The sequence below is a fragment of the Lynx canadensis genome, chromosome B1, assembly GCF_007474595.2.
Source record: "Lynx canadensis isolate LIC74 chromosome B1, mLynCan4.pri.v2, whole genome shotgun sequence".
NCBI classification, from domain to species: Eukaryota; Metazoa; Chordata; class Mammalia; order Carnivora; family Felidae; genus Lynx; species Lynx canadensis.
The window spans coordinates 20938906-21083084 of record NC_044306.2 but is presented as its reverse complement, the minus strand read 5'-3'; the positions used below and the strand labels follow the sequence as shown (position 1 = coordinate 21083084).

The following is a 144179-nucleotide window of genomic DNA, read 5'->3' as shown; positions in this document are numbered from 1 at the left end:
ACCAAAGTATCACATACATTGTGGAATTAAAATATAATTAGTTACAATTGTGCATTGAAGTTAAATTCGTAATTGATAATTGCCTTGGTGAAGCTAAGGGTCGCTGCTATTGAAATCTCTGAAAAATTCCGAGCCGCACGGCTTGGTGTGCGCCTGCCATCTAGTGGTGAGACAGGTGAATACCACCTTGGTGTGCGCCTGCCATCTAGTGGTGAGACAGGTGAATACCACCATAGAGATCCTAGAGCGCTTGAAAGGCCAAGTTTGCCAGTTTTTCCCGCTTCACAGTTTCCCCAATGTGTTGACGCAATCAACCACCTATTTCTTAAGCCTTTGCAGTTATCTTTCATCATATTCCATTCCATTTCGTGCTAACTGCAAACTGTCGATCTCTGGGAGCCAAAGTGTCTCTTGGCACTACTTTGTAACCGCATTCCCTGAGCCAGGTTCCCTTTCTAAAATGGCTTTTATTTTACCTGTGTCCGGAAACAACACGTGGTTTGGGCAGGCTACCATTCTCCCACAGGGAGTATCTTGGCCACTCTATTATAAAAGTGCTAATGAACACTAGCGTCACTGATGTCACGGACTGATAACTTACAAAAGGATTTAAGTTTAGTTTAAGAAAGTAATGAAAGAGGATCATCAATATTTTTGCTGACCGCTCTAAGAAGGATGGGAGAATCCTAAGTAAAGGAATGCATCCAGATCTCAACTTCATTCCTTTCTGTCCTTGTAAATGTCGGAGGCAGTATTTATCACGTACCATATCCTAATAGCAATATCAATCCAATCCATTTCTCACATACCTGAGAGTAATCAAATCGACTTGACACTTCAAAGATGCAATGTTTCCCTCCGAGAACACTTCTGGAAGCAAAGAGAAACTATCAAGCCAGTGACCTAATAACGTTGCTGGTGCGTGGTTTTGCTCAAAAGATGACCTAAGGTAGGTCATACCTAAGGTAGAGGATAGACAGCATGAATGGTGGTCCAAGACTCAGGATGGGTCCATGGCTCCCCAGGCTCGGTTGCCATGGTATTCTTGATTCACACTCTGAGAGGAAGTAAGTGAACATTTTAATCTGGCTCTGGAAGAAGGAGGAAGATTTTAGTCTTAACAATGATAGTAAAATAGATTTGAGACTGGGGACTACAGAATCGGGGGGGAGTGGTTCAAAGTACTTGACTGGAGACAGAAGAGAAAAATCAAGTTTCCTTTGTGGGAACAGGGTCTGATAATAGAGATTTTGAAATTTTGGAGGTGAATGACTTTGATAAACGACTGAGTGGGTGGAGCATCTAGGCAGAGGCCTGGTAAGGATGGAATTATCATTCTTAGGGTCTGGCTGGGCCTGGTAAGGAAGCCTTTCTCCTCTTCTTGTAGGCCCCCTTTGGCTTCCTGCTTGCCTGGCCATTCCCTTTCCATTAGTGTTGCCCTCTCCTTCTTTAGCTGTAGCTGACTCTCTTTTTCATACATGGCCATAGCAGTTTTATCAAAATTATCACATGAAATTCACAATTTGATGTAATGATTGAATATCTAAAATTTGTGAGTTGAACCTTCTGTACTTCTAGTGAAAGAGTCTCTAGTGAAGTTTCTTAATTGTCTATGACCTTCAAATTGTCTTCCTGTTGATGCACAGCCTTAAATAAGGCAAAAAAAAAAAAATCAAAGCCTCTCTATTCTGAAATTAAAGCTTTACCTCCACTCTTACTAGATCCTAACATCTAGAGATTGGGTACTCAACCCAAAGCTTACGTTTGTGAATGCATGCTTATGCCGGCCTAATTAGAGCCTAGGCAGAGATAAGTCTTGTCATCGTGTGACTTTGGAGATGATTATTCCTGGGCTACATTCTTTTTTTTTTTTTTTTTTTTTTTTTTTAAGATAAGAGTGATATCCTTGAAGAGCCCAGTAATAGTAGTATTCTTAAAATGGCTAAAAGTAGGTTGGGATTATTCCTCAAATATTTATTACAAATGAGAACACTTAACATTTTAGATACGTAATAACAATGTAGACTCCTTCAAAGATGTTACACCTACACATTCCTCCAAAGGGATAAAAGATACGTCAACTGTGTGATCCTATTGCATTTTGGACCTCCAGACCCTGGTAAAACGATTAGGAGAGGAACAGCATCTGCTAGCTAATCAGGTTCAATTTGTACTTTATTCTACTGCTCCCATATGGGAAGTGTGACTTTGCATTTCATTCCGTAGGATCATAGGTGACCTTCTTCCATCACAGATTTGCTAGTCTTGGTGGGGTGGAGTCCACGAAGGAGTCTTTGACATTAATAATGAGGCAAAGGGCATTAAAATTGGCCCTCAGCACGCCGCTGCTAATGCCACACACGCAGGCAATCAGGGAGGACGGCAGGCGGGGGCGGCGGCTGTTGAGTCCGTTTTTACCGTCTTGCTGCCCAAATGCGGCTACTCACTTCACTAGTAGGGACTTTTATTTTTTGTCTTTAGATTCTTCTGGTGGGAGCATAGGGTTGCTATTCATGGGAAAAGTTAAAGATTCCATGGAAGTTATGTTTTCATACTAATCTACCCTACAGGATACCGAATAAAGGGCATTAGGTGCTGCACCAAAATAAAATGATTCACTGGGACAGAAATGTTCTCATTTCAATTATTTAAAATCCCACAGAAACTTGACTGGCGTTTTCTCTGCATTTTTGAATAGAAGTGTGAAGATGTGTGTGTGTGTGTGTGTGTGTGTGTGTGTGTGTGTGTGTGAGATATAGTAGCTATTTCAGGAGAGAGTAGCTTGCTTTTTTAATCAACAGAAAAATAATCGCAAAGGCAGAACTGCTGAAATTTCTTTGACGGAATTTATGCCATTCAGAACCCTTTTTTTTTTCATTCCATATGGTTGCTGTGTGGCCTAAATACATACATTCTTTAATGTTAAGTAAAATTGTGCACACTAGACATGGTCATTATGTATATAATTCAGATACAGTACATTTATTGAGGTGTCTCCCTTTGGAATCGGTGCGTTCAGAATCAGAGGAAGGCTAAAAAGCAAACAATCTCAAAAGCATTCGTGTTTTAGGGCTTCGGTCTCACTGCCTTTAGAATTCCCTCCACGATTTTCAGCAACCACTCCAGACCCAGCTGCATGCTAAATTTAGAGTTGCCGCCACAAAAGAAGGCATGGTAGTGAAGAATGGGCTGGGGGCGAAAAGAGTCCACGGAAGAACCCCGGGACTCCGGTGTCAGGCGGCGGCGGGCGTGGTGATGCATAATCACTAAGTAACGTGACAAAAGAGTTCAGATTCCCAGCGCAAGTCATCTGTGATTCTAACTCCGGTCATCTCTGGATGCACAACCACAGGGCTTCTTCCTCATTCCACGGTCCCCTTGCACGCCAGCAGACAGCCCCGCAACCCTTCCGAGGGGTGCACCGCGGCCCCCCTTCGTCCCCCCGAAACCATGTGGCAAAGTACGCTTCGTCGCCCCCCAAAACGACAATTCAGCAGGTCTGGACAATCGGCCCCGCCCTTGCTGCCCTCTGCCTGTTTACCTGGACCCACAAGTTGAAGCGAGAATTTTCCACGCCCGGGAGGGACCCTTGCCTCAGCGCCTGAAGGCGTTCTAGTGGCGCGTCTATCCGGGTGGGCCACCGGCTCCCTACCTGCCTCGGCAGGTGAGGGGTCCCGTGCGCCCAAGGCCAGCTTCCCGGGTCGGTTCTGTCACCCTCCCCTCCCCCGCGCGCGTGTCTGCGCGAAGTGTGGCCGCTGCAGCTCCCGGACGGGGCCCCGAGTTGCGGGCGCCAGCGGGGGCTGGGGGGGCTCCCTCGCCCCTCGCCCGACGCCCGCAGCCAGTGCCGCCGACCCGAGCCGTGGCGCCCGCCTCCTCCTCTCTACCCCGAAGCCAGGCTCCAAGGGGGAGGCGGGAGGGCCGAGATGGGCTCCTTCACTCCCACCGCGGGCGCCCCTGGTTGGGGGGGGGGGCAGCGGCGAGGGGGCGCGGGGCCGCGAGGGGCCCCGGGGCGCAGGGGTGGCCGCCCGAGGGCGCAGCGGGCCCGGCGGGAGGAGGCAGCCGGGGGACGGAGGGGCGGGGACGGGCGGGGGCGGGGCGGAGACTCCCGTCTCCTCCTTCCGATCCTCCCCCTCCTCGCCCTCCCCCTGCCCCTCCTCCTCCTCCTCCACCTCCTCCTCCTCCTCCTCCTCCTCCTCCTCCTCGCCCTCCTCTCGCTGCCTCCGCCTCCACCCGGGCTGAGGAGCCGGGAGTCCGCGGCGCTGGCTCGGGGCTGCGGGATGGGGACTTAGCGCCACGGCGGCGGCAGTGGCCGCAGCGCAACCGGCCGCCGCCCCCGGGCCCGTCCCGCCGGGAGCGCGGGGCGCGGCCAGCCCGCCCCGGAGCCAGGCCCGCGGGCGGCGGCGGCGGCGGAGCTGGGCAGGTGGATGCGGCTGGAAGATGGCGCCCTCGGGCCCGGGCAGCGTCAGGCGGCGGTGCCGGCGGGTGCTCTACTGGATCCCGGTGGTGTTCATCAGCCTGCTGCTCGGCTGGTCCTACTACGCCTACGCCATCCAGCTGTGCATAGGTGAGTGCGCGCCGCGCCCGCACGGACCCCCGGCGCCCCCGGCCCACCCCGCGCGTCCCCGGAGGGAGGGCGCCGACCTGTGGGCGGCCTCCCCGCGCGCCCTCCGCCCGCAACGCGGCCGCCTCGACCGTCCCGGGACGCCGGGACCCCGACGCACCCAGCGGCGCTGACACTCTCCGCACCCCGAGACCCCCGTGCGCCCCCGCGGCCCCCACCCCGGCGCTGCCACGGCGGCCGAAGCCAGCCTCCGGGCAGCCTCGCTCCGCTCCCGCTCCCCTCGCCTCCCCCTTACAACTCCGGTTACGGTGTCACCTCTACTCCGCAGCCGAGCCGCCCCTCCGCCTTCCGCTAGCCGCGGCCACCCCAGCCACACCCCCCTACCTCGGCGGGACCGCACCGGGGAGAATCGCGGTGCCCGCTGCCAGCAGCCTCCGCCGAGAGGTGAGGCCCGCGGAGGCTGCGCTGGAGGCTGGAGGGCTCCCGGCTGGGCCCAGGATTCGGGCTGCGCCAGACCCGCGCGGGGGATGGTGGCCTCGGCCTCGGGTGTCAGAGCTGCCCTTTCCTGGTTGTCCTTAATCCACTTTAAAAAAAAAAAAAAAATTGTGACAGCTCTCAGGGGCTTTTGGGTGTTTGTTTTTGTCGTTTGTTTTTGCTTTTATGATTTGGGGATTGCCAGTTGTACACTTTCTAGTCCTCAGGAGGCTGAAGGCGGGCGAGCCATCAGAAAGTATCCTCCAAGACGTGTGCAATACGCAAGACCGTAGTTTAGACGTTACAGTCGTAGCCGTGAGCGGGCTTCTGCCTTCAGAGGTTTGTGAAAGCTGGTCTGTGCTATCAGAAAAGGTATTAAAAGAGGATGACCTTTCTGCCGGGGACTTGTGAATGCTTTTTTGTGTTTGTCGTTTCACCAGAGAAAGTGCCTACGTTTTTGTCATACAGAGCTCTAGCTTCTGGTGGGACAAGGAGAAAGGTTAAATAGTGGCCTGTTTAATTCGACCTTATCAACTTAAAGCATTTCAGAACTTTCAAGAGTCACAGAATCTTGTCTGAAGCCATCTTACCTCAAAATGTTGCTCCTTGTAAGAAATAGGTGTCACGATAGTATACCAAAATAATGACTGACACAACTTTTAAGAGAATTGAGACTAACTGCCCGTTTCGTATAGTTTTTAAATGTGATACTATTATGTATTGAGTGTGAAAACGATTTCAGTACAAAAGCAGTGAATCTTTTTTTTAAAAGGGTTGAGTAGTAAAAAAAAGTTGTTTTTTTTGTTTGTTTGTTTTAAAGGAGGGTCCCGGGTGGCTCAGTTGGTTTAGCGTCTAACTTTGACTCAGATCATGATCTCCCAGTTTGTGGGTTGGAGCCCCGCGTCGGGCTCCGTGCCGACAGCTCAGAGCCTGGAGCCTGCTTCGAATTCCCCGTCTCCCTCTCTCTCTGCCCCTCCCCTGCTCATGCTCTGTCTCCCTCTCCTTCAAAAATAAATAAACATGTAAGAAACAACAGCAACAAAAAACAGGCGCATATTTCCCTCCATCATCACATTAAGCTAAGAAGCTTAGCCTGATGCACTGTGTCCTGTCCATCAGCAGGAAGCCTATGAAGGCAGGCAGAGCTTTTCTCTCCTTGCAGCTCCTTCCGTCCTGCCTCAAGTGCTACGTGGGAAGTCCTACCGTATTGGATAGATAGGTAATAGGGGAAGAATAGATGAAAAAAATCATAGTTACATTGGGATCAGACTTTTATATATACTTTCTGATAGTTTAAGATAAATCTAAAATGTCCATGAAATCTATATCACCATGGTAGTAAGTGAAAATTTGACGAAGAGAGAGAATCCCTCTTTTTAAACTGCCTACATGACATGGCCTGTGATTATTTCCCAGGTGATCCAAGTGAAGTTTCCTATCATCGCTTGTCACTGCCTGTCTGCCCGAGTACGATGCCTGTCATGTTGAAAGCAATCAATAAATGGTCTTGAATAAACAAAGAAATGATGCCGAGGCCATATCTCTGAGGTTGTCAGAAAGTAGTTTTTATATTTTTGTTACTATAGAAACAAAAATAGTAATCATAGGAAAGTCTACATTGTGGAGTCTAGAAGACAGAACAAATTGAAGGTGAATTTCCTTCTAGAAACTATGGCAGCTTAGGAGTGGTAAGCTCTAATAGCTTGGATAGACAGCCTTGGTTGAGTGGGAAGTTGAAATTAACTGTACAGTTCCTTTAGAGGCACTGGGAGGGGTGGCAACTGGTGAGACAGACACACAAAACCAGCCTCCTCTCCTTTCCATAAACAAAGCAAGTGGGAATTCCAGCCTTCCTTCCCCCCCCCCCCCCCAGGCATTAATCACATCTCAGACTGCCCTGCCCTTTGTGGGTTCTTCTCCTGTGGGAAGTTGATATTTACAATCAGATTTTCCAAATTTCACCCAGAAAACATCGGCCAGGGTTGGGACCAGAGGGTGGTGGTAACTGGAAACCAGAGTAGGCAACAGAATAGAATAATATAAACCGGGTGATTTACCCTAGTCCCCCTTTTACATCTGCTGTCAGCTGAGGATGACCCTGAATATAAATTACTCTGTGCCCTTTGCTGAATGAACTGCAATTTAGGAGTAGTGCTTATCTTGGTATCCTTGGAAACCGGAGATAATGATTCTCATTGCAGTTAGTTTCTATATTTAACAATGTGAATGTGTGTGGCTCTCTAGGCACTTGTTCAGTTAGCGTGATGTTTGTATTTTATAAAATTAAAGTCCTATCTCTTCTTGGAATATGCACATATAAAGTACATAGGATGTATTTATATTGTATGAGTCAAGGGTTCTCAGTAAGTTTCCTTCCTATTCTGCCAAAGAAAACATCAAAGAGGTCTGCTAATACTTGTGAACAGTCGGAACGTGTTGATATAGTTTGTTGATTAACTAGGATCTTTTATTCACAGTATTGCTTCCTCTTTCCTTCGCTCTCTTTCCTACTGTTCTCTCCACCTCGGCTTCTTTTGTGTCTATTCTGTATTTTGATCCCTTTGGTGTTAGTTAGCTCATCTTCCATAAAGTAAGACAGGTACCAAGGGTAAAATGTAGGATGCAGAATTGGAATAAGGGTGGTCCGCAGCCTCAGCCCTGCGTGGTTCCACATACGTACCGGACATGCTTTGTATGTTTTACAAAACCATTTTGGCAGTTATTGTGTTAACTTCGCTTGTTGAGGAGGGTAACAGAAATTTTCCCTTTTAATTGCAAACATGCAAAAGTGGTTTTAACTATCTTTCTACCTTTTTGTTACAATTGCAAACTTACAGAAAAGCTTCAGGAAGAGTACGAGAAACTTCCACATACCCTCTTTTAGCCATCCTGGTTTCCATTTTTCTAAAATGTATTACTTCCCTGCTGTCACTTCAGGCAGGTGCCATGAAACATTTATTATTCAGTTGTGTACTCATGGTTCTGAGTTTGCTTATGGCTTTACTGAAGTCATTTGAAGCAATCATGAAGCTTGAATAGCTTAGAGATTATCTAGGCCAACCCCCTCCCTCCGGCATCTGTAGGTGAAGGTAAATGTTTGAGCTCTGTGTCCTTTCTCCAAATTAACCAATGAAGGTGTCAGCTGTGACTTCAGCCGCCCTGGTACGAATGTTAAAATGTCTCGCTTTCCCTTCAAACCCCCCACCAGATCTCTCTAGAGTTATTTAGCAACTCTGTTAAACTTTGTTGTCGTTTAATAAGAGTTAACACAGCTGAAAGTGAGCCAACAGCCTTTACAAAATGGTTTCAGATTTTTAGAATGATGTATAGTTTGGGCCAGATAGTTACAACCGCTCAACTCTGCTGTTGCAGCAAAAAGGCAGCCTCAGACAATACCTTCACAAGTGGGTATGACTGTTCCAATGAAAGTTTGTTTACAAAAATAGTTGGCTGGCTAGACTTGGCCCTTAGGCAGGAGATTGCTTAGTCTGGAGTTTGTTAAGAAGTGAGCCCATTAGAATATTGGGGGCTTACTCACTGTTTTGCAAGTCTTGATTAATAAGCAATCCTCAGAAATGATTGCATTCTCTTATATTCCACAGTGATTATTGAAGATGTACAAGAATCAGATGAATTAGTCTGCATACTTAGAGATCAGTGTGAGAGATACACAATCATGTTTTCCTTCTTTTAAACAAGCATCCTTAAGGAGAGAATATATAAAATCTAATACTTGGGTACTCTTAAGCTATGGTCGACCATTAATTCAAGGTCATTGCAAGCTCAAGGATGGAGACTGAACGGGGCTCTAAATTACCTTCCATCATGAGTTGAATTTGAGCCACACAGAGATAGAAGTGTGGTCTTGTTTTTGGTAAACTATCATTTGAAAAAAATTACAGGACACTAAAGCTTTTTTTTGAAAAAACTACAGGTAGATGATCTTGTGAATACAAGTGTTACCATCTATAATTACTAAAATAGCTTTAAAGGACACAGAGGGTACATCTGTAGAAAACTGATGTAAATATTTAATGCATAAATCACTCAGAAACTATTTCTCTGACAATAATGATGCAGTAATATCAGGTGTGTGACTTCTTGGGCGTCTCAAATCATTTGAAGATTTTAAATTATAGGAAAGAGGGATTAAAAACTCAACATTTCTTCAAATCTAAAATCAAATATGTATGTTCCAAATTCTTGATCGGTGCTACCATTTGACTTTCATATAAATGGTCCCTGGGAAGGTAGGAGAAAAGAAGACTCTGCTTAATGCCTTCTTGGTTCCATTTGGTGTGTCAGAAAATTCTTTTTCTTTTGATGTATTCAGTGACGCAGCATTACTGCTTGCTATTAAATCTTGTTAGAGAGAACATGTTTTGTATGATAGAGACAACAGTCATCGCAGTGATTAGCATGTAGAGGTGCTCCATAATTGTTGGATGAATTGATCTCTTTGTGATTTTTAATAAGCCTTATTCTATCCATTTTTAATGTGTAAACACACAATTGCATAATGTAAATGAGTCAAAGAATAGGATTCAGCAGTAAAAAGTCAATTTAAACTAAGGCTTGTTGTAGAAAGTTTACTGTTGAGTACTTACTGAGAATGTCACCCATGCCGTTAAATTAAATACGTGCTCCAGTGTTTCCAGTAATTAAACAAAAGCTAAAGGGATGCTTTCTTAAATCACGGCAATTAATCGTCTCTAGAGATGGAACATTTCCGCAACATTAGAAAGAAGTCAGCGTCAGAGGGGTTTGAGTAGGGTTCATGCAAAAGCATTATTGAATCGTGTTATGTGCCAGGCCCTTTCCCCTACGGAGGTGATTTAGAGGAAAACTTAATGGAGATCTTTTCCTAATAGCTAGGAAAAAAAGTACCTCGGGGCAGGGGTGGGGAACCCTGAACCCTTCTGTCTGGCTTGGGCAGAAGGAGAGGGGTTATTCCCTTTCAGAATGCCACCCCCCTAGCCAAGAGGTAGGAAAGCAGAAATGGAAAACAAAATTCCCTGCTCCTATGAGCCTACGAATTGGTTGCTGGGCCAGCATGAACGAATAATCAATAAAGTAGGTAAAAAAAAGAGCTGATGGAGAGCATTCGGTAGTAATGAATTTCTAATTATATTATGAATCTGACCACATGTAAATATCTCAGAGTAGAATTACGACCTGCAGTTCCTGCTCCTGCTATGAACTATGTGGCTCTTTCAGCTCCGTCCTTTCCTACCTGATGCCTGGGCAGCTTTTACTGTGCTCCCAGCTCAGGGCATGTGACGTGGTGGATGAACCTGAGGAAGCAGAGAACTTCCTGAAAACAACTCCTTTCCATTGATGGAAAGACTGTAGAAACTAGCTTAGAAAATAGGCAAAACCCAAGAACAGGTGGGTGAAGCGAAGCTGAAGCTGACATCGTACCAGAGGAATGGCCTTTTGTGGGAGCCGCCGTCCTGGTGGCCTGCCCTCAAGGAGTGCAGGAACTACCACCACCGCTCCCTAGGACTCTGTAAAGATGATTCCAGGAGCATCGGCTGGCCGAGCTGAGATTGTTGTGCCCGTGTCCCAGGCAGCAGGGTTCAGCAAGAGCAGGTGTTTGATCTTTCTGGCTTCCATGGTAGGAAGAAGTGCCAGGAAGACCAAAAAAAAAAAAAAAAAAAAGTCACATATCCCAGAAATGAACGTGGATGAGCTCTCAGTGAGAAAATTCTCATGAATGTTTTTTTTGCTTTTACTTTTTTGTCTTGATGGGAAATTTGTGCTTTTTCGTGATGGAAGCAGGACTTACATTTTATAATTTATAGTGCTGCTTTCATGTATTTTGATGGCTGTATCACATCCCTCAGCCTCCTTTTCTCTAGGAAGTGGTGAGTTCATGAGTCCCCTGAGACCCCAGCACTGTTTGTCATGACTGTAGAAATACTAACTTGCAGAATGATATATTAGAACACGGCAGAGATCCTTAATGTTCTCTGTTGGGAAAACAGTTTTCCAAAGAAAGATCGTTTGGAAAGACAGTCTCAATATGATGTGGAACCCGATGACTTTATATTACCACTTAGAGGTACCACAGAGAACTAATAATAAAAGTAGGACATAATTGAATTAATTTCTTTCATAGTTCGTTAGAAAACCGTTGAAATATCTTTCAATTCCCTTAAGGGTAATTTATCGTAAGATCTTAATTTTTATCTCAGTCAAAGCTGAGAGTGCAAAAAGGTGGAATTTGCAGGGCAGGGGGTGGGGCGAGGGCAGCAGGGAGGAGGTAGGTGACCTGATTTCTTAAGAAGCATATGGTAGCAGTAAAGTAACAAACCACGATTGCTTGAAATTGTTCCTTTCAGAATTATGTCACATTGTGAAACGTTTGGTAGCATTTTCCCTCACTTGACTTTTCATCTGGCTGCGACTTTTAAATTCAATTATCAATATTAGTGCCAGAAATGTTACAAAATCCATTTTTTATTTGGAGGCACTCTTCAGCGAAAACTACATGCCGCATTTATCATTTAGCGCTTCTCTGCACTCTGAAATGCGTACTTGATGGCAGTTCATTTTAGACATGTTGGTGATTACATTTTAAAAATGCAAATGACAGAGAAGGGCTTTTATAGATGATTGAGTTTTATTTCTTTGTCAGTATTTCTCCGCGGCATCCCGAAATTTCCCCTCCTGTGAAGTGTAAATTAAGCATTCCTGTTATACTTAATTTGACCTCTCTGGATTTATCCACGAGCATTGCCACCCTACAGGAGCAGAGGAGTGCTCCAGAGGAGTGCATCAGCAAAATAAACACCAGTAAACAAAAAAAAACTTGTTCTTTAAATGTCCTTTAAAACCAATATCCAAAGAATGCAGCAGTTTTAAGGCACTTTGTCTTCATGATCATCTTATGATAGATATAATCCTTGTAAAAAGCAGTTCATGTATTTCCAAGAACTTTATAGGCTTATTGGATTATAATTCAGTGAAATTTGGAAAACTGAAATGCTTTGTCATGGTTATGTATTTTCTTATAGAGAGAAAAAAATCAAGTTTCTGCCTCTGTGTTAGTTGCATTATGTAAACATTGGATTTTCACCGTATTTGAAGGGTGTGTTTCAAATGAGGTGTCTTAAAATTCAGACAGGAGTCTGTCCCTGATCCTTTTGGGGGCCCAAGAGTCATCTCAAAGTTGTAGGTAGATGAATCTGAAGTGTGGCTTCTCACCAAATTTGTAGGGATATGAAAGATGGTGTGCCTTAAAATATAGTCTCTCTACTGCACATGTTATTCGCTTTGGGGGTACAAATGGGAAAAGCAGGCTGCCGCAAAACAGCTGATGTCAAGGTGTCATGAGAGACACCTGATACCACTTACAGACAAGGTAAGAGATTTCTATTATGAGCTGCAAACTGGAAGTCATAAGCCTGCTCCAAACTTCAGGGGCTAATCTGTGATCGAATTTATTTCTAAGTAGGCAAGTCCATATGACATGTTTTAGGAAGAAAGACAGTAAGAGATTTATGTACTTAGCTACGACCAATGATTATCCAGGGCATCTCTAGGGAGGTCAGTGAATGTGCAGGGGTGAAGGAGAGAGACAGGTTTGCCTTAATCAGGCTTGGATCATAGCGTATTTTTAATGAAATGTCGCCTATTCCAGGACTAGGACATACTAAGAGCTAAGAACTGAGAGCAGGATGTCAGTCGGAAGGGGGTAGGGAGTAGGGATTCATTATAGGCCCCCCCCAAATGTGCATTTAACAAATAATTACCAAATCCAAGAATTGAGTACGTTTCAACCATCCATGATTTAAAGAACGCCCTTTTAATTTATTCATTCATTCAAAAATATTTGCTGCTCTAAAAGTTAACATTCTAGTTGCAGGGGTAGGGAGAACAAATAAGAAACCTAAGTAAGTAGCTTCTATGACCTAAGTGTCACAACAAAAAGCAAGGCAAAGAGGATTGGGAATGCCAGTGGAAGATTCACGTTTTAAATATGGTAGCAGTGGGGGGAAGGGCGCTCATGAAATTTGAGCCATAACCTAGAGATGCTGAGGGATTGAACCATGCTGGTGTGAGGAAGAAATGCATCTCAGGGAAATGGAACAGTCCAGCTGAAAGCCCTAAGACAGGAGTCTGCAAGCAGTTAGAGGAGGAATAAGGAGATCATTTTGGCTGGAGTGGAGGGAACAGGGCAAGGGACGTAGGTGACAAGGTCAAAGGCGTGTGGAAAAGGCAGAGATTATATAGGGCCCCGTAGACCACTGGGAAGATTTTGGGGTGAGAGAAGTGATCCATTGCAGGATGTTGAGTACTCCAGTGACGTACTCTGACTTATGTTTAAAGATCGTTCCTACTGCTGTGTAACAAGTAGACTACTTCATCAGTCCAGGTGAGAAAAAATAGTATATCGACCATGATGGGGGTAGTGGATGTATTTTCAAAGTAGTAACCACAGAATTTCCAGACCTATTTACCTTAGTTGTGGAAAAAAAAAAAGAGTAAATAGGATTCCAGTGTTTTGGGGCTAAACACCCTCAAGGATGGCAGTCAGCTGAGATGGAAAAGTTGCAGGTAGAAGGAGGTGATCTTAGACCAGTGGTGGGTATGTTGACATTGAAATAGAGATGTGGTGTGAGCATTTGGATTTGTGACTTGGGCATTTAGGAGAAAGTCTGGACTGGAGGAATATATTTGGGAATCTTCAGCATATAAATGGATTTGAAGAGTTAACACTGGATACATTTGTCCCACCCGGGGTAATAAATGGAAAGTGAGTAGAGACAAAACATTGAGAGTTCAGGAGATGAGTAGGACCCAGCAAAGAAGACTGACTGAGAAGGAGAAGCTTGGGGGAGGGGGGAAGGGAGGAGAGGGAGGGGGAAAGGGGTCTTAGAGAGGAGGTAGGAATCAACAAATACATGTCACATAAAATAAGAACTGAGAATTTAATAATGTGGATATTGAATTTTTATTTTGAATGTATTACTGACTCTACTCTGAAGACCCCAAATTTTAAAAGTGTATCAAAAAGAAACCTATATACCAGGGTGTGGATTGCTGGGAAATCTGAAATTATTCAATCCAAATTTTAAGAAGGCTTTACTCTATTAGGCAAGCTTAACTTTCTTATTATATGTAGATAATCCACAGAAAATTTAATGAGCGCCCTAACAATATCTCCCTGACACAGAGGATTGTAGACAGTAGTAGTCGACACTTACTTTTGCTCAAATGAAAGGAGACAAATTACACGTGTTCATTTGAGCCTTTTGTGAGCCCGGTAGACATTTTAGGCATCAAAGAACGTGAATCCTTTATGAGAGTATTATCTCTTTTACCTTTTTATTATTTGATCACTCAGATGTTCATAAACAGCTTTGTAATATTTTTATGGTTTCAAGTTATGGGCTGAATTCCCTCCCTCACTCCCCCCAAATTCATGTTGAAACCCTAACCCTCTGTAACTCAGAATCTGACTTTGTTTGGAGAGAGAGCCTTTAAAGACGTAGTTAAGTTAAAATTAGGTCATTAGGATGAGTTCTAATACTCCTGGACACAGGTACACAGGAAAGACCATGTGAAGATGCAGGGGGAAGATGGCTGTCTACAAGCCAAGGAGCCAGGCCTCGGAGGAGACCCAGCCTGCTGACATCTTGATCTCAGATTTCTGGCTTCCAGCACTGTGAGAAAATAAATGTTTTATTGTTTAAGCCACCCAGTCAGCAGCACTTTGCTACGGCATCCCTAGCAAACTAAGACACAAATTCAACAATCAAACACCTTTTTTTCCCCCCTTTCTGGATATTGAAGTGTAATCATCTGTAATAAGGATTTTGATAAAACTAATTGTAGAATCCATTTGAAAATTTAAAAGAGCAATTAGAAATAATTTAGAACATATAAAATATTAGCACTAGTTAAAATAATCACTGAAAAGTGAAATGCATTTTGCTTGAAGCACTCAGACTCAGTTTTAATAGTTTTCAGATGACTGAAATCTCCCCGTGATGTGCTGACATTTTTTTATCCCTTTTAGATTAAAAAAAGGAAGATCTTCTAAATGTTTGAACTCCCCTTTCCCTGCGCCCCTCCCTTGTTGAACAGAGTATGCTGCACGTAATTTAACTTTGAGTTAAGGCTAACAGTCCAAGACCGATATGTGTATGAAGTGGATGTCCAAGACCCTTGAGGTCCTTGGATTTTCATTCACAGTTTCATCCACTTCCTATTGACTGAGAAGGTCAAGAAGGAGTGGAATTTGTAATTTTGTCCAGACATTCTTTTGAATCCCAAGCACTGAGAATCTGGGAAGGCTCATGAATGAAGCATTTCACTGGAAATGCCTAGCCAGACATCTACGTCTCAGCAGAGTTTGTTCTCTATTTACCACTTCTGAGGTTCCTTTTTCTGAAAAGATTAAAGAACAAAAACCCTTAATTGTGGAAACAGCCAGATGTGAGAAAGAAAACTTTAGCTCGAGTTGGATATTACCTTAATTTCTCAGTTTGAGTATAGGCTCTAGAGCAAGTGATTTTTTAAAACTTTTTATTGTGGTAAAATATATATAACTCAGGAGCTCCTGGGTGGCTAGTAGGTTGAGTCCAATTAGATCTTGGCTCAGGTCATGATCTCACAGTTTGTGAGATTGAACCCCTCGTCTGCTTGGGATTCTCTCTCTCTCTCTCTCTCTCTCTCTCTCTCTCTCTCTCCTGTTCTTATAAATAAATAAGCTTAAAAATTTTTTTTAAATATATATATGTTAAACAAATATTTATAACATAATAAATGCACTATTGTAGCCATCTGCCCTTTTATTTTGTTTTTTAAATTTTTTTTTAAATGTTTGTTTATTTTTGAGAGAGAGAGAGCATGAGCAGGAGAGGGGCAGAGAGAGAAGGAGACACAGAATCCGAAGCAGGTTCCAGGCTCTGAGCTGTCAGCACAGAGCCCGACGTGGGGCTCGAACTCACGAGCCGTGAGATCATGACCTGAGACGAAGTCGGCCACTTAACTGACTGAGCCACCCAGGTGCCCCGCCATCTGCCATTTTAACAGTTTTAAGTGTGCTGTTCAGTGGCATTAAGTGCATGCACATGGCTGGGCCGCCATCACCATGCATCTCCAGCGTTTTTTTCATCTTCTCCAACTGAAACTCTGTCTCCATGAAGCAATAAGTCCCCATTCTCCCCTTGGCTCCTGGCAACCATCATTCTACTTTTTGTCTCTATGAATTTGACTCTTCTAGGTAACTTACATAAGTGGGATCATGTATTTGTTCTTTCGTGTCTGTTTATTTCACTTAAGCATAATGTCTTCAAGGTTCATCCGTGTCACAGCGTGTGTCAGGATTTCATTCCTCTTTAAGGATCAGTAATATTGCATTGTATGTATAGACCACGTTTTATTTATCATTCATTGGTTGATGAATATTTAGGTTGTTTCCACCTTGCGGCTATTCTGAACAATGCTGCTTTGAACATGGGTGTGCAAGTAAATACCTGTTCAAGTCCCTGAGATCAGTTCTTCTGGGTATACACCGAGAAACATAATGTTGGATTATATGGTAGTTTAATTTTTGTTTGTTTGTTTGTTTTTTGAGACTCAGCATACAGTTTTCCTAGCAGGTGATTTTTTATGAAAGTGTGATTCCAGAGAAGCCTGTATATGTATGCCCTTGTAAACATCCAGATTTGAAAGTCTCCAGAGGTATCTGTGAGGTCCATACCAATGTCACTGTAACAGTTTTTAACTGCCTTGTCCTTTTATGGCCCAGCAGGAAAGTTGGTGGTCTGGGAATTGTGAATAATCCCGTTTTGCCCATGAGGCAGCCTTCATTCCTGGAGAGTGTGTCCCTCATGAAATGCTGGTGATCAGGTCCGCCCAACGCAGAGATGTTGAGAGCTGCTGGCCCACTGTACATAGTCTAAAATTCGCCAACAGTTTTTGAGTAGCCAGAGCATTAATGCTAACCGGTAGAAATTTTATCTTTTTAAAAAGCAACACGTTCACAAGTGTAAATGGTATATACACTTGGTAACATGAGTTGGCGGGGAGAAGTGGGGGAAACATACCTGTTTCTATGGATGCTTCAGTAACCTACAGTATTAATCATGAACTAGATCCTTACCCACCATACAGGGACTACACAATTCACAAATCTGTATTGCCTGCAGGTCGAGGGTAAGTGCAAATGGTTTACAAACAGAAGCAAAAATCGGTACGTACAACTGGGGAGAGATCCAGGCAGGAAACAGGATGCAGCTCACACCATGAGCAGGGAAGAGACTCAGTCCAAATATTGATGACTGTCTTACTCAATTCCGTACACAAATTTTAGAACTTCCTACGTACATGAATGAATGAATATGTCTGCCATATGATTGGCGGTATTTGTATACCATTGCACTATTGTAATATAATGGATCATACAGCAGAGGCAGTGAAGATTTTTCATCTGCGGACTGCCAGTTTATGATTATGTCAAATTGTATCAAGGTTGCTGCAACTGAATATACATTGCTGCAGTTACTGTCAGGTGTAGACTGCTGGTGCCGTGTGAGTAATTGCAGTCTAGGGCAAGGGGATGGCTGCTTGCAAGTAAGAAGGGAAGTACTAATTCAAGCTGAGATCAAAGAAAGATTGTGTGTGTGGGTTTACTATGTGAATATGTGGCCGTGAAGTTACAAGAAAAAATAGTGCTTCCCAGTGACTCAGTACTGAAGGATGAGTCCCCCTTTGATACCCTTGCGTGTGCGAATAGACATTGTGACCCAGTGCAATACTGCAGGAATTATTGCTGGTGCTGATGTTGTTTTAAATCTTTTGATTTCTCCCTTCAGGGGTGCTGCTGTGAATTCTATTCTGATGAGCCTCGTAGACACAAAGGTTGGAATCACAGCTTTCTACAGTTCCTTCCTCTGGAGTACTGCATAAATGCCAAAGAATTTACACAAGCGTAGAAATAGTTGTTTAATTTTTAAACGTATTAATGCACTGTGTAATAGTTACCCTGGTCATTTAGTACTCGACATGTAGTTGCTAACTGTAGGAGGATTTAGAAGGTTGCCCGTTTCCTTGTAGAAGCAAATAAGGATTAATTTTTCTACTTAATCAAGACAGCTAATGTTTGGTAGTGAAGACAAAACACTCTCAGTATTGTCCTCTGTGATGACTCTACCAGATCATGAGATTGATCTAATGACATTAAAGATATACTACAAAAATTATTTCTGTATTATCATACACATTTTTAAGTGCTGAAATAACCACACCGCAAGTGGCATTTTTGCTTGCTACCCATAAATAAATATTTATATAAACGTGTAGGAAAGCTGATAGTTTACGTTGGACAGTGTAATCATGAACGCCCCTCCAACTTGACAACCTTGTTTCTGACCAGTGTAGGAAACGTTTTCAGGATCTGAAATCCCTATTTGACTGTCTTCCTCATAGTGGACAACCATTACGCGGGAACCAGGTGGGACTTTGCAGGGGGTGTGGTGTCTCCTAGAGCCTTGCATGGTTCACAGGAATCAGCCATGCCTGCCAGGCCCAACCCAAACAAGGGCATCTGGAATTGGAAAGAGAGGAAGTTGGTCTTGAAAAGACCCAGGCACTGTAGGTATTTGAGGTGATTATGGCCATGTGTGGAAGAGGGAGGGCCCATACGATTCTCTCTAACAGGATGAGTAACTCTGTGTGCACTGAGATCTGCACAACTTGCTGGCACGGGGAATCTCTTCTATTTTAATTTGAGACTGGGGATTATAGGATTCCATTGAGTAAGCCTTGAAAGGAGGACACAAAGATCAAGGGACCAACCCTGAGATCAGATTTCCTTATTTAACTGCACTGCTTAGTACAGTCCGTGATTTAGGAGTTGCCCTCCTCTTCGCCAAGGGGAAAGTGGCAGTAAGTTTTTCAGGGCCATAATCATGGGACAAAGTTAAAATCATGGGACTTCCCTTTAAAAATTGATGTACTGAAAGACCTACACATTCTTAATGATTCAAGTGCGTGTTCCCAGCTTTCAGTTGGGTAAGTTGCATTTTATACTGTTTCTGTAGATTTAGAGCTTCTTAGCTATCTGGAGCAGTGATATGGTCAAGTTGCTAAGATAGATTCTTGAGAGAGAGAAAAATACTTCTAACTGGGAGGATTTTGATGTGTAAGAAATACAAATTACCATTTCAGAGAGATGAGAGTTGTGTCTGTCTCCATGGCCAGTTTCCACAAGTGGGAGACGTACCATAGGGGTGTGTGCACTGGGGAATGCTGACCTCAAAAATGATCTTTCTTTCCCGCTACTGCTGACGAGGGATCAGCAAACCCCCGTCCCATCTCCTAATCTTTCCTGCATCGCTGTCTCACTCCTGTCCTAGGGGCCCGAAGTTCAGTGTCCTCCCCAGTTCCTGAATTGAGAACTCAGGAAAGCCAAGGTCCAACTACTACCCTGAAATATGACCAAATATTTAAGTTATTTGTGTCCAAAGTTTGTAAAACGATCTGGTTCTAGGTTGTGTTTAAGTTAGTTGCTGGAAGAAAGGTGACAAAGAGGACATTTTAAACCCTGCTCTCCAGTGCGTCCCGAATCAGAAGTGACAGGGAGCCACATGGTATTAAGCAGGCCAGTAGGATGTGAGGGCGACGAAGGAGGAACGGCTGTCCTGGACAGAGAAGCCCAGGGGGTGTGTAATCAGAGCCCAGGAGGCCACGTGGAATCCTTGAAAGAATTTTGGAGTCAGGCAGACTTATATTTAGATCCTAGCTCCATATGTTATGACGTGAATAACATTAGAAAAGTTATTTTACCTCTGTAAGACTATCTTCCTGACTTTTAAAATTATAATAATACCTCCCTGACAGATGCTATAAGGCTTAAATGAGAGAAACATTTAAAAAATATTAGTACAATCCCCAGCATATAGTAAGCATTCAGCATACTATCCCTTCCTTTAGTTTCTTCTCACCCCTTGACATTGGACTCCTGCCCCTCCCCAGCCCACCGATGCCCTCTCACTCTCACCAGACTTCACCCTGCTTGAACTTCAGTCTTATTTGGAGAGTGTTAGGGGCTGTATTGTGTCTCCCCACAACCCATAGCTTAAAATTCTAACCTGTAAGATTTCAGAATATGACAGTATTTGGAGATGGAGCCTTTAAAGAAATAATTAGGTTAAAATAATTAAGTTAACTGGGGTGGGTCCTAATCCGACTGGTGTCCTAGGAAGAGGAAATTTGGTTATAGAGATGTACAGAGGTAACATGATGTGAAATACAGAGAGAAGATGGTCATCTGCAAGCCAAGGAAAGAGGCCTATGGAGAAACCAGTCCTTCTAACACCTTGATCTTGGACTTTTAGTCTCCAGAACTGAGAAAACAGTTCTCTGGTGTTGAAGCCTCTCAGTGTGTGGTACTTTCCAAACCAGCTAATCCAGGACTCCTGGCTGTTGTCTATAGTTGTGGAAAGGAAGTGAGTGTGGTTGTTGCAGTTCAAAAGGCTTCTCTCCACAGAATTTCTAATTTTTTGTAACATTGTTCATTTATAATTTTACAATATAGTTGCAGGTGGGTTATGCGTTAGAAAAGCTTTTGATGGCTAATATGGAAACCTCACCACCCAGATGACAAATGCCTTGCATAACCTTTTGGACTGTATCCTATTTTTAAGGTAGAGACTTCCTGTCTCGTGGTTTATATTGTCTGGCTGACTCTGGTTCATCTTTTGTCTTTGAGGTTGCATTGTGCCATCTTCTGGGAAAGGTTTTCCAGTCTTGCGTGGTTGTTTTGGTAATTTCTAGCACATGGTTTAGCTCAGTATAGTTTGTTAGAAATAAATTCTGGGTGAGAGGCAGGAGGAATGCATTAAACCACCTGGGAAGGCTGACTTTCCCCACAGTGATGCAGCTCCAGTCCTGATACAGAGATTCTGATGTGTGTCAGGCTCTCTCAGAACCTGGACAGGGCATGGTGGGCGTGGGGGCGGGGTGCAGGTGGGGAAAAATTGGCAAGAAAGGAGCTCTGGAAGGGGCAGGAAAAGAAAATATAGTTTAAAGAATCACTTGTTTAGGGGCCACTGGGTGGCTCAGTCGGTTGAGCGTCTGACTTCTGCTCAGGTCATGATCTCATGGTTCTTGGGTTCAGGCCCCTTGTCGGGCTCTGTGCTGACAGCTCAGAGCCTGGAGCCTGCTTCAGATCCCGTGTCTCCCTCTCTCTCTCCGCCCCTTCCCCCACCCCCCACTTGCACTCTTTCTCTCTCACACACAAAAATTAACAAACAGTCGATTTAGTTTTTCTCATATTAATTTGCCCCCACTGTAATTCACCTGCATTCTTCTGCTTATTCGCACTGAAAAACTCTTCCAGCAACTTCTTTCCCTCAACTTCTTGTTGCATCCTCCAGAAATCTGTGGCATTCTTGCAAGCTAAAAATGCAGTGTATACTTGTTACTCCAGGTTGTTTATAAGGCAGTTAACACCAAACTTTGGGGAACGCATACTCCTGACACTTCCCTCTTTTGTGATACTTATGTTCCATATTCAGCTAACATTTATCGAGCCCTGCTATTTAACGCCAGGTTCTATTCTGGGTGCTTTTATGTACCTCATGTAGTTTAATTCATAAAACAGCCCAGTGGGATAAATATTGAGATAAAGCTCAGAGTGGCTAAGTAACTTGGCCAAGATAAAACCTCAAACAGGGGGCAGAGCCAGGACTCAAACCTCAGTGAGAGACATGGGAAAGAAACCTCTAGCAGATTGCACTAAGTGCTAAGGAAGAAACAGTATATTGTGATGATCGCAGGGGTGAACTGGACAGGAGGGCCTCTGTGAGAAACTGACATGGAAATCGTAATTTGAAGGATGATAAAGAGCTAGCCAACAATGGAGCTGGGGAAGAGCTTTGCAGACAGGGTAAAGACACTAAGGTTTAGTATGTTCTAGGAAGAGAAGGCCAGCCTGTTTGCAGCTTAGTGCGCAGCAGGATGAGTGATGAGAAGTGGTCTTGGGGACGTAAGTAGGAGCCAGATAGATCGTGGTCGACCATGGAGGCCTATGTAAAGGAGATTGGACTTTATTGTAAATTCAATGCAAAGCCATGGGAGAGTTTTTAGTGAGATGACGTTATCAGTTTCCATTTTAAAAGAGATGATGGCTTTCCTATTATAAAATGAGTTTTTAAGGAATTGTGTGGGGATCCAGGGAGGACTGTAGACTGCCTGGCATGATGTTTGTGGTTACGGCTGTTAGGATGTTAGTCTGGAGCCCAGTTGGAAGCCATGTGTTGGGAAGTTCTGCCTTATGAGGCCTTATCCTTTCTCTTCGTTTCTGTTCTGAAGCTACCACTCTGTCCTTGACAAAACAGTTCCTATAAACCCACTGATAAATTTATTTGAAGAGTGACTTTTCTCCTTGTCTTTTAAAAGTCAGAATACATCAGACAGTGTAGGACTGAGGATAATTTTAGAGCCAGAGGAACTGTCCAGGTAAAGTACAAGTTTTTGTTTAAACAATAAAATCAAAGCACAGATCAGCTGAATATCGTGATCAAAGTCACACATATTAGGAAGATTGGACCAGAGTCCGGGTCACCTACCAACCAGTTAAATGCAAGTGCAGAGGATCTAGAGAGGGGACGATGTTAGCACTTTCAAGAAGCAAGACAGCCTGGAGTGGCTGAAGCCTTCTGCCCAAGAAGGGGAGGGGGCATGAGATGAGGTCAGCGAGGAAGGCATGGACTGCGGTTGTCAATAAAATCACAGTGACATCTGAGGATAACAAAGGAAAGACACAGTTTAATAAAGACGTAAAATGTAAGTAGATCTGGTATAAAGAAATTAATTAGAACACATTTGTTAGGAAGAAAGGAATGCGGTTGGAATTCAGCTGGAAGTATTGATCGGAATACTGTATTTTCTTAGGTCTGTCATTAAGCTGGTCTGGTAGCAGTGTCGCTAGTATTCACAGGAATGATCTGTCATGTACCACCCACATTCTGATCTGTAATAACCTGAACAATGAGCTAGATCTTCTTGGGAAGTAGCTGAAGGAACAAAGGATCCCACGTCAAGGGGTTCCCACCGGCCAGTTTAGTCGGAGAATTCACTGTCAATTTGGCAAACAAAAAGAGCATAATTAGTTCTGTTAGAGTAACTTGAGTATTGAGAATTAGCAGCAAGGGAGGGCTATGGTGACCTGAACAGGAGTGATAGCAGTAGAATAGGGGCTGAAAAGCCAGCTGGAGTTGGTTCAGGAACTAACAGGAAGTTAGAGGGGGTAGAGACAGTGCATTGGGATGATCGCTGACATAAGTTTTCTTGTGGGGCACCTGGGTGGCTCAGTCAGTTAAGCGTCCGACTTTAGCTCAGGTTCTGATCTTGTGGTCTGTGAGTTCGAGCCCCACGTCGATCTCTCTGCTGTCAGTGCAAAGCCTGGGCCTGCTTCTGATTGTGTGTCCGTCTCTCTCTGCCCCTCTCCCATTCTCTCTCTCTCTCTCAAAAATAAATAACATTAAAAAAAATTTTTTAAATAAGTTTTCTTGTGAAAAGTCCAGAAAAATGGGATAGCAGCCCGAGATATGAGGTCAAAGGAGAGACTTGGTTCAGACAGGAGATAGTAAAGCATATTTGTATTGCTACTACTATTTTTGATTTCAACTGCTTCGATGACTTAATTCACAATGCCTTAAAAACTTTCCTTGTTTTTTCAGTTAGTTTTAACTTTCAATTAAAATGATCTCATAAACTTTAAGTTCTTTGAGCACAGGGATGGAATCACATTTTCTATTTTATCCCCAATAGTATAAGCATAGAGTAGTTAGTGGATGTTTTTCAATAAATGAGTTAAAGATAAGCTCCCTCCGCCCCTGCCCCCTGCCAAAAAAAAAAAAAAAAAAAAAAAAAAAAAAAGATCTTGGCTATAAAGTTGTTCTTACACTTCATTCATTAGAACCAAATTTTTAGTTTTGGTTGGCATCCTTCATTATTAGACTGCATATATGGGTCTGAGATGTATCTGTGTCGAACCGAATTTGGAAATAGTGCTGTGGATTTATATAGAAAAGTTACTGTGTATATGCAGTGTAGGTAAGTTATTCCTCCATAAAAGAGAGTTTGAATTTGAAGGCAAGACAAATAAACTTCAGACTAAGAAATAGATCACAGCAGCATACATCTGCAGTGAAAGTACCTAAAAACCAAACTGTTCTAGCAACAATTACATAACTGTTCTTTGCTAATTTAAGGGGGAAAGTACTTTTTTTTTCCTACTATGAAGGCGTATTTTAGTATCTGAAGTTTTGGATTTTGGAGGTACTTATGACTGAAAGTCGAACTAGATTTAAGTTGACAGCAACTTACTGGGCTGCTTCTTATCAATAGATATACTTCTTGATAACCAACTCTTAATGTATAATCACCAAAGCCAATTTAAAAAAAAATTACTTGGTGACAATATAGGACTAGAATGATCTTTGACATGATTCCCTGCTTTAAATCAAGATTGAATTTAAATCAATTGAGACTAAATCTGCTCTAATATTTTTAGAGCTGTTTAGAGAATAGGATTTGATAGCATCCTAAACAATCATAAGGATGTATAAGTAAATTTAATTTGGATGAGATTATTTGTAGTTGGGTTTTTAGAGTATGAAAAGGGATTTTATTTTTTTATTTTTTTTTTTTTAAATTTGTTTTTTTCAACGTTTATTTATTTTCGGGACAGAGAGAGACAGAGCATGAACGGGGGAGGGGCAGAGAGAGAGGGAGACACAGAATCAGAAACAGGCTCCAGGCTCTGAGCCATCAGCCCAGAGCCCGACGCAGGGCTCGAACTCACGGACCGCGAGATCGTGACCTGGCTGAAGTCGGACGCTCAACCGACTGTGCCACCCAGGCGCCCCTGAAAAGGGATTTTATTATTAGTTTCTCTCTAGGAGGTACATAGTTATGTTGCTATATGTAGTTCTGACTTATTGCTTTATAATAAATAATAATCATATAATAAATAGTAACCACCTGAGAAATGATATAAAAGATCAACACATATATTCTTAGTAGATTTCTGGAATAAGACTCAATTATAACATCAGGGTGTGATGATGAATTTTGTGTCAACCTGGGTAGGCTATGATGGCCAGTTGTTTAGTTCAACAGCAGTCTAGATGTTTCTATGAAGGTATTTTTTAGATGTGATTAGCATTTAAATCAATAGACTTTAAGTAAAGCACATTACCTTCCATAATGTGGGTGGACTTTATCTAATCAGTTGAAGACCTTAAAAGAAAAGATTGAGGTTCCCCGAAGAAAGATTCTGCCTTGAGGTTGCCTTGGACCCAAGACTGCAGCATTAACTTTTTCCTGGGTTTTCTGCTTTGCCGGCCTGCTCTTCAGATTTCAGACTTGTCAGTACCTATAATCATGTGAGCCAGTTCCTTAAATTCAGTCAGTCCCTTTTCTTCCTCTCACTGTGTGTGTGTGTGTGTGTGGGGGGGGGTGTTGGTTCTGTTTCTCTGAAGAATTCTAATATACAGAGGTTGAAAACTTTTTCTATAGAGGATTGGACAGTAAATATTTTAGGAAATACGGCCATACTGTCCCTGTCACACCTACCCAACTCTGCCATTATAACACAAAAATAGCCACGTAAGCAAATGGGTATGTCTGTGTTCCAGTAAAAACTCGTCTGCAGAAATAGGGGGCTGGCTGTATTTGGAACAGGACTGTAGTTTACTGACCCCTGTATTAAATGATTGCTTGATAATGCATGCAAAAGAGGTAAGGGAGGGTATGCATTTTTTTTTTTTTTTAGCATACATTTTTAAGAATGTTTAGTCAAGCCAGGTTTGAATCAAGAAGCAGTTTGTTGGGGCGCCTGGGTGGCGCAGTCGGTTAAGCGTCCGACTTCAGCCAGGTCACGATCTCGCGGTGCGTGAGTTCGAGCCCCGCGTCAGGCTCTGGGCTGATGGCTCAGAGCCTGGAGCCTGTTTCCGATTCTGTGTCTCCCTCTCTCTCTGCCCCTCCCCCATTCATGCTCTGTCTCTCTCTGTCCCAAAAATAAATAAACGTTGAAAAAAAATTAAAAAAAAAAAAAAAAGAAGCAGTTTGTTACCCTTTTGTGTATTAGGGGTTATTGCTTTGGCCCATAGTCTCAATCTTCAACCTGGATTTTACATTTTATTTTTACCAAAGAGTTGTTTTTTTTTTTTTTATTTTTTTTTAACGTTTATTTATTTTTGAGACAGAGAGAGAGAGAGCATGAACAGAGGAGGGGCAGAGAGAGAGGGAGACACAGAATCTGAAACAGGCTCCAGGCTCTGAGCTGTGAGCACAGAGCCCGACGCAGGGCTCGAACTCACGGACCGTGAGATCATGACCTGAGCCAAAGTTGGACGCTTAACCGACCAAGCCACCCAGGCGCCCCTACCCAAGAGTTTTTTTAAAGATAATACTGCAACGGAAAGTCTCACTCTTAGTAATTCTGAACTGATAACTGACCACTCAGCCTTTTCTCGGACGCCTCATTCCATTTCTTAGAGGAATGAGTAATGAGGGAGGGGAGCGCTAGGACAGGGCATCTGGAAACCAGAACTGGTGACCCAGTCCGCCAGCCTTGCGGTGTCTAGGCTGGTTCCAGACTCCAAGATGGAATCCTTGAAGGCCATCATTGGGCTCGCGGCAAACAGGAACATCTTTGATAACTCGGATGATGATTTACCATCCTCACTTGCCCTCTTCCTGTACACCATCAGTGCCAAGAAAGTGTGGGGATTCCTTAGGCTTTTTCAACAAGTCAGAGTCCTTGTTGCCTAGTTGTACCGCAGTTAGTTGGCGAAGAGGTTTAAATTCCCAGGGATATTGGAAAGTTAGAAATCTCTAAAGCAAAATATTACCACTGTAGGGTACAGACCAGAAAGTAATTAGGCTAATGCAAGATGAAATTAGGCAAATAAACTTTTGAAGTGAAAATTAAAATTGTGACCCATAGTGATAATATTGAAGGTGTTCGCATGGTCACCATCTTGTCTGCCTGTCCCATTCTGGGCATTAGAAATGTTAAAGCAGGGGCACCTCAGTGGCTCAGGTGGTTAAGCATCTGACTCTTGATTTCGGCCCAAGTCATGCTCTCACACTTGGTGAGATCAAGCCTTGCATTGGCTCTGTGCTGTCACCACAGATCCTGCTTAGGATTCTCTCTCTCCCTGTCTCTCTGCCCCTCCCCTGCTCACATGCGTGTGTTCTCTCTCTGTGTCTCTCAAAATAAATTTAAAAAAACATTAAAAAAATGTTAAAGGAAATTGAGAATCAAAGAAGTACTGTATTTAAAGCAGCCACCTCAAGGTTGGCGAGAGATCTGGAAGTCATGTAATATTTGGACTAAAAGAGAAAATTTCATGGAGACTCAATAACTTTAAATATGTGAAGGTCTGTCATTTAGATTTTCTGTTTAATGCTACATGTTAGAAGCCTGGATACCACAGGAAGAAGCCACAAAGAGACTAATTTCAGCACACTATAATGCTGTAATCATTCTTTAGAGCAGTCCAATAATGGAATGGACTTACTCCAAAACCATGGGCTCCTGCTGCCTCTAGAAACCCTAAACTAACATTCAGTAGCTCTCTTGGGAAGGACGTTTGTTGGATCAGATGATCTTAAAAATCTTTCACAACATTACACTCTGGTTCCAGTGCTTCTTAAGGCAATGAAATTAAATTCCAGGAAATATCAAATCTTTGCTGGCTACAACTTCCAACTTTGAGATAGGCCAAAACCTCCAAAATGGACTTTAGTACAAATGGAGGAAGACCAAATGGGAAACAAAACAAGCACACAATATAGGAGGTAGGACAAGTGCCGGGTTATTTCTAGATACTGTTTCTTGTCCCAGCTCATTTCAGCTGAACGGTCCCTAATCTAGCGACCTCATCTACCTTGGGGTATTTATAAGCCCCTCAAAAATGACAGTCTCTCAGGCACATTACCTGCATCTCTCATTGTACACTAGGGAGCCATTAGCCATTGGGCATAACAATTTGCACTTCTAGAAATTTGACCAGAGCGTGTGCCATGGATCCAACATTTTAGTCTTCCTGGAGAGTTATCTGAAGGCAGTTGCCAACTTGTAAAGAACAATACATGCCTCTGAAAATGTCCTCACATGGAGAACACTGCTTTTATCTGAACCCTGATTCCGGAGGAAGGCTAAGAAAGTAATTGATATAGGAATAAGACCCACAAGGAGATGCCTGATGGGTTGTTTTCTGTGTGGCGTCAGGGCTGAAATACCAACAATACCAGCCTTCCTTCTCCACCCTGTCCCCCAGCAGTAGTCACCTCTCCTCTAAGTAAAATTGAACAAATATTTAACGATGTTGGTTTGAAGGGGAGCCAAATTATTAACCTATTCAAGTGACCTATGTCTCCGTCAGGCTCTGTTGTTTGCCATAAATGTCGTAATCTACTACTAATCTTTGTTTTCTGCTTATTTCTATAGTGTCCATGGAAAACGTTGGAGAACAAGGTAAGATATGTTTTGTTATTGTTTTAGATGTGAAATTGTAAAAGTAGTTTTTTAAAAATAGTATTCCTGTAGAGTTGGTTGGAATTAATAAATTATACTTTGAGAATGTGGAGTCATGGTGGGGTTAAAGACTTCTCTCAGTCCCAGACTGAACTCTGTTAGACATTTGACAAAGACCTCTCCCTTGAAATGGTAGCTATTGTGCCAAAGATTCTTGGTGGCTTCAAAATACAGGAATATCAACAATCTCCTGTTTCAACTCAGAGTATTACCCCATTCCTGAGTCATCCATATAGTTCATGGAAAATATCATTAGCTGCAGCCATTTCACACTGTTTTAAGTGCCTCATTGGATTACTGAATTTTTAAATGATTCTATGCATATCATCATGCTTTAAGAAATTGTCATACAGTTTAAAATATCAAGCATGCTGTATTTTAAACTAACATTTTATTCAACTGTATCTTATAGAATTTATTTATATATTAGTGTATTTTCCAGAATTGTTCATTATCACCACATACAGAATATTTTGTGCTTGCCTAATACAGTATTTCACAACTAAAACACCATACAAAGTGTGTTTATGTACATTGCTTGAACAAAGTATACTTTTCTTAAAAGTTGTCCCATGTGGTAAACAAGACACTTGAACTCCTGTTGGAGGAAATCTCTCTTTGTCCAGATGGTCTCTGTTTAAATATATAGTTATTAGAACAATCAGTGCCAACAGATTTGACTACACCTGAGCCAAATTAGCAAATACCTCCTCAAATAGGAACTGGTTTTGCTATTGTTCGTCAGTGAAGTTCTTTAAGCCTGAAGTTTTAACATTTTTTTAATGCTGTGTTTATTATTTAAAGTTGAAGGCACAGCTGCCTGACTTTTATAATATAGGAAAGGTCTCTCTAACCATTTGGCTAATAGATTGGGGGTGTCTACAGATGAGAGCTTTCTAATCATGGGATATGAAATAATTAAGTTATTGAAGAATTTGGTTCATTTAGAACAAGCAGATCTTTTGTGAATACTATGATTTTAATGTGTATTTGCATATTTTAATGATAATTATGTTTTTCTCATTTTAGTTGTGTGCCTGATTGCTTATCATCTACTTTTTGCAATGTTCGTTTGGTCATATTGGAAAACTATCTTTACATTACCAATGAATCCTTCAAAAGAAGTAAGTTAAAATATTAGTAAAGTTATCTTGAAGTTGGAAATCAATAATACTGATGTCTGAAGAATGAACTTTACGTCTTTTTGTTAATGTTGCACTTAGTGAGCGTATTGCTTTGTTTACATTAATGTGTCTGTTGGTAAATACTTGAATTTTCACTTTGTAAATGTTATTTTTGCACTGGGTTAGTATTATATTTCTGATCCTAATTCTGTGGTGTGTTCCATTTCTACTTAAGAGTCAGACAGCAGGGTGGATGAATGGATGGATAGAACTGAAGGTGGACATAGCTATATTATAATTATCACACTAACAGTATATTAATTGGCTGTTCGCCGCCAGAAACAATAATAACAAAATAACAATGTAACTAATCCTCTCTATATTCAAAGTCTGTAGCCAGTCCACAGCTTATTGTGTATCCTCCGTTTCCAACATCACCTCTTGGCCTAAGATGGGTGCTCCAGTTCCAGCCATCATGTCTACCTTCCAGACAGCAGGTCAAAGAAAGTAGGATAGAGGAGTAGAAGTAAGTGTCCTTCCCTTTAAGGATGTTTTCTGGAAGTTGCAATGCCATTTCCACTTAGTTTAGAACTTAGTTATATGGCCACATTTACTTGCACAGAAGGTTAGGAATCTAGTCTTTATTCTCAGTGGCCTTGTTAACCATATTAACCATGTCAGAAGAAGGAAATTGTGGACATTGGGGGAAAAATAGCAGTCTCAGCTACAGAAGATTTTAAGTAGAGTGATAGGGTCAAATTTATATTGTGAAAAGATCATTCTGACTAAGTATTTGTTTCTAAGTCTTTCACCCTGGTTAAAAGTTGGGCGCAGAGGACTATGCCTTACTTATTTCTATACTGTTGGCACTTAGTCAGTACATGTTTGTTGAACTGAAATAAACTTTGTTCCGGCAATAATGTTGTGGTTTTAGTTGGCCAGGTTTAAAAAAAAAAAAAAAAAAAAGATAGGTCTAGGCATTGTTGCAAATTGTTCCCGGAAGTAATCTGTTTGAAATGCAACTGTGGTCAGAAGGCTGGTAAAAATGCTGTATGACCTGGGAAAGGATATTAAAAATAAAACCACAGGTATTTGCACAGAATTAATGGTATGGTTGGCCTAAAATGCTGTACATACGGCCTTTTTTTCTTCTACTCTCTACCTATTTTTGTTTCCTACCCCTTTTTCCTTCCCCCTGCCATGTTTGCTTCTTTTCTATTATCTCTCTTACTGCCATCCTGGCCTTAGTTGTAGGTTTGAAGGAGAATGCTGACTCCTGTCCTGGATGATCTTATCCTTTCTGGTTCTTTATCTATAACCTCTGTATTGACAATTCCCAAATCTCTTTCCGGCTCTGACCTCTCCTGTTGCAAACTTACATATCTCCCTGCCAAACATGGCTCCTTAATCCACTGACACTTCAAATGCAGCACATCAAAAGCTGAAGTCACCCCCTTTCTCCCTTCCCAGACCATGACTCATCTGTTTCTTTTACTGGTTAATGCCACTGCCATCCAGCTCAGCCTTCCAACTCTCCACCTTTCTGGAAGCTTGGCAGCCTTGCCAGAGTTCTCTGGCTTCCTTGGCCCTCCCTCAATATCTAAATCCTGCTGATGTTTTTACTTCCTAATTTTTCTTTTTTGGTTCCAACCCCTTTTTCTTTTCTTTGTTTCTCTTATTTCCTTTCCTCTCCTCTCCTCTCCTCTCCTCTCCTCTCCTCTCCTCTCCTCTCCTCTCCTCTCCTTTCCTCTCCTTTCCTTTCCTTTCCTTCTTTCTTTCATCATTACCCTAATTCAGGATCTCAATCATCTCTTTTGTTTGAGACATTGCAGTCTCCTATAGGGTTTCACTGTTTACATTCTTGCCTACACTCCCTTCCCAGAGCGCTGTAAAAATCCATCCTTCACCCTGAAGCTGGAGGTCTAAAATCAACTTTAACTCTTCGATTCTATGTCTTCTATGTATTCAGTTATTCTACGTGTCCCACAGGCCAGAGGCCAGTCTCCCTCGTTTGGCAACACATGAGTCTTGTCTAAATTTCTGGCTTCCCACTTTATATTCTAGTGGTTTTTAATTACATGTATTTTCCTGTATATACCATGCCATTATTTTCTTTCCAAAATATTTTTACTTACTTTCTCATCCAAATAATTCCATTTTTATTCATGGTGGCATTTCCATCTTGGTCTCCATTGCTGATTTCTCATTATCTCCTGAACTTTAAAGCATTGGATTGTTCCCGAGATCAATCCCTGGACTTCTCTTATTTATCTACATTATGACTTTATGTATCATCTCATTGCAACAGCTTTCAAATTAATATTTTCTGTCTCTCCCTCTCTCTCTCAAGAATAAATAAATACTTAAAAACAAAACAAAACAATATCCTTAGCCTGGTCCTTTCTTCTGGATTCCAGACTCATTTCCAGCTATGTATTTGGCATCTAATAGAAATTTTAAATTCAAAGTAACTGGAATCAAACTTCTGATTTCCCACCCACTCTCTGAATCTTCCTGTTCTTAAAGTTTTCCCAGCTCAGTAATGGCAATTCCATTTAAACCCCTGGGAGGCATCCGCGGCAACTCCTCTGCTCTCAGACCCCACGTCCGGTCCCGTTGAGCAGAGTCTGTAAGCGTACCCTCAAAGCACGCACGCACCGCGGGAGCTCATTCCCCCCCCCCCCCCCCCCCCGCGCAACTGCTACTTTCATCCCTGGTCCCCGCCACCAACATCCCATGCCTGTATGTTGCAGTAACCCTTCAACCAATTTCCTTTTTCTGTATATTTTCATCAAGTTTCCACAGTGATCCTTTCAAAATAGAAAGCAGATCATATCATTCTTCTGCTTAACATATCCCTTTGATACCCGAGCTCACTCACAGTAAAAACATAATTCTCTACTGTAGTTTAAAAGGCTGCGCAAGGTCTGGCCCCACACCACCTCTCTCACCTTCTTCAGTGCTGCCTTAGTCACATTAGTTTCCTTGCATATTGTTCCATCAATATGCTAAGCATGTTTTTTCCCTCAGGGGTCTCAAAACCTGATTATTTTCTCTTGACCTGGAACATTCTTCCCACAGATAACTGTGTGACCAAGTCCCTTACTTACTTCGTCTCTGCTCCAGTGATACCTTATCTTTAAGGCTTTCCATGATCACTCTGTATAAAATGGGTAAACTATTCCTGGAATGCCCTATAACCCTTAACCTTGCTATATTTTTCTCCGTAGCATATCATTCTGTAACTCGTTCCATATTCATTTTATATCATTCCTAGAACATAAGCTCTGCAACGGCATGAACTTTATCTGTTTTGTTCACTGACCCATCACCAATACCTAGAGCAGTGTCTGACCCATTAAAGGTATTCAATAAATATTTGCTAAATGATTTGATATAGACAAGTAGTTATGTGTAGAGATGCAGGTTGTGTTTATAGCCTTGGTGGAAGCTGAAGTACCTTCTAATTTCTCCCTAAAATTATATGTGAGATTGGGGCACCTGGGTGGCTTAGTCAGTTAAGCATCCGACTTCAGCTCAGGTCATGATCTCACAGTTCGTGGGTTCGAGCTCCATGTCGGGCTCTCTGCTGACAGCTCAGAGCCTGGAGCCTGTTTCAGATTCTGTGTCTCCCTCTCTCTCTGCCCCTCCCCTGCTCATGCTCTGTCTGTCTCAAAAAGGAATAAACATTAAAAAAAATTGTATGCGAGATCATCAGCTAAGAATGAGAGGGAGGTAGGTTAATTGAGGTGTGGGAAAGCAGAGGTTTGAAATAGTGGTTGGAGAGAGTGAGGAAAATAAAATGATGAAACACGGAAGAAATGTCACAGTATTAAAAAAATAAATAAAATAAAATAAAATAAAATAAAATAAATAAGGGGTGGCTGAGTGGCTCAGTCAGTTAAGCATCTGACTTCAGCTCAGGTCATGATCTCACGGTTTGTGAGTTCGAGCCCCACGTCGGGCTCTGAGCTGACAGCTCAGAGCCTGGAGCCTGCTTCGGATTCTGTCTCTCTCTCTCTCTCTATCCCTCCCTGACTAGTGCTCTGTCTTTCTCTGTCTATCAAAAATAAATAAAGGTAAAAAAATTTATAAAAAAAAGAAAAGAAATGTCACAGTATTGAAGGAGCAGTCGAGATTGAGGACAGTGAATTTACAGCTGTCCCACGATTTGTTGGATGATTTTTCCACAAAAAAAACATACACTTTATTCGAGTCCTACAACTGTGTGACATAGATACTATTTATTACCATTTTACAAATGGAGCAGTAGGTTCTGAACATTAGCTAATTACTCCAGGGCATCAAGAACTAGCATGTGACAGAGCTAACATTCAAAGCAAAGTTCCCCTTTTTCTTTCTTTCTTTTTTTTTTTTAATATTTTTAACATCTGTTTATTTTTGAGAGTGACAGAGACAGAGTGTGAGCAGGGGAGGGACAGAGAGAGAGGGAGACCCAGAATCCGAAGCAGGCTCCGGGCTCTGAGCTGCCATCAGAGAGCCTGACGCAGGGCGGGGCTTGAACTCAGGAACCGTGAGATCAGGACCTGAGCTGAAGTCGGAGGCTCAACTGCTCAATCCACTGAGCCACCCAGGCGCCCCTAAAGCCAAGTTCTTCTGACCATCAAGCCCACACTCTTGGCAGTATACCACGCTCTAGCATGGAGAGGGGACACCACAGTGGGTGGGTGTAGCCAGGATATCGCTTGGCACATGGAGAAAAAATAGCAGCACTTCCATTTACATATTATTCTTTTAATGTTTCCTTTTTTTTAAAGTTACAATAGAAGGCATAGAAATATATATAAAGTATAAAATATATATAAATGCGTATAAAGTTTCACATATAAGGTTTAATATATAATATATTTTTTAGCTAATACAAATAAAAATGCATGTCAGTCTCAAATGATTGTTTTACTGATGGGTCCATGATCAGAAGAGTTTGGAGACCACTGTTTTATGAAAGAAAGAGCCCTCGCTTGCTGGCGAAGAATCTTGAGTTATTCCATTAATAAAGTGGAAGATCTCGCCCTAATCTTTTAATTGATCAGCAGCCAGAGACCCTCCCACTTGTGAAATTCGGGGTCCTCGGCTTAAATTGACAATAGAGAGCTCTCAGCTGCTAAAAATCTTTGAAAAAATGGGACTAAAATAGCAGGGGAAGAGGTAGTAAAATCATGTTAATATTTTCTTGTTACTTTTGAGAGAATCAGGAGAAATCTGGCACTAAAATTTACCTTTTTATATAACAGGATTGTTAAATTGCTAATCATTTTTCAATTTATAAGATTTTCTCCCATAAAAGTAAGAAAACCATACATTGTGAAAATGGAGACTGGACAAAAAGAGAAGGGAAAAAAATCATGCTAATCTACCCAATTTACAGGCTGAATTTCCTTCAAGTTATTTTTCCTACTTGTATTCAGCGTGCACAGATTCCAGTTTTTCCCCCCCGCATAATTGTCCATCATTGGTTTATTGTGATTTTTAATCATGGCATAATATTCTCACTGAAATGTGTAAAAGTTTACTCTGTCACATCCCAGCTTGGAATTTTAGGCTGATCCCAACTTTTCATATTATAAATAATTTTGTTAACATGGTTACCCATATTGTGTATACACGTTTTACCTATATTTTGGATTATTTCCTTAATATAAATTCTCAGAAGTCACATGCCTAGACCAAGGGAATTTAAGTTACTTGCCACATTGTTTGAAAAAAGAATGGTAGCAACGTAAAGTGCCACCAGTTCAATCAGACCTTTGGCATTGCCTGTTGTCATTGAGAAAGCTATTGGTCGTCATTTAAATTCTATGTTTCAATTTGTACATTTTAGATACTGGTGAGATTACATGTTCATTTTTGTCCTAAGTGAAAAATAGCTAGCAAGAAAGGAAATGCATTCCATGAGTTTTCTATTGGTTATTAGATTTCACGTTTTTTCTTAATTTGTATATCCTTTAAAAATCATACTCTTCTTTAACCTGGACTGTGGTATTCTGGATGAGATCCTGAAACAGAAAAAGATATTCAGTAAAACCTAAGGAAATCTGAATCAACTATAGGCTTAAGTTAATAATGTATCAGTATCGATTCATTGATGTACTAATATATGATGTTAATGACGTGGACAATTGGGTGAGAAGCTATATGGGAACTGTATCATAGTTTTTCAAACTTTCTATAAATCTAAAATGTTTTAAAATGGATAAAACTATTTAAACCAAACAAAACAGCGTGCATTAACTGATCAGAGGACCGCCATACCCTTCAGGCTGGTGGCAGGTCAGCGATGTTATCTGTTCCACCCTGGGAGATCTTCATTCCATCAGCTGTCAACAAACGTCATCTTTCTTCAAATCTGCGACATACCTGTGCACGTACAAGTGTTCTGGGGGAGGGGCACCTGGCTGGCTCAGTGGGAACAGCATGTGACTCTTGATCTCTGGGTTGTGAGTTTGAGCCCCACGTTGGGTATAGAGATTACTTAAAAATAAAATCTAAAAAATAAAAAGTGTTCTAGGGGAAAGGACTGTGTATTTGGTGCATTCCAAAGTAGAATTAGATATTTGGAATCCATATGACACGAGTAAGAATTCTGCCAACCTGCATTTGGTTTTCTGGACCTGATGCAATGTGTTGTTTACTTATTAATAAAAGCATTAAACATACTAAAGAGTCTTTCAGTTCTGTCACTGACTGGAATTTTCCTCTAAGGTAAAAAGGATCAAGAACTCCATAAGAAAATGTGGTAAAATGTTGATGGGTTAATCCTTTTGACTATTATTAAGTCTTTACTAAACTGATTTTCAGTGCTAGGTTTTAAATTAATTTTAGAAACACAGAGGAGAGATATATCTGCCTAAATGGTGGGATTCTGAGAATGGAATGTTGGGGACTGAGATATAAAATAAGTTTTTCCTGGAGCGCCTGGGTGGCTCAGTCAGTTAAGCATCCGACTTCAGCTCAGGTCATGATCTCGCCATTCCCGAGTTCAAGCCCCGTGTTGGGCTCTGTGCTGACAGCTCAGAACCTGGAGCCTGTTTCGGATTCGGTGTCTCCCTCTCTCTCCCTGCCCCTACCCCACTCACGCTCTGTCCCTTTCTCTCTCACAAATAAATAAAAACAATTTTTAAAAATTAAAAAAAAACAAAACAAGTTTTTCCTTGATAGTCAGTGATCTGACCCAGGCCTACTGATACGTGTTCCTTTGTCGATTTCACAATCCTAAGAGAATGCTGAATCTGTGCTAGGACTTGATCCCTGCCCGTGTGGGATTACATGTTTGTGGGAGAGTTAGACAAAGGACCAATGAACAAACAAAATAATTTTAAATTGTGGTGCATAATACAAAGAAGGACTGTATGGACCTAGAGAAGAGTATGACAGGGGGAAGGGACAGAATTTTCAGGGTACCTACCCTAGTAAAGGAATCTTGGAAGTTCTTTGAGAAGATGGCATTTAAGCTAAAATCTGCAAAGTGAGAAGGAGCCATCTATACAGTGCGAGGATTAGCATTCTAGAGAGAGGAATCTGCGTGTGCAAAGTTAGTAGACACTTTTACAATGACCCTTTCTTTTTCTTGACTGTTACAGCATTATGACATCATTGGATGTTATACCCTTTATACCAATTAAATGTTTCCAAACAAGATGCGTAGTTCTATTGAGACCATTTTTCTTTTCTTTCAAAACAATGAACAGAACATTTTAAATGTTAAGATAATATCAACGGGTGCATGATGCACACTGTTGAACCATTAAATAAAAATATTGGAATTATTAAATAAGTCAGAAAATCTGGCAAATCCCCTGATAAACCAATACAACCGCATATGATGGATCAGTAAACAATTTGAATTTTTCTTTGTCAGCTCTTGGATTTAAATACGACCTGAAGAGTTACAATATTCTCATTGTATCAGCCTTCTATCAAAGTTCTTTTTTAGAGTAACTTTGAAACAATGGAATGAATTCCAGGAATCTATTATCCAATTGGGAGATAGTCGTCTACCTCCTGGAAATGTGGTTCCCAAACTTTTTTTGATTCCAAGATATTTAATCTGCTCTTTCTCCTGCCCCAGCCTCTGGGATCAGTCTGCAGCATCCTTCTTTGCCAGGCTGGAAATGACACTGCTCACGGCCACTCACCACCCTCATTTATATATTCAACCAATCAGAATACCTGTGTGAATATGTTTCAGGTTTTTAAACTAAGATTTAAGGTAGCAAGCAAGTGGAGAGCAACTGATAGAAAGAACACACTATGCCTTCACAAATGTGACCTTCATTTATTTGTTATTTGTATTCATTTGAGAAAGGACTGGTTGAAGTGTAATTTGAAAAACTATGAAATGAATTGAGAGGTAAGTAAATGCTGTGAATTTATAACAGGAGGAATATTTAACGTAGAGAATACTTTTTTAAATTACCTTAGAAACTCTTAAAGACGTAACTATAACCTATCTACTAATTTAATGCCAGTAAATTTAATATGCTAATTTAGAATAATTTGTATTATGTACATTTCTACTTACGGAAAACTTCTGTTTAGTTTCTTTACCTTAATGGGGCTGAAATTTTACAGTTATATTTAACTATGTGTCATGCATATGGGAATCTTATGGTACCTTAAAACTTATTTACATTTTTTCTTTTAATGTGTATTCATTTTTTGAGAGAGAGGAAGACAGAGAACGAGCAGGAGAGGGGCAGAGAATCTAAAGCAGGCTCCAGGCTCTGAGCCATCAGCACAGAGCCTGATGCGGGGCTCAAACTCACAAACCATGAGATCATGACCTGAGCTGAAGTCTGGCACTGAACCGAATGAGCCATCCGGGTGCCCCAAAATTTATTTACATTTGGAAGCTGGAGATTTATTTATTTATTTATTTATTTTAAACATTTATTTATTTTTGAGACAGAGACAGAGCATGAACGGGGGAGGGTCAGAGAGAGAGGGAGACACAGAATCTGAAACAGGCTCCAGGCTCTGAGCGGTCAGCACAGAGCCCGACGCGGGGCTTGAACTCACGGACCACGAGATCATGACCTGAGCCGAAGTCGGATGCTTAACCGACTGAGCCACCCAGGCGCCCCTATTTTTCTTTTTAAAATAACCTCGTTAGAATTGTCAACCTCTAAACAAATACTTTTATTTCTCCAAAGACAAAGAATTAGGCTCAAATATCATCACCTCATTTTCAACAAATTGTTTTTCTTTCCTTCATTGACCTACTTAGACTACTTTTAAAACTTAGAAAGAAATTAAAAAACATGGCCTACATACAGAAGAAGCATTTGTAATGCATAGTTTAAAGAATAATAAGGGGCGCCTGGGTGGCTCATTTGGTTGATCATCTGACTCTTGATTTCAGCTCAGGTCATGATCCCAGGCTAATGGGACTGAACCCCACATCAGGTTGTGCACTGAGCGTGGAGCCTGCTGAAGATTCTCTCCCTCCCTCTTCCCCTTCCCTGCTCACACTTGCACATTCTCTCTAATAATAATAATAACGATAATAATAATAATAACAAAATAAAGAATAGAAAAATGAAAAGACCTAAACAGTCACCCAAGTATCAGAAAAAACATTTATATTTTCAGCATGTCTTGTGTACTCTTCCGCATTGTATTTCCCTGCATTCCTCAAGAAGTAGCTACTATCTTGAAGTTTTGTGTTAGTTATTCTCTTGTTTTTCTTTATAATTCATATATATGTGTATGTATATGTGGATAGTGTATAGCTTTCTGGTTTTAAAAACTTTGTATGAATGGAATCATACTACGTGCTATAAAATGATTTGTTGTCCAACAGTATGTTGAGATTCTTTGTTGAGCTGAACACAGAGAGCTGAACACAGCTCAAGTTCATTAATTATGCAGTGCATCATAGGATTCAGTTATGTGGATATATCATACTCCAACTTATTTATCCATTATCCTTTTGATGGACATTTGGGTTGGGTTTAATTTTTTACATTTCAAACCACGATGCTATGAATATCCTTGTACATGTCTCCTGGAACACATTTAAACCTTTATAGACTTATACAACTGGTTTTGTGTGTGTGTGTGTGTGTGTGTGTGTGTGTGTGTGTGTGAGAGAGAGATTGGGGTTTTCTTTGTGTGTGTATAGCCCAAACAAATTTGATTTTTCTCAAATAAGGATTTTTTTAATTGGGTGGGCCAAATTGGCAGTGTAAGAAGTAAAATTAATGATTAGTTCTTTTGAGTGCTAGGAAATTCATGTCATGATTATCCTCAAGTTAAAATTCACTTAGATAAGAAAAAATGCTTGATAGTTTTGTTTCTATTTTTATTCCTAATAATATCTGCTTGAAAAACTTACCCAATGAGCCAAATTTGTTTATTTTGTCACTTCATTTATTAGTATAACTAATGGTGGAGTGGAACTCTATAAGACAATTTTACATACTTTATTCCTCTTGAGTTTCGTGAACATCTGAGGATGTAGGTATTATTATTCCCTTTTTCTAGATGCATCAACTAATGATCCACTAGATTAACAGACATGCCCAGATTCAAACTCTGTTATCACTCTCAGTATATATAATAGATCTGATTAATATCTTATAAATAACTTTTCGGACCAATATGGAATTTCTTGAGAACATTGACTGAAATGTAAATTGTTTCCACAGTTCCATCTCTCTTATGCGGAGAAAGAATTGTTGGAGAGAGAGCCAAGAGGAGAAGCCCATCAGGAAGTTCTTCGGCGAGCTGCCAAAGATCTCCCAATCTATACCAGGACCATGTCTGGAGGTACATGATAATGAGTGCTTTGGCACGATTCTTGTGGTGACCCTCAGCGTATTTATATACTTGAAATTGTCGAACACTCATTGAAATAGATTGTGTTATGTCTTGGGTGGTTATTCAGTCTTTCCTATACGATTCTATAAAACAGACACGTGAGTAACGGTGTGTGGCACAAAGATCTCAAACACATCAGCACGGACCTCACTTCCCTCGTGACTTCTCTAGTCACTTAGTTGGGACTCAGTGGAGATGTTAGAACTGCTGAAGTACTAATTTTGTAGTTGGATTTATTTTTTAAATTAAAAAAAAAAATTTTAATGCTTATTTTTGAGAGAGAGAAAGAGAGAGGGTGAGTGGGAGGGGGGCAGAGAGAGAGGGAGACACAGAATCTGAAGCAGGCTCCAGGCTCCGAGCTGTCAGCACAGAGCCCAAGGTCATGACCTGAGCTGAAGTTGGACGCTTAATGGACTAAAGATTTTTTTTTAATGTTTTTTTATTTTGATGCACATGAGCAGGAAAGGTGCAGAGAGAGAGGGAGAGAGAGAATCCCAAGCAGGCTCTGTGTTGTCAGCTCAGAGCCTGACCCAGAGCTTGAACTCACAAACCACGAGATCATGACCTGAGCCGCTGTAAAGTGTCAGATACTTAACTGACTGAGCCACCCAGGCACCCCTAATTTTTTTAAAGTTTTAATTATAGACTTTTCCTATTATTTAATTTAAGGGAGCAATATCTATAATGAACATAACATTGACAATTTTACATAAATGTAAAGAAGTAATTGTATAAAGTAAATAAAACTTAAGGGATTGATACAATTTCTTTATATTTAAAATATATGGTAATTTTCTTTTCTTTTTTTAAATTTTCTTTTTTATTTTTTTAAATGTACATCCAAATTAGTTAGCATATAGTGCAACAATGATTTCAGGAGTAGATTCCTTGGTGCCCCTTACCCATTTAGTCCATCCCCCCTCCCACAACCCCTCTAGTAACCCTGTTTGTTTTCCATACTTAGGAGTCTCTTCTGTTTTGTCCCCCTCCCTGTTTTTATATTATTTTTGTTTCCCTTCCCTTGTATTCATCTGTTTTTTCTCTTAAAGTCCTCATATGAGTGAAGTCATATGATTTTTGTCTTTCTCTAATTTCACTTAGCATAATACCCTCCAGTTCCATCCACGTAGTTGCAAATTTCATTCGTAGTTGCAAGATTTCATTCTTTTTGATTGCCGAGTAATAACTCCATTTATATATACCACATCTTCTTTATCCATTCATCCATCGATGGACATTTGGGCTCTTTCCATACTTTGGCGATTGTTGATAGTGCTGCTATAACAAATGCATTTCAGTTAATAAATCTCATTTACCTGGGTCAGATCTTTTAGGTAGTTTAGTAGTGATCTGATTAAAGAATTGTCTTAAAAATGGACATACATGACTATTGATACTTGCCCACCAAGACTCACCTAGAAATTTTGTGACTTTAGGCCTGTGCCACCCACTTTGGTAGCCACTAGCCCCATATGGCTGTCGAGCACTTAAAATGTGGCAACTCCTGGGGCATCTGGGTGGCTCAATCGGTTAAGCTTCTGACTCTTAATTTCAGGTCAGGTCATGATCTCAGGGTCATGAGATGGAGCCCCGAGTCAGGCTCTGCACTGAGAGCATGGAGCAGCTTGGGATTCTCTCTCTCCCTCTCTCTCTCTGTTCCTCCCCCACTTATGCTCTGTCTCTTTCTCAAAATAAATAAATAAACTTTACAAAAAATGTGACCCCTCCAAATTGAGTTGTGATTTAGGCATAAAATACACAACTGGTTTCAGAGGCTTAGTATGAAAACGAGAATGAAAACCATCTCATCAATATTTTTATATTATTTATGTTTGTTTCTAACTCACCTGAGAATCATAACTAAGTCTAAGTCAAAGTCTTGCAATTTTTTTCTGTTTGTTTTCCCTGGGCAAGTGGTAATTCTTTGGTTTAATATTAATGCCACTGGTTCTGTTCCACTGAGATGTGCTTATGTATGTTTATGTATATTGACATGACATAAGCCTAAGCAAATACTCAATTTAAGCCCTCTAAAAATAGATTACTGCACCAGTTTCCAAAACTGGTTAATGACAGTGACAGTTTAGGGTGCAAAAATCTGGTCTCCACATTCCTAGGTCAGTGCTTTCTACGGTACCCCTTGAAACACTGGGTCAAGAGAAAGGGAGGAAGCGTAGGTCCTACTTTAACAAAGTATTAATTTCCATTAGTAATAACTAAACTTTGGATTTATAAGTCATCTCCTTGTGTTGTTTATATAATGTTAAGGCTCTTATCCCTCTGAAGTATTGGATACCTTTATCCTGAGATGAACTTACGGTTCTTAAATTTGTGACAGTGCAGAATACAATCTGGATCTCCTAATGTAATCTTTGTTTATATTTTCAGTGCAAAAATTTGGGATGCCTGCTAAAATCAATATTAACTGACTAGAGTCACTGACTAAGTTAAATTATGCTAAGTATAATAAATAGATTATGTCAGTGTGATTGATCCCCCTCTGGAATGTATAGAATGTAAAGGAAAACACAATGTGGAATGGATGTTCACAGGAGCCACCACACTACCACCAGGGCAGGATGTGAGGGGGGGGGGGGGGCGGTCCTTCCTTCCTCACCCCCAGCAAAGACCCTTGGGTTCTTTGGATAACTTCTGTCTTCCCCCTGAGAAATTGACTAAAGCACCTGAAAGATGCAGTGTTCATGCACTTTGTATTTCAGAGAGAATTGAAGAAAGTGATAGTAATATAATTAAGGAGTTTAGTATCCCTTCTAAATCCATAGTACTTCCTCCAAACCCCAGAGAGAAAAAGGCCAGCTGCCTAGATTAAGCTGCCCTGCACAGAGAAAAATTCACCTACATACAGACTGGAATGTGGGGCGTAGTAAAGCAGGGTATTAACAGGACTGTTCATGTCACCTGTTTGTTCTGTGCTTTCTTCTGATCCCACCATCTTCTGTTTTCTTACAGGGATCACCAAACTTTATTGTAGATATTTTTCTATGCTTATTAAGTGAGGACTCTTTGCTTTTTCAGCTCTCTCTTGCCCTTGATCTTTTCCTACAAAATTTTTTTTTTGTAGATTTTGACGTAAGAAGGTAACACCTAGAGGTGATGGAGCTTATCTTTTTGCACACAGATGTTGATAACATTGTTTTTCAACATTACCCAAAAAGGTTTTAAATTACATAAGTAAAGTAATATAAGAATAAACTGAAAAAATTCAAACAAGACAGTTAAAATTCTTCCTGACTGTTAACAGTTTTTAAATGATAATCAGATAGTTCATTTTAAATTATAGCAGGATAATTTCGGTTGAATGTAATGTAGCACATGGAATTTTTTTTTTAAGTTTTTATTTTAAGAATCACCTGGTGCTCATCATGGCAAGTGCCTTCCTTAATCCCCATTGCCGGTTAACACCCCCCCCCCCCCCCCCGCTCTGGTAAACATTAGTTTGTTCCCTAGAGTCTGTTTCTTGGTTTGTCTTTGTCTCTTTTTTCCCCTTTGCTCATTTGTTTTGTTTCTTGAATTCCGCATGTGAGTGAAATTGTATGGTATTTGTCTTTCTCTGACTGATTTATTTCACTTAGCATTATACTCTCTAGCTCCATCCATGTCATTGCAAAGGGCAATATTTCATTCTTTTTTATGGCTGAATAATATCCCATTGCATATATGTACCACATCTTCTTTATCCATTCATCAGTGACGGACACTTGGGCTGCTTGCAGATCTTGGCTATTGTAAATAACGCTGCTGTAAACATAGGGGTGCATGTATCCCTTTGAATTAGTGTTTTTGTATTCTTTGGGTAAATAGTAGTGAGATTGCTGGATGGTAGGGGTAGTTCTATTTTTGACTTTTTGAGGAACCTCCATACTGTTTTCCACAGTAGCTGCACCAGTTTGCATTCCCACCAACAGTGCAAGAGGGTTCCTTTTTCTCCACATCCTCACCAACTCCTGTTGTTTCTTGTGTTGCTGATTTTAGTCATTCTGACAGGTGTGAGGTGATATCTCATTGTAATTTGATTTGCATTTCCCTGATGGTAAGTGATGATGAGCATCTTTTTATGTGTCTGTTGACCGTCAGGATGTCTTCTTTGGAAACATGTCTTTTGCCCATTTTTAATTTGGATTATTTGTTTTTTGGGTGTTGATTTGTATAATTTGAATACTAACCCTTTACCGGATATGCCATTTGCAAATATCTTCTCCCATTCCATAGATTGCTTCTTAGTTTTGCTGATTGTTTCCTTTGCTATGCAGAAACTTTTTATTTTGATGTCATCCCAATAGTTTATTTTTGCCTTTCATTCTCTTGCCTCAGAGGACCTATCTAGAAAAAAAAATGCTATGGCTGATGTCAGAGAAATCACTGCCTATGCTCTCTTCTAGGATTTTTATGGTTTCAGTTCTCACATTTAGATCTTTGATACATTTTGAATTTATTTTTGTGTATGGTATAAGAAAGTGGTCCATTTGCACTCTTTTGCACGTAGCTGTCCACTTTTCCCAACACCATTTGTTAAAGAGACTGTCTTTTTCCCCTTGCATATTTTTTGCATCCTTTGTCATAAATTAATTGATCAAATAATTGTGGGTTTTCCATTCTATTCTATTGATCTGTGTGTGTATTTTTGTGCTGATACCATACTGTTTTGATCACCACATCTTTGTAATGTAAATGTGAAGTCCGAAATTGTGGTGCCTCCAGCTTTGTTTTGGCTATTTGGTGTCTTTTGTGGTTCCATACACATTTTAGGATTGTGTGTTCTAGTTCTGTGAAAAATGCTCTTGGTATTTTGATAGGGATTGCATTGGGTGTGTAGATTGCATGGGGTAGCATAGGTATTTTAATAGTATTTGTTCTAATCCATGAGCCTGGAATGTCTTTCCATTTCTTTGTGTCATCATCAGTTTCTTTAATCAGTGTTTCGTAGTTTTCAGAATATGGGTCTTTCACCTCTCTGGTTAGGTTTGTTCCTAGGTATCTTATTATTTTTGGTGCAATTTTAAATGGGATTGTGGGTTTTTTTTTTAATTTAAAGACTAAATTTATGTTTATGAAAGACTATAAACAAAAATCTTATTTCTACATTGTTTTGATTTCCTATGAATTATTTACCCACTTTGATTTGAGAGTTTTGTCTCCCCCCCCCCCCAGCATACTTTAAAATAGAGATAATCACCACCTGGAGAGAACCTAGCATTGTCCCCCAAACTTACCACTTAAAATTCACTTATAAGTGTAACAAATATAAACTTGGCATTAAAAAATGTAAAATATGTGATTAAATTTGTGTATTAATTATATGTTGAAATAATATTTTTGATATGTTAGGTAAAATAATATATTTTATTAGAATTAATTTCCCTGTTTCTTTTTATGTCTTTGTAAAATTTTAGAGAGATTAGAGAGATAGTGAGAGCCAGGCAGAGGCGCATAGGGAGAGAAAGAGAGAATCTCAAGCAGGCTCCATACTCAGCATGGAGCCCGATGCGGGGCTTGATCCCACGACACTGGGATCATGACCTGAGCTGAAATCAAGAGTTGGACGCTCACCCAGCTGAGCCACCCAGGCGCCCCATATTTTTATGTCTTTTAACATAGCTCCCAGAGAATCTAAAAATATACATGTGGCTCACATTATATTTCTGCTGGATAATACTGCCTTCCACTGTAATGCTTTGCATGAGCCAATGATACTGTGTCGCTTTCCCTAGTATGTTGCTGTGAGACTTCTTCATTTAGGAGATGAGGCTGCCATGCCATTAATCTCTGTGGTGTCTGAAAAAAAGAGAGTTGTAAGGGGATGACTGAGAACTTATTTCAGTATTGAAAACAATTCCAAATAGGCCTTGTTGAAAAAACCTCATCTGGGGCGCCTGGGTGGCTTAGTCAGTTAAGCATTCAACTTCAGCTCAGGTCATGATCTCACAGATCGTGGGTTCGAGCCCCGCATCGGGCTCTGTGCTGACAGCTCGGAGCCTGGAGCCTGCTTCAGATTCTGTGTCTCCCTCTCTCTCTTCCCCTCCCCGCTTGAGCTCTCTCTCTCTCTCTCTCTCTCTCTCTCTCTCAAAAAATAAATAAACATTGAAAAATAATAATAATAAAGAAGAAAAAAACCTCATCTTAATCTTAGTTTATAGCAACTGTTTCCTGTTTCAGAGATCACATTAACTAATATAACAGTGGTAATTATTTGTTGCAAGGACTTTTTCCAAATTTTAAATGCATTAATTTGGTTTTACTGATCCTGTGACCCACTTAATAACTGTCTTCCTGTAATTTTGGTAGACTGCTTGCATCTTGTAAGATGTCTGTGTACTGAAATAGCATATCCAGATCAGACGTCCATCATTGTCTTTGATATGTGTATATTAGAGAAGAAAGGATCAGGACTTCTATTACAAGAATTAAAATTCTGAATTGGAAGTACTTCTTCTAGTACTCACTTCTAATCTTATATCTCACAACAGTGAACAATTTGAACAATTAATAGAGTTTATTCACATATTTCTAAAATGTGTTTCTCATAAAACTAAAATGTGGTTGTATCCTCTCGTACTTATCCTGGTGGGGAACAGGAAATAAGTTGATTTACCTGTGGTATGCACTCTGTTTACTTTGATAGAAATGGACATATTTTTGCACCCTTTGTGAGCTTTCCTATCATTACTAGCAATTGTGAAAGTCTTAGAAAAATTCCCCCCAAAGATTCTGTATTCTTGAGAAATCTCTTTTGAAAACTGAGGCCGGGGGCAGCTGACTGGCTTAGTCGGTGGACAGTGCAATTCTTGATCTCGGGGTCGTGAGTTCATGCCCCACATTGGGTGCAGAAATTACTTTTAAAAGAAAGGTAGGAAGAGAGGGAGGAAGGGAGGGAGGGAGCAAGGAATAAGGAAAGAATAAAAGAAAGAAAGAAAACTGGGGCTATAAGCAACTCATCCTATTTTTGTATTTACACAAGAGAACATCTCATTTTTACCAAATTCAAATTCACTATGCTTTTTAGAAGTTAAATTTGGATAGATGATAAGAGCTGTTTAATTGTATATTCAATTCAGTGTTAAATCTAAGACTAAGTGGAATTTTTGTCCCTAGCAATCCGATATTGTGATAGATGCCAACTCATAAAACCAGACCGCTGCCATCACTGTTCTGTCTGTGACAAGTAAGAAAACCTTTTACTTCTGAAATGTCTACATGTGGTGTTCCTCTTAATTAATAATGTTTCTTTCCTCACTGTTTTCCAGATCATTTCTTTAATTGTGCTTCTGAAAGCTTTATTTAGGAAATAGAACCGGTATAATCACTTGCATTAATGTGAGTGTGGCTAGGGCCACACTCACTTAATTGTCCCTCCCCCCCACCCCCCGGATTCACATGGATGAGAGTCAAGTACACGAGTTTTGACAGCTCAGACTTGGCTAGTTCTGTTTAACAAATGCTTCTGTGACTCTTTTTCATCTTTATAGAGATAGCTCATTTGACTTCATGACAATTAGATATTGTCAGATTCTTACTACATCACAGGGACAGTGTTCCTTATCTTAAAGATTGATATTAAAGGAAAAGGTTCATCCAGACTTTCTGTAAACCTGTTGACATTTTGCACTTTCTTTAACCTAAGATACTTGTGTGTTAACATATTGCATTGTTTGCAAAAAATGAGGTATTTTATTTGTATTTTAAAGCATGTATATTTTTAAAGTTCTATAATTATATCATAATTAAAATTGGCTGTCATGTTTATTTGAGCTGAAGACTCTCTCTATTATTCAACTTTTAGATAAGTAAGCAATTTTGTGATATTTTACTTGCCACAACTCTTTTTTCTATGACTTTTATATTTGCTTTTTATACTTTAATGGGGCTAAAATTTTATGGTGTTAAGTTTTGTGTGTGTGTTTTTTTAGATGTATTTTGAAGATGGATCATCATTGCCCTTGGTGAGTATAGATCTGTATTCAAACAGGTTTCTGTCCCTTACAACTTAATAAATTGAATCATTTATCTGTTTAAATCTTCTTATAAATCTTGCCTTAGCTGACCCAGGAGGTACTTTCAGATTTAGTTTCTAGTATTTGTTAAATTAGCTCAAGGGAGCTTTTTTTATTCGGAAGAATTTCCATGAAATAACTTCAAAACTAGTAGGTAAACAGTATAAAAGTTAGTCATATTTGCTTAGAACAAATGGTTTTCTTTGTATGCACATGCCTAAATACAGAGATCCTGAAACACTTCCCAGAAATTACACCAAAATGTATTCATAAATTATACACAATACTTCACTGGAAGTTTTGAATAATGAATTAATTCATCTAAAACTTTAACAATTTATTTTAAATAGAACTTGACATTGAGGAATAGAATAGCAAATACACAAATATACACATATGGGTTTCCAGGGACACCTGTGTGGCTCAGTCGGTTAAATGTCTGACTTCGGCTCAGGTCTTGAGCCCACGGTCCATGCGTTTGAGCCCGACATCGGATTCTGCTGTCAGGGCACAGCCCACTTCAGATCCTGTGTCCCCCAGTTGCTTTCTCTCGTTCTCTCTCTCTCTCTCCCCCTCTCAAAAATAAACGTTAAAATTTTTTTTTTAAATAAACAAGTGTTTCTACTTAGAACGCATTAATATTTTAGAAAATAATTTTAGGTCAGGCAGCTGAACAAAGGGTTATTTGAAAGGTCTAATTAAGTAATGAGGGTTGATTTTTTTCTACCCCTCTCTGTAATTTTTCTTCTCAAGGTGCACATACCTGTGACAGCTACACTGAGGTTACCAGTGGCTTGGATTTGGACACGAGGCATGATTACTGTACAAGCCTTGTCTTCTTTCAGGGGTGACCCCCAGAGAAAGGTAGACATGCTCACCAATGTTTGTCAGGTGTTGGTAGAAACATACAAGGAATGATTCTCTCAGCTGCGGGAAATCACAGGGAAATGTCAGGTTCACGGTACTTTCTCTCTCTAGATACCTCTTCCTTTTCTCCACCTAGGGTTTCTTCTTTCAAATGTTAAGGCAAGTTAATGCCTGTGAGAATAATGTTCTTCTCAAGGAAAGATCTCAATAAATAGCCTCCCCTGATATTAATGTTCATTTGTAGCCATTCTTTTGCTTTCCTCATTCTTTTATTCATTGTATTCTCTTTCTCAGCAACCCCCCCGCCCCCCGCATATCCTCAATTGTAAGTTTCTTAATCTTCCTTACATTCCTCTGTTGATCCCTCTAGTAGCTCATGTCCTCAGTTCCTCACCACATCCCCACAACCTGTCTGTGGGTTCACTGCACCTGAATAGTTCCCCTGCCCGTGGCAGCTCCCTGCCTCAGGCACCACTATTTCTTTGCTTCTCCGCCTGAGGGCTCTTTTCCACCTGAGGGGGTTGATTCGGCTGCTAAGCTGGACAGTCCCCAAGCGCCAGGCCTTTCATGCACCCAGAGGCCACCCTCAACCAGCAAGGGCCTGGCCATCAACACATGCTGTCTTGGCTTTTCTCCCTTCCTTGTTTCAAATACACTGTATCCAGGTTCTTGTCCAGGGGCTGCTCTCAGGGGAGCCCGTACTGAGACACCCCTCTTTTCTGAATAGCTATGTATTCTAGGGAAAACTTAGCAGGGTGGGCAAGAATTCAGGGACCTAGAGTTGACTTTGATTTTTCTGACCTAAAGTAATAGGAGATCGTGATGATAAGGGATGGAAAGGTGGAAACAATCCGTATTAATCCCAAGCTTTGCACACCTATAAATCTTACCGCGCTCTTGCTATCCTCACTACAGCACAAAAATAGGACATAATAATTTGCAACGATAGCAACTTTTTCTAAACCTGCAATTAATTTGGCTTTGTAAGAGGCTTCTAGCACCATCTGACAATCTTCCACATTTTGACAGATCTTGTTAAATAAGTGAAGGGGAACAGATCTAAAGCTCTGGAGGTTTTAAACTATCTTTTTTTTTTTTTTTTTTTTAATTTTTTTTCCAACGTTTTATTTATTTTTGGGACAGAGAGAGACAGAGCATGAACGGGGGAGGGGCAGAGAGAGAGGGAGACACAGAATCGGAAACAGGCTCCAGGCTCTGAGCCATCCGCCCAGAGCCCGACGCGGGGCTCGAACTCACGGACCGCGAGATCGTGACCTGGCTGAAGTCGGACGCTTAACCGACTGCGCCACCCAGGCGCCCCATAAACTATCTTTTTTAAAATGTTTATTTATTTTGAGAGAGAGAGAGAGAGAGAGAAAACGAGCAGTGGAGGGGCAGAGAGAGAGAGAGAGAGAATCACAAGCAGGCTCTGAGCCGTCAGTGCAAAGGACTCTGGAGGGTTTAAAAGCGGGCTCGGATTGCGTAGCTGTACCTCCGCGTTATCATGCTCACTCTTCATGGCCACGTGGAAGCTGTTGAATGAACCGGCCGCAGTACCCGCCAACTTCTGTGTCGTTGCTTCTCTGGACTGTTGTGTCTCCTGTCATAGCCACCGTTGTCACAGCCACTGCCTCAGCTCTGGGCCCACCCTTGCAGCAAGCAGTAGCCAGGTCGGTTTGTGAGGGGATGAGTGCCAGCGGCCTAATATTTGTCTGGTGCCAGCTGCATGGAGCAGTCATTTCATTTACGTATTTTAAATTTCAAATTAAATTTTTAAATTAAAAAATTTAGGGGCGCCTGGGTGGCTCAGTCGGTTGAGCGTCCTACTTGGGCTCAGGTCAGGATCTCATGGTCTGTGAGTTTGAGCCCCGCGTCAGGCTCTGTGCTGGCAGCTCAGAGCCTGGAGCCTGCTTCCGAGTCTGTGTCTCCCTCTCTCTCTACCCCTCCCCTACTCATTCTCTCTCTCTCTCTCAAAAATAAATAAACATTAAAAAAAAAATACTCTCTGGACCTACTGATATATATGGAGCTGTCTGGTTCTTTTTTTACTGGTTGTATGATATTCCATTATGTAAGCTGTTTTTATTTAACCAAGCTTAAACAACCATTTGAGTTGAGATTTAGGCTTAGGTTATGATCCCAGGGTTGTGGGATTGAGCCCCATGTCAGGCTCCACATTGAGGAGGGACCCTGCAGCTGCTTAAGATTCCCTCGGGCGGTGGAGGGGGGTGGGGGGGGGTGGGCCTGGGTGGCTCAGTCGGTTGAGCGTCCTACTTGGGCTCAGATCATGATCTCATGGTCTGTGAGTTCGAGCCCCGTGTCAGGCTCTGTGCTGACAGCTCAGAGCCTGGAGCCTGCTTCCGAGTCTGTGTCTCCCTCTCTCTCTCTGCCTCTATCCTGCTCATGGTCTGTCTCTCTCTGTCTCAAAAATAAAGAAAAACGTTTAAAAAAAATTAAATTAAAAAATTTATAGGTGATACGTACATACTCACGGTACTCAATTTAAAAATTAGGGGCGCCTGGGTGGCACAGTCGGTTAGGCGTCCGACTTCAGCCAGGTCACGATCTCGCGGTCCGTGAGTTCGAGCCCCGTGTCAGGCTCTGGGCTGATGGCTCGGAGCCTGGAGCCTGTTTCCGATTCTGTGTCTCCCTCTCTCTCTGCCCCTCCCCCGTTCATGCTCTGTCTCTCTCTGTCCCCAAAATAAAATAAAAAAAATAAATAAATAAAAAATAAAAATTAAAAAAAAGTACAAGTGTTCTTCTCAGTGCCCTCTCCCCCTTTCTGCTCCTGCTTACAAGAACATGTTGCTAAACATCGCGTGCACATTTCTGACATAAATGTGGATTTGGGTGCGTTACGTGTTTTTGTACACACGCAAAAATATTTTACACATTGTTTTCACACAAGTGGTTCCATTAAGGACTGGGTTTGTGCCTTTTTTTTTCTCTCTCCACTTAATATATCCTGGAAAATTTTCCCTATCCGTATATAAATAACCTTTTTTTATAGTCATTTTGGGAATACAACAGTCATTCATTAAAAGATCTTCAGGATGTTCCAAACTCTTATTAGGCAGGTCTTGTATATAATTTTGAAGTGCAGGAACTGTCAACTTTGAGCATCTGAAAAATCAGAAAACTATGCTTGTTTGTCGTCAATGATTTCAGCTTCTCTGCTGTGGCCAGTTGAGATTACCCATAAGGGTGCTGGAGTTCAACATCACACTTGTGTTTTAACTAAAATGGTGATGGATCTTGTGGTCAGAAGTGTTTTTTCTTTTAAAAAAATTTTTTAATGTTTATTTATTTTTGAGAGAGAGAGAGACAGAGCATGAGTGTGGGAGGGGACAGAGAGAGAGGGAGACGCAGAATCAGAAGCAGGCTCCAGGCTCTGAGCTGTTAGCACAGAGCCTGACACGGGGCTCAAACCCACAAACTGTGAAATCATGACCTGGGCCAAAGCCGGATGCCCAACCGAATGAACCACCCAGGCACCCCAGAACTGTTTTTTTCTTTTAATATAAAATTTTCATTAATGTTAATTTTCTTTTTTTTTTTTTAATTTTTTAATGTTTATTTCTGAGACAGAGACAGAGCACGAGTGGGGGAGGGGCAGAGAGAGAGAGGGAGACACAGAATCGGAAGCAGGGTCCAGGCCCCGAGCTGTCAGCACAGAGCCCGATGCGGCGCTCGAACGCACAGACCGTGAGATCGTGACCTGAGCTGAAGTCGGTCACTCAACCGACTGAGCCACCCAGGTGCCCCAATGTTAATTTTCTTAATGATCTGTTTTGACATGCTTGCCAAAGATTAGGTAACGCTAATTAAATTCGATAATTTTAGCTTCATTTTGTTGAGCACCTATAATGTGCTAGAGACTATATACAGATGCACACACACACACACACACACACATATATATATATATATATAATCTGTAATTCTTGTAACAATGGCAGAAATTATAGAAATTATTTGTCCCTGGGCACCTGGGTGGCTTAGTTGGCTGAGTGTCCAACTCTTAATTTCAGTTCAGGTCTTAATCCCAGGGTGATGGGATCAAGCCCCATATCAGGCTTTGTGCTGAGTGTGGAGCCTGCTTAAGATTCTCCCTCCCACCCCGCCCCCCCGCTGCCACTCGTCTCCCCCAGTTGCATGCTCTCTCTCCTTCTTTAAAAATTTTTTTTTCGTTTTTTTTTTTTTTTATTTTATTTTTGGGACAGAGAGAGACAGAGCATGAACGGGCGAGGGGCAGAGAGAGAGGGGGACACAGAATCGGAAACAGGCTCCAGGCTCTGAGCCATCAGCCCAGAGCCCGACGCGGGGCTCGAACTCACGGACCGCGAGATCGTGACCTGGCTGAAGTCGGACGCTTAACCGACTGCGCCACCCAGGGGCCCCTTTAAAAAAATTTTTTGTAAGGAAATTATTTATCCCATTTTAAAGAGGAGGGGTAAGTGGGGCTCAGAAAAGTTAAAGAGTGGGCTTAAAGTCCCATGGCAAGATTGTTGGACTCCAAAGGCCACGTTCTTTCCTTTTTTTTTTCTATGTTATGTTCTTTCTCCAGTTTAGAACCAGAAAGCATTTTTTCTGAATCAGAGCCAACAGCTGTTTGCACTGAATTTTAAACAACACACAAGGGATATTTACCACAATCATGTTTTATTTCTCTATATAAAATCATTCAGACACAGAATACATTCTCTTCCTTTTAATTTTTTTTATTAAATATGATTTATTGTCAAATTGGCTTCCATACAACACCCAGTGCTCATCCCAACAGGTGCCCCCCTCAGTGCCCATCACCCACCCACCCCTCCCTCCCACCCCCCATCAACCCTCAGTTTGTTCTCAGTATCCAAGAGTCTCTTATGGTTTGGCTCTCTCCCTCTCTGTAACTTTTTTCCCCCTTCCCCTCCCCCATGGTCTTCCATTAAGTTTCTCAGGATCCACATGTGAGTGAAAACATATGGTATCTGTCTTTCTCTGCCTGACTTATTTCACTTAGCATAATACCCTCCATTTCCCTCCATGTTGCTATAAAAAGCCATATTTCATTCTTTCTCATTGCCAAGTGGTATTCCATTGTGTATATAAACTACAATTTCTCTATCCATTCATCAGTTGTTGGACACTTAGGCTCTTTCCATAATTTGGCTATTGTTGAAAGTGCTGCTATAAACATTGGGGTACAAGTACCCCTATGCATCAGCACTCCTGTATCCCTTGGGTAAATTCCTAGCAGTGCTACTGCTGGCTCATAGGGTAGATCTATGTTTAATTTTTTGAGGAACCTCCACACTGTTTTCCAGAGTGGCTGCACCAGTTTGCATTCCCACCAACAGTGCAAGAGGGTTCCCGTTTCTTCACATCCTCTCCAGCATTTATAGTCTGATTTGTTCATTTTGGCCACTCTGACTGGCGTGAGGTGGTATCTCAGTGTGGTTTTGATTTGTATTTCCCTGATGAGAAGTGATGTTGAGCATCTTTTCATGTGTCTGTTGGCCATCTGGATGTCTTCTTTAGGGAAGTGTCTATTCACGTCTTCTGCCCATTTCCTCACTGGATTATTTGTTTTTCGGGTGTAGAGTTTGGTGAGTTCTTTATAGATTTTGGATACTAGCCCTTTGTCCGATATGTCATTTGCAAATATCTTTTCCCATTCAGTCGGTTGCCTTTTAGTTTTGTTGATTGTTTCCTTTGCTGTGCAGAAGCTTTTTATCTTGATGAGGGCCCAATAGTTCATTTTTGCTTTTAATTCCCTTGCCTTTGGGGATGTGTCAAGTAAGAAATTGCTACAGCTGAGGTCAGAGAGGTTTTTGCCTGCTTTTTCCTCTAGGGTTTTGATAGTTTCCTTCTCACATTCAGGTCCTTCATCCATTTTGAGTTTATTTTTGTGTGTGGTGTAAGAAAGTGGTTTAGTTTCATTCTTCTGCATGTTGCTGTCCAGTTACATTCTCTTCCTTTTCAAATTGAGTCTACAAAGGAGTAGAGAGTTAAAACATTTCATCAAAGCTGTCTGTTATGAAGAGACATTTTATTACTATATTTCTTCAAGTGTAAAGTACATATCAAACTCTAAAATACTTGGTCTTTATTTACTGACTTTCTCTTCTGTTTCCTAAGTGACAGTTAAAGTTACATTACATCATGCTCCTAAGTAGAAGTCAAAGTAAGTTAAATTCAATGTTATAAAATCTTCTACTTTTCATAAAAATGCTATGTATCATTTAATACCAAACCTGCTTCTTACATTCCCATAGGAAGAGAAATAATCTTTCCTATCCCTTCTTATCTTCCCCTGGTCCACAAAAGAGTCATTGTCTTTGCCCCCATTGTCCAGAGTATTAAGGCACCCCAGCTTCCATATAACCATTCTCTCCTCTAGAAACCAACACAAGGAAGCTAAGGGATTATCCTGCATCCTTTGGAGACAGAATGCAATTACAGTAGGCTTGTTTGGAACTCTCTGCAATATTATTTCTTGCCATTGTTTCATTCAGATGTCACAAAAGGCAATCTCAGCAATTGGTTTACACTCACACTAGAATCATAACTGTTTTCATACAATGTGCACCCACAAGTTTTGCCTTCTTTATTACTTATTTGCAATATACAATACCTTTATGTTCCAGAATTATTAAATCTAATGCCGTTCCCTTTACCTTATGGTTTTTGAGGTAGACGATATAAACATTTTTCTCCCCCCCCCCAAATTTTCCATTTATTCATAAACCAGATAAAGGCTTACCTTTTTACTTTTTTTTAAAGTTTTTTTAATTGTAATAACACTTACACAACACTTACCCTTTTAACAAATTCTTTTTTTTTTATTTTTTTTTTAACGTTTATTTATTTTTGAGACAGAGAGAGACAGAGCATGAACAGGGGAGGGGCAGAGAGAGAGGGAGACACAGAATCTGAAACAGGCTCCAGGCTCTGAGCTGTCAACACAGAGCCCGACGCAGGGCTTGAACTCACGAACTGTGAGGTCATGACCTGAGCTGAAGTCGGACGCTTAACCAACCGAGCCACCCAGGCGCCCCCCTTTTAACAAATTCTTAAGTTCACACTACAGTGTTGTTAGCTACAGGTACAGTGTTCACCACAGACCTCTGGGGCTTATTTATCTTGTATAATTGGGTAAACATTTTTCATATGTACACTTCTACTTTAAAAATCTAAAAAGAAAAATGCCTTAGTTTGTTAGCAAAGTCAACAGAGAATGAGGTCACTTTGCTAACATTAGAGTAAGCAAAAGATATTTGAGGCCAGGAAACAATACGTGTATGTTCTTTGCACTGGGTTTATTGTAACAGTTAACAAAGTTAACTCACCCATTGAAGATGCCAGCCATTTCCACTTAGGTGTTGTGTCACATTTACAACAAGATCATCCTGTAGTTCCCTGTCTTTATCAAAAAGAAAATAAAACAAATTTTTTAAGTTTATTTATTTATTTTGAGAGAAACAGAGACAGCGCCAGTAGGGGAGGGGCAGAGAGAGAGGGAGGGAGAGAGAGAGCATCCTAAACTGGCCCTGCCCTATCAGCACAGAGCCTGACGCAGGGCTTCAAGTCAAGAAACTGTGAGATCACGGCCTGAGCCGAAACCAAGAATCAGACGCTTAACTGACTGAGCCACCCAGGCACCTGAAAATTAAAAAAATAATAATAAAAAAATAAGAAAAATTGATAGAAGAGTGTGGCTATGAAGTATGAGTTGTATTTGTATTTATGTTTATTGATATATAATAGTTTGAATTCTTACCCCTCCTCCTAAATATACTTTAGTGTGAGAACTGAGAATTTTCAATCTCCATGTTTGGAATCAAAGGCTATAAAGCCCACCTCCAGAATGTTTATCTTGCAGATAAGGAAAATGAAAGTCTCGCAGACTATTCCACTTGGTCAGGGCCACGTAATTGTCAAGTGGCGGTTTTACGTTATGATCCCCGCAGTTTGGTTCTCAATCCTATTTCTTTTCTTAAACCTCCCCTTGGTAATCTGTTTACTTCAGTGGTGTGCTGATGGCATGCAAGCAGTTTGTGAAGATATTTCATCTAATTCGGGAAAACCTGAAAGATTTGAAGTTACTTAATCATAGTTAGAAATTAAATCCAAAGGTAAGAAAGAAAAAGAACATAGCATGTTCCTCTTGTCTGCCTGACTTCATGCGGTTTCTCCCCAGCTCTGTGTTTTTAGGCATGTGCTTATTTGCATAAATGGACACGATACACAGCTATCGGTCCATGATTGATTAAAGCAAAAAATCTAAACAAATTCTTTTGGGAAATGGATTTTTTAATGGTCGTATGTGGAAAGAAATCTTACGAGTCATGCTTAAAGAAATGCCAATGAATTTTAAATGACAGGAAACCAAATACTGTGTTCAGGATGAGCATATCTATACCTAGGTTGAATGTGCACAACTGACTGAAACTGTTGTTTTTGTTTTCTTAACAGGGTGAACAATTGTGTTGGATTTTCAAATTATAAATTTTTCCTCCTTTTCTTGGCTTATTCTCTGCTGTACTGCCTTTTTATTGCTGCTACAGATTTACAGTATTTTATCAAATTTTGGACAGTAAGTCAATACCTTGGTGTCTTTTTGTGGTATATAAAAGTACATAATAGATTTTCAGTAATCAACTTATTTCAGACACAGATTTCATAAAACAGAGTTCATTTCTGTATAGTCAATCCTCATTGCTCACAGATTCTGTATTTGTGAATTCTCCTGCTTGCTAAAATTTATCTGTAATCCCAAAGTCAGTACTCGCAGAGCTTTTGTGGTCATTTGCAGACATGCTGAGAGTGGGAAAAATTTGACTCGTCCCGTGTGCACATTCCCAGTTGAGATCAAACAAGGCAACATGCTGCCTTCTTGTTTGGCCTTCTTGTTCCCCCTTACTGTAAACAAGTATGCTTTTCATTCTGATTAGTGTCACATTTTTTGCACTTTGTACTTTTTGTTGGTGATTTTGCTATTTCAAATGTAGTGCCGAAGTGCTTGCTGTCTGGTGTTTCTAAGCAAAAGAAGACTAGAATGTGCCTTATGGAGAAAATACATGTGTTAGAGAAGTTTCCTTCAGGCATGACTTACGCTGTTGTTGGCTATGAATCAACAATATGTACTAAATAAGATGTCAGCAAGGTGTCTTTAAGCAGAAACACACATCAAACGAGGTTATGTAGTGATCACTTGCTGAGAATATGGTGACCAGAGGCTCGCAGGAACCTAACCCTTTATTTTGCCTTTGGCATTGGATCCATAGCCACAAATTTAGTGTTCATGGCACCATTATAGAACATAACCACAGTGAATAATGAGAATTGACTCTGTTAGAAGATTTTTTTTTTTGGTATTTAAAAAAATTGAAATGTTTTCTTTACATATGTAAAGATTATTTTTTAAAAGTATTATGTCTAGAATATCCTGAAATTTTATTAGGTATTGCTTGATTAGGCTTTAAGTAGCTCATTTGTTTTTAAAGATTTATTGAATGCCTGTATGTGCCAGCTGCATCCCTAAGCACTCGGAATGCACAGGCATATATATGGACATGCTCCTAGCATGCAAGAATACTCCAATGTCCAGCTTGAAGAATAGCCTCGAATGAATGTCTGAGAGATAATACCTCACTGCTTCTCATTCCTATGGATGGTTTTAGTTGCAAACCGTATTCTATATATATATATATATATATATATACACACACACACACACACACACACACACATATACATACATACATATATACACATATATGTATATATACATATGTATACATATATATACACACATATATATATATATACATACATATATATATACATCCGTATACTGGTCATTCCATATATATATGTGTGTATGTGGATATATATATATATACGTGTATATATATATATATATATGTATACACACGTACATATATATATATATATGTATGTATACACACATACATATATATATATATGGAATGACCAGTTTTTACTCTGAGGACTCTGCTGTCAAAGGTGTCAGTGAGATCCGGTGACCTGTGCTAATATATAATATTGAGACAGTATGACCTTCCATCAGAAGGGGACATCTCCTAGCAGATCTGGTGTTTCACTCAGTTTCCATAGCCCAAGCCTGGCCTTCTAGAGTGGACGATACATATAATGAGATACAAACTGGTTTTGCTCTGAGATGGCCTGTTCAATCACATGCATATTGTAAGGCTTGTTTTAGGTCAGTGTTATGCACTGGTGTTGATCTTTTCTGTGATGCTGTTCCTCAAAATAGCTCGAAGCCTTACTGTGGACGTGTCAATGTATGTGTTCTTGTAGTGGATGCTGTTGTTTGTAGTAATGTAAAACATCGATAAGAATAGTAATTGTGCCAGTTAACCTTCATTTTCAGCCTTTATAATAAAACTATTTAAACATTTGTAAAGCTGTAGTATATTAACAAAACATTTTTGAGAAATAAATTAAAAACTATATCTTATAGTTCCTTTTATCGTGCTTCCTAGTGTTATAGTTTACACATATGGTATCACAACTTTTCTATGATTCAGTTATGAAAAACAAATATCCCAAGTTTAATATCTTTTAATATCTATATAAATTAATAGCAAACATTTTTTAATCTTATGACATATTTTTCCTCAACATTTAACAGAAAGCCATGTATCTTTCTCCATATCTAAATTTTAAAAAAACAGAGCAGAAAAAAAATCTTACTTACAAATGTAGGGGAATACATATCCCTTTGACAAAACATTTTATTTTCTTCCTTTCTTTATAGAATGGCCTACCCGATACTCAAGCCAAGTTCCATATTATGTTTTTATTCTTTGCCGCAGCTATGTTTTCTGTCAGCTTGTCTTCTCTGTTTGGCTATCATTGTTGGCTAGTCAGCAAAAATAAATCTACATTAGGTGAGTATTCAATTGTAGTTAACAGAACTTTAAACGCATCAAAAGTTGCCATATGATTAAATGCCAACCTGTCCTGACGTGGTAAAAATCATTTTTATTTCCTACCCTGTTGTATGAGAGGGTCACTTAGCCACCTACAAATGCACTCGTTCTGTATATTTATTGACTGTCCATTGTGTGTAAAGCATTGTGTATATACAGTGGTGAGCAAGGGCAAAATAGTCTATGGGGGGCACAGAAAATCTGTAACCAAACGTAAAAGTAATTACAAAATGTCAAGTGTTATATAGGAAGCAAACAGGATGCTGAGGTATGAATCGAGGACTGGGATGATGGAAGGGAACCTACTTAGAGTGGCCAGGGAAGGGCTTATCAAAGCAACAAGTATATAACCTATGAAGTCCGTCATGGTAAGAGCCGTAACATCTCAGGCAGAGGAAACAGTATGTTCAAAAGCCCTACAGAGGTGAGATGCAGCTGAAAACAGTACTTAATGGGAAATCCACAGCTAGCTATAAATGATTCCATTAAAAAAGAAGAAATATCGCAAATCAGTTACTTTAAATCTTAAGGAAGTACAAAAAGAAGAGCAAAGGAAACCCAAAGCCAGCAAATGGTAGGAAATAATAAAGATTAGAAAGGAGACAACAGAAATCGAGAATTTAAAACATAGAAGTCCAGTGAAATCAATAATTGGGTCTTTGAAAATATGAACAAATTTTACAAGTTATTAGCAAGAAAGAGAAAATAGAGAAGACTTAATGAAAATCGGTAATGAACGTGGGGATATTACTACTGAATTTACGGAAATAAAAAGGGTTATAAGTGAATACCCTGAACACCAAAAAATTAGGTAGCCCAGATGAAATGGACAAATTTCTAGAAACATACAAACTACTAATTTGACTCAAGAAGAAATACAAAACCTGAGCAGACCTGTAACAAGTAAAGAGATTGAATCGGTAATCAAAAACCTCCCAACAAAGAAAAGCCCAGGACCATATGCCTTCACTGGTGAATTCTCCCAAACATTAAAATAAATAAATAAATAAATAAAAATAACATCAATTTTTCTCAAACTCTGCCAGAAATTAGAATACAGGATAGCACTTTGTAACTCATTCTGTGAGGCCAGGATTATCCTAATACCAAAGCCAGACAAAGACATCCAAGAAAACTACAGCACAGTATCCCTTATGAATATAGATACAAAAATCCTCAATAAAATAAACCAAATCCAGCAGCTTATTAAAAGGATTATGTATGGTGGCCAAGAAAGATTTATCCTAAGAATGCAAAGGTGTTTCAATATGCAAAAATCAATCAATGGTAATATACCACAATAATACAATGAAGGGGAAAAAACCCACATGATCAACTCAGCTAATGTAGAGAAAGTATTTGGCAAAATCCAACACCCTTTCAAGGTAAAAACACTTAACAAATTAGAGGCAAACGAGAATTTCTTCAGCACAAGGGGCTTCCTCAAGCCCCAAATGATAAAGTGCATTAATGAGAAATCTGTAGCTGATATCATACTCCATGGTGAATATAAAAACCTTTCCCCTAAGACTAGAAACAAAACAAGATTGGCCACTTTCCCTAGTGGTGTTTAATCTAGCCAGAAAAATTAGTCAAGAAAAAGAAATAAAGCCATCCAGATAGGAGAGGAAGAAGTAAAACCATCTTTCTTCGTGGATGACATGATCTTCTGTATTAAAAAAAAAAAAAAAAAAACACTTAAAGAATCCACAATAAAAACTATTAGAGCTAATAGCCGCATGACACAAAATCACTATGCAGAAAAATCTGTTGTATTTCTATACACGAGCAAAGAACCATCCAAAAAAGAAATTAAAGAAACAATTCCATTTACAGAAGCATGAGAATAATAAAATAACTAGGGATAAGTGTAACCAAGGAGGTACAGCAGTGGTACACTGAAAACTACCAAGCTTGCCTGAAAGAAACTAAAGACGCAGATAGATGGTAAGATTTCCCGTGTTCATATATTGGAAGACTTAATATTTTTAAGTATGACCCAAAGTGATTTACAGAGTCAGTGTAATCCCTATTACAATTTCAATGGCCTTTCTTGCAGAAATGGCGAAGCTGATCCTCAAATCTATCCATCCACACATCTATCTAAAAAAGTTCCAGAATTTATAAAGTTTTAATTTGCTTATTTGTGTTTTCTGATTTTCTTTTGCAATGCACACATGCTGCTAATCATAATAGAAGGATTCTTTAAAAATGAAAATAAATGCAATCACATCCTCTGAAACAGAATAGGCAATCTATGTGGCAGAGCTTTTGATAGGTACGCGAGTTGTGCATTCACAGGAGGCTAGCCATTGATTTTTAGAGTTCCCTCATTTAGTCCAGTGGTTTCTAAATGTGGGGGTTGCTAGATGTGTTACTCATGTGATTGTTCTCCCATTTTTTGGCAGAGGCGTTTAGAAGTCCTGTATTTCGACACGGAACAGATAAGAATGGATTCAGCTTGGGTTTCAGTAAAAACATGCGACAAGTTTTTGGTGATGAGAAGAAGTACTGGTTGCTACCCGTTTTTTCAAGGTAGTTTGTTGTGAAAACATTCGGGTTTTAAACCAATGAAAGCAACCCAACAGAAGAACTATAATTCTGCATGGGAATTCCTGTTTTTGTGAAAAGAATTATTTCGTGGTTCACCCTTATATCAGTGTGGAAGTCAGTTAACTCAGCCTCTCCCTTAACAAGCTATATTGAAGCCAGGGTCTGATAGACCCATTTTGTCCTTAGCATAACTGTGTTCCGCTGGCAAACATCACATTGTAATGGTTTCACACTATGGCCTTTTTTACCGCTCAGTTGTAAGTTTTCGTTTTGATTCTAGTCTAGGTGATGGCTGCTCCTTTCCAACTTGCCTTGTTAATCAGGATCCTGAACAACCATCTACTCCTGCAGGAATGAACTCAACATCGAAAACGTAATCCCGTATTTTTTTTCTATTTTACTTTCAAATAATATATGTTCTCCTCCTGTGTCCTCGGGCTATATATTTCTTGGGGAAAAAAAATTAAAAACCTAGGATACTTGACCACAATAGCTCCTGCTTGGAATGAGAGAGATAGGAAAGTATGATTGGGGAGGGGTACATAGGGAGCTTTAATTATGCTTGTCAAGCTCTGTTATTACTCTGGATAAACAGGTGTTAATTCTCCATACATGCTGCTTGACTGAAGTATATTACGATTTTTAAAACGTAGTGCTTGAAAGAAGAGCATATAAGTCCAAATTAGCTCCCCTAGTGATCAGGTGAGCAGACAGGAAACGTGCCCTCGGACCCCCCAGGTCCTTTCTGTGGTACCTATAACATTATAAAGAGATAAGAAGCACTTCCTTGGATTAGGTTTTTGGAGATCAAATAGAATCCCAGACACCTGCTTGCTAGTGCACCACATTTCCTAATGCTTATTAAAGACCAGTAAACATTATCTGGGCCATTTCAGTGGAAGGGAAAGGCAAGGGGCCCTAGAAATTTAGTGTTTGGAGACTTTTGCCCTTGCTTTGTCAAGAATTTGAGGAAGACCTTACAATTTGATTCTAACTTTGCAATTAACTGGCAAAAGGCAAAACTACTTAAACCTTTTAAATGCTATATATGAATTTTTAGGTTTAAAACACTAACTTTCACATCTTTAAGACAGATTTATTTGAATATGGCCATACCTCTAATTTTTAAGGGGAAGCCAATAGCAAGAGCATAACTGTAATATTCTTAAATTTTAGAGAGTTTCTTCTTTGCTGGAATGCCACCTACATAACACCTGTACCTCCGCTCCTGCTGTCTCCATTTCTTATTGATCACAGCACGTCCTCTGGTGGAGCCTGTCATGACCCCACAATTCTTCTTGAGGCAGTGATCCTGGTAGCCGTTCCAAAGCCATTTTAAATTGTCACGAGATGAAACCTGTTTGCCACCCCATCCCCAGCGTGACCTTGGACACAGTAGACTGAACAAGTTAATGAGGAGGCCATTCTGATGTGTTTCCCAGGGACATTCAAAGGCACCGGAGTCTTAGTGGGATGTCCCCTTTGAGTTTGGGCTTGAAAATTTAACGGAGTTATATCTTAACGATTTTCCTTGTATCTTCATGCAGAAAAATACCACTTTAATAGATTATTTAGAATGTTTTCAAGCTTTTATAAAGTTTAGTAGTTTTCAGTAACGTTTTTTACCCTTTAAGTGGTTTTTGTAGTTCAAGAAGATTTGGTTTTCAGAGATGGTATCTCTCCTTCTACTAAGTGTACCAAAGGCCCTCGGAGAAATCCTAATTCTGGCACTTTTGCCCTGCTAGGTGATCTTGAAGGGGTCAAGTAACCACTATTGACTTCCTTTTCCTTTAAATTTTGGGATTGGATTTTGACAGCTAAGTTGTCTTTTACGTAATTCTATAATTCCTCCTTGATGAGCCCATATAAAATTGTTATGGCAAGTGACTGCCTCTCCTCTCTACTGCAGAGTTTTATGTCTGACTGTCTACTGAACATTCCCACTTAAATGTCTAAAAGATATCTCCCACTGAACAGGTGCAAAGCGGATATCTTGATTTCCAACCATCAACACCCTTCGGCTTAAATCTGATTCTCCTCCATCCTTCTGGATGTCAGTATACGTGACCCCATTCTCCCAGGTGCTCAGGCCAGAAACCATGCACCAGTCTAGACTCCTCTTTCGTTACCTTGTATTTACTCCATTTGCACATCCTGTCAGATGCCCCTTCAAAATATGCCAATAATCCGAGTACTTTTTGTCACCCTCAGACTGCTTTCCGGTCCAAGGCATCGTTTCTCACGTGGATTACTTCCACATCTTCCTTGCTGGTCTTTCTGGTTCCATTTTTGCCCTACTTCAGTCTACTCTCCATTAAGAATCAGATTGTGTCACTCCTGTGCTCAAAACCCTCCCTTGGCTTCCCATCTTAATCAGCATAAATCAAATTAGTGTCCTTACCTTGTCCTGTCTAATCTGGCCCCAGTAGCTCTCTAATGTCATCCCTTACCACTTTCTCATCCCTCACGATCCTCAGACACACAGATCTTGCTGGTCCCCAAATGTACCTGGCATGTCCCTTATTTATTGTCTTTGTACTTGCCAATTCCTCTTCCTACCCATTTTTTTCCAGCTATCTGAATGCTCTTCGGCCTTTTCTTAATTCACTTCCAGCTCAGGTGTAACTTCACAATACAGGCTGTCTTTGAAAACCCTTTGTAAGATAGGGACCTGCTCCCTCGCTTCCCCTTACTCTCTCTTTTTCTGTTGTCAGCTCTTCCTGTCACCTGACTTATTACATATTCGCTTATTTATTATTATTCTTCCTCAGTTACAGTGAGATTTCTGTGCGATCAAAGACTTTATTCCTTGGTGTAATAGGTACTCAATGAATACAGTTGAATAAATGGATCCTTCCTTGCCATTTGTTAGTCTTGTTGGCAGTAATGAATCTGCAAGGATTCCCTAAACCAGGACCTGGTTACTATGCTAAACCAGGTGTATGGTCCCTTTCCTGAAGAAGAATAAAAATTAGAATACAAGAGTTATTTGGGGTTTTTTCATATAAATAGGAGACATGCTCTTTATTTTTAAAGATTTATCTCCAGAATTTTAATAAAGGGATGTTAAAGCTGCACAAAATTAAAATATTCTCCAATTTTAGATATGAGGTAATTATTAAGGAGCAAAAGCTTATCCTTTAAAAAATATAGTATAGTCAACTCACATATGTGAAATTATTCTTGGAAGAAATTGAACTTTTTTTTCTGAACATGATTATAATTACTATTTCAGGGTGTTCTAAAACTACACTTATATAGTTTCTATGCCAATATTTTTTTCTGAGTGAAATGTTATTTTTTAATTTTTATTTTTTCATGCCACCCAATAGATTGATATGTAGCATGTGTACTTAAATTTTAAAACTTAAATTCTTCTTTGAAGACTCTTCATTCTCCAAATTAAACAACGTTTGTAAAACCTGATGTTGTCAGATGTTTTCAACATTTTTGCAAGATAGCACTTAAATTTGTTGTTTCAGTTTAAGAGAGGAAGATAGAGAATTATTTGTTTAAGACTAGTTAGGCCACTTCAGAAACACTAGGCCAATTTTTCTCAAACTTTTATTTCTGCTATCACCTTCATATCTATGTTTTCCATATCCACATACCACATAAAACTAATATTTTTATTTAACATATTTATTTAAATTGGCACTGAAGTTTATTTTTAAATCAAATAGTGCCTCACTGTCATAAATGAAAACTGCAATAAATTGCCATAAATAGAATACAACTTTAAAAAATAAAATTGATAATTAAACACTATTAAATTCTAACTAGAATCCCTCACCTGCTAAAGTCAGAGGCGGAGGCCTGTTCTGTCAAAGATGGAGACGCCAAAGTCAAGGATTGTCATCTTGTTATATTCAGAAGAATGACGAGACAATGGAAGGGAGAACGGTTTTCTCATTGCGAGTCAGTGCCATTTAATGCCTTATTCCCTGTTCCCCAAATCCCCTTGGGAAGTTGTTTGAATTCTGTACTTTGAGAAACACTCAACATAACCTGATCAAGAATTAACATGATGATTATGATGATGATTAATTATTCTTATTCAGTCCTGAAAACCATCAGTTCCCTGCAAAGCCCTTGAGAGAGTCCCAGAGTCACCTTCTCACGGATTCCCAGTCTTGGACTGAGAACAGCGCAAACCCAGGAAAAGGCAAAGCTGGTAAGGGTGCCCTGATTTGACTGTTTTATTTAATTAAGGTGCTTATTCACCTTTAACAAAAGGTAAAGGTAGTGAAAACAATCCTATCATATAACCTACAAAATTTTGGAGTTGGATTCCCATTGTAAATTTAGAATTAATTTTCAGGAACTTTTTTTTGTAAAGGCCTTTGGTTAATGTCTAATGTTAGCTGAAGAAGATCATTTTGTGAAAGATCTACATTGCTTTTATCCCAGTGTAAGAACCAAATATTAACTATTGCCTATTAAATAAAATGATGTAAGTATACTCAAAATGTAAATGTTTAATGGAAAAAGTAATCGACTCAGGCAACAGATTGAAAAACATCCAGTGAAAAAGATCTTAATGTGATTCTTTTACTCTAAGATTTCTATCCAGTTTCAGAATGTCAGGGTAAAGTGATTGCGTGATTGCCGTAACTTCAGCTGTTATTTCTTCAAATCCCACTCACATTTCTATTGTATTGCTGTTGATTTTAATCTGTGACTGCATCAGTTAGTATAGTTTATCAGCAAAGGGTTTGAAGTTAGACCTGATTTCAGATCTCAATTTTGACACCTAATTGGTGTGTGAGATTTGTAGTTACCTAATCTCTTTTAGACTTAGCTTTCTTTTCTTAAAATGCTACTTATTTCTCAGGGTTGGTGAGGATTAATCAAAGCATGTGATCATGCATGCCAGCATATAGGGATGTGTGTGGTGTCCCTTATAATTGAGTATAAAATCATACATGCATGATGAAAGCACCATTAGCCAGAAAATCTTCTCCTTCATTTCTAGTCCTTTCTTCAAACTCTCTCCTAGTGCTGCCAGACTTTGGCTCACTTCACTTTATTTTATTTTTTTTACTTTTTTTTTAACGTTTATTCATTTTCGAGAGACAGAGACAGAGACAGAGCACAAGTGGGGGAGGGGCAGAGAGAGAGGGAGACCTAGAATCCAAAGCAGGCTCCAGGCTCTGAGCTGTCAGAACACAGCCCGACGTGGGGCTCGAACCCACAAACCGTGAGATCATGCGTGACCTGAGCTGAAGTCGGATGCTTAACCAACTGAGCCATCCAGGCACCCTGGCTCACTTCACTTTAAAGTGTTTGTTGTTTTATTTGAAATCTCTTTGGGATTTAGTGATCGTAAAACATGACAGTTCTAACTAAAAATTCTAAGGTCATTATTTAATATACAATCAGTCATATTCTGCTAAAATATAGGCTTTCTTTAAAGAGTTTTGTGCTTAAGGAATAGATAAAGATCCCCATCTTTTGAGTATTCCTGGTTTTGTCTTTCTTCCACCTTCAAACCGGCCATTCCATTTTCCAGTCTGTGGGAAGGGCTAGATATTGCCTAAACAAAAATTGATGACACCTGTTAGCCCTGTGAATCCCTCAGTTTTCTTGGAGGCAAAGAAGTGATGTATAGTCGGGGGTCAATTTTTGGGGGGTGGAAAGACAAAGAGCCCCCTTTCTTTCAGAAGGAATTCATGTTTCCTCGTACAGTTCTGCATTAACATAGAAGGATTTCTTCCTTTTTATATGCTGTTACTTATTTGGCATGTTAGATTAATTTTCTGTTACTTGGATGGATGAATATTTAAAGTCTAAAGGATGATGTAAAAGAAGGAAAAGAAATGTGAGAAGGATGAGGTGAGGGAGGGCTCCAAGATGAGTTTCAGCAGGATGTAGTAGGTAAATGTAGAATTAGGAAGAGTACTTTAAGATGACGTGAGAAGTGCCCAATCCAATGTTATCTTTGATGTTTTTGTTCCTGCCCACCCCCACCCCCCCGCCCACTTCCTCAGGTGTATATCTCTTTTTAAAGTGCTATTTTTGTGGGGCCTCTGAGTGGCTCAGTCAGTTAAACATCTGACTTTGGCTCAGGTCATGATCTCACGGTCTGTAAGTTTGAGCCCCACATCAGCTCTGTGCTGACAGCTCGGACCCTGGAGCCTGCTTCCGATTCTGTGTCTCCCTCTCTCTCTGTCCCTCCCCCATTGATGCTCTGTCTCTGTCTCAAAAATAAATAAACATTAAAGTGCTATTTTTGTGACATTCTGGGCGGTCAACACTGTATTGTGTGTGTGTGTGTGTGTGTGTGTGTGTGTGTGTGTGTTTCTGTATGATCATCTTACAAACCTGTACTGCATGCAAGGCACCTTTGGAAGCATATGGAGGGAATCAGGGATGAAAAAACTAGTCTCTATTTATTCAAAAGCAACCCCCCCCAAAACAAAATGCTAATTTTTGTTCTTTCTTGAAGGTATGAGCAATCCTGCATTAACCATGGAGAATGAGACTTAACTCTTCAAACAAAATAAATTCATACTTTATGAAAGTAAGATACGTTTTTTTCTTAATTGTTATGCTTTGTATTTTTAACAATTTTCCAGTTCTCTTAGGGCAAATAGTTCCCATAAATGTTATTATTTATTTTTGAGTGATTGAAATTTGAAGATGTTTTAATTAACCCTTAGGATCCCATCGTGTATCATGTTGGAGACCTGTGCAGGTGGACCTAGCTTTGGTATTAGCCTGTATGTAGGGTAACTTGACAAATAATTGGAGTAAGTTGATGAATGAAATTCATTTTTATAGCAATGCACTAAATGGCAAGGATTACTCCTAAAATATTGAACTTTACTTGGCACTTATCTTGTCAGATGATAGGATCCTGGAGTTTTTTATTTTCTTCTATCCTTCCAGATTACAGCAGTTATATCCTTGACCATCTGTCAGTAGAATCCCACTGGGTCTTAGTACAAGACAATTATATCTTGTTAGTGCAAACCTCTAGCATCCTAATTTTGGGTTATAGTAGCACGCCATGGCATGTGTTACCCTTAAAGTAATAAGTGTTCCAAATCATTTTCTTTAAACCATAATTTTTTTTAAACCTGTTGTTCTAAATCAGTTTCTTAAAAGGTAATTTCTTTATAAGCCAGCCTGCAATTAATACAATAAAGAGCAGCTTTGGAACAAAGCCATAATCATCTAAACAAAATAAAAAATTTTGTGTGCTGTTATAATAAACACAGTATAGAGTTGAACAGTCAAGTTATCAAGACAAATCTCTATTTATAAAACTGCAATCTAGAATCCTGAAGTCTAAAAACAATCAAGAGAATGGAATCTAAAACAAAATCATTTGTGTCAAAGTATTTCATGGATATCTGGGTTGTTTTCTTTGGTTTTTGACCCATTTTAATCCTCTAAATCTGTTTTCTTTCTTTCTTTTTTTTTAAATCTGTTTCTTTCTTTCTTTGGTTTTGGTTTTGATAAGTAACTATGTACTAACAGCAAAAAACTGATCTGGGAATTTGCCAGTTGACTAATGTTTTGGTTTTGGATGACTGTGGATGATCTCATAGTAGATCAGACTCATCATAACTATGGTTAGGATAGTGAAAATTTCATCTTAACTTGGCTAAATGGCAGAAAGACAATATTAAATTTCTAGAAGTAATTCTTTTTGAATTTTTTTTAATGTTTATTTTTGAGAGAGATAGAGACAGAGCGTGAATGGGGAACGGGCACAGAAAGAGGGAGACACATCATCCAAAGCAGGCTCCAGGCTTTGAGTTGTCAGCACAGAGCCCGACACAGGGCTTAAACTCATGAGCTGTGAGATCATGATCTGAGCCAAAGTCAGACGCTTAACCAACTGAGCCACCCAGGTGCCTCTCTAGAGGGAATTCTTAAAATGTAACTGAATACACAAGAATTGAATTACTAAGTAATACTACAAATAAAATATTATACTAGTTCTGTAAAGCATATAAAGTTTCCAGGATGTTTTTTCAGTATTTTGAACCATTAGTTCTAATTACCATTTGTTTGTGAGGTCATATGTGTTAAATGTTCTATATATTGATATAACCAGGGACATTTAAATGTGTCTTTAGAAATTGAATTTTCCCAAAGTAGCTAATATTCCAAATTGTTTTTAAAATATTTAAAAATAGTTTTTCCTGCTTTACATCTCAGACTTGCAATTTGTTCAGCGCACATGATATTGATAGGCTTAATTTAATTATATTCTGAATGATATTTTCATCTCTTCTCTTTTTGAAGTACATTAATAAATTATTTGTGGGCTTTTTATAAAATATTTATTAGTTCATACTTTGCAGATCGTTATGTCCCTAGACCCATAGTAGCACAGATGTGTAAGTAAAATTTAGCCTTTTCAACCTTCCCTCTTATACAAAGAAAAAATGCTGTGCTTCAGGTGCAGTGAAGCATCTGACTCTTGATCTCAGCTCAGGTTATGATCTCACATGTCGTGGTTTCGAGCCCTGCATTGGGCACCCTGCTGACAGGGTGGAGCCTGCTTGAGATCCTTTCTCTCTCCCTCTCTCTCTCTGCCCCTCCCCCACTCGCTTGCTCGCTCTCTACCTCAAATATAAATAAACTTAAAAAAAAAATGCTGTGCTTCTATGCACATGAAGTTTCAAAATGATTTTCCTACATCCCCATCCAGCTTAGCTGGCACTTCTAAACTCCTCCTGGCTTCAGACAAATGCAGAACTAGCAGTCCTGCCGCTGGCGTCGGGGCCCCAAACCTTACCCTGGACCTACTGAATCAGAATCTGCATTTTCTGCATTTTAACAAGATCCTCTGGCCTTGTATATGCATATTATAGCTTGAGAAGGACAGATGTAGAGGTCTGAATTCAAGAACACATCTGAGCTTTCCAGCACAGAAAACATGGAATTCTGAGCAGGGAATGTTACTCAACAAACATTGAATGAATTGTTTTTGTTTTTGCTTTTTTTTATAGTTAACACAGTAATTTCATGATTTCTGTTTCATTTCAAGGTATCAGTGCTGCAGGTGGATGGCAGAGGCTTCCCACAGGAAGGCACCACGGGCCCGTGGTTCCCATTTCTTCTTGGCTGGATATGCAGAATATGAATTGGTTAGTTCTCTCCAAGCCGTTGCTTAAAATATAACACATTTTTAAAAAAAACAGTATAGAGATTGTTTCAACTAACACAAATTCCTGTTAAATATTAAAAGTAATTATGGTTTATGAATCAAGGACAAAAATATCTTCTATCATAAAAACTTGGAATAAATTCATGGGCTTATTTTCACCCAGATATTTGGGTTGTACAATGTATACACATAAAAAGCCCATTAATCATCTGATTTTTCTGATTCAGAAAATTGAGACTATTAAGATACTGAAGTTTAAAAGATTTCAAATTACAGTATAATGAGAGCTTTATTCATAAAACCTGTTAGTTACCTCTGAGGTGGAGGGAGCCTGTCAGACTTGTTTCTTCCCTCTGCTGTAAATCTGGCCCCAGACTGAGTGAACTCTAATGACTATGAATTCATTGCAAATTTTAATTGGCCCACACTTGAAAACTGCCATCATTTTTTGCCAGACTTTAATTCTAGCCTTTGTTCCCTGCTGGAAAAGAAGTGTGATCATTGATTGAAGACTGAGCTCACTGATAAGCAACTAGCTGGCAAATTTTTTGTCACAACTAATACATTTCTATTACATCCAAGATATATTTTTCATCTCTCCCAATCTTCTTAAACCGGGGGAAAATCTATATAAAAACAATTATGATTGGTTTATGATGTTCTTTTGCCAGTATGGCTTTTTTGAAAATCTGTTTTTTAGGTTATTTGTTCTACTGAACAGAGCAAACGTATTGAATTTGTTAAGCATCGCCAATGGGCCAATAGATTAATCCTCCATTGGTATCTATATTTTTTCCGTGTCCCCGCTCATCAAAAGTATGACACTTAACTTTATAGTTCTTCAAATACTTAAGACTAAATTATGCAAATCATTAAAACAAATCGTATACTTTCAGAAATTTAGTTCAACCTGAACTAAATGGCGTGCTGTTTGGAAATTGAGTTTAAGGTAAACTAATGTGGTGTGTTTGTTAATGCCAAAACGTTCGGCTTCGGTAAATATACTAGGAAGCTCTTGTGCCTTGTACGCACTATTTGAAGTTTTATTCTTTTTTTGAGTGGAGTGTAAGTTTTGTAAATGTTAGAGATTAGAATAAGCTTAAACAGTTTTTGGTACTGATTTTGAGAATTTAAAGCAGATTATCTTTTAAAACGTGCACAGTTAAGGAACCAGTATTTAATCAAAGAGACAATGGTATTACACTTTTCAAAATCTGAGTTAGACAAAAATGCAACACTGAAGAGACCAGGAAGGAGACTGGAGGATAATGGAGTAGAAAGATCCTTGCAATTACTTGTTCTTTCTAAAAATATAAAGCTTACATTTTAATGAGTTTATGAAAGAACCAATGTCAGCCAAGTCCATTTAAAGATCATTTGAGTGCAATTCTTTGAACAACAGGGATACTCTTTCCGATTTTTTTTTTTTAAACCTGAAGACTTTGATCTGACAATCCGTTTCAGGAAATCTCAGAAGATATGATGCATTTTTACTTGTTACTTTTAAAGCATTTTTTGGTCATCATTTTTTATTACCTGAAGTGCCAGGTTGGAACCTATAGCTACTGCTACGAGTCTTAAGGGCAACAGCATCACGTGATGTATTACGAAATATATGCAGCCAGGTTTTTTCAAAGCACAGTACTATAGCCATTTTTGTGGACAGGATTTTGTGAGGTGTTCCTTCTTGTCAAAATAGAAGCTAAGAAAAAAAGTGGGGTTTCTATTCTTTCCCTTGCGAGAGTACTGTTAAATTTTCCCCCTTTAGGTCTTTTGTGTAATTATTGATATACATGATGAGTTGATACACAGGAGAATCATTCGAAAAAAATTTTTACAAATAAATTTTTTTCCATTAAGTTGCATTGGTTCCCTTTTTGTTTTCATACAGTGAATAATCTTTCAAGGGTTTTGTTTTTAATCTAGGTGGTTAGAATTTTTAGAGATGATGGCATATCTCATTAGATATGCAGTATAAAGTTTACCTGAGTGAATAAAGCATCAGATAGACCTGCATTTTTGTACATATTTATAAAATGTACCTTAAAAACATTTTAAACATTTTGCTTTAAAAAATTTAATTGCTCAACTGAAACTTGAAGACACTTACACTTCCACTGTCCCGATAGTCCACTTAACTGATAATTTTGATTTTTTCCTGTTTTTAGAAATTCTACCATAGAAAATTTTTAAGAATTTTTTTAAATATTGTGCAAATACTTCATATACTTTAGTTAACTATTTGCCATTGTGCAGTGAAGAGGGTTTGTTTTTTAAAGACAAAACTTTGTTGCATCTAAATACAATGATGAGCCATTCAAGGCAGTGCTTACCCATGAATTCCCTCCTGTTCTACCATAATAAAGTCTGGTTGATCACCATTATTAGCGGTCTATATGTAATTGCCTTTGCATTGACAATCGAAATTGCTTTCAAGATACACTTTTCCTAATGGTCTACCAGAGCTATTACAGACAAAATTGGTCTACAACCTGGCCATAACAAAGCTCTTTTTGAGGAGAGGTGGATGACAGGATGAGATCATGATCTCTTAGTAAAATGATTCTGAGGACAATTAGAAACAGACTGTAAAACTTGAGTACGGTGCGTTCAACAGTTAAGTATGGGAAACACGACATATGTTTGACAAAAACTACCCTCTCTAGAGAAGTCACAGGATTTATAAAACATGTTCTTAAAAAATGAAGGTAGTCATCGTGTGATTCATGCTTCAAGGAAACAACCTGTGAAAAAATTGTTACTCCCTTCTATTATAAACCAGCAGATTTCCCCTCTTTTGAAATACATCTGTCCCCTGGTGTGATGTTCAGTGTATTTCCATCCTCAAAAAAAAGAGGATGTACATACAAGGATGTCTTACCATAATACACTCCAGGTCACTAAGAGCTCATCCTTTAATTGTTCTTACACCAACAAAAGATTCAAATGTGACCATTTGGGCAAAAGACAACTGCAGATCGCTTGCAGCTTTTTCTCATGGCAGGAACGTGACAGCGAAAACAAAACCGGGGACCAAGCCCAGAGAGATCTTTGATGTTCTTGTTTGCAACCAGTATTTCGTATTTGTCAGCTTACAGGTGGGGGGAAAATGTCTGTTAAGATGATTCATCTTTTGAGTGGACTTATTTCTGAGTACCAGGGAAACCAAAGGGGGCCTCTTGATAAGTGATTTTAAGCTCTGGCTTGTGCTGTGTGAAGGAGCTCCTCGGTACTCGGAAAGGACGGGACTATTTTATGATTTATTAAAAACCATCATTTATGTTGCATCTTCCAGGGAAGGTTTTCCAGTGTAAGGAGCTCTCCTGACCTGAATTTGTTAATACTTAATAGTTCTTGTTTGACAGATAAAGGTGCTTCATTAAAATGAGAAAAAAAATAATGCTACAAAGAATTCTGTTGATGCTGAATTAAAACTGTTGTCACAGAAAGTTTCAGTTCTTCTGTTTTTTATTCAACTATGAAAGCGAGGCTGTTGTCACAGGTAGAGTTCCTGTCTTTTTCTGTCAGTAAGGAGAGCCCCCTAAGGTCTGGTATTAAAAGCATCTTAAATGACTTAACCAAACATTTATTGTGAAAGGCGATTATTAGTAAAAATCAACTTTAATTACACACTCATCTTAGTGTAACATGCATATGTGTTTTAAAATTCTTTAAAAAATTTACTGAGGCAAGGAGAGGATATGGATGAGCCCTAGAATGGCTATATTCACCTGGAGGAGAGTCTCTCTACATACGTATAGCTCAACTATGATTTTTAGTTTACTCTCTTTGCACAGGGTCTTTGCGCTGGTCTGAGACACCAGCTAACAGTGTTTATTCTTGTTTAGAAGAAAAGGAAACACAGGCGCATGACAGAAGTGAAATGGGTGCCTGTCAAACCACAATGCTTTACGTTTTCTCACAGGGTCTCAAGTTTGACCAACTAAACCTTTTCCTGTTTCCTGCAGATTTTTACGTATTTCACATTTACTGTCACATCTTAAATTTCAGGTTGCACCAACTTAGTGGTTTGCCAACTTCCTTGAAAACAGTCTCACCTGTATTTCCACACAGGCTACTAAAAGAAACAAATTTTTTGGTCACATCAAACTTAGCATTGATTTCTCAAATGAAGAATAATAGCCGGTAAAGTACTAGAACATCTGACCTAAGAGCCAAAGAAAAATATCAAAATCATTTGTCATTTTATAAGTAACTGTTGATGTTGTGCCCGGTGTCCTCACTCTTCATCCAGCTGTTTTTCCCAAAAGGCTAAGTCTGTGAATTTTCTCTAGACACATTTCTTTGGGCTACTGCCTTCAAAAAATAATAGCTTTGTTTGACTAACAACCGGGCCAGTCATAAACATACTTTGGGTATAGCCTCATTTTCATTTCTTACTTTTGTGAAGAAATCATGATGTGGTGAACTATTCCATTTTACAATTTCTAATTCTGTTGCTTCCCCAGTAGTTGGGTATGTTGTGATGAGTACTTGGTGTGGTTTTGTCAACATATATTGTATTTTTCAGCACAGTTACCGTGTCGTTGCATAATAAACAGTATTTTCCCATATAATGAGGTAAAATAATCCACACTCCAGTGTGCCTTCTAGGCACATCATTCAAAGTGCAATTTTCTTGTTGTGACATGATGGATATGAACGGGTAAGAGAGGAAATAATAAACTGTTGTACAGATATACAAGGCACGTCGGATCTCCATCAGCTTACCAAGAAGGAATGTGAAATGATGAGAATGCCATAAGTGGTTTCTGTAGCAGCTACTCAACCTTCCCACTGTAGTGCACAAGTAGCCATAGACAGTGCAGAAGTGATGAGTCTGGCTCACATATATATATATATATATAGTTTTCTGATAAAACTATTTATGGACACTAAAAGTTGAACTTCATGTAATTTTCACAGGTCAGTAAGTATTAATCTTTTGATTTTTTTCCAACCATTTTAAAACTGTAAAAACCACTCTCGTCTCACTGGCCATAGAAACACAGGCAGCAGGCTGGTTTGGGCCTGTAGGCCAGTTTGCTGACCTGCCCCAACAGAATTTAACACAATGGGGAATCTAGAATTAACAGCTCAGGAACATTACAAAACTATCAGCCAAATATCTTATATCCGAGAGCTAGATTTAGTAAAGATCATAATGTTCCTCTTACAGAAGTTATAAAATATCATTGCCTCTTAAGAGACAATAAACAAAATTGACACAGACTCTGAAATTCAGCAACTATGTGGCTATTCAAAAGGGAATCTTTGTAATTCCTATTTTTTTTTGAAGAGGTGAAGATCAAAATAAGAGGAAACCAATCAGATTATCGGCTATATTGTGTCAGCTTTAAAAAGAAGCCACAGTAAATCATACCAAATGTACTCTTTCAGAATAAGAGTAAATGCATTCTTGGAAAGGAGATAAATATGAATTTTAACATCTAGTGGAGGTATTCATAAAGAATAAGCCAACAGTGTTGCACTGCAGAAGGCTCAAGTAAGAGACTAATAATTAGCTATAAAGAAGTTACTGAATTCTGTTCAGTTGCTCAAAAAAAAAAAAAAAAAAATCCCGCAAATATTTTTAAAAATCACCAGTCATCAACATATATAAGAAAACATTTCCGAAGCCTTTATTTACAAAAGCTTTAAAAACAAATAATACCCTCTGTTTTGCAAATAACGTTTTGTTTAAAAAGGACCACCCAGTTACAGCATTTTAATATCATGAATAAAGAATGTACAAAGGAAACAAACCAATGTGGCTAACATGTGGAGATTTGCTAGTATTACTGATTGAAATGTAGATAACACACATCGTAACTTGTAGTCTATCATTTCAGGGCAGAGTTAATGATTACCAAAATGTCTTCCTACACATGCTCTGGTCTGGTCACATATTCTGCATGGCTAAATATTTCACAGTCTCTCTTGTCAATATATATAAAATAGATTGCAAAGATATACACAAAAAAATAAACAAGCATTACACTCCTCAGGTCATTTTATTAGCTATATATAGCCATATATATACATACACACATACGTACATATATATATGTACGTATGTGTGTATGTATATATATGACTTTATATATAGAATATATTTTTTGTATTTTGTTGTTGTGCACCAAATCTCTGCATTATTCATCTTTGTAACAACTATGAAAGCACAATTTTTTCTTCTTCTAATTTAATCTGGTACAAAATATACCTAAAGACTTGCTATCTTTGGACTTTAAAGAAACTGATTTGTGGAATCAACAAAGTAAGAGTGTCGTTAAGCATGGCTATACAATTTTTTAAAAATTAAAAACAGGGTAAACAGTGACAGAATAAAAAGAAGCAGATCAAAGGGAAGTGTGCTATCATAAAATAACTGCAGCTTCAATATCTTGGATACCAGTTTCCTGGCAGACACTAAATATCCAATCACAAGGGATTGTTCCTGAAGGGTGTAAAGCTGGTTTGAAAAATTCTTCGGTCAGAGCAGCCTACACATGCCAATGAGACACTGACAGACACTAGATGTGCTTGGAAGATGAAACACTACGTACAGAAACAGCAGTTACTAAGCTCCTCAGTAGTTTTTTTGTCTTTTTTTTTTTTTTTTTTTGTAGTCTTGCTGAATCAACCGTTTGCACAATGCGTGTGCTATTTCCATGGGTCAAAAACAAGTAAATACTGTATAAGATTGGCAGATGGTCATTTTTCCAGCTAAGAGCAAGAAAAGCCAAAATTTCTGATAAAACAGAGGATTTGAGTCAGAATCACTCTCTAAAGTGCAAAATTGATGGTCCACAATCTCAAAATAGCTAAAACTCCTGTAGAATGGAAGGGAGACATGAAACAGGGAAATAAATTACAGTCAGTGCTAGTTAATTTACGAAGGGGGAAAAACAAACCAAGCCCAAGCAGGTAAAGTTTATCAAAATACTCAATATGATGCAGCTTTCCCCACTCTCTGTCACACATGCCTGCTAACAAGTATATTAAGGCCAAATTTAACCTGAATGCTTTTCTAGTTATTAAGATCTGAGATAGGAATGGTCATACTAGTACTGGAAGGCAGAAAATAAAATGGGCTATGAAAGAAAAAAAAAATAGTATCATCTATCGTTCAAGGGATTCAACCAGAGATAAAACCTATATCCAAGCTTGTGTGTAGCTCAAATAAAAATAAAAGGACTATTTCATGTCATGACTGCTTGTTGGCTTCCTCTTCATATGCATTCCCTGTGCCATTCTGTACATAGGATGAACCAGAACCAAGGCCATACAAATGACCACAATATTTGGCATCATCAATATGATCTTCAAAGAACATCTAAAAAGGAATTTTGGGGAAAAAAAAAAAAAGATAATTTTAACCAAAAGGTACCACTGGTAACTTATATTTCAGCAATGTAAGTACTGACTGTTCATTAACTAAAATGATAGCTCTTTCCTATGGTGCTCCTTTGAGGCCACACATTTCAAATTCAATGAGTAAGACTAATGTTCTCAAGAAGTACGGAGCTCAAAAGAAATCAAAGAAAAAGATTACAAAGAAATGTATCAAATGTGTGTCTTTCCTATTAACATTTAGACCAGTTTAATGAGAATTTGTCATCACGGGAAAACGGCAGGCATTTTTATTCCATTCAACAATTTAACAGTGAAAGTGAATGAATATAGCCAATGATAGGAGAAAAAGTTTAGGCATCAGGCAAGTAGCCTTGTCTACATACAAGGCTGAGTTGGCTGAAAACAATCAAACCCTAAACATGTTTTGGACGGTAAAATCTGAACATTCACACTAGGTTACTATTCTTGAAGAAGCCAAGAAAAATAAAGATAACAAATTAGTAGCAGAGAATCCACCATTCACTGAACCAGTAAGGTATTTCTAAAATGCGAAGCTGAAAATCCAAAAGGTTGTTTTAATTCCCTAATGTAGCACTGGGCAGAAGTACAAAACAAAGTATTTACTTGTCACGAATAGACATTCCAAATCACTTCTGAGTCAATACTTGGCAAACAACTATTACGCTATTATTAACAAGTTGCTACAAAAGTTTTAAATTTCCAGATAGTTCTTAGTCAATTCTTTAGTGTCTAAGAAGATATACTCAAAAGAATTCTACAGTTCTATTTTGCAAAAAGGAAAACTTTCTTTTCTTTGCATTTAATTTACAGTGAGGTATACCTGCGTAGATCACTTCATTACATAAGCTAGGAGTAGACTTGGGTTCATTCAATCCCACTCTTCCATACCTAGCTTTGGTCTGTCTGTTGCCACTTCTAGGGCTCTGCTCAATTACGATTTTTGATCCTACAACTACTTCAGATTTACTTAACCACTTGAGAATTCAGAACCTCTGGTCAGACTCAGTCTACTAAAAGCACTATATAAGCACTACCCTATAAATCCTCCAAGTGCTGAAAAATGGCATAAGCAAATGGTGTTTTACTGGACAAGACAATGCTGGGGAAACCTAATGAATAGACTCCTTGACTCGGCAGAGCAGCACTGATGTGGTCTACAGAAAGAATGCTGGAGTTTGCCCACTAGTATTGTGTGTGAGACTCTGGACAAAAGTTACTAGCCTCTAGCTTCAGTTTTCTCATCTAAGAAATAGTATAGTTGGAGCTACATGACTCCTAAAGTAGTTTAAATTGTTTCATTTTCCAGTCTATGAAGAACTCATTTGTTTTCATTTCATTCTGAACTACATTTCAAGAGGACTTATTTTTGAATACTTTCATTCAAGCGTGGTGGACACAACTTCCATGGTACCTCTAATTGTATCTTCATTTAATAACACTTATTGCCCAAACACTTTTGCCATAAGATTTTTAATGTTCTCAACCTAACAACCAACTGAGAAAAAGGCACTGATGTCTTCATACTTCTCTCATTTTGAAAAAGGCCATTCCTGTGAGCAATGAATCAGATCCTGCTTGATGCTGTGGTCCTATCCGTTCCAGCTCTAACTGTTCAGCAACTTCCTGTAAACCACCCTAGAAGAAAGAAAACTTGTCTGTCAAAACAGAAACCGTACAATACCCAAATTCACACATTACATCACTTAGACACTGACCAAAATAGGAATGGACTTTAGCATGTAAAGATGGACCTCATGAAGATTAGAAAAAAGAGACTGTGAATTACAAATTATTCATTGAGTATGGGGGAAACTTCTGATTTAGTAGAAGATGAGATCCTAATTGGGAAAATTTACCTTCATCATATGCTTCAAGTCATGTGACAGGCAAGTAACTTTGCTGAAACTATGGGGGGAGAAGATCCTATACAAGGGAACAGGTATACTGGGGGACATTTATTAAGTACCTGCACAGTCAATCCATCCATCAATAGAAAACTGACCATCGGCAGCTCCTATCAAATTCTCTTAAGCTTCTTCCCAATCTCTAAATAGTTTCATCTAAATAATTTGTACAAAAGAAAGCTATTATAGCTAGCCAAATCCTTAAAAATTCACTAAGTGCTTAATTACGGTTCTGTGAAAAAGAAGAGCATGCAGTTATATGTCCTTCGAAGGGTCTGCTACATATCTGCTTATGTTAATATTGCCAGGCTTAAAAAAGAAAGAGTGAAAAGAAGGAAGAGAAAAAAGAATAAAAGAGAAAAAGCACAGAGGAAGGAAGAGAGGGAAGCAGAATAATGGGGGGAGAATAGGAGGAGAGTTATGAAAGAAAGATCGGGTCAGACAACAAAAGCAGCACAAATTCCTACTAACCCTCCTCTGTTTCCCAGCGTGAAACAGTGCCGTGCACAGACGGGACTTGCTTCTGTGCTTAAAAATAACATGAGGATTAGGTATCATTAGCAGCTGCTTAGAAGGGCAACAGAATAGGGTCATTCAGCAAGGCTGACAGGAGGTCAAAAAGCACCTTTGTCGTTAACCTAAATTTAATACAGCAGCTCACGTAGGGCATATTCAGAATTATCTGCTATGTGCAGAACTTTTCCAATATCGTACACACAGTGAGCAAGGATTTCATTCTGTTCCTGAAAAGTGTCATTGTAGAGATACGTCAAATTTTAAAAAGCATTTCCAAAGCCAGATTAATGAACATTTAAAAAGCATTTCCAAAGCCAGATTAATGAACATGGCCATGAGGCCATGGATTCTCAGCAACTTTCGGGGGTGGACTGAGCTCCTACAGCAATAAGGCTATCCTGCTGCAACTTCACTAGAGTCACAGCTGCAAGTCTCTTCAAACTGCACAGAATTCTGCTGCTCTTGGGTGCTACAAACATGAAGGAACCTTCCTTAAAAATGTCCCCAGTTATAGGCCATATTCTGTAAAAAAGGAAGCAAACTTTGGCCAAAAGGCTACTTTTCTTCTGATTTTGAGTTCACTTGTCAAAAGCAAAGTTTCCTTACTCAGCTCCTAACTTACTTCTTTCTGGCTAAAAGTAAAGCTCTGAAAGTTTTTACCATCTCCTAAAAGTGTAACTTTATTTGCACTTCTAAAAACCTGGTAAGAAAACGTGATCAGCCTTCACGTAGGTTCTACGAAGCCACCACTTTACCGAAATGTGCTTTTCAGTTGCAGCTTAAATACAAACACCCCTGAAAAAAAATAAAGCCCATTCCCAAAATAAAGTTCATTCCCAAACGGAAGGAACTTCTACTTCTACTTATTAAAGAAATGCTCCTTTGGAAAGAAGTTATTCACAAGTAACAAATTATTACACACACGTTCAGCAGGGTCAGGATGTAAGCTACTGTCTAGACAGGACCTACACATTTACTAGCACTTACCACTAACAACATCTTTTGGACCAGGAAAAACAAACAACAAAAAAAAAAACGACCTTTTTAGCCACATAAAGTAATCCTAGGAACATGATCCTAGGACTAGAAGCAACAAAATAATTTCTCTCCAAGCTGAAGGGAAAACTCTGTCACATTTACAGGTGCATGTTGATGGCCACCTCAGATTTATCTGGCATGGATAGATTATGTGCATGTTGGGCAGTAAGAACTTGCATTTTTGTGCATGAGAACTCACTAGCCCTTACATTGTCACGTAGGTTAGGATTTTCAATCTGGCAATGATGCAAATCTGACTCTTGGTTTGAATTTTGTTGAAAACTTATTCTGCCCGTATACTGAAGCTCTGAAAAGGGATTTCTTATGAATCATTTATGCAACAAATAGAATCAAATGACAAGATAATGTAATTGCACTTCAAAACTTAAAATATGGCTAAAAACATCCCAGGCTAGGATCTCATTTATCAGTCACTTGGTCTAAATAGTGTGTTACAGGTAAAGCCACTTGAAACCTTACTTTGAGATTTTTGCAGCTCTTCATGAGGTACTTCACATCATATATGACAGGAAAAAATAATCGAAGGATCTCAAAGAAGTCAAGTTCTTCTTCAGGCAAGTTAGAGTTGGTCAGGATTTTGATTAAATAGCCAAAGTCATAACCACTACAAAAGGGTTAAATACAGAACAGAGGCACGTAAATACCAGAGATGAAGAAAAATAATTTTTTTTCCCAATACAAATTTTAAGTGAGTCACAACTGTATTCAAAAATCAACCAAAATTTTTTTTGGAAATCAACCCAAAAAATTAAAAAATGCACATAAGAATAACAGATACGTTTATAATGGTAATAGGAAAATACCATCATCTCACCAACAGTAATAAGAACATGTCACTTTCATTCGGAGACATCAATACCCAGATCTATACTAGCATCCCGAGCCTGCAGTCACTAGATTACAATCTGATGACCTCTGAAAGGAGAATTCTTTTAGAAGGGTATCAAACCACCCATGGATGTCTCAAAAAAATTTAAGTAACTATGGAAGTGGAAAAACAAAGATGAATGGAAACCTGGCTAAAAAGGTCAAAAGGTAGCAGAACTGGCAAAAAGATTACAAATCTTCCCATATTTTACATAAAGAGGTCATATACTTAAAAATCCAGAGTAATTCCCTAATGAAATATCTTATTTCCTCAAGTGACTTCATCAATCAACCTCTTCCCTCAAAATTCTGTTCCTATCTCATTATGACTCCTCAAGATAAAATAAGGGAAATGCTGCAGATGGAAGAAGTAAAAGTAGTAAACACTGAGAACTGTTATCCAAAGAATAAAATACCAACTCCCACATTTTCAATCAAGATCTCCTATCTCAACTGTTTAACTTTTTCCACAGCTTTGTATCTCCCTACATTCCTGTGCCACAATTACACACCCTTTTTGCCCTGTCCACCTTTTCTTCAAAGACCTCTTACAGGATGCCTTCCCTGAAGAGACTAGCTCCCTGTGATTTCTTATACAGATTGTTTTCTTGTACTACCCTTTAAAATACATGTAGTGTGTTTTCCACTAGTCTGGTAGGAATCACATTTTAAAATATATCTTTAAAAAATCTTTTATTTCCCTTAGTTGGAACTCAGTAAATATTTGATAAGAGATGCTATTAACATATCTTGTGGAGGGATACAAATAAAATTTCTATTTAATGTTCAGAATTATTTCTAATTTTAAAAGAAGGAAGTTTTACCATTGAAGACCACTAATGAATACCAACAGCAGAAACCTTTACATTTCTGGTAACTGGCAAGGAAGTAACTGCTATCTAACTAAATATAAGTCAATATAGCATTTGTTTACTGCTAGTAAAAGATTACATTAAAATTTGGAATTTATAAATTTCTTAAACTAGTTTTTATCTCCTAGAAATAGGCTAGAATGTGAAGAAAACAGTTAATGACATTTAGAATAAAATCTTGACAAATACCAGAGTCTAATTTAGACTCCACATTCTAAGAAGACATGAACCCTTTCTGGTTTTGTTCATTTCAATATCCCTACTGTCTAACACACAGTATTTTCTCAGAGTACTTTCTGAATCAAAGAATAGATCATATACAGCAAAAGGACATGATGATGCTTTCTAGTCATGACCATAAAAGTAAAAAAAAAAAAAAAAAAAGAACTGAAAAAACATTGCTCAAATTAACAAAGACTTGGGTCTGGTCTCCCGAGGTAGAGGCTCAAATGCAGAAGAGAGAAGAGAGAACAGGTGAGAAATGGCATGTTCAATACCCCCAACTCAAAAATTACTGCTTAGTACTATAGCAGAGTTTACAATATGAATACTCCTTCACCAAAGTCATTCCACACAAACCACAGCGAGAAATTCTAAAGCACACAGGAGACTCTGACTTTTTAAAAATATGTGTGAAATGAACCCAACGTAAGGATATTAATGTCTGCATAATACAATCATTTTTAAAGACATAGCTAAAGTCAAAGAAAATCATTCCCAAGGCCACTTTTACTCCCTGGCTTCCAGTTTAATTTAGTTCACCTAGATAGGAAAACTCTTTGTCTTATCTGGAAGTCTGTTTGTACAAAATGAACTAATTCCCTTCCTAGAAATTCTCTTCAACAATCGAGTTTTATAATAACAAAGAATTAAAAATGACCATTTATTGAGAATTTACTGTGTGCAAAGCTTTTTACCAGATGCTCAAAATATGTTATTATTGATCATTAAAACAAGATATTTATCTAGGTGATGTCTTACTGATCACTCTATTTGAAAAAAAAAAATTAAAATCCACCACACCCACCCACCCCTAGCATTCTCTTCGCTTTTTTCTTCATAGCACTTATTAACATCTAACAAACCACAATATAAATTTCTTCATTTTAACAAATTGCCAACTCCCATCAGAATATAAACTTCATGAGGATGAGGATTTTGGTCTGTTTTATTCACAGCTTAATTCCTAGAATTTTACATCACTGTGCTTGGCACTGGTCTGGTAAGCATTAAATATTTTTTTAACAAGTGGTTTTGTTCTTTAATTTTTTTAATGTTTATTTGCTTCTGAGGAGAGAGACAGAGCGTGAGCAGGGGAAGGGGCAGGGAGAGAGAGGGAGATAGAAAATCCGAAGCTGTCAGCACAGAGCCCGATGTGGGGCTCGAACCCACAAGCCATGAGATGACCTGAGCCGAAATCGGATGCTCAACCAACTGAGCCACCCAGGCGCCCCAGGAATGGTTTTATTCTAAGGCTCAGAAATGTTAACTCTTGGTAACACTGATTCCAAATGGCACTGCTGGATTTAAACCAAGATCTACTTTTCCAGCCTTACTCTTTCCACTATGCCATACCGTCGCTCTCATAGGCAAAAATGAATCATGTATCTTTACATTAAACCTTAAGGAGACCAACATTAGCTTCTTAAAAGAGGAGACTGCTATGTGGCAGCCAATTCCTTGTGGTATTAAGCCTGAAATTGCTGAAACAGTGACCCACACCAGGTGTGAAGCAGCTAGGAAATGCAAACACAAATGCCATTTTCAGTGCAATCTTTTTACCTATGAAATGATAACCATTTGACCCCTTCACAGAGGACCACTCCCGATGTCATAAGAAGTTCTGCGAAGTACTGGGTCTCAATTCCTTCCTCCTCATGTTTTTTAAACTGGATGCCAGATGTTGTTAGTAGCTCTATAGAGTCCTGGGCATACATGTCCTCCCTGGCAGGAGAAAAAGAAAGACAACCTTCAAAAGTGCCATTCTTCAAACAAACTGGTTTTCTCCCACTTACATCCAACAGCTATGGGACCAGAAAGAACAAAATAGAAGATTGGCTTGGGTCCAATTATTCCAGTGCTTCACAGATATGAAGGAAAATGCAATTTAAATGTAAAGATTATTATTTTAGAAAAGTATTCAGTAAAGCCTCATTCAGAAACAGTCCAAGGGGGAGATTTTAATCTTCACTACAGCTCAATTTCACTAGCCTTTCACAAGTTAAATAAATTTAACTGAGTTTGAAAAAAAAAGTCTTCTACTCACCAGGGGCTACCACTCAAAGTAAAAGACATGTTCTTTTCAGGGGCTTTCAGTCTCAGCAGCCTTTTTTATTGCTGCCAGATGGAGCTGTAGCCACAGGGGTGACAGCCTATATCCATCTCCCATGCTCCCAGCAGCACCAGAAAGGAGACCAAGAGGAAAACATCCGATGTGGCTAAGTTAAAACTACATTCCAACGGAAAGAAAAAGGAGATCCCTTCCCTCACTAATGATGAGCCATTCAAACGGCTCCAACAACCAGTAAAAGATTTAAAATGAAAGGCTTTGCTGTAACAGCAATAATTTCTTCTAACAATCTTAATCCTAGAAAATTACCTTCCAAAAATCAAGCCAGGAAATCTAAATATAAACCAATCCTTCAAGATTTTACTTAAGCCAAGAAGAAATCTCTAATTTCTAAGTACGAACACATACGTATCCAAAATGTTAAAGGATCAAAACAAAGGTACAGGTTTCGGAAAATACATGAAAAGTATTTTGTGCAATGCCCACTAAATTTTTATTTATTTTTTAGTTGCAAGAATACTGGTTTCTATCACTTTATTAAAAGCTTTAAGAAAACTAATTAACCCCCCCCCAAAAAAACACAAAACATTACACTTAGGTGAAAAGTATTCTTATGGTCTATTCTGTAGAAATCAGTTTGCTTCTAAATGTCTTTGAAAAATAATACAACAAAATGTGTACAGATGACAGATGGTAACTACACTTATTGTGGTGACAGAATTGTCAAATCACTACATTATGCACCTGCAATCAGTATATCATTGTATGTGAACTATACCTTAATATAAACATTTTTAAAAAATAGCGAAAGTAGTCACTGAAACATTTAAAACAGAGGGGAACCGCGATCATCACTTTATGTCAAAATTTCTATCTGAATAAATCTACCACAAAGTTTTTTCATTAAACAACAGATATTATTGGCCTTATTACACTAAAAATGTGTACCTTGGGGAGCCTTGGTGGCTCCATCAGTTACGAAGCCAACTCTTGGTTTCAGCTCAAGTCACGATCTCATGGTTCATGGGACTGAGCCCTAAGTCGGGCTCTGTGCTGACAGCACGGAGCCTGCTTGGGATCCTCTCTCTCTGCCCCTCCCTGCACTCGCATGTGTGCTCTCAGAATAAGTAAATAAAAAATAATCCTAAAAAATATATATACGTACTCTAAACAACTGACATCCCACTCATCAACCTCTGATGCTTGCAAGGAGAGGCATGCTTTAGCAAATTATAACCAACCAAAATCATCTCTTTTTTTCTGTATAATTCACATAATTCAGATTAAGTTAATGTACTGTCATTTAATTTCTTTGGATAAATATTTTAAAATTTGGAACCAATTTCATGTTTTATAATGCCCAACTCATTAGAGAGAAAGCTGGAAGCTCCATACAGGCAGGCTAATAAATCTCTAAATAGGATGAAGAAAATTTCTTGTTGGTAAGGGAAGCTTCATAATTGCTACAACTCAATTCTCCAAATCAACAGACTGTCCCTTTCCCACAGTATCCATTTCAAGTTTTGAAATCATTCCCCACCCTCAAAAATCCCAGTAAGCGTAGAAAAATAATTAAAATATGCAAATCTTAACAAAGTAGTTAAAATACAGTCTAGTCAAAACTTAAGAACTGCTGCAGGTGCAGGGTTGGCTTACTGATTACAGCAATCTGTTCAGAACAACAATGAACAGTAATGTCATTTCTCCTAACACTGTCAAAGTCAAGGTGGCAAAATAGCCAGTTTTAATAACTGAACAGGAATGAAAAGTCATGTACAAATCTCTAAAAAAGGCTTTCCCAAAAAGCAGATACAAGGCTACTCATCTCAAATAATATCCTAAAAACAGAAACTAACTTAACTAGGTATGTTAAGTTCAATAAATATATATCTTTTCACCATTTTTTCAGAGCAGGTTCCATGCTCAACGTGGGGCTTGAACTCATGACTCCGAGATCAAGAGTCACATCCTCTACTGACTGAGCAAACCAGGTGCCCCTACTTTTTTGACATACCTACAAGTATAAACTTAACCTACTACACAAATTCACAATTTTAAACACAGCAGATTAAAGATTCAATTTGGAAATGCCTTCCAACCTCAATCATTCCTGGTTCAACATGTATTTTACATTTTAAAACATGCATACTTTAATATTTAAGCTTACACTAAAACGAGCAAAGGCAAACTAGAATACAGATTGTCACAAGTACACAGAGGGTTACTAAACTTAATATTTAATGAACTCAAACCAAGAACACATAATATGCTCCAAAAATCTGCAAAGGCTACCTGAAAGACACTAGCAAGAGCCTGCATGTCCACACCTGACAACGGCTCTTTAGCCTTCAAATGCCTGTGCACTATCTGTCAAACAAAATCAAAACCACCCTGTTTGATTCTGCTGTCCCGTGTACTTACGGTGGTCTCTATTTGTCCTTTTCACTGCCACTTTCCTTAAATGAATTATCACCTTCCTTTCTGTTACCACTGAACCCACAATCTCCTATAACCTCTACTACACTATTAAAATGATTCTCTCAAATACCAAGAATTACCATAACCATCAAATTGATGACTTTTTAGAAATTCGTTCCCATCTCCTTTGAGCTTTTCTTCTGCACAGCTCGTCAGTATCTCATTTCATTTGTCATTCTACGTATCAACTCCAAATTCAGTTTGGAGAGAATTCCCATACACTGATCATTATCTAACAATTCTGACTCTCAGACTTTGGCGGGTGGAGAGCAGACAGCCAAGTTACAGGAACGCTAAGTTATAAAGACCATGAGCAACTTTCCTCAACACTATATCCCTGATGCCTAGCACAGCTGACACATCTAGGCACTCAATAAAAAAGTCAATTTTCATCTTTCTTTAAAATATCCAAGATTCTATTCATGGTGCTCTATCTCCACATTAGGTAGTCCCAGGTTTACCTTCCAATTAATCGGTTCTACTTAAATAACATGATTCACTATATTCTTCTCCTTAAACTTCTTCTCAGACATTAACATTAGTATAAATGGAATAAATTAGTATAAATTTGATAACAAGCAGCCCTCTCTGTATAAGAAAAAAAGTCCTTCAAAGATTGCAATAAGACAGTTGTTATTATGACAAAGATGTTTCTAAAAAAGGAAAATGTCAATTTTACCAAAATTAAGACAGGGAAGGGTTACTTCCTACTCATGTATTTGCATCACAACAATAACTTAGTTAAAAAACAATGTCCTAATGATCAGCTTGGGGAAAAAGTAACATGGAACAAATGAAATGGCTAAGAACTAATTTTAAAAACAGTTATCTTTTGTAGTACTTATAAAAGATTATTACCAGTTTGAATAGACAGGAGTACTTTTTACCCTTGAGAAGGTTCTGGCATACATTATGAAATCCAACAAAGTAAAACAAAGAGTGAGGCTAAACATTATGTAATTAGAAGTCATAGTATACCACTGACCCTACTCTCTAAAATCACCAGCCCTGCTTTTTAGATCTGATATGCTAACTATCAGATTATTGTACAGACAATGGGAGGTTCTTACACTGGCACTACTATTAAATGTCCCACAGCTTCTTTTACTATTTTTTAAATCAGATATAAGATCATATTACACAAGTACAAGCTGTCAAACAGAAGGATATGCTTGAGTATTATAACTTAGTAAGAACATATTAAACATTTCCCCACCTCACACTAAGTTTGTAAACAATCTGCCCTCACCCAACACCACTCTAAACTTCCCTAAGCTATCAAGACTACTCTTACAAATGATACAGAAGTACTACAAGTAAGGAAACTGGGTTTTAACCTAAGTCTTGAGTCAGAATTCAGATTCTAGATTCAGAATACTGCAGATTCTGAACTGTTTCTGAAAGAAATACCAAGTTCAAGGATACCTTTCTCTCTCCGATAGGTAAGCTACAAGAGGTTTTTTTGGGCTGATCTGGGACTATATTATATAACACTGATTTCACCGGAAAATGCACCCAAGTTTCCAAGAAATGTCTTACTACTTTTAACATGTAATCAATTCATAAACTGGAGTTTGACTGTAATAAAAATCTCTTCACAGGGATAACCACTACAACAAAGATACACATTTCAAACTGCACACAAAGTTTAAAAGTAAAACGAATGCAAAGTATTTGAATATTAAGTCTCCTGTATCCTAATTTTTTTATCCCATAAGAAATCTAATCTTTTGAATTTTAAGCTTTAAATATTTATAGGATAACCGAGCCAAATTCAGTTAGCATTTCATTCACCATACATGAGGGAAATCAATTTCTACAATTAAGCTAAAAAAAGTTTGGGTTATATTTGTTTCCCACTTACGTCAAATTAAATTTAAAATTAAACTGCCAAGTTGAAGTTCCTGGAGGGTATTCTCCTTGCTCATTCATAAATGTCAGTCCTAGCTGAATTATCTTTAACAAGTCTACATTACATCGCAATAGTTGGTACTGATAGTCAGCATTGCTCCTGAATTCTCCAATAGGTCTCGCAACCACACCTGGAAACTCGGTATCCTGTAAAATAGTTTTAAGATTCATTATTTACTAAATGGTCAAAACCACAATCCACAGATTGTTAGAATAAATCATTTTTGGTACAAGTCAAAGAATCCCATTCTAGAGAATATTCTATACATTCATATTCAATTACAAATTACCTTTTAACTATGAAAATTGTTACTTTTTAAAACCATAAAACTCTACAAATTTAATGGCTTTTTTAATATTAAATATCACATCCATAAAAAATTACTATGTATAAGATATGAATGCTAAACGCAACGAAGTACTCTATTCCCAAAGAAAGGGGAAAAACCATACATTCATGTTTTTCAAGGGGTATGTGAAACTATGCCCACAGAATGCTAGCATTAAAATCAATGAAGAACTGGTTAATAAAAATGGAAAATTCATCATACTCTCCAATTGTTTCTCTCAGACAAGGTTTGTCTAAGCACCAAAACCCTGTCACTTCTTGGGCTAAGACAGTACTCTGTCTTTATACTCTAGGGAAAGCATGTCATCAAAAACTGCATGATAGCCACTTATTCTTGTAGAATGTTATCATGTCTCTATTTTGTGGGACTTAAAAAAAAAAAAAAACATTTCTAATTATGGGTAAATACACCTTTATTAAATAGGTTATATGTGTTCACTCAAATATTTGTTTTTTTTACCAGTCAACCTGCCCCTACACACACAAACGCATTTATTTGCATTAAAAATACTGAGAAGAGGATACTATCATACATCACTTTAGTTTTAAAACTCAAACTGAAAACCTAAGAAAAAATCTGAATATCAAGTCCCTAAGAAACAGTAAAGAAATTAAAACCTCTCTAAATTTAGTCCAACTCAACAACCACTTTACTGGACGCTATGTGTTATGCTGTGTGTGTCATGAGGATGACTAAGAGAATAACCCATTGTTCACAGAACTTACAATCTAGAAAACAGTACAATAACTAACATATGGACAAGATACAGTAGTAAAGCAGCAAAACTAACTGAATAGACGATCTAGGTAAATTGAATAATAAATGCAAAAGCAGAGATGCTTAACAGCACGGTGTGTTCATGCAACTCCAATGATGATTCAAACAAGAACAAGAAAAAACCACAGGTCAATATTTCACTGGGAGATCTTTTTTTTTTTTTTTTTTTTTCTTTTTTCTTTTCAGAAAGACATGCAGGAGCTCCCAAGCTTTTGAGTGCGGTGCTCATCTGGTATTATCAGTTAGCCTTAGTGTTGCTAGGAGCTGAACTGGCACTCACAGCTAGGTTCTACTGTTCTGCCGAATATAAACAGTTTCACACTTTAACACCAGACAAGACCACTCTAATCATGACTGAACACAGACAAAAACATAAACATTGTCCAAACCACAAAACTGATCAAACATTCTTCTACCTTGGCTAATATAAGTAACCGCTGCTTCTTTATAGCCTTTAGTCTCACTCTAGTCTTCTCTCATCCTAGTTTGGCCTTATTAAGATACCCTGTCACAAAATTATCCCAGCTTCCCAACAGCATCCAATTCAGAGCAAGGCCCTGCTTCCTTAATCCTTAAAACCACCTGACACAAGCCCAAATCCTGTAAGTCTTTTCTAACACTCTTACTCAAATGTCCCATGGTTCCAGTGGTATGCATTTTCCCTCACTGCAATGAGTAATAACCCAATTTGTCCCATTGCAGATGTGTTCCAGGTGATCTCTGGCTGGACGAAATTGACAAAATTTCTTTTTATAATTAAGTTAAGCCCTAAAAAAAAAAAAAAATCAACCAGATGGGTTGAATTCAAGACTTTTCAAAACCCTCTTCCCCTCTTATAAGAAACATTTTAAGGATTTGATCATAGGCATACCATAGCAACATAATTGTATTTTCGGATAACTTGACGAATTTTCTTCATCTCTTCATCCAGGTTGCAAGCCCAAACTTCACAAATTCTTTGGCTATGATCTACAGTTGCTGCTGGCATAGTGAGGGCACAAGAAGTCTAGATGCCAAGCATCAAAATGTTATACTTGATTGAAGATTTGTTTGTTTCATAAAATACTGTATCCTTTATTTTTGTACCTGTCAAAATAAAAACCAAAATAAAAACCAGCAATATCAGAAATCTGAATCACAGACTAATTGAGTTGATACAAATCTAAAAGATTATTTATTCGAAGTCTTTGACTCATATGTAAATCAGTTTGGGAAGTGACTTGTCTAAAAGCACATAACTAATCGGTAAGGAAAAAAGAACCACAACATAGGTTTTCTGGTTCTAATATCAATATTAAGTAAAAACAGTATTTTTTTATGTCTACATACTAATCATTTTTAAAAACTTTCCATTAATTGAAGACTGCTTTGAATTCAACTCACTCCCTGGATAAAATTTTATAAAGACATCCATTTCCAGATAAAAAATGAAAAGCTAAATACTGATACACATGTGACAAGATCAGATGTCACTAGGAAAACTGTAGTGTTTGCTTTTACTCACTAATAGAACATTCAAAATCTGATTTGATTACAAAATCTACTTTACTGGCATTTATTCAAGTCAGATTGGAAGGGACTTTTTAGTAAACCAACAACAACGAAAACAAACAAAATCTATCTGAAAAATAACTAACAGCCACAGAAACTATTTGAATGTCCATAACTGCAGGAAGGAAAAAGAGAGGGAACAATAGAGAATATGCATTTCAAATTGTTTCTAATTTCCTAAAACCACAGCATTTTTTTTCCCTGGTTACCAAACACACATCTCACGTTTTTGGTCCATAAACACAGTATCACGGTACATAATGATAGAGTACAGACCAACATTTTGATTTTGGGACAGGAAAATTACAAATGCTCCTTAATTTTTTCACAGTAGTTTGAAAAATCCTAACAAACAAGGGTAAGAAAGGGAATTATGATAGCCCCCCCCCCCCACCCCCGCCAACACTTCAGTCACAAATGTAACCTGGACTGCTGCAAGAACAGAAACTAAAGATCCAGGGAACCCCCGCTCCTATATTACCCTCCCCCTCCGCTAAACACACACACCCAGACAGACACACACACACACACACACTTCAGCAAGACCCTGTGGCTTAACAATGCTTTCTCCACCTCTCTCTCTCTACAACAATTCCAGAAGCCCCGAGGAGGCACCAGAGGCCTTCTCATTACTGGATAGAATCTCCGTACTGCAGCCTCCCAAAGAAACGAGAGAACAGCACAGAGGCATTCAAGTCATAGATAACTCTCTTCCCTGGCAGAGGGCCAGTGTGAAGGTGCTTGATAACCATTTACTGGAGCCAGACTGACTCCAAAGAACTGTTGCGAGAAGAAATACGAGGAGCTGAGGATCTAGGCCACCGCCCTCCACTCCCAATTTCCGTCCAACAGCGTCGAAGCCCCAGGTACAAAGCCTTTACGTCATCACCCCGCGCCACCCCCTTGACATACCCTCAGTCCGTTACCCTGCCCCCTTCCACCCGCCGCCTAGCTCTTTCCTTCGCCTGCCGCGTTCCAGCTGGCGCCATCTCTCACCCTCTCCGGTTCATCGTTCCCGCCCCCTTTCGACTTCCCCAATCCGCCCCTCCCCCCGGCAGACGCAAGATCTACTTGTGTCGCTGAGCTCGCGCTCCTCCTCCTCCTCCTCGCCATAGAGACAGCAACCAGCGGCGGTGGCGGTGGCGGTAGCGGCGGCAGCAGCGGGTGCCCCATAGACACCTCGCGCCCAGCAAGGGGGAAAGGGGAGCCGGGGCTGCGTCGCTCCGTGCTGCGCCGTCGCTTCTCGCCCGTCCTGGCGGGGGCGCTAGGTGATGACGCGCCACGCAAAGGGGGCGGAGCACGCTGGTGACGGAAGCAGGGGTGGTGGAGCACCGAGCGGTCGGGCTGCCGGGCTGATTGGTTTGGGTGTCTGGACCGTGAAGGTAGCGCTGCTTGTCCCGGGCGGCTACTTTCCTCTAGCTGCCCACAGTCATAGTGGTTCGCCCAGGACGCAAGGACCCCTCAGCTGGCTTGCTTAGGAGAAGACGCGGCCGCCCGGTACTTGGGACTCGGGCGTCTCGGACTGCTCCTCCTGCCGCTGGGGAACCGCCGGGTTGAGCAGCTGGGAGAAGCAGGCCAGAGCCGTCTAGGGCCTCGGGCCCGGGGACCCGTGGAGGATGAGCTGGCTCTTTCCCCTGACCAAGAGCGCTTCCTCCTCCGCAGCTGGGTCCCCCGGTGGCCTCACCAGCCTCCAGCAGCAGAAGCAGCGCCTCATAGAGTCCCTCCGGAATTCACACTCCAGGTGACTGGTCGCTGCCTCGCCGACCGGAGGAGAAAGTAGGGCGGGAGGGTGGGCTGGTCCTCGCCACACTCACAGCTCCTCAGGCCTACTGCCCGCCAGCTGCCTCCTTTTGACCTATTCCCCTTTGTCCTGAGTCACCCCCTTGCTCTCCTATCCCTGACCCATGTTCAGGATTTCCTTCTGGACCCTTTCTTGCTCTCTCTTGCCTCACCACGGCTCAGCCCTTCCAATTCCGACTTACTCATCCCTCCTGACACATCACTGCTGGCTTTAATCTGTCTTATGTTCTGTAACTAGTATCCCTTTCTTTGCTTCCTCACTAGCTTTTCCCCTTGCCCATCTGATTGCCACGTTGGCAGAATTGTCAAAGTACTCTACTTGGCTAAAAAGAAGAGTAATCTCCAGGTTTCGCAGAGTGTAAAAGTTTTTGGAGGAAAAAAAAAAGTAACAAAAGGAAAGAGAAACCAAAGGTTTTATTAGTGAGTTCTTTTCGGCTGGGAATGACAAACTCGATCGTCCTAACTCGTTAAGATTTACCCTCTTCCCACAGCCTCCCCCAGTTTGACAAACTTCCAGTCTCCATTTGTCACTTTATTATTCTTGCTCCCACACTCAGGAATTGCCTTCTATTCATGTTAATTTGTTGTCTTCTTACGAGTTTGTCATTTCAGCATGGTCAGGTTAGAAATATATTGCAATTCAAATTATTTAGAGGTTTTTACTGTAAACTTCAGCCTTTTGCAAATGTTTGTGGCCTCTAATGGCTTGCAAAATTTGAAACTGCCTCTTTATATGAATTGTGCAAGTTTCGTTACTGAACAATGTCACAACATGTCTTTTAATGTAAAGATGCCAACATCAGTCAAACCCAAGTCTTCTTTAAATGGATTTTTCATGCATTTAAAAAATATATGAGGCCATAAAATTAATTCCTGTTGAATGAGCTCTTAAGGGCCATTTTTTTCTGTTACTCTAATAATTTTTCCCAAGCAAGGAAGTTACAGTGTAGTTTTAAATTAAATATGTTGTTAAAAGAAGAATTCACAGCAAAATGAGTATGGCTAAATTAAGGGCTATTGCTGATTGAACTTCAGATGTTTCTCAGTTCTTTGTCTCAATTGTTCTGCTTGTTGAGAACTTTCAAAAGGTGAAAATATATGGTATTGAACAGAAGAGAGTGTCATGCCATTTGTTTGGTGGCTTTGTCACAGAGTTCTTAAAAATCAGTCTTAATTTTTTTTTCAAATCAGCCTTATTTTCGTGTTCTGTCTTAACCTGTAAGAGCTACTGTTACAAGATATGCTTATAAAATAAGTTGACTCATTTTGAAGGAACATAACTAAAGCTTGTCTTCTTAGTATCACATTGGAAGACTGTCTATGTACTGAACCAGTACTACTATTGCTAAAATAGTAGAACCACACCTTGGAATTAATTATTTTAAAGTCTTTAATAGATACCGTTGAATATTCTCACTGCTGGCAAATTTTTATTCTTTGAGGTTGGCGTTGACTTTTTAAATACTCTAAAGCCTCTTGCTGCTAAGGGTAGTAAATAAGGGAAGTAACTGATCTGAACTTTCTTGTGGGTTTTTTTGGTCTCCCAAATAAGGTGACATTCTAAAATAAGATTTGCTAATCTAAGGAGTTCTGGAATTGGCTTAAGCTTTTAAGTTCTTTTATAAAAATACTTGTAGTTTCGTTTTATTGAAATATTTCACATTTATAAACTATACTTGGATAATTCTGGGGACGATTAGGTCACGTATTTCCAGTTTTCAGAGAATAGTACAGTGCCAGAAAAAAGTGTCATCCATCTGTTCTTGTTAAATCTGCCATTTGAACTCAGGACATACATCTTAAAGCTAGTTGGTGAAAATGATCTATCTATGCAGTATATGACAATATGTTGCTTCAGTAGCCAAATTCAATACTACAACTTATAAAGATTTTTGTTCAGTAAGACACTGTGATTGGTGAATCTGAAGGTGCCCTCTGCAAAAGTTGAAAGAGTATCTCAGATGATATTTTAATGAATAACACAAAAGCTTCCTAAATTACGAATATCAATATCTCGTTGCATGCGAGATTAGGCCCACTTCCCTAATGTTTCGTACTCTATCCCTTCTTCAGATGTAAGGTCAGCAGCTCTTTCCTAGCAAGGAAAGTATCCAGCTTCTGCCCTCCTCAATAACCCCGTTCTTTCTTACACCTTCCAACTCTTACCTTCTTTTTTAACTCCTTACAATTAAAAAAATTCCATTTCAGGAAATAGTCTGTTCGATTCCCTTCCTTAAATGAATGTAAACTCCTTTTTTAGGTACTTCAGGAAATTTTTACCTCATCTTTCTCAGGCCTCTCCTAAAGTTTAGCTGCATTTTATGTGTATTTCCTCATGTTAATCTTACTGGTAAGTCAGGGCAAATGGGAAACTGTCATAGATGACAAACAAAAGTTTTAACCAAAGCATAATAACATATTTGTCTGGTATGAAAATAGAAACTGGAAGTTATGTAGGGTAGGCTCGAGTAATAGATTCCACCTTGTGAATAACAGTGATCACAGTATTCATTTTACCACTGACATTCCTATCTTTGTGGGCAGGAGTAGAATTAATTCTGTTGTTTCTTCTACTTCCTAAAGAAGCACACTCTGAAGGAAACTTTTGGTTTCCCACCCTAATCCACCCCCCTCTACTTATTGAAAGAACAACAGTTTTAATCTGCTTTCCCAGTCTGCAGGATCACATACTTAAGGGAGGCTGTGCTCTTTCAACTCCAGGAGGCAAATAATGATTGTTTAAGCCAATCATTTACCCTGCAAGTTATTGTGGACGCAGGACTCTTGACCTAATCTCGCTCCACGGGAGTTGGAGAAGTTGGCTGGGGAGCTGCTCAAAACATTTTCTGAGTAATAGAGATGTCTAAAAGGAAATTCTTCTCTTCATGGGACATCTGGAACTGCTTGGATCATGAAAGGCAGGGTAACTACTCAATGTGGTAGAGTAGAAAGATGGAATGTTCATGATAATACTGTGATGCTGAATTAACCAATTTTGGAACGTTTGATGACTCTGGACTTACTCTTCTTCAGGATTAATGACCCCTTACTGTTTAAGCCCCTTTCAACCTGGGTTTTCAATTACAGGACTTGAAATTGAAACTATCCCAAGTGATACTCTCTAATCCCAATATTTAAAGATGCTTCAGGAGTGAAGCTGTTAATTATTTCCCTGCATTGTACTACAATCAGAACATACTGAAAACTGATGGTCTTAACAGTTAACTATTCTAACTATCCTGGTTTCTCCTCTCTTAACAATATTTAAGTTAATTAGCTATTTTCTTTCTTTAGCTCTAAAACAATAATTTGGAAGGGTGTTGGAAATGGTAATTATGTAATTTCAAAGTCATACAAATAGTAATCTTTCTTTATTACCTTTTAGTTAGGGATATCAGGTCTCTCAAGTAAAAGACTTTTGCATTCATTTAATAATAACATGGTAATTCTGGTGCTATTTTTATTTTATATTAAATAAGAAAATCTAATTGGGAGTTGTTACGTTTGTCAGGATTGCTTTTTTTCTTTTTCCCTATATTATGATGAATAGTCTTAAAGAAAGAGGCTCTGAACCAGCAGTTAGGAGTCACTGATAGATCATTAACAGCATTGCAACACTGGATGCTCGTGTAACCTTAATAGGCCTTAGGGACCCCTGAAGTAAGAGGATTAACTGCCTGATCTCTTACTGCCCTGCCCAGCTGTGAAAGTCTGTGTTGGTTCCTCAGGTTCCTGGATATGAGCACTGTCTTAGAGATAAAAGACAAAATGAATTTGAGCAACATAAATGGAAGTACGCAAAAATCATTGACATTGGAAAAAGCAGCCTGACTTAGGTGAATGAAAGCTTTGTCATCAAACTGACCTGGATTCCAGTTTGGCTCTAACACACAATGGCATTGTGACCTTTTGGCCAGTTACTCAACTTCTCTGAGCCTCCAGTTCCCATCTGTAAAATCAGGAATTGTGATTCCTGTCATGAATGAAAGAGTGTTAATATTTCAGTGTTTTATATGAACATTTATTAGAGTACCTGGTACAATGTGAGCATATGGCAAATTACATTCCTGCTTTCTACCGCATAGAATCAGTATGCATGGAACCTTTGCTTCTTAGCCTGTATGCGTCTTGCCAGTTTATTGTTTGTGAATCCTTCACAAGCCCACCTATAACTCATTTGCCTCTGTCAGGAATACTTCTGACTTGCCATTCAGTAAGCAAGTCCGTTTTGGATAGTTTCCTCGCAAATGAAATGTACCTGTTTTGAAGGATTTTAGATAGATCACATGTAAGGAAACTAGTAGGTACTCTGTAAATGACAATGATTTTATTTTTGTTTCTTAAAAATAATGGTGCCAATCTACATAGTCTTTGTAAATTATTTTGAAATTTTCTTTGGCTGCCAATCCCTGGATACCATTATTCTGATTGCCCAAACCTTTAGCCTTATAACTTCCTTGGAGAGTCTCCTACTGTATAGTTTTCTACCCTATAACTGTTAAGTTTAACCCCTTGCTCACAGACTTTCTCCTCTAACCTCATAGGTTTCTGAGTAAACCTAAATTCCATAATTTTTTTCTATAGATTTAAGTGTTGGCTCAGAAGGACTCCTACATGAACTTGGTAACACAACAAATCTATAATGAAAGGGTATGTGTATGTGTTTTTAATCCGTTTCAATATTACGTATTTCTTAAAATATGGGTCCATTGCTGGCATGTATAATTTGAGATATTTTTATTCAAATACCCAAATTTTCAACTTTCAAAAAAAAAAAGACTTTATTTATACAGCACTTTTAGACTCACGACAAAATTGAGTAGCAGATTTAGAGATTTGCTATATAGCCCCTTCCCCCTCCAACTTTTCTTTTAAAATAAAGAGATCTGGAAGATCTGACAATAGTTCTTCCATATAGCAACATTTGCTTTGACCTGGGGAGTAGGTGCCTCCTTCCCTGGGCTTTCCTGTCTCCATTTCCCAGGTTACAGTTACTCCCTATTGTACTACAAGCGATGGTACTTTATCTTTTATAAGTACTTGAGATTAAAACTTCTTATGGAAGAAAAACACCTTAATAACTTGTTACAATAAAAAATCCTACAAGAATTTGCTATGCCTTAGCCTATGGAAGCTGCAGAGGTCTATAAAATGTGAACTCTGTGACTCCATAAAGAAACATTGAGCTCTTACAATGAACTTTAAAGTTATGTATGGCAAATAGTCCCATAATTAAATGAATCTTAATTTGATATATTATCTGACATAGTCCATTTATAACCAGTGATTAAAAATTACAGTTGCAGAGTATATGACATAATGCATCATAATACTATTTAAGAAAATTTTTCCTAAGTGGATCGTAACAGCTCAAGTACTACCTCTAGTTAATTTTCCCCTTAGTAGCATCAGTCCATACCTATTTTAAAAAATTAAGCATACAGTTTTTTCCCTATTGCTAGTTAAATCCAGCCACATCCACTCTTCCCTTTCTCCCCCTGAACTCCTTCCAAGCTGTCTACTGTCTGCTCCCTAAGTCAAAAACCTGGTTATCCATCACTCAGTCCATTCCTACTACACTGGGTTCTAACTATTTTTCTGATTTCAGTTTTAATTATTTTCTTCTACATGGCCACAAGAATAACCTTTCTAAAATTCAAATTTGACCATATATTCCTTTCAATAGTTTCCTGACTCTTGCCCAGAAAAGCCCAACCTCCTTAGCTTAATGCCTAGTTTTCACAGAAGATGGTGATGTGACTGATGGAAAGTGTCAACAGATTGTTAAAAAACAAAATTCAACTGAGTGAAATTTGAAGATCTATTTGGCTTTATTTAATTCATGAATTGGGTACTATCCTATCTAGCAAGTAAGTAGAGGGGAGCTCCAAGGAGTTGTACAAAATGGAAGGTTTTTATACGAAGGAGAGTGGGGCAAGTAAGTTAGCAAAAGGAAAGGACTGTTTCAGGTAAGGTCACCTTCCCTTAGGTGGAAGGGCAAGGAGTTTTATTAGGCAGATTACTTTAACAATCATTCCCTTTTTGATCAAATTCTCAGCTTAACCAGGAGTTATGGTCAAAATTTAAGGCATTAGTGCCTCTCTCAGCTGTGGCTCTGAAGTTCAAGAAGTTTTTGTTGTTCCTTCTTGTGACATCCACAGGTCTTGGCTTTTTTGCTTAACACCTTGATACTGTAACCTGAAACTGAACTCACCTCTTGGGTGTCGTCAAAAGATAGAACCACCTGAAAGAGTGGAAAAGGAAGGATTTTACTTGCAACAAATAAGGAAAACACTGGAGATATTTCCCAAAGCAGTGTCTGTCTGAACAACAAAATTAAGAAAAGTTTTAAGCTAAGGGTGCATGTGTATTGGTGGAGGAGCCTATCGAAGGAGAGTTCAGTACAGAATTGGCAAAAGTCACCCTAAGTTGACAGAGGTCAAGTTGATTGAAGTTACAAGGACCAGCAAGGGTCAGCATCATTAATTCTCTGGCTCCAAGTTAGTCTGCTGTCCCAGTGCTCAACGCGGAGGTAAAACACTGCAAAAAAGGGGCACCTGGGTGGCTCAGTCAGTTAAGTGGTCGACTCTTGATTGCGGATCAGGTAACGATCTTACAGTTCATGAGATCAAGCCCCAAAGAGCCTGCTTGGGATTCTCTCTTTCTCTCTCTCCCTCCCCTTGTCCCCCCCATTCTCTCTCTCTCTCTCTCTCTCTCTCTCTCTTTCTCTCTCTCTCTAAGTAAATAAATAAGCTTTAAATTCTGCAAAAAAAAAATAAATAAATAAACGAAGAAGACTCAAGAAAGAATGTGCCTTCAGTCAACTTTTTTTTGTACTTTTAAACCAACACTGGGAGGTTGATTTATTGTCTCTGATCTGGTTAAGCTATTTCCTCGCTTGGTAGAGAATGTTGCATGTTGCATTCGCTTTTCTTTCCTTAAAGTCCTTAACTACTGAGGTTTTTTGTATTCCTTTGCAATCCAAGTGCCTTCTAGGAAGTTCTGCAAGAAGTGCTCCTTGGGCAAGTAGAGCTAGTTGATGGTGTACAGGTCACGAAAAGAGGTGGGGGCCTAAAATAACTTTTCTTTTGTCTCCAAAGCTATGTCTCATCTTTGTTTTTCCAGGGATTCCTAACTATTTGCCTAGAGTATTAACAGGTCACAGGGTCTTTCTCTTCACTTCTCCAAGGTTCCAGTCTCAAGGAGATCATCTACTTGGTACTTAGCAACCGCAAACATGCATTTAAAGCTTTTGAGAGGATACAGTTCACCAGAGAGATTTTTATAATAACTGTAAACAGGATAATTCCCAGTGTTTGAATTACACTTTGAAGCCATGTTCCCCAAAACCCAAACCAATCAAAGAAAGACCATGTTGGGGGCACCTAGGTGGCTCAGTAGGTTAAGCTTCTGATTTCGGCTCAGGTTGTGACCTCACGGTTCATGGGTTTGAGCCCCACATTGGGCTTTGTGCTGACAGCTCAGAGCCTGGAGCCTGTTAAGGATTCTGTGTCTCCCTCTCTCTCTCTGCCCCTCCCCAGCTTGCTCACGAGCATGCTTTTTCTCTTTCTCTCTCTCTCTCTCTCTCAAAAAATAAGTAAACAAAACAAAAACAAATAATAATAAGAAAGAAAGAAAGACCCTGTTGAAGGAATCTCCCTTTTTAGGACAAGTGGTTTGCTCAGTGATTTTATATAATTTTCAACTTTCCCAGAAGTACTAATCCACATACAGCAGGTGAAGTTGGCCACAGCAGATAACCTCCATACTCAGCTAAAAGATAATCATGGGATATCCTACTGTCAAGAACTTTGGGGGTGGGGGGGGGAAGAACTTTGGCTGGAGAATGCAAGGATTTTTACTGGACAGCTATTGCTTTAGCAGTGGATTCTGCAATTTCAGGAATTAGGAAGCTCCTGATCATAATCTCATTTACATTTATCCCTAGCCGGGGTGGTAGGGACCTGCCAAAAGGAGTGAACATTGAATCATGAAAGCCTCCTGGTAGGTCCTTTCTAACTCAACAGTGTAAATTCAGGGGAGTCAACCAATGAAATGTATTATTTTGATTGTGAAAAGTTAGGGGCACAGTTACATTTTCTCCTAGCCTGAAATAAAAGTTTGCTATAAATTTCAGAGGTTTACCCCCATTAGTAGTGACCAGGCAGATACAGATGAGGGTGTTATCTTTGCAGGCAAATGCCAGAATAAAGGAAATGAAAAGGAGAAAGGGTTTCATGGTTTCATGTTTAAAGTATGTAAGCTTTGATATGTTGCCTTGGGCAGAAGCAGTCTCCCTCGGTGTCAGCTACTTTCTTGTTAATTTGATTCTGAGGTCTCCAGCATCTTTTAGTTTTGGAGCATTGGTCAGGAGCATTTAGTAAGGATCCTTCCAACAAGGCTTAAGTGCTACCTTCCTCTGATGTTGTTTTCGGAATACTCAGTCACCATGCTTTTAGGATAGGATCCATTGAATTGGGATCTGGAAAAGATTTTTTAACGTGTTAATGATAGGCTGAGCATAAGACATTCGAGGTTTACAGTAGTCGGTCATACTAACATGAGACAAGGGATCAACAGAATGTTGTATACCAGTAGGCATTGGTCTACCAGTGACTATCTCATGTGGAGTGAGTTTGTTTTCCAGATGGGGTACTGTGAATAGCCCACAGGATCAAAGGCAGTACCTTAGGGAAGTCCAGTAGTTTCAAGTTTGGAAATTTTAAATTTAAGCATCTCATTAGTTCTTTTGACCTTGCCTTATTGAAGGTGATAGAGATAGTGAAAATTCCAAGAAGTTTGCAGACTTTTCATGAAGGATTGTATAATTTGTCAAGTGAAATGGGTGCCTTGATCATTGACTGGATATTGTGGAAGGTATAGCCTATCTGGGAAGTAAATTCTTTTTTTCCTTGCCGCTGTGGGGGCATTAGCCTTGCAACAGAGAAAGGCTTCAAACCATCCAGAAAACATGTGCAATAACAAGAACATATTGATAACCCACACTAAGAGGCAGTTGAATGACATCAATTTGCAGATATTCAAAGGGTCCGGAGAGAGGAGGTCTGAGGCCTTTTGGGACAAAAATTGTTTTTCCAAGATTATGGACCTGACAAGTAGAAGTCTCCCTACCAGTGTTGATTCATAATTGCAGTCACCTTAAATGTACTTTAGTGTGTAAAGGAATGTAAAAACCAAAAAATGGGATTTGCCTGAGAGCTGGGAATTATCAAGCAGCCAACTTTGGTTTCCCATAGCCCCATCTGTTGACTTATCTTACAGCCATTGTTGACCCATCTTAATTTCTCTGATTCAGGAGCAGACTTTTGCCATGTTACAAGGTCATTAGGATGGCAAAAATCTGACCATGTGGGGGCCAGTTTTTATAGAAGCAAAATGAACTTCATGCACACATGCCACAATCTTACAAATACAATATAAAGAAGACATAGTATTCTTACTTGATAATGCTTCCCACGTAACTTAATATATCAAAGAAATCTAATTAGTTTAATCATTTTTTTGGAGTGTTCGAAGAACACTTCTGGAAGAACTCCAAAATTTCTTACATGTCAAAAAAGCCTTCATTTAGAATTTGGTTTTGGGAACTTTGTCAAAATATCAAAAAAGGGTTTTAAAGTTTGCCTAAATAGGATCACAGATCATTATGAGACTTAATACTCAGAAGGTAAAGAAATGTTCACAATCTGTTATCAAAAGCAGACTGGAAGTCCAAAAAAAAAAAAAAAAAAAAAAAACCTTTGTTCTTTTAACAGAGAAAATCAAATTCTAATTTTGTATCAGCCTACTATTGCTATCAAAACTTAACTCATTTTAATCTTAGGCCTGACCACTCATAAAGTTCCTTTCCAAAAATTCCTTTTTCACAAGCTTTATAAGTTTTCTGTTTTTCACATTCCAATTTTGTCCTGTTCTTTCTCTTTAAATAACCAACTCTTGGGGCCCCTGGGTGGCTCAGTCGGTTGGGGGTTCAACTTCAGCTCAGGTCATGGTCTCACGGTTCGTGGGTTTGAGCCCCGCATCAGGCTCTTTGCTGACAGCTTGGAGCCTGGAACCTGCTTCAGATTCTGTGTCTCCCTCTCTCTGTTCCTCCCCTACTCACACTCTGTCTCTCTCTCTCCCAAAAATAAATAAAGATTAAAAAAAAAAATTTAAAGAACCAACTCTTTAGGACAAAATTACTTTCTTTTCCCTCAACAAAAAAATGCATCTCCGTTTCTTACACGTTCTCTTAACCATTTTACTTTGTTTACATACAAAGATGTTTCCCTTATTTCTAGTAGCTTTATTAAAGCTACAGTAAATAGCTATTTCTACAGTAAATAGAATTCTTAACCCTTAGAAATCTTAATTTCTAGTCAAAACTAAGAAGGAATTTTGAACTATCATACCAGCATTTTTTAGATGAACAAATTATGAATACATTTCATAATTTCTAGAAGCATGTGCTTTTTTCAGTTTTCCAATGAAGAATTAACAAAACTAAATATATTTTAGTTTTTCTGTAATAAACCAAAAGTAGGTAAGCCTATGTTCAATAACAGTATTTTATCTTACTGGGAAATAATGTAAATATTCAGTACATTCGATCATTTAATTTAATTTAGCAAGACTCCTAAAATATCCAGCTAGAGAGATTTGGAAAAATTTTTTAAGCACATTACCATAAAATATAATTATTTTATATGTAAGCTCTTATGCCACGTACATCTAAATCATTTGCTCCAGCAATCAAGTTTAGATTACCCACAAAACTTTGAGACGTTAGACACAATGAGACATCATTCTAAGTTATTTTTGCTGACAAATTACAACAGCTGTAATAAACTAGTAATTCAGGTAGAATAAAATGTTTATCTTCATTGTATTCAATGTTGATAACTCTAAAGATATGCCTGTTTTAATTAAACTGATGAATTTAAACTAGCTTTAATTTAGTAGAAGATTATCCTAGAACTTCAAAAACATTTGGGTGTTTCTCTTATATTTCTGAGAATTTAATTAGATAAGCACTTAATTTTCCCTAAACCAATTAAGTAGATCGTGAAGCCAACTAAATTTACAAATTAATTTTAAGAACACCAACTAGAGATAGAAAATACCACACATTTACTACAAGTTCTCTCTATAGAAAGAGACACATAAACACAGACGCAGACCTCATAGCTTATAGCTTTAAATTGTTGCCATGAATATAAGTGCAGAAACAAAATTCACTACGTATAAAAAAAAAAAAAAAAGCCGCAGCTCAGTCTTTCTTTATTATCTTTTAATTTTAGGGCTGAATTTTAATATAGTATGAAAGTTTGAATTCTTACACTTGAAAGAAGTTTTTTTGAGTATAGTCGACATACAATGTTACATTAATTTCAGGTCTATAGCATGATGATTCGGCTTCTCTATACCTTATGCTGTGCTCCCCACAAGTGTAGCTACCATATGTCACCATAAAACACTATTATAATATCATTGACAATATTCCCTGTGCTGTGCCTTTTATTCTCACGACTTAGTCATTCCAAAACTGGAAGCCTTCCGCTCCTCTTCATGCATATTCCCCATTCTCCCAGCCTCCCTCCATCTGGCAACCATCATTTCTGAGTATTTAAAGGTTTGATTCTGCTTTTTTTTTTAATCATTTGTTTTTTAGATTCCACATATGAATGAAATCATACGATACTTAACTTTCTCAACCTGACTTACTTCATTTACCATAATAACCTCTTGATTCATCCATGTTGTCTCAGATGGCAAGGTCTCATTTTTTTTTTTAATGGCTGACTGATATTCCCTTGTATACATATACCATAACTTCCTTATCCATTTTTCTGTCAGTGGACACTAAGATTGCTTCCATATTTTGGCTACTATAAATAATGCTTCAGTAAACAGGGGTGCATGTCTTTTCAAATTAGTGTTTGTTTTCTTTGGATGAGTACCCAGTAGTGGAGTTACTGGATCAAATGGTATTCCTGTTTTTACTTATTGGGGGGAACCTCCATACCCACCGTGGCTGTACCAGTTTACGTTCCCATCAACAGTGCACGAAGGTTCCTTTTTCACCACATCCTTACCAGTACTTGTCATTTCTTGTCTTTGATTTTAGCTGTTCCAACAGGTATAAGGTGATAACATATATTTAAAACAAGTGTAGCTGTTTTTAATTCCTCAAAGAGTTAAGTTGCCACCAAAATGATATCAAAGGATACTCATACTCATCCCCTTATGTTTGAGTGTTTTTTCCTGCTCTGGGTGCATTTAGCTTAGAGAAATCCTAAAAAAAAAAAAAAATTCTTCTCAGGTTCTGAATACCAGCTTCTAATTTGGACAGATTTCTGATCATAGAGTTAGGAAATCCTTTCAAGTATCTTGTCAAGTCTCAGCCAAGACATACAGTTAACATCTGTGGCAGTTTTAAACAACCTCATTGATCCTAGCCGCATCCTCAAAAAGGGCACAAAAGATACTGTCTTTATAAGATCTAGAACCTGCATGTCCCAGACAGGCTGAAAGCCAAGCCAAATTCTTAAGATGTAAAACGAGACCATCAAGAAGGCAGTAGCTATCCCTGGGAGAACAAGGATCAATAACCAATTGTTCTGGATTTGGAAAGGAAAGGGATTTTTTTTTTCCCTCTCTACTGGGTTCAGGACATAATTTATTTACAAAACTTTTTGAGAATCCTCTATGGGTTTAAGAAATTATTTAACTATGACCCTTAGTTAACTGTAGGGGTTGCCTGCATCCTGGGATGGTCTTTATCTTAAAAAGTAACTAATAGTCTCTTCAGAATGGAAAGGCAATTTAGATAGAGGATTCCTAGAAAGAGTACTCAAATAAAGGAGAGAGGAGGGCCATAGGAAGTAATGTCAGTCTTATATGTTAGTCTTTTGTTTTAGGTGCCTTTCTTTTTCATTGTACTTTTACAGTGAATCAATGAAACTTTTGGAATTTTGAAACCTTTTGAAGGCTTCTGCCTACCAATTAAAATAGGTATCCCGTTCTATTTGAGAATACTTTCAAGTGTTCTTCAAGAACACTTTTTTTAAATATTTTTTTAAGTTTATTTATTTATTTATTTATTTGAGAAGAGAGAGACAGAGCATGAACAGGGGAGGGGAGAGAAAGAGACACAAAATCTGTAACAGGCTCCAGGCTCTGAGCTGTCAGCACAGAGCCCAACGGGGGGCTCGAACTCACGGACCGCAAAATTATAACCTGAACTGAAGTCAGACGCTTAACCGACTGAGCCACCCAGGCACCCCAAGAACACTTCTTAAATTATTTCTCTAATTGGAGTATTTACCTTAATGGCCATTGTAATTCTAGGTTGGTTTTAGTAAGATCTTGCTATTTGACTAAATATTTGAAACTTCTGGGACTACAGATTTTAGACCTACAGTAAGCAGGTGTATGCCAGAATGTGGCCTGGTCAACTCTACATATAAAAGATCCCACTTTTTAGCTAAGCCTCTGGATTTCTCGAAGGCAAACTAATACCTAAGAGAAACATGACATGGAGTTGGGAATTGTGCGATGTTTTACCTCATTGCATAGAAATTGCCTTCAGGTTGGTGGGTGACCTAGTGTCAGTTCTAACCCATTAATGTGACCAACTTATTCTATCACAGAAGTCTTCTTGAGGTGGTGAGTGCTCTAATAGCCTTTGAATTTAAATGCTTGACCCATGGCCACCAATGTTTGCAGCCTTATTTCTGGCTTCTGAGACTTTCTTATCAGCCATTATTTAAAACAACACTAGAGGCCTCACACTGGACCTAGTCCAGCTCACATCAGGCCCAGCCTGGCTCTTAAGTCAGATCCAGCCAGTGGCCACCAACCCCAGCCAGTGGCCACCACCAGTTGCCACCGTAGGCTAACCAGCAGACGCTAGTAAATGGAGACTGTGGGTTAGAATTGGGGAAAGTACCAAACCCAGCAAACGCCAGTCAGTGGGGACTGTAGACTGGAACTGGGAAAGGGATTTCAATATGAAATTGTAGACTGAACCAAGCAAAGGACTGGAGTTCCGTTAGAGCCTCTTGTCTGTGCAGACTGACTCATTAACTCTATACTGGAAACCAATTAGATCCAAGTTCAAATGCAAAGAAGGTGGAGCTCAAAGAGAGAGGAGCTCACCAAAGGTCCTTAAAGTGCCACGCCTGTGTTTCTTTTTATTTCCAATTGTCCTTGGAAATTCCCTTCTTCGGATCCTGTTGCTGCCACCCAATCTGTTAAAAGACAAAACCAAGTAAATTTTGAAGATGCAGTTGGCTTCATTAGATGATACATGAATTGGGCAGTATCCCATCCAGCAAATAAGGGGAGCTCCCAGTAGTTGTGCAAGATGGAAAATTTTTATAGGAAGGGTGGTGGAGCAAAGAAGTTATTAGCAAAATAAAAGGATTGTACCAGGTAAGGTCACCTTTCTTTGGGGTTAAGAGTAGGGGGTCTAATTAGGTGGATTACCTCATCTTGGAAGTGATAGAGGGGACCCATGTGACAGATAATCTCATTTAGTGCTGTTCAGAAAATTCCTGACTGGTTAAGACAAATTTCTGAGGAGGTTGAGGCTACAGTCAGGTTAGGTATTAAGACCTAGTGTGGTGACTTAGCCTAAGTGTCTGTATTTTGGGCCTCTCTTTTTCTTTTTAATGAGACCACGGGGGTGTGAGATTTTCAATGGCAAAGGATGTGAATACTTAGAGCCCCCGTGTTATTTCACACCTGAAGTTTTTCCCATGGTGTTTCTTCTGTGTAGAGTGTCCACTTTGTTTCCCTGATTCTCTTTCCTAGGTGTTAACTCTTACTTGACTTTTAACTGTAGTTCAGATATTATTTCCCTGAAGACCCTACCACCCCTATCCTTGCTTAGGTTAGGTGCTTTCTTCTGTGTTCCTCTAGCTCTTTGCACCTCTGTTTCATTATCCTGTGTTCCACAGAACACTGTTCAAAGAGTACTGTGAAATACATGCTCCGTGTCAAACAGACTGAGAAAACAAAATCGAGTGCTTTAGAATTTCCCAAAGCCTTTAAAATGTAAAAACGTGTCAGTATTCTCCAAGAAGAGAAGGTAGTATGAAACATTTTCCAAACAGAGCACTGAACCATTTATTTGAGCTATTAATTTTAAATTTTCAGTTTCTTAATTTTTCATTTTCATGTCAACTGTGTTGTGTGTATGTGAATGCAAGTGTTGTTTTCTTTTGTTACTTTAAGAATATTAATTACAGAAATTTAGAGTCTTCTGTTTGCTCAATTAACTCTGTTTCCTTAAGTTTTTGTATTTGGGGCCTTGTTGAGTTTGGTGCCTGCCTTGCATGGTTTTGTTTTGTTCAGACCTCTTTTGAACTGTTCATTTCTGTATTGGAGATTTCTTGTTGACTTGTTGGTAGATATTGAACTCTGTTTATGATAGCCTGCCTCTGATGATGAATAAAAAAAGAATGATTTGCTCCAAGATGGGAGAAGCTGATATTTGTCTTTGGATGTTGGAGGGTACCTGGAAGTCAGCACCTTCCTAAGGCACTGCTGCCTCACCGTGTTGTTCTAGATACAGAGATGACTGACTGTTGGTTGGAACAAGCAGGAAAAAGAGAGTGATCTGTCCTACCTTCTGTTCCACACATCTTCCCATTCATTATCCTGGGAAATGTTTCTGCCCTGCCCTCCACACTCTGGGTTTGCATTGACTTTCTTCAAGGGTTTGCAGGACCTTCAGACTACTCCTGCTTTGCATTGGTCTTATTTTGGGGGGTTGTCATTAGTTCCTGTATATACTAACTTTTTCTTGCCTTTTTCCTTATTATCACCCTTTTCCTTAAATCTAATCCCATCTTTTTATCTTTTAGGGATTCCTCAGAATTTCTTCTCTGCTTACTCTTTGCAAAGCACTGTTACAGCTTTGGTTTTTTTTTTTAAGTCTTTTGTGATATTTTCTAGAAATTTAGGTGGGAGAGGGAAGTTGTCTAATCTCTGCCATCTTTAAGCATCTGCATCCTTTATTTGTAAGGTTCACTTGTAAACATTTCTTGATTTACTCAACACTGGGACATGCATGCTTGAACTGGTCTTTTTTAGTCCCTTGATTTTTTCTTCATGCTGTGCGCCCCTTCAAAGACCACACATATTTCTGTATTTGTTTCTTTGCAAGATGGTGGCTATATGGTAGCTGTTCGATTGAACTAAGTCTTACGAAGTCCAACTGTACACAAAATATAAAGTCCAAAATATAGTCAGAGATAAATGATTGTTTTGTAAAGGAATCTTTTTACCATAACTGGTGCCTATATTGCATTTCAAGGTCTATTTGTTTATAGTTTTATGGACTATCAAAGAAATGAGGATGCCACTTGATCATACATTCTAGCAGAGTTCTTTGTTGTTTCAGTTTGAAAACCATAGTAATTCACTTGTCTGAGAGAACCTAGAACATAAAAATATTAATGGAAGGTCATTCAAATTTGCTCTTGTAGTGTGATTACAGTATTACTTTAAAATATGTGTGTGTTAAAAAAAAAAAATTAAAAAAAAAATTTAAAAAAAAAAAAATTAAAAAAAAAAAAAAAGGGGCGCCTGGGTGGCGCAGTCGGTTGAGCGTCCGACTTCAGCCAGGTCACGATCTCGCGGTCCGGGAGTTCGAGCCCCGCGTCAGGCTCTGGGCTGATGGCTCGGAGCCTGGAGCCTGTTTCCGATTCTGTGTCTCCCTCTGTCTCTGCCCCTCCCCCGTTCATGCTCTGTCTCTCTCTGTCCCAAAAATAAATAAAAAACGTTGAAAAAAAAAAAAATTAAAATATGTGTGTGTTTATATCCAGAATGCTACTGCCTGTTAGCTGAAAGATAAGGCTGCAAAGAATGTTTACCAAAGTGTGATTTATAATAGTAAAACCTAGAAACAATCTCAATAATTGATAAAAAGTAGATTAAACATGATAGTAAAACATTATACAGCCATTTAAAAAAAGACAATGTAAAATAGCATTTACTGATTCAAGAAGAGCAGGTTACAAATTGTGTAGACAGTACAGTTGCATTTTACATAAGGCTCTGAATATAGAAAGATTAGGTTATATACCAATGTGTTAGTGGATTGATTTTTATGTTCTCCTTGCTTGTTCTTTTTGTTTTTTCCCAATGAAAATGAATCATTTTAAAAATTTTTTTTTTCAACGTTTATTTACTTTTGGGACAGAGAGAGACAGAGCATGAACGGGGGAGGGGCAAAGAGAGAGGGAGACACAGCATCGGAAGCAGGCTCCAGGCTCTGGGCCATCATCAGCCCAGAGCCCGACGAGGGGCTCGAACTCACGGACCGCGAGATCGTGACCTGGCTGAAGTCGGACGCTTAACCGACTGCGCCACCCAGGCGCCCCAATGAATCATTTTTAAAATAAGTTTTTTAAAAGTTATTTAAAATAGCAAAAACTTCAAAAATCACATTTGTGAATATTTAGGGAATGATTCTTCTTTTACTTAAGTAAACAGATATTTGCCATATTGTCTAATGTAGCTAGTGCAGGGGAGGAAAATGGTGTCCTCAACTCTCTCAGGATATCTGGCTGGGTCTGAAAATTAAACTGACAGATTAACAGGAGAAAAGTATATAAGCTTATTTAATAGAAGTTTTACATGAGATGGAAAACTTAAAAAGGAAGTGAAGACCCAAAGAAATAGTTAGACCTAAGTATTTTATGCTAGGTTTGATTAAGAGTGCACAGTAATGGAGGAATATGATGGGTTAAAGAATATGAGGTAATTGGAGTAAACAAGGTGGGGGCCAGCTTCGCAAGGCTTCTTTGTTACTATTCTTCTTGGTGTCCCTTTGTCTTTGGAGGTAAGGATGTTCCTTTCCTCTTGATATAAGAAGGGCATATGTCATATGAGGGTTTTATGATGTTTCGAGGAAGAAGGATGGGGCAGGGAGGAGGTTAGAGTAACATTCCTGCTTCTCATATTTTCTCAAACTCCTTTGGCTGAAAATAATCAAGATGCTGAAGTAGTATGTCCTGAACTCCAACAATTACCATGACTAACTTGTGTTGGAATTTGTTTACTCATAGTTCAGCTTTCACTAATATTACGAGTATTGCTTTCAGTTATCTATTATACCTCATTTGTGTAGGAAATTTGCGAAAACTTAATAATGTCAACACTTTAATCATCAGGACAATGAATTGAACACTTCTAAGCCAAGGAATTAAGTGAAAATTATTTTAATCAAATTTATTTACTTTCTATAAAAATACACTGAAAAACTGACTTAAAACTTCGGTACTATAAATGTAGACAGGCTGCAACTGTGATGCATGTTCAAAACGCATAGTTAATGATAGTTAACATGTATTGAACAATTACGGTATTTTGTGGAGGGCTTTACGTGTATCCTCTCGTTTAATCTAACAAATGTTTTCGGTAGATAGGTACTTTAAACATCCCTGTTTTCCATTTGAGAGATAAGTAGTTTGCATATAGTCACACAAGTAAATGGTTTAGAGGGAGAATTTGAACCCAGGAAGCCTCACTTTGGAGGTCATGCTTTTAACCATGAAGATGCTCTACTTAGCTTAAAACTGATGGATGCTTTTGTGACCAGCATTCCCTTGAAGCAGTTACACCTTCGGGTCTTAAAATAATATACAGGAATAGAAAACTGAAGCCATTTAATTGATTATACGGTGTTCCTACAACTGAGGAGGTTGTCAGTATCCTAGTGTCCAAACGTGAACCCCAAAGAAAAACCTGTCTAACACTGTTTAAGTCCTAATACTGAATATCTTTTTGAGTCTCTTCTCAGCTGTTTCTTCTTCTCAATTCTAACCCCATTCCATACGATGTCAGAGTACAGAGCTTTAGTTGAAGCAATCAAAAGAACAAAAAATGAATTATTACGTAAATGCTAGATCTTTTAGCAGCATTAATGCGTGGAAAAGTTTCATGCCTTTTTGAATATTAAGATTCTTCCTAACTTTAACTCATTAGTACTACTTAACATTTTTCCCTTTGGAAATACTATGAATGTTCGTTAGGACTTGAAGTGAGCTTCCAAAAGATTTGGTTGGTAGATTGTAGTTGTAATAATGTGTCCCTACAATTAATAATAAATTAATTCTAAGTATAGAGCATTAAAGTGTAAGGAAATTATATTAGTTGGCAGTTCTATTCAGCTGCTACCAGCAGAAACTCCCAAAATACTGACTTACACAAGATAAGACTTTTTCCTCTCACAAAAAAGAAATTCAGTTGACAATACCATAGTCATTAAAGACTCAAGCTACTTCTTTCTTTGTGCTCAGCTCTCCCTAGTGTATGACTTCCATTCTCACGGTCACTCATGGTCCAATATGGCTGTTGGAAGTGCAGCTATCAGGTCCAGGCAGGAGGGGCAAATAGACTCTTACTCATTTTTTTTGTCCCCTCTTTTAGACGCTTTCCTAGTAGTTTGACCCTACGACCTCCCTATATCTATCTTGGAGGCTAAGTCTGTACCAACAACTAGCTGCCAAAAAAGGCTAGAATGTTGCTACTCAAAATAAAATTAGACTTCTCTTACTTAGGAAGAACGGGAGGAAAATGGCCAGCAGTCTGTCATAAGACTGTAGGAGACATCTTATCTAGACTTAAGTTTAAGATATTAAGACCCAGACTTCCCTAGCTGTCTATATAGCTGAATAGTGGCAGAGTTACGATCAGAACCCAGATGTCTTGTTGACCTGTGTTAACCAGAGGATAACAGTTGCTTCTAGTAATGATGAATTAGATAAAATTATAGTAAATCAATCTAGTATTAATAGGAGTTTTTCTCTGCTATTTTACCTCAACATCTATCTGCACTATATCCACACACACTTGGATATCTCAGACTATTTTGCCTGTTTATTTGATAAGTCTTTCTATGATAATTGTTCCCTTAAGATGCGAGTTATTGGGGCGCCTGGGTGGCTCAGTCGGTTGAGCGTCCGACTTTGGCTCAGGTCATGATCTCGCGGTCCGTGAGTTCAGGCCCCGCGTCGGGCTCTGTGCTGACTGCTCAGAGCCTGGAGCCTGTTTTGGATTCTGTGTCTCCCTCTCTGTGACCCTCCCCTGTTCATGCTCTGTCTCTCTCTGTCTCAAAAATAAATAAACATTAAAAAAAAAAAAGATGCGAGTTATATTGGCTGTCTAGATTCTGTGATTAAAATTAATAGTTTTAGTAGGCTCTAAAAACATATAAAATTCTTTTTAACATTAATGGTTTTGTAACTTCAGGTAAACTTTTCTCTCAAATTTTCTCTTACAGTATAGCTGAAATACAGAAAGATGTGGAATACAGGTTGCCATTCACCGTAAACAACCTGACAATTAACATTAATATGTGAGTAGAATTGTATCCTATATTTTTATGTAATAGTGTGTTTAAAAGTCTTTTCATTATTTTGTTTCTTAGTTATTAGACGTAAATTGCTTAAAGTAAACTTGCTTAAACCTTTCCCTTTCTAGTAACTGTAACTTCTAAAAAAGTTAATGCAATTTCGTGAAACAAAAATTTTTTAAAGACATCATTATAATGATATTGCTGTAAGAAAAAACTATACAAGAAGAAAGAAATTCAATAAAAAGATGTGATGATCTTTAGTACTATAATTATTTTTATTGATTTGCACTAAAGTTTTAGCTGGAGGTAGGCTGAAAGAAAGAATGATAAGGACAATCCAAGGGATTGTGTATCGAAAACCATTAGAGATCTATTCAGCTTTATATCAAAAACAAGTTAAAATAGTCTAGTTTTCAGCAACAGATACACTACATCAGCCAGAAAGTTCAAGGCTCAATTTGATCTGCTGATTAAAGAAAAAAAATCAAGTTAAAAATTTTCTTCGTGAGAGAAAAGATTGGACAGGATGATTGCTGAATTCCCCATTTAACCATAAGTGCAGTTATTAGTCTTCAGCATGAAAGTATTAAGTTACTACTTTCTCAGATTGCAGTAGGGGGCTGGGTGCTGGAGCAGGTGTTTGTGGGTAAGAAGCACTTAACTGGAAGACAAGCATGGCTTATTCATCTTCATAGTCTCACCGTCTAGCACAATGCCAGCACAGAAAAGGCCTTGTTAAATCCTAGTTGAATAAGTGAATGAAAGTGTGAACGTATAACAGTCCCAAGCATGATGCTGGGTTATCTTGATATAGAGGAGCTTTTTGAATCCTCACAACAGTCCTGCAAATTGGGCAAATTACAGACACATAGGTAGTGAACAGCATAGTCAGGATTACAAACCCAGATTGGTTGTGCCTCAAAGACCATTCATTGCCTTTTTTACCAAACTACTTTAACATCTTTATATAAATGAAGTAGTTTTGTCCCCCATATGCTTTAGTAGGAAAAGCCAAAAAGGACCCAGTTTTCTTTTTGACAGTGCTATAAAATAAATAGTTATCTGAGCCAGAAGGCGAACAGAGAGACCGTTTAAAGGGACATATTCTTCTTTGAGAGGTTTGGACATCAGTATCCATATCCAGTAAAATCCCATTTTTTAAGACTTCGATCTCTGATTTTAAATTTGTGGTAGTTCAGAAAGGTTGAGATTTTCACCTTTTTTTTTTTTTTTTTTTTTTTGTATAGAGAGTTTACTGTTCTTTACTTGAAACCATGTGATGGACCTCAGACTTGGGAGAGATGTGTTAATGGGGACAATTAGAAGAGAGCTTTATAGAACCAAGGCATGATGACAGCTACAGTGTTTTAATTGTAGTACTTTGGCTTTTATCTATTCACTCTTTAAAAATTCAGTAGATGGTGAAATAATTCTTGGCAGTATTTCAAAAGTAGGAAAACCACAAGGAAATTATATGGACAGAAACTGTGGTCCAGCTGATAGCCAGACTGGGTTACTGTGGTTCACCTCGTACAAATAACCTAATCTGACTTTTATCTGAGATTTTACGTAGCTTGGTTTGTTGTGTTTGAAAGCAATTAATTGACTTGGTGTAAAGAATATTCTATAACTCAGGGTATCCATATTCCACATTAAGAAGGTTTTACTATGTTGAATTACTTTATGATATTGTTGCCAAAGTAGATCCTTTTGTATATTTTCAATCAACAACCATAAGAGAGCACTTACTACTGTGAATAATTAATTCAAATTAAAGTATGAAAATTTAATTTGCTTTTAACTAAGTTTGTTTTAGCATTAATGACTATATAACATAACCCTTGTCTTTTTGTTTTTCATCTGTTCTACATTGAACAGATTGCTCCCTCCACAGTTTCCTCAGGAAAAACCAGTGATCAGTGTTTATCCACCAATACGACATCACTTAATGGATAAACAAGGAGTCTATGTTACCTCTCCATTAGTAAACAACGTATGTATATAGTATAATTTATCTCAGAGTAGTATAACAGGTGTATTACTTTTCTGCTGTATATTCAGAAATCTAAAATGCATTTAAAATCTCATTTGGAATCAGTACAATTCCGAGAAAAAAAAATTCACTATATCTAATAGATAATATTGATTTGAAAGTTATTTGTTTTTCTGTGATGAGGACCTGTTGATCTTAGAACTTTGGTTCATAGTAGATCTTCCATAGTTGTCAGGAGGGGATAAAATTCAAATATGCCTCCAAGTTCTTAGGATACATAAATAATTGATTAATGTGAGGAACTGTAACTTATATGTACTCTCAGTATTTATCATTGAACCTTAAAATTATTTTAAAAAGTGTGGAAATATTTTAGCTCCATTATTGGTTAAATAGATTTTTAACCTGATTTATGGCATCGAGTGTATAGGAAAATATTATAAGTTGTAGATTGCTCATATGGTCATTTGACACAATATCCTTTGTTTTTCATTTACTTCCTGACTTGCAGAAGGGGATTTAAGATTAAGTTTTAGGATGACATTATCCTAATAAGACTTATTCTGAAAGTGATTTTAATCTTCCTGTATACTGTTACTTTCAGTTTACAATGCATTCAGATCTTGGAAAAATTATTCAGAGTCTATTGGATGAGTTTTGGAAGAATCCTCCAGTTTTAGCTCCTTCTTCAACAGCATTTTCATAGTAAGTATATTTGTAACAAAAAACCTATATGTATATATTTATTTTTACTTATTTTTATCAAAGTGCACATAATACAGTTTAAAATTTCAAATGATGTTAAAAGGCAGTTCTCTTTTTTTCCACATTCCCACCTTCACACAGACAAATTTATACTTTTCAGAGGCAGCTGCGTTTTCTTCTTTTAGCTGCTTCTCCAATATTTACCTTCATCTTTCTGAATAATGTAAATATAATATAAACATACATCTCTTAATTCTCTCATTTTAGGTGTATCAGCCTTCTGTTATGATTGATGAGACTTTATCTTTCACAAACGTTCCTTTCCTTCCAGCCTCTCCGTGATTGAGGTCATGATTTTTACTTAAATTTCATGTTTGATATTTTCATTAATTTGATTCTGGAAATATTCCCTGTTGCTAAGTCATGTACTTGGTCATGATTACATTTCTTTTATGATACAACTTTTTGCTTTTTTTTTTGGAGATGATAATTCTGTGTTTCCATTGGTTATTTTATCTTTTTAATTTTCCACATCTTTCAGCAGCTTTGAAAAATACCTTTCAAATTGTTTTTACACATCATCAAACCTTGACAACATGTATTTTCCTTGTGAATCTGCAGTTTGATTAGAGACTACTAGAGACAGCTCATCTTTGTTTCATCTTTTGCATTAACTGTTGTGGTTGCAAATCCAGGGATTGAAATACTCTGAAGGCTCACTTAATTTTCACATCTGGCAGTTAAAGTCAGTCACAAAGTCCCATCCAGGTTCAAAGGGGTGGAGACTAGACTCCCATCTCTTGATAGAGTGGCAAAGGTCAAGAAATCTATCTGTAGATGTTTTGAAAATACAAAATGCCACAGTTCTTCTGGCAACAAGAATTTACTTCTCTCCTATATGCAAAAATGTATGCAGTCCCTTACAACCAGTGGGACATAAAGCCTGGTATTGTAAAAATCTGTGCTCTGTTCTGGGAGAACCCAGAGGTCCTTAGGAAGCTGAGTTCCGGCCTTTAAAGAGGCAACACTCCAAACATCCTGAACAGAAACAGCACAGATTCAGCAATTTGAAAAATGCCTGGGGCACACAGAAGGTAGAGTGATTTACTCATCACAGAGTTTGTCCAGAGAAACAGGGATCTCGGGACCCCCCACCCCCGCCCCACTTAGGAAAAAAGGAGCTAGCACATGTCTTTTCTCTGCCCGTCCCCTCAGCTTAAACACAGCTGTGGGAACCAGTGTGGCACCAACACTTGCTTTGTAACTTGCTTATGCCAGGGCCTGCCGCCCCATGCTTCATTGGATATGCCCTCACCAGTCACACTTGCTTCAGTCCCCAGCACTGTGAGGTCCCTCCCCCAGAAGAACTGCACAGCCCTTGCCAGCACCCCAATACACAAAAGCCTAAGGCATTTGCTGCAAAAGCCTAAAGCAAAACATGTTAAAAGTGCCTGCCCTGCCCAAGCACTCTATGCAGGTCCACTTAGGCCATCTCAGTCCCCACAGCAGAGGCTCCAGGTCTTATTTAGCAGGCAGACCAGTGCACTTCACTCCCCTGGGACCAAACACTACCCACAGCAGACCAAGAAAGCCACTGCAGAAAACTGGACTGAAGGGAAAAGTGGCAGGAACAGAACAGGGCACACACAACACACAGAGGCATGCCCCCCCCGCCCCCCGCCCGAGTGCCAGGTCCTGAGGAACAGGAGGCACTGCACTGCAAGACATTGCAGGATCTCGTGGATGTAGCTGGCCTTCCTAGCACATGGAGAGTTAGACAAAATGAGGAGACAGAGAAATATGTCCCAAATGAAAGAACAAGACCAAACCACAGCAGGAAACCTAAGTAAAACGGATATGAGTAGTAGGCATGTTAGAGAATTTGAAGTATTGATCGTGAAGATACTTGCTGGCCTTGAGAAGAGTGGAGGACATCAGACCCTTAACAAAGAGATAAAAAAGAACCACTGAGAGATGAACACAATAAGTGCAATTAAAAATGGACTTATTGGAATGTATAACACGATAGATGAAGCAGAAGAACAAATTAATGATCTGGATGAGAGAGTAATGGAAAGTAACCAAGCTGAACAAATGAAAGAAAAAAAATTGATGCAAATTGGGACTACTCTTAGGGAACTCAATGACTGTCAAGTATAAGAATATTCACGTTGTAGAGATTCCAGAAGAAGGGGGTGGGGGAGACAAAATTTATTTGAAGAAATAATAGCTGAAAACTTCCCTAATCTGCAGAAGGAAACAGACTTCCAGACCCAGGAAGCACAGAGATCCCCTCTAAAAATCAACTCAAGGAGATCCATACCAAGACATAGTAATTAAAATGGCAGAAAGTAGTGAGAAAGAGATAATAACGTTCAAAGCAGCAAAAGAAAAGAAGACAGTTGCATACTAGGGAAAACCCATAAGGGTATCTGGATTTTTCAGCAGAAACCTTGTAGGCCAGAGGGAGCGGCATGATATATTCAAAGTGCTGAAAGGGAAAAATCTGCAGCCATGAATACTTTATCCAGCAAGTCTATCATTCAGTATAGTAGGAGAAATCGTTTCTCAAACAAACAAGAACGAAAGGAATTCATGACTATTCAACCAGCCCTACAAAAAATATTAAAAGGAACCCTCTGAGTAGAAAAGAAAGACCACAAATACGAAAAATAAGTATATTTGTAAAAATCAGGCAAGGGATCACAAAAGGATGTAAAATATGATACCATATACCTAAAACATGTGGGGGAGAGGAGTAAGTGGGTTCAAACGTCAGCAACCATCAACTTAATATAGACTCCTATATCCAGAAGATGTCCTTTAAACCTATGCTTTGTATAATCACAAATTAAGAACCAATAATAGATGGGGTGCCTGGATGGCTCAGTCTGTTAAGCTTCCAACTCTTGATTTTGGCTCAGGTCGTGATCTGTTGGTAGGTGGGATTGAGCCTTGTATTTGGGCCTCAAGCTGACAGCATGGAGCATGCTTGGGATTCTCTCTCTCTCTATCCCTCAACCCTATCTCAAAATAAATAAACATTAAAAAGAAAGTAATGAGCAAAGAATAAGGAGAAAGGAATCCAAGCATATCACACACACACAAAAAAAAACCAGCAAACCAGGAAACAGCAAGACAAGAAAGGATCAGTGAAAAACTATAGACACTACTACAAAACAAGTAACAAAATAGCAATAAATACATATACAATTGACACTTACTTTGAATGTAAATCGACTAACTACCCCAAGAAACATAGGGTGACAGAATGGATAAAAACACAAGACTCATATATCTGCTGCCTCTAAGAGTCTCATTTCAGCCCTAAAGACACCAACAGGGCGTCTCAGTGGCTCAGTCGGTTAAGCGTCCGACCTCAGCTCAGGTCATGATCTCACAGTCCGTGAGTTCGAGCCCCGCATTGGGCTCTGTGCTGACAGCTCAGAGCCTGGAGCCTGCTTTGGATTCTGTGTCTCCCTCTCTCTGACCCTCCCCCATTCATACTCTGTCTCTCTCTGTCTCAAAAATAAATAAACATTAAAAAAAATCAAGATACCAACAGATTGAAAGTGAGGGGTTGGAGAAACATTTATCTTGCAAATGGAGGTCAAAAGAAAGCTGGAGTAGCAATACTTATATTGGACAAAATAGACATTAAAACAAAGACTGTAACAAGAGATAAAGAAGGTCCTATATCATAATAAAGGGGACTTCCCAACAAGAGGATATAACAGTTATAAATGTTTATGGACCCAACATGGAAGCACCCAAATCATAACAGTTAACAACAAACAAAAAGGAACTAAATGATACTAGTACAGTAATAGTGGGGACTTAACACCCCACTAAAATCAATGGACATATCATCCATAGAAAATCAAAGAAACTGTGGCTTTGAATGACACACTATGCCAGATGAATTTAACAGATAGATACATTCCATCCTAAAGCAGGAAAATACATATTATTTTCAAGTGCACATGAAACATTCTCTAGACTAGAACACATATTACACCACAAAACAAGTCTCAACAAATTTGAAAAGATTGAACTGATAACATGCCTCTTTTCAGACCACAATGCTGTGAAACTAGAAGTCAACCACAAAAAAAAGGTCTGGAAAAAGTACAAATACATGCAGGTTAAATAACATGCTACTAAACAATGAATGGGTCAAATAAGAAATCAAAGAAGAAATTAAAAATTACATAGAAACAAATGAAAATGAAAACATAATGATCCAAAGTCTTTGGGATGCAGCAAAAGTGGTTCTAAGAGCGAAGATTATAACAGTACAGATTGCCACAAGAAGGAAGAAAAATCTCAAACAACTTAACATATTTAATGAAGCTAAAAAAAAAAAAATGAATTAAGTAAACCCAAAACCAGAAGAAAGAAGTAAATAATAAAGATTAGCACAGAAGTGAATAATACAGAAACTAAAACAAACAAACAAAAAAAAACAGTAAAAAAGATCAATGAAACCAGGACCAAGAGCTGGGTCTTTGGAAAAAATCAATAAAATTGATAAACCTCTAGCCAGACTCATCCAAAAAAAAGAGAAAGGACCCAAATAAACAAAATAACAAATGAGTGAAATACAAACAATTGTAAGAGAATATTATGAAAAATTATTTGCCAACAAATTGGGACAACCTAGAAGAAATGGATGAATTCCTAGAAACATATAACCTACAAAAACTGAAACAGGAAGAAACAGACAATTTGAACAGATGAATTACTAGCAAGGAAATTGAATCAGTAATCAAAAAACTCAACAAACAAAAATCTAGGACCAGTTGACTTCACAGGCAAATTCTACAAAACATTTAAAGAAGAGTTAATACGTATTCTTCTCAAACTATTCCACAAAATACATGAGGAAGGAAAGATTCCAAATTTATTCTCTGAGGCCAGCATTTGGCTGATCAGAAAACCAGAAAAAAGACACCACAAAAAAGTGAACTAACCTCTGAAGAACATAGATGCAAAAATCTTTAATAAAATACTACTAGCTAACCAAATCCAACAATACATTAAAAAATCATTCACCACGATCAAGTGGCATTATTCCTGGGATGCAAGGGTGGTTCAATATTTAAAACTCCACCAATATGGTACATCATATCACTGAGAGGAAGGATAAAAAATGATATGATCATTTCAGTAGATGTAGAAAAATAATTTGACAAAGCACAACATCCATACATGATAAAAAAATTCTAAACAAAGTAGATTTAGAGAGAACATACCACGAAATATAAAGGCCATATATGAAAAGCCCACAATTAATAGCATACTTGGTAGTGAAAAACTGAGAGCTTTTCCCTTAAAATGAGGAACAAAACAAGGATGTCCTGTCACTAGTTTTATTTAATAAACATAGTATTGGAAATGCTAGCCAAAGCAATCAGACAAGAAAAATAAATAAAATGCATTTAAATTGGTAAGTATTTTGTAAATGTCACTACAATATGCCTTGCTGATGGTCAATTCTTGTTGAACCTAATGGGAGTTCTCTGTTCTTGGAATTTGAGGTCTGTGCCCTTTATTAGATTAGGAAAGTTTTCTACTCTAATTTGCTCACATATATCTTCTGCCCCTTTTTCTCTCTCTTCATCTTCTGGGACTCCTATGATATAAACGTTATTCCTTTTTAATAAGTCGTCGAGTTCTCTAAGTTTTATGTTACGATATTTTGCCCATTTTTCCTCTTTTTTGCCTCATTGTTTTCTGTAATTTTATCTTCTATATCACTGATTCACTGCTCTGCTTCATAGATCACAGCATCCATTCAATATTTCATCTCGGTTATAGCATTTTTAATTTTCCCTGACTAGATTTTTGTTCTTTTTTTTTTTTTTTCAGAAAGGGATTCTCTGGTGTCTTCTATACTTTTGTCAACCCCAGCTAGTGTTCTTATAATCATGGTTTAAAACTGTAGTTCAGACATCTTACTTACATCTGTGTTGATTAAATCCCTGGCCATCATTTCTTCCTGTTCTTTCTTTTGGGGTGAATTCCTCTGTCTTGTCATTTTAGGAGAAGAAAAACAATAAAATAAAAAGTAAAAATTAAAAAAAATATTAACAAAACAAAATCAAATAAAGGAAGCCAATGCCAGGTATGTTTCATTCTGTTTTTTGAAAGAAGCTTGATAGGAAAGAGAAGAAAGAGAAAGGAAAAAAAGTTTAAAAAATTTTTTAAATATTATAATGGAATAAAATAAAGTAGTATCAAAATTTTCAAGAGAAAATAGAGCTCTTTTTACCCGTGAAAGAGAAAAAAAAATGGAAGAAAAAAGAAAACAACAGAGGCAAAAACAGAAGCAAAGAAAAGGAACAGTAGACCAAGCAGTTTGAAGGGATTTGTGCTGCTCTTCTGGGGCATGTGCCTGGAGACTACAAATGGGTGGGGTTTGGTGTAACGGCTCCATTGTCCATTTGGTGGCACTGCTTAGCTCATAAGTATGTGTACGTGTGCACTAAATGTGGAAATGGCTTCACCCAGCTCTTTAGTCTCTGGCATGGGCATTTTGTGCTCTTACAGACACGCATTCAAGCACCGCTCCTTTGCCTCAGGTTTCTGTCCACTCCCCGCCTTTACCCTGTCTGTGTCCAAGCTGTCTCCTTCTAGAGTTTTATCTCACATGGGACTGCGTTTCAAAACCCACACTTCAGAGACCCTCCCTACTTGGACCCATGCTGATTCTCTGGGGGAAGGGTCCGATCAAGCAATGGCCAGGTGCCATCTTGTCCCAGAAAACATTTGCCCGATCACGCAGTGGCAGAGGCTCAGAGTTTACGGTAAATCACAACACACAGCTGGCGCCAGGTTTTGCTGCACTCTGGCATCTCTGTTCCAATATCAGTAAATGTGGCAGCACTCTGGGGTCTGCTGGGACTTTTGCCCTCGGGGAAAACGTATGGCAGTATGCAGTTCATTGCAGGTAGGGCAACTGCTTCTCCCTGTGTGGCACACGGAACCCTCAGACCCCACTGCCTGCTCCTGGGGATTGGTCCTGCTTCCTCACCAGAGCACCTCCAGGCCCTGAGCTCCGAAACTTCAGACTCTGTGCTCCACTGTTTCTAGAATCCTGGCCCTATTGAAACCCTCTCCCTTCTCCCCGTCAGTGGCTTTGAGGAACAGGTTTCTTGTGCAGTCCCCTGTGAGTGCTTTCACTCTTTATTTCTCTCTTTCTCTCCAGCTGTTTTCTTCCTTCATTTCAGCGCGCTGCACTCTTCTTTCTCTTTGTCTCTCTGTCCTCTCTGCGCGAATATGGTTCCCTACCCTCTATGGCTCCATGGTTTTTCTCTCCCCCAATTCACCTCTCTGTACCATGTACCTGCCAAGTCTCTGGCTCACATTACACAGATTGTTGGATTAATCCTCAGATCATTTTCCTAGGTGTTCAAAATTGTTTGATGCTGATCTGTGTTTCAGGGATGAGACAAGCTCAAAGTCTCCATACAACTCTTCCATCTTAACTCTCTATCTAGATTTCACCTAATTCTTAAAAGGCCTTAGGATTTTTTTGAATGGTGATTTAAAATCACCTGCTGCATTAGCCCCCAACAGGAGAGTCAACTTGTCCTTTGGACCTTTGAAGCCAGGCATCAACTTCAACTTCTTTTCTCTACCTTAGAAAGTCGTAGATGGCATTTTCTTCCAACAGAAAGCTGTTTTGTCTGCATTGAAAATCCATTCTTTGGTGTAGCCACCTGTACTATTTTCAATCTTCTCAGTAACTTGCTGCAGCTTCTATATCAGCACTAACTGCTTCACCCTGCATTTCTGTGTTACGAAGAAGTCTTCTTTCCTTAAACCTCACGACCCAAAATCTGCCGAGTTCCCACTTTTCTAATGCAGTTTCCTCACCTCTCTCAGCCTTCGTAGAACTGAAGAGCATTAGGGCCTTCCTCTCGGTTAGGCTTTGGCTTAATGGAATGTTAAGGCTGGTTTGACCTTCTGTATAAACCATTAACATTTTCTCCACATCTGCACTAAGTCTGTTTCATTTTCTTTTCATTCGTGTGTCACTGGAATAGGACTTTTAATTTCTGTCAAGAACCTTTCCTTTCCATTCACAACTTGGCTTTTTGGCCCAAGAGGCCTAGCTTTTTGCCTGTCTTGGCTTTTGATACACCTTCCTCACCAAGCTCAATCATTTCTAGGTTTTGATTTAAAGTAAAAGACCTGTGGCTCTCATTTGAACACTTAAGAGGCCATTGTAGGATTATTAATTGGCCTAATTTCAATATTACATCTCAGGGAAGAGGGACACAGATGGGGACCAGCCTGCCAGTGGTACAGTCAGAGCACACACATTTATCAGTTAAGTTCATTGTCTTATATGGGTGCCCTTCATGGCACCCCAAGACAGTTACCGTAGTAACATCAAAGATCACTGATCACAGATCACCATAACAAAAATAATAATGAAAAAGTTTGTAATATTGCAAGGATTATGACAATGTGATGCCAACGTATGAAACGAGCAGATGCTGTTAGGAAAATAGTGCCACTAGACTTACTTCAATGCATGGTTGTCACAAACACTCAGTTTTTTAAAAGATACAGTATCTGTGAAGTGCAATAAAATGAGTTATGTTTTATATTTGTTTTTAGCAGCTCTTCTCTGCACTTAACTATTTTCCTTTGAAATCTTTTAGAAATGCAGTCATGACTGTCAGTCATATTTTTCCAGATAAAATGAGAGCTACGATCCAAGCAACCTGTCTTGAATACGTTTTCTGGGTTAAACGTCCTCCATTCTTCTTATGAAGATAGTGATTAATGCTAACGGAATGCTCCAAACTCAAAAAGAGCCTGTCTGTTCACTTCTTCTCTGACTAGTTGAATATTATGTTTTCTAAAACATTGTGCTTTTTATGGAAACCACATTTATTGGGGTGGCGTCATATTTTATCAGTTTATATAATATTTTAAGTCAGTTATATGATTATAGTAACAAGATTCTGTCTCTGTTGCATGGCCATTGTTATTTAGAACCATGTGGGGATAGCTTTATAGGTTTACCCCTAATGTCTAATCTAATGTTTTTTCTGTCTTTCTTTTTAGCCTATACAGTAATCCAAGTGGGATGCCTCCCTACGCATCTCAGGGTTTTCCATTTCTTCCTCCATATCCGCCACAAGAAGCTAACAGGACTATCACTTCTTTGTCTGTGGCTGACACTATTTCTTCTTCAACAACAAGTTACACAACAGCCAAACCCGCTGCTCCTTCTTTTGGCGTCCTTTCAAATCTGCCATTACCTGTTCCCACAACAGACACTTCAGCACCGGTGGGTATCTTCAGTTTTCTACATTTTGTATCCTTGAGATCGTCCAGTCAACAAATATTTATCATATGCCTTCTTGTGGCAGCCACTAAGTAAAGCACAAAAGATAAAAAGATTAAATCGCATTTTCAGCTCAAGTAACAAACTCAGAAGTGACCAGCAAATTATCAAATAATTGCAAATATGAAACCTCCAGTAGAGTAGAAGAGGTAGTTTGGAATTACGGTGAAGATACAGTACTCCTAGAAACTGAGGTAGAACTAGAAGCGATGCTTTTATAAAAAATGTGTTTCTGCTTTTTCACCACTTTGTCCTTAGTGCCTCAAACCACCCCTGATACACATAGTAGGTGCTCAATTAAAATGGGGCAGATAAGTGAATGTATTTGTTTATGTTTGAGGCCAGATTTTGACAGATGGTAATGAATTTGTCAGAATGAGAGGGGTTATGTAAAGTTTTCTGTGAAAAGGCAATAGTATTGACAAAGTCTTGGAGGCATAAACCAAATTGCATTCTTGTGAAACTGCATTTAATAGATCTCTCTAGCTGTCATAGAGGAAATAGACATGAAGGCACGAGAAGTGATCATGAAAGAGAAGTAGGTCTCAGACTGTGGAGGGTCTGCTCTCTACCTTGCTAAGGGCTTCAAGTGTCTCACTGGTTTAAAAAAAATTTTCTTAAATTAAGTGGTAACTGGGAGCGCCTGGGTGGCTCAGTGAGTTGAACGTCTGACTTCAGCTCAGGTCATGATCTCCCAGCTCGTGAGTTCGAGCCCCGCGTTGGGCTCTGTGCTGACAGCTCGGAGCCTGGAGCCTGCTTCGGATTCTCTGTCTACCTCTCTCTCTGCCCCTAACCCCTGTGCATTCTGTCTCTCTCTCTCTCAAAACTAAATAAACATTAAAAAAAAAAAAATTAAGTGGTAACTGTTACCATGTGGGACGTTATTGAGAGACTATGTGAATAAAACATATAAAATGATTTAAAAACCTTCATTTTAACCTTCAGTGAGTCTCACCCATAGTAATACTCAAATTAGCATAAACAAAATTACAAGAGAACTTTCCAAGGATCCTCAATTTTAAAAAGTTGTTTTAATTTAAACAACAGATTGCCTGTTATCTCCCCTACTGTCTTGTGGAACTTAGTTATGCAACTATTCAGACTTTTGCCAATTTACTAAATTTTGTTTATATTCAGTATCTTTCAGATGAGACAAATGTATTCTTATGTAGCAGTAAAATCCACAGATAATTCTCTGCACTTGTTACAGATGCAGTTAAGTGTTTTATTTAATAGTCATATACTTGCCCAGGAAAGAGCTAACACAGGTACTTACATGATCCCACGAAAGAAAAAAAAATTAACCCTATATATACAAGGTATGCTGAAAAATAAGAAAAGAAAGAAAGAAGAGAAGGGCACCTGGGTGACTCAGTCGGTTAAAGGTCCAACTTTGGCTCAGGTCATGATCTCCCAGTTCATGAATTCAAGCTCTGCATCAGGCTGTATGCTGACAGAGCAGATTCTCTCTCGTGCCGTCTCTCTCTCTGCCCCTCGCTCCTCTCTGCCCACATTCTTTCTCTCTCTCAAAATAAATAAACTTTAAAAAAAAAAAAAGGAGGGGGAAAAATAAGGACAATGTGAAGTGCGAAGATGAGAAGATGAAGGTGATAATTGTAAGATGTGATCCATTAAAAATTACATTTATAAGTAAATAGGAGCAGTCAAAAAGATGGCTAAAGTTTAATACCATTTCAAACTCTCTTTAGATAAGCCAAAATGGCTTTGGTTACAAGATGCCGGACGTCCCTGACGCATTTCCAGAACTCTCAGAACTAAGGTAAAAATCTTGGGGGAGTAACGTTAATATTCATTGTCTATTTGACCAGATCATCATTGTCATATCCATGTTAAAGGGTTTTTTGGGTTGTTTTTATCTTCACTATTTCTGTATTGTGGTTGTCTTAGTGGGAAAGTTTTATAAATCAGTTTTATGTCTTGTAGTTTGTATTTATTGACTATGTACCCAGGGATTTTTCTAGATACTGGGAATGATATAATAGTTTCCAGGATAACAATGTCCTTTCTCTTTTGTGGCTTAGGTTATTGTGAAAATTATTTCTCAGTACATGATCTCCAGCGATTTCAAATATTTCTTGGCCTATTTTAGACCTTCTCATTGTTCCTTTTGTAGGTAGAACTTTGTACATAGAGAAACATATTAATGTTCTCATAAGGTAATAGCACAATGTTTTTACAAGCCAAATTGTATTCAAATTGATGGGAAATAAATTTGTACTATTCAAGTTTAAGGTCCTATTTTTCATGGAACACTGCTTCTCTCAGACACTTCATGAAAAATTGTTTTGTGGCCACTCAACTTTGGGAAACATTACATCCTTTATACCGCATTGAAGATTTATAATATGCATAAGGCTGTTATTACTAATGCTTCTGAATGTAATTAAAAATCTGTTTTTGTAGTTCTTTTTGTCTTTGGGATATCTCCTACCAGGGATGTACAGCCAGATACCCATGAGAAATCCTACAGTTAAAAAAAAAAAAAATGTTTACCATAATTGACTCAGTGTTTCACAGTCATTTTTAGGAAGTAGTGATTTATTATTTTCTGCTGATAATAGTCAGTGAAGATTTATATTATATTACATACATGTTAAGGTTTTCTAAGCACTGTAATGTTTACAGCAACCCCATAAAGTAGATACTGTTATTTTTCCCATGTTATAAAGGATTCTTTTTTTTCTTCCTTCTTTTAAAAAAAATTATTATGAAAATGTCACAAATACAAAAAGGTGAACCTCTTTGCTTGTCTTGCATCATATACCCTTGTAGCCCTTTTTGGGAAGTGTGGGTATGGGTCAGAATTATTTTAAACCAGGTCCCAAACATAGCCTTTTTACTCAGTTCTTTACTAAATTTCTCTACCAGGTAAAGACTTTGTGTTTACCATAACCCCAATATCATCATACTTAACAAAATTAATGATAATTCTTTAATAGTATCTCATTACCACAGGATCTTAATAATTAAATCTCTTCGTTGGTAGTTTAGGTGAATCAGGATCAAAACAAGGTTTATCTATTATATTTGATTACCATATTTATTATGTTTTTTTTAGTTGTGAACCATTCCCCCCATTTTTATCAGTATATATATGTGTGTATATATATATACACACACATATACACATGTAAATACATATATGTGGTAATATAAGTTATATACATGTCATGTTATTATATATTTGTTGAAGAAATTGGTTATTTGGCTTATAGAATTTCCTATATCCTGTTTTTGCCTAATTGCATCGTTGTAGTACCAGTGAAATGTTCTTCTATTTCCCTATTTCTGTTGGTAGCTAGATATAGAGTTTTAATTAGACTTAGGTTCAGTTTTATCAAATTATTGAGCTGTACACCTTAACCATACACAATGTTTGTTATATGCCCATTATACCTCGGTGGTGAAAAAAAAAAGATTTAGGTTCAGTTCCTTTGGCAAGAATACTTATAATTAGTACATACTTCCTTTTACATCATTTATATAAGGCAACAATGATGTCTGGTTGCCCTATTTTTAGTGACATTAAGACTGAGACAGGTTGAAACATCTAAATTATTGGCTCTCCGTTATTTTGTTAAAGGTTGCAAATGTGATTTTCTACTTCCAGAAAAGGCCAGAATTCTGGAAGATGAACTTTCTTTAAAAACTTTTTTTTTTTTAATGTTTATTTATTTTTGAGACAGAGAGAGAGCGTGAGCAGGGTAGGGGCAGAGAGAGAGGGAGACACAGCATCAGAAACAGGCTCTAGGCTCTCAGCTGTCAGCACAGAGCCCGACGCAGGGCTCGAACCCATGAACCACAAGATCAAGACCTGAGCTAAAGTCGGACGCTTAACTGACTGAGCCACCCAGGAGCCCCAGGAAGATGAACTTTCTTAATCAACTATTTAGTTGTATTTAAATACACTTCATATAGGAACAGAAAGACAAATGCTTATTTGGTTTTTTATCAATTTTCAGAATATTGAGTTGATGCACACACAAGCTCCCAACTTTCTGATAGGCAAAGGTTTTGGTCTGTTTCTGTAGTTGTTTCTGTTCTTTCAGAAAGTAGTTCTTTCTACTAAGAATTTAAAGTAGAATCTACTTTCTACTAAGAATTCGTAGATTTTTTTAAAACTGTATTTGATATGTTTCGGTCTGTTGCAGTCATTATTCTTTTTGATACGTAAGCATTCTGTCTTTAGTCACTAGCAAATTCTTGACATTGGCTTCTATGTCCTTTCTGACAAAACAAAGATGCCATGGGGTCATCATGAAATTTATTTTCTCTGGCCTAAAGTCCTTTCTCTGAAAGGCACTTGTTCTTTTTCAAAACTACAATACCAATATTATTACTGTGATTCTTGAATTCAGGATAAGAGTTTGTTTCTTATACTTTTGTGTTTTTGTATTTCTTTTGTGTTGTGGCTGAAATGTACAGCCTAATACTATTTTTTAAAGTCTCTGAATAATACTTCTCTGGATGGTATGTAACTTAGAAAAAGCCAGTTTCATTCATTTCTATTTACTCTGAATTTTATAGACTTCTTTTAATTTATTTTTTTAATTACATAATGCTTTAATATGGATCTGTAGTCAAAACTAATAAAGGTTTAGCTTCCATTCCTATCCACCCATCCAGTTCCCGCTTTCACCCTGTGGATATTGACTTTTGGTTAGTCCACCATGATTGCTTTTCTTTAAATATTTTATGAATCTGTACACACACATATGCATATAGTCACCTTTTATTATGATAACCCCACACCTTTTAGCTAAACAGGTACAGAGAAGTTAACTTGTTGTGACTGTTCATGAACCCTACTCTCCTGTCATGATTGGATGTTACACTCGGACTAATTTGTGTTCCATTGTGGTTGGTTGATACTTTATTTGCTTTTAAGGTCATAATTTGCATTCTTACATGCGTATATAAAAACTGATACTTCAAAAATTATTTAGAGCCCTGTCAACTGAATAAAATGGAAAAATTGTGAATATATGTCATCACGGAGAAAACAAGATGACTGATACTCATGAACTTTTCTGTTGTGCTGCTAGTGTATCACAGCTTACAGATATGAATGAACAAGAGGAGATATTACTGGAACAATTTGTGACTTTGCCTCAACTAAAACAGATAATTACCGACAAGGATGACTTAGTAAAAAGTATTGAAGAGCTAGCAAGTATGTCTTTCCTTACTTCTTAAATTGTCTGAGAAAAATATGATCTTTAACCTAGAAATAAACCAGAAATTTATCTTACAGGAAAAAATCTTCTTTTGGAGCCCAGCTTGGAAGCCAAAAGGCAAATTGTTTTAGATAAGGTGAGCTAGTTACCATTTTAAAGAAATTCATACAACTTACAAATATAATCAAATAACATTTTTTTTAAATCTTTTAGTATGAGTTGCTTACACAACTGAAATCTACTTTTGAAAAGAAGATGCAAAGGCAGCATGAACTTAGTGAGGTAAGATTTTTAGCTCTTTTCCTTTACCATAAGATTTTATTTTTACATTTAATGAATTAATTTATTTAAGGGAGAGAGTGCAAGACTGGGGAGAGGCCGGGGGGTGGGGGAAGAGGGACGGAGGGAGGGAGGGAGAGAGAGAGAGAGAGAGAGAGAGAGAGAGAGAGAGAAAGAGAAAGAGAATATCTTAAGTTCCATGCTCAGCAAAGAGCCCAATATGGGGCTTGATCCCATGATCCTGGGATCATGACCTGAGCCTAAGTCAAGATTCAGACGCTAAATCAACTGAGCCACCCAGGAACCCCATAGGAATTTTTAATCTCAATATGCATGAGCCACATTCTTACTTTCATTATCAGAAAGCATTTATTAGGTGACTTTCTTTATAAGGCTTGATACCTTTAAGTGAGATGAATAGCTCTCAGTTATGGGGCATTATAAATGATTTGTTCTGATGCAAGAGCATATTTGGTTCCAAAGCAGAAAAATACAAAAAGCCCCATAAATAACTTTTCTGGGAATGTTATTATAATGCCAGTTTACCTTCTATAATAAAATCTAACAACAAAAAACTTGAACTTTAGTCTCACTTTTAAGCTCACATACAGATAACTTAAATGAAAACTTAGCAAACGGAAAGACATGAAATTGTAAAGTTTAATTCACCACAAATTGTAGACTCTTTGCTAGAGACCCAATTAAATAAAAAATAAAAATCACTTTATAAAATTACTTGAAGCATTTATAAAATTCAACTTACACTGCACTATGTTCTTTTCATATATTGCCCATTATCCCCTCAAAATCCTAGGAGGTAGGCGTTGGTACTACTTTTTCATAGTACAGATAAGCATTCTGAGGCACAGGGATATTAAATAACTTCCCTGATGTCATATAAATAGAAAGTGTCAGAGTCAGGAATCAAATGTAAACTGTCCTCCCTCTTAACCAGAAAATCTGAGAGAATCCAATGAAATACTCCTGGATGCACATTAGAGTTTAGTAGATACTGAATAAGCTTTTCACAATATTCCTATGATTCTTTATAAATTTTTAGTAAACTAAGAATAGAAATTAATTCCTTAACTTGATAAAGAATATTAGAAACCAACAGCAAAAATTTGAATTGCTAAACATTTTCAAGATCCCCTTAACATTAGGAATAAGACAGTGATGCCCCAATATAACTCCTGTTTAGCAATGCTGGAAAGGTTCAGGCCACTGCAACAAGACAAGAAAAAAGAGATACAGTATAAAAGAAACCATAAAATAGTTGTTTACCAAAAACAAGCAAAAATCCTAGCATATTGAGAAACTTTCCCCCGAGATTCCAGCAGCTACTAATGCAAAGTGAGGTAGAGAAAAAAACTCATTTACAATAGCAACAGAACTGTAAAATAGCTAGAACTGAACCCGGTGAAGGAAGTTAGGAAACTTTACTGAATGACAAAAAAGAACACTTGAGTAAATGGAGCAACCTAAAATATTCATGGAGTGAATCCACTATTATAAAGATTTCATTCTTCTCAAAATAACTTAAAAATTTACTTTAAAAAAAATTTTATTTTAGAGTGCGTGAGCAGGGGAGAGGGGCAGAGAGAAAGAAATCTTAAGTAGGCTCCATGCTCAGCATGGACTGAGCTACCCAGGCACCCCAAAAAATTTAATCTACTCCTTTTTCAAGTTTTATTTTATGTATTTATTTTGAGAGAGGGAGCACGAGTGGGGAAGAGGCAGAGACAGGGAGACAGAGAATCCCAAGTAGGCTCTGCATTCTCAGTGCAGAGCCTGATGTCAGGTTCGAACTCACAGCCCACGACATCATGACCTGAGCCAAAATCCAAGAGTCAGATGTTTAGCCAACTGAGCCACCAGGTGCCTCTAATGTACTTCTAGTCAAAATCCCCAGTTTTGGTTTGTTTTTTTTTTCAGTTTGATTTATTCTAAAGTTCATCTGAAAAACTAAATGGTTAAAAGTGGTCAGGAAGAGCTTGAACAAAAAGAATCAATGGGGGAAGAAACCACCCCCCCCCCCTTTCCAGGTGTTAGAATAACACTATAAAACCTCATAATTTAAAAGATTATTTTTGTAGGAAGAGAAAAATAGTTTTATGGAGTGGACTGTGCAATTCAGAAATAGACTTGTGTATATGAGTAATGGGTTAGAGAAAATTGAGGGTTTAATAAATTATTTAATTGGCAGTCCATTTAGAAAGAAGATCCCTGTATCACACCATACACACTTAAAATATTCCAGAATTATGAAAGGTAATTATGAGATTATGGTGGGAAAATGCTTTCCAAGTATCATCCAAGAGGCAGAAGCACAAAAAAAATTAATTTTGTTTATCTGTCTATAAGTTTAAAACTTGCATATACTGAAGATTATAATATCAAAATTAAAAGAAAAGGGAACAAATATTTGTAGCATATGTAGCACGTACGAATGCCAGTGGCCCATAAAGAGTCCTGACAAATAGGCAAAGGAAAGACAAGAAACTCAACAAGAAATATGAATGTCCAATAAACCTACGGGTATACTCGGTCTTCTGTGCCACTTATAATTGCTTGAGATTATTTTTGAAACACTTAAAAAATACAACCTTGATTCCTACGCTTGTGTCTCGATGTGCTCACTCAGAATCTTCGGGAACGATGAGTCAGTCTTCTCACTCTAAAGCATGTAAATCATTTCATTAGACTGTTGTTGCAATGAGTGCAGAAGCATGCCGTATTGTATTCGCCCATATACCCAGTACCGGGTCCAGTGCTTGGCACAGAGTAGATACTCAATAAATATTCAATGAATAAATAAATGGAAACATTTGAAAAGACATTCAGCCTGTCAGTAATAAAAATAATCAAATTTTACATCATCCATGTGAGCCAGACTTGTAAAGATAGATGACCAGTGTTAGCAAGGGTGATAAGAAAATGGTTCATTCGTGTACGTGATGTATCAGTGGGTTGCCACCTTACACCCACTAGCATGACTGTTATTAAAAATAGTCTTATTTCTGGCAATTAGGTCTTCAGTCCACTTTAAGTTCATTTTTTTTGAGTTCAATTTTATATGTGAGGTAAAATAAGGGTCCACCTTCATGTGGCATGTGAAGATCCAGTTGTCCCTGCACTATTTGTCCAAAACTGTCTTTTCCCCCACTGAATGGTCTTGGCACACTTTTTGAAAACATTTGACCATGTATGTGAGGGTATATCTTGGGGCTTGATCTTTCATTTGTCTACATGTCTCTTAGGTCAGTACAGCACTGTTTTGATTGCTGTCACTTTGTAATAAGTTTTGAAGTCAGCAAATATGCGTCTTTATTCTTCCTTTTCAAGATTATTTTGGCTATTTGGGGTCAGTTGAGATTCTGATGAATTTTAGCATGGGTTTTTCTTTTTCTGCCAAAAATGCCATGGAGATTTTGATAGGAATCACATTGACTGTGTAGAACACTTTGGGTAGTATTGTCATCTTAACAGTATTAAGTCTTCCAGTCCATGCACCCGAGATGTCTTTCTGCTTATTCATGACTTCTTCAGTTTTTTCACCAGTGTTTGTGCAGGTCTTGTGCCTTTTCGGTTGAATTTATTCCCATCGCTTTCACCATATTCATTAGAAGTGTGTCCCTGTGTGCAGCCCACCCTCAAGTGAAGGTGATTTACACAAGGGCAGCAACACCAGGAGCTGGGGATAATTAGGTGTCCTCTTAGAGGGTGCCTACCGCAATGACCTAATTCCTAAATCCCCAGAAGACACTGATTGGCCCAGTTTCCCTCATTTACTGGTTTGCAGCTTTGGATTGAGTTTTTTTGTGGTAGGTATCTACCTTTATCTCCAAAAGCTGAGGACTTGGGTGGTAGCAGATTTCCTCAAAAAGACGCAATATAAGGCGTACAATGAATTTCTCCCTTCCCTGTCTCATTTTTCTGAGCGGTGTAAATAAACTAAATGAGCGCTTGATTTTCTTTTTCAGAGCTGTAGTGCGAGTGCCTTGCAGGCAAGATTGAAAGTAGCTGCTCATGAAGCTGAGGAAGAATCTGATAATATTGCTGAAGATTTCTTAGAGGGAAAAACCGAAATAGATGATTTTCTCAGTAGCTTCATGGAAAAGAGAACAGTATGTAATACTCTTCAGTTGAGGACAAGGGACAGTGTAATATCCAATTACTTAACTGTATTCATGAGCAAACGTTAGCGCAGTACTGAGCTGGAGTTTTGAGTGCCATGAGAAGAGACGAAAGAACCTCTGTTCTTTAAGAATGATAGCAGCATCTTACTATGATTTTGTTCTAAAGCTACTATATCAGCTAAAGTCTAGTCAATGGTTGTAGGCTATGCACCTTCTTATGTTCAACAAGTTGTTTCAAAAGGGAATAATGTATACTTAGTTATTTTAAAACTTGTAAATGTTACTGAGAACATTCTGGAATAGTTTCTTTTCTGTTCTGATTTTCATTACATTTAAAGAAAGATCAAGAAAGTCTATTTAACAGTATCTTGCCTTTCGATAAAGTTCTAAATATTTACCTAATTTCTCTGAAACATCACATTTTAAAAGTAACCTTTTCTTAATAAACTTTATAAAATGTGTATGATATATATGCATATCCTATTAAGGAACATGGCCAGATTTTGTTATCCCCATTTTCCATCAGAGAAAATTGAAGTTTAGGCACATTAAAAACTATGGTTATAGCATTTGCAAGGCATTGATTTCTAGTTTATTCTTCTTTGATATTATATAACTGTACCTTGAAGTTTTAATTAATCTTCCTGATTAACAACAGTAGGATTTTTATATTTTTAAAACACAGGTATTTGAAATTACATAATCAGAGAATTGATATAAAGAGGTTTATTTTACATTCTGGAAGTTTATAGGCAAAGGTTATCTTCCAAATACAATTCAATGTTTGTGGGGTGATGATTTTTAAATTCTGAGCTACCTTAAACATTCAAAAGTAAAAAATGTCAACAAGTTAAAGGATTCTTATATGAATTCTGTCCTAATGTAGGAAGCATTAAGTAAATCATTGGAGAAGTGACTGCTACTTTAAATCTTGTAGATCTGCCACTGTAGAAGAGCCAAGGAAGAGAAACTTCAACAAGCAATAACAACGCACAGTCAATTCCATGCTCCACTATAGGTAAATTGTTTTCCAGAAAGTTTGAGTATTCTTTAATTGAAGTATTCTTACCAGTGCCTGTTGAGTTCTGTCTTAGCTTTTGTGTTATATGCAACATATAAAATGCTCTGTGGTATACATTATGTATAATTTTATATACATAAGCATTTAACCAATAGAAATCTTTTGGATATTTTGTCACTGTGCTGTTTGCCTTAAATGAATTTCTTTTTTGTTTTTTTTTGTGTTTGTTTTTTTAGTGTTTTGACAGCTACGTATGTAGAATTATAAACACTTATCTATGATTAGTACCTTTCTCTTAGCTGGTATATGGAGTAAACCGTATCACTTAGTTGACATTTCTCACTAGTCTCCTTTGTCATTTCTTCCTTTAAGATGAACTTCCAGTCTGTCTCTTTTCGATCTCACACCAGGATTATTCCAGTAAATGTTTTGCCAGTCCCCTGAATTGAGGCTTTCCCCTTCCTATAGAGCACTGACAGAATGATCTTCCTAAAACCAGCCAGTGGTATAATTTCTCTGCTCTAGAACTTAGCAATGGCAGTATCACTATTAAGTTTCTCTCTGGTTTTAAGCCCTCTATAATCTGGCATATATTCGAGAGCACCCACTTTAATTTTCCATTTTCCCCATATGTTCTCCATTTGATGTTCTTTCTCTTATTACTGTGTCTTTGTTCAGTCCCAACACTCTCTTCCTTTTCGTCTCCATCTATCTAGTTTTAGGAATGATTTGGTTGTAAAAACTATTGCCCACCCCACCAAATTTGAGTAAAAGCTTGTGTTATTGAACAATGCAGAGATAGTTTCTAGAGCCAAAATGTAGGAAAGGACAGCTCAGATGCTGAGCTTGAAAACAGGGCAGGAGGCTGTAATAACCAAAGGCTTCTTCTCACACCCTTGCCAAGGCTGCTTGTTTCTCATTTTCGCATCTGTTCTTTTCTGTCTCTCACTCTCATGTGCTTCCCCCACCTTGCTCTTCAGAGAGCCTTTCTTTGTTACACTTACACATGCTCCACCGTTGCTGCCCACAGGCCTGACCGTATTAGGATGGTTCAAGTAGCTCATGGCGACTAACCGGGGTTTCACTACAAATCCCCAGCAAATAGGCTGACCCGGCAGCAGCTTGGCCAGCAGATTAGCGTCATGTCTGTGGTCCTTTGCTCATTCAGGTGGGCTGAAGCAGTGCACTCTGAGAAGGGAGCATGGGAACCTCCCTGGGAGCATTTATAGCGAGGGAAATGGCAGGAATTTCTTCTCTCCACCTCAAACTCATCTGCCCCTTCTCTTCATCTAGTTGTACGTAACGTTAGTGCCAACATTGACTTGTTTTATATCTTGTTTTTTAAATCATACTGTCAGTCCCTTGGGGAGGGGTTGATTTTTCATATCACAGTTTAAGAAGAGAGTGGGCACTGAGTAATTGTTTATATGAACATGCTAGAATCCTTTCCCCACCTCTTTTCCCTCATAGTCCAGTTATCTTCTTATAGACATGTCTGAATTGGAAGAGAATATCAAGAGATGAGAATTTATCATCTTAAGTTAAATCTTAGGGTTTTCTATGTTCTTTTCTTTTCAGATTTTCCTGAAAACCTACCAAGACAGAAATGACACAAGACTAATAAGCAAATTAATATGTATGATTTGCAAATTGGTATTTCATCACAGTGACTGAATTCATAGATACCCTGTATAGATTGTATACAGAACTGAGACTGATTTTGTACAGATTAGAATGATTGCTATGGTCTTTGCTTTGAGAAATTTTTCTGCACGATTTGCACTATAAATGTTTATTTATTGTTGATAAATCCTATCATATTTAAGTTTCACTGCTGGCCCTCTGTTATTAAGTACCTATGCATGTGATTTTAGCTAGTATCAATATTTTATAAAAATTGTCTCATTTAAATTTATATTTTTAATTTGAAACTGCCTCCTTTCTTTATCAAGAATGGTTTGTTTAGATATTTTTCCTGTCAACCTTTTTGAAAAATTACTATTTTCAACTGTAGAAAGCCTTATTTTTCCTTATTTCCAGATGATAAATTTTCAAAAAACATTTGTTTTTAAATATTCATAATGTCAGGAAACACCATGCCTACAAATGTGCCGTCTCAAAAAGGTAACTTTTAATAACACTAAATGAAAAGAATACATCAGCTGCTCATACATGATTTAATTTTTAAAATTAAAGATACATTTAAGAAGCAATACAAGTAAATATATATTTTACCTAATAGAAAAAGATTGCCTTCCACTTCATCTAGTCCAACAACCTTTCATAATAATGTTTTTATATAAGTAACTAATAGGTTTGTGATTGGATAATAATATACTTTCTAAATTCCTAATGTTAAAAACAATCTTTTTGTTAATAAGTAGTAATTCTAGACACAGAAGTCAATGAATTCTTTTGATCTTTACTGTGAGTTAGCTTTTCATAGAGAACAGCTTTAGTAATAATATTTAACTTTTAGGCAATCTAGTTTTTATTTAATTTTATTGAAAATTCTTTTTAAATTGTGCTACGTTCAGCAGTTTGCTTCTATACAATGTTATAGAAGGAACACATTTTATAGGTAGCTGTGAAAGCTAATAAACGAGAAAATCTGGAACTATATGTATCTGAGGCTTTGGTAAGGGTATCTAAATCACAAAACAACCTAACACATATCTTCGTTTAAATTTCATCCCAGTATGTATTGTCATTCCAAATGCCAGCATTTGGTACAGTGTTTTTTCTTCATTCTTTTTCTTTCTCTACATGTTCTGGCAATAGAACTTTAGGAAGAATAAAATTATTTTCTTAGACTTGACAAATACTTAATTCTTAGTCTGTGTTTATGGAAAAGCAAGTATTCATATGGACTATAAATATATAATTGGAATAAATTAACTTTCATTAATTGCCTGTCTCACTGGCGCTGTACTAAGGGCATGCTGTTTAATCTTCAAAATGACCAGACATTATTTTTAAGGATTTGTAGATGAAAGAACTCAGGTAAGTGTCTTAAATTTGTGGCAGCCTTCTGGGTATTTAGAAACCTTTCCTTACAGACCAGCAGAACTTCCAGTTGTCCAGCAGTCACTGCACTGGAGGACATAATTGTCTTTTGCAGACCATCAGGTAGCTTTCTTAGAAACTGTAGAACCCATAGCAAGAACCAGCAGATCACAGTCATTCTGAAGGGACATCAGTCCATTTGATCTACCAACGTACTTAAACATCTATTCAAAAAAAGTCCCTGTGGAAATACTATAAAACATCCACTCACACATGGTTTAGGTGCTTGGGTGCTCATCTCCTTTCCCCTCCACAGAGACAACAACAACAAAACAAAAACAAACAAAAAACATAAGTTTCTTATACAGCAAATTTCTTCTACATAATTACATAATTCATCTCAGTGTTTCTTATTCTTTAAGCCAGAATGCCTAGTTTCATTCTCTACCAGTTAACATAGCTTGCTTTCTCCTTCCAAAATTAGACAGCCTCCTTACAACCTAGTCATTACAAAAAGTTTGATCGTGAATATCTGCATTTAACCAACAGACAATTTAGTTCAGATATAGGTTGTGTAAGTTGTCCAAGATAGAAGAAAGTCTGCATTTGAATAATTCTCTGAACTTTGGTTTTCTTTTGCAATGGAAAGTAAGTGATTTTGGGGGTAATTTTATGGCCATGTTGTTTTCTTCTAAAAATTGGTCATCTGGAGAAGTCATAACGGCGGGGGAAATGGCTGCCAAGGCAGTTTCTGGTTTTACTTTAACATATAATAGAAGACCAGATGGAAATCAGGAATATTATTCAGAGTAGAGGTTTGTCATGGGTAGAAACTTAAACACTGATATCTCGAAATAGAAGAAAGTTTTCTAAATAAATAGGATGTACAGTAAAGATACCTGTCTCCGGGGCGCCTGGGTGGCTCAGTCGGTTAAGTGTCTGACTTCAACTCAGGTCACGATCTCGCGGTCCGTGAGTTCGAGCCCCGCGTCGGGCTCTGGGCTGATGGCTCGGAGCCTGGAGCCTGCTTCCGATTCTGTGTCTCCCTCTGTCTCTGCACCTCCCCCATTCATGTTCTATCTCTCTCTGTCTCAAAAATGAATAAACGTTATAAAAAAAATTAAAAAAAAAAATATACCTGTCTCCAAATTGGAAGATGTTCTAGGAATAAACTAGACTAGGTTCTTGGGGCGCCTGGGTGGCGCAGTCGGTTAAGTGTCCGACTTCAGCCAGGTGACGATCTCGCGGTCCGTGAGTTCGAGCCCCGCGTCAGGCTCTGGGCTGATGGCTCGGAGCCTGGAGCCTGTTTCCGATTCTGTGTCTCCCTCTCTCTCTGCCCCTCCCCCGTTCATGCTCTCTCTCTGTCCCAGAAATAAATAAACGTTGAAAAAAAAAAAAATTAAAAAAAAAAAAACTAGACTAGGAAATTTATATTGGAGTAGAGGTTGTTTAACAGGTAAGTTTGATCACAAGTTACATATGCTTAAATTGAAGGAATTTCAGTGAAAATTGGAATTCATTTTTAGGGCAAGCATGTAAACTGGTCTTAAAAAATAAAATCGTATGCCAAGGTTTTCCTTGTCTTCACCTACCTTTATTCTAAAAAAAGTTCCTCTGTTGATTGCTAAATTGTGATCAGAGTTCTTACCTACTTCATATCATTAAATTTTCTTGAATATCACTAAATAACAAGTCACTTGAGCTCTGAATATTACTAGTTGGGAAGTAATCTGCTTTGAGTCAGTTTTACATTGGTTTATTACCTGTGCTTTAAACCAGTTGCCCTAAATAAAACTCTTCATGTTTGATTTAAAATGAAATTATGCTAGCGGTGTCTGGGGGGCTCAGTCAGTTGAATGTCCGAATTTAGCTCAGGTCAGGATCTCGTGGTCCGTGAGTTCAAGCCCCGTGTCGGGCTCTGTGCTGACAGCTCAGAGCCTGGAGTCTGTTTCAGATTCTGTGTCTCCCTCTCTCTGCCCCTTCCCCATTCATGCTCTGTCTCTGTCTCTCAAAAATGAATAAACGTTAAAAAAAATTTTTTTTTAATGAAATTATGCTATTAGCGATTTTAGTCTTGGATTAGCCATACTCTTTCAAGACCCTGTGAAAGCATAATAAACTTCTAATATGCAATAAATGTAACCTTTTGTATAAATATCAGTGTTAGATTAACTTCTAATAAGTAGTCTAAATGAACATATTGTGTAAATTACAGTATCTTGTAAAATGGGGAGGCTGAAAAAAGTTTGTGT

The 144179-nt window shown here is 38.5% G+C and overlaps 3 protein-coding genes across 3 annotated transcripts; 2 read left to right on the top strand and 1 right to left on the bottom strand.

Moving 5' to 3' along the window:
* Window positions 1-4410: 4410 nt before the first annotated feature.
* On the top strand, window positions 4411-74477 carry ZDHHC2 (zinc finger DHHC-type palmitoyltransferase 2). Its single transcript, XM_030312226.1, has 13 exons — window positions 4411-4564; window positions 28521-28547; window positions 29637-29731; window positions 40402-40522; window positions 47684-47753; window positions 48499-48531; window positions 57913-58033; window positions 60242-60374; window positions 62825-62951; window positions 63250-63342; window positions 67031-67143; window positions 69418-69492; window positions 71977-74477. The coding sequence occupies exons 1-12, from the start codon at window positions 4438-4440 to the stop codon at window positions 69456-69458; spliced, it is 1101 nt and encodes a 366-aa protein (XP_030168086.1). The 5' UTR covers window positions 4411-4437; the 3' UTR covers window positions 69459-69492; window positions 71977-74477.
* Window positions 74478-78447: 3970 nt separating this feature from the next.
* On the bottom strand, window positions 78448-95329 carry CNOT7 (CCR4-NOT transcription complex subunit 7). The gene is made up of 7 exons (XM_030312225.2): window positions 95120-95329; window positions 93369-93583; window positions 91324-91517; window positions 86474-86635; window positions 83412-83556; window positions 80998-81108; window positions 78448-79432 (listed from the first exon to the last, which is right to left on the bottom strand). Exons 2-7 carry the CDS (start codon window positions 93483-93485, stop codon window positions 79304-79306), a joined length of 858 nt encoding a protein of 285 aa, XP_030168085.1. The 5' UTR covers window positions 93486-93583; window positions 95120-95329; the 3' UTR covers window positions 78448-79303.
* Window positions 95330-95342: 13 nt separating this feature from the next.
* Window positions 95343-141829, top strand: VPS37A (VPS37A subunit of ESCRT-I). Its single transcript, XM_030312224.1, has 12 exons — window positions 95343-95789; window positions 116145-116219; window positions 118098-118212; window positions 118817-118917; window positions 128002-128227; window positions 129994-130064; window positions 133351-133478; window positions 133560-133618; window positions 133696-133764; window positions 137745-137888; window positions 138838-138918; window positions 140500-141829. The coding sequence occupies exons 1-11, from the start codon at window positions 95665-95667 to the stop codon at window positions 138916-138918; spliced, it is 1194 nt and encodes a 397-aa protein (XP_030168084.1). The 5' UTR covers window positions 95343-95664; the 3' UTR covers window positions 140500-141829.
* The last annotated feature ends 2350 nt before the right edge of the window (window positions 141830-144179 follow it).

What these genes read in the sequence shown, in the direction of transcription:
- ZDHHC2 (XM_030312226.1), top strand. Translation starts at nt 4,438, where the DNA reads ATGGCGCCCTCGGGCCCGGGCAGCGTCAGGCGGCGGTGCCGGCGGGTG. An exon ending in CAATGAATCCTTCAAAAGAA is followed by an intron (nt 29,732 to 40,401) that starts GTAAGTTAAAAT and finishes TTGTTTCCACAG; the next exon opens with TTCCATCTCTCTTATGCGGA. An exon ending in ATGAACTCAACATCGAAAAC is followed by an intron (nt 63,343 to 67,030) that starts GTAATCCCGTAT and finishes ATTCTTATTCAG; the next exon opens with TCCTGAAAACCATCAGTTCC.
- CNOT7 (XM_030312225.2), bottom strand. Translation starts at nt 93,485, where the DNA reads ATGCCAGCAGCAACTGTAGATCATAGCCAAAGAATTTGTGAAGTTTGG. An exon ending in AATTTTAAATTTAATTTGAC is followed by an intron (nt 86,636 to 91,323) that starts GTAAGTGGGAAA and finishes TTCTCCTGCCAG; the next exon opens with GGAGGACATGTATGCCCAGG. An exon ending in AGAGCTGCAAAAATCTCAAA is followed by an intron (nt 81,109 to 83,411) that starts GTAAGGTTTCAA and finishes TCTTTCTTCTAG; the next exon opens with GGTGGTTTACAGGAAGTTGC.
- VPS37A (XM_030312224.1), top strand. Translation starts at nt 95,665, where the DNA reads ATGAGCTGGCTCTTTCCCCTGACCAAGAGCGCTTCCTCCTCCGCAGCT. An exon ending in CTGACAATTAACATTAATAT is followed by an intron (nt 116,220 to 118,097) that starts GTGAGTAGAATT and finishes TACATTGAACAG; the next exon opens with ATTGCTCCCTCCACAGTTTC. An exon ending in CCAGAACTCTCAGAACTAAG is followed by an intron (nt 130,065 to 133,350) that starts GTAAAAATCTTG and finishes TTGTGCTGCTAG; the next exon opens with TGTATCACAGCTTACAGATA.